This window comes from Hetaerina americana, unplaced genomic scaffold (genome assembly GCF_022747635.1).
Source record: "Hetaerina americana unplaced genomic scaffold, ioHetAmer1.1.p SCAF_2, whole genome shotgun sequence".
In the NCBI taxonomy this organism is placed as follows: Eukaryota; Metazoa; Arthropoda; class Insecta; order Odonata; family Calopterygidae; genus Hetaerina; species Hetaerina americana.
This window is the reverse complement of record NW_027286763.1, coordinates 27,949,894-28,094,072: the sequence shown is the minus strand read 5'-3', so window position 1 is coordinate 28,094,072 and position 144,179 is coordinate 27,949,894. Positions and strand designations below refer to the sequence as shown.

Here is a 144,179-nt window from a genome sequence, read left to right as displayed (position 1 = left end):
CCTGCTTCCCAAACTGCAAGATAAGCGAGTGCTCAATTCTTTGTGCTTAGCACCAAACTCCCACTGACCTTTTCGCGGCAATGCATCCACGGGAATCTACCCTAGGCTCTCATCAGTGTGACCCCATGATTCTCGGTATACTGCACGGCTGGTCACAACGATGCGAACACGGACGGTCGACGAATCGCGGCAGACCGAAAATCATGACCTCGTATTCACAAAACTAGGGATACCGTCACAGAAGTTAACGTTATTTTCCGCTCTTCCCGCTGAAATCAAATATTCATTCACGTAACCACCTCGGAAGTGACTTGGGCGAGTCTGGGAACAGAGGGGGAGTGGTCAGTGGGCGAAAGGAGGAAGAACCACGGGCCCAAAATTATTCCCTCAGTGCTCACTTGCGCCGTATTACCAACGGTTTTGCAGTCCAACCTCCTGCCTACATAAATACGCACGCTTAACCAAACAAACAGTACACTGACCTCACATCGCGGAGTGGGTTCGTTGATATTGAAGGCTTCGCGATCTTCTTATGTCGCCAACCTCATTACCCTTCGATACTCGGCCATTATACTGTAGGTTATTTATAAGTAGCAAGACCTCTTGAGTATCCCTAACCCTGCTTGTTTACAGTCTCTCCCGTGGTGATGATATTGGTTATTCCCCATCGTTGCTGTAGGTATATATGTCACGGTTTACTAAGATAGGAATCTAAAGTCACGACCATCAAATGGTCATAGTTCCGTGGACCTGATGAATAACATGCCTTCGTTTGTTCAATCCCCAGCTACTGCTCTCCCTCTCAAGACCAACGTGGAGGTTCCCGAGGACTGGGCTTGGGCCATTCTCACCTGCCACACCACCGACCATCGTCCGCTGCGATTCTGCCGCTTCCTCCGCCCTGACGGCACCCCTCTCATCTTGGACGAAGTCGGCCTGGGCCCGGGTCTCAACCTGGAGGCGGGCGTGGGCTACGGCCGCTTCCAGTACCACGGCAACGGGATGTCCACGGGTGACTGCGGGGTCACTCTCACCAACGTCCTGGACTCGGATGCCGGCGAGTGGCTGTGCGTAGTGGGCGTCTCGGGCGAGGCGGGGCAGCAGAGGGGCGAGCTGACGCTACGACCGCCCCCGCCCAACCTCCCAGGTGAGCAAGCGGCGGCGGTAATTTCTGGGGAAGACGCTGGCACATACTTTGCTTGACGAACTCGACGACAGATCCCGGTGTGGCGCATTTGATACGCCAGGCGCCTCGTAATGATTTGAAACGAATTGGAGTAGCAGACCCTAAAACCCCTGGTCACTTTCGACAACAATATCAAGGTCCCCGTTCCAGGAAGGCGTGCATGCTAAAATTTCTGATTTTTTTAGAGATCTGTGAGTTTCCCTTCGACTATATTTCATACACTTGGCCAACAAAAGGAAAAATCCCGATTCGTCAGCAACTATAGAATAGTGACCGGGATTTATAGTTTTATTAAGCAGTGCAGTTCCATTACGAGTAATTAGCTCGAAGTTTACTGCAGGCGTTAAAATAATGCTCCACAAGATTATAATTTATATCCAGGTTTGTGTACACGCTGACATAATGAATAAAACATCGTTTTAAAAGATTGCCATTTGATCGATATTTTTGATTCGCAGAAAATATAAACTGCGACGCCATAATTAACACTGCATGCTCAAATTAGTGTTTTCCTCATCATCCTGTAATTCGTACCGCATCTTGCTGGAAAGCAAAAGACCTGCAACGTTAAACTTCACTGAAGGCTCAAGGATTATATGGATGGTTTCGCACAAGATCTATTTACATTAATATATCGCATTTTTTGTCGAAAGCAACGAAAGGTAATAAACGTTTATTTTAATTATCTATTCCTATAATTTGACCAGAGTGAATAAATTAATATTTTCATTTAATTAAATCTTAAATTAAATTAAAAGTTTGATTTAATTACAAATTATTGTTACTTACATTTTAAAAAATAAGGCATAATTCCAATAGAAACACTATAACTGTGTATTTTGGGTTATGTTAGCATGTACAACGTTCCCAAGGACTACAAACTTGACGTGGTGGAAGGGCTCATGCGTTCTGATGACCCCTAGAGCTGTGCTGGTGGGAGTAATGATAATTGCTCCTGGTAGGGTCACCAATTCCAGATACGATGAAGGTTGGGAGCCAGACGAAAGGCAGTCCACGCGGCGACTGTTCCTCAGTGAGGCGGCTGCAAAGGCGTCTGACCCCAGTGGGGCGGCCAGTAAGTGATGGTGTCACGTTAAAAACACCATTAAGGAAGGCAACGGGAAACCACTTCAATTATCATTCCCAAGATAAATATGATAGTCACTAAAGAGATTTTGTGTCCTGGCAATTACGGGGCTCGGCCCAATCGGCCGTGTGTCGTGCCCGGCAGTAGGGGAGAGAAGGCTTCCGCGGTCGTCATCCCACGAAACCCTTGCAGGGGAAAACCGGCAACAGCAGGACAGAAGACGCAGGAGAACAAGGACAAATTAGTTAGAATGGGAACTTGGAATTTTAGGACAATGATGAGTACAGGGAAATTGGAGAATGTTAAGCGACAGATGGAAAGGGGAAATATAGGCATTTTAGGTACATGCGAGGTGAGATGGATAGCGGGGATTACTGGAGTGATAATTTTAGAATACTAAACAGCGGTGGGGACGAGAGCCAACGAGGGGTTGCCATAGTATTGAGTAAAGAGGTAGGAGGAAGCGCAGTCAACATATCACAAGCAACGGATAGAATATTACTAGTAGAGATAAAAGAAGAACCGACGAACTTGGTCATTGTTCAGGTATACATGCCACCGGGCAATCATAAGGAGAAAGAAGTGGATAGGGTATACGATCAGTTAGAGGACGTAATCGCGTGTGTTCCTGCAGGGGAACATATGATAGTGATGAGGATTGGAATGCGACGGTCGGTGAATTAAGAGATAATGATGAGGAGGGGGACTATGGTTTAGGTACGAGGAATGACCCCAAGGAGATGACAATTGAGTTCTAAAGGAGCCAGGGGTTAGTCTTCACCAAACTTGGTTTAGATACCTCAAAAGGTGTAAATGCGAAGGTATACATGGAAAATACCAGGTGACTCAGGAAGGCATCAGTTAAATTATAACATGGTTAGGCACAGATTTAGGGTCAGTGTGACCAATTCGCACAGCGTTCCGGGAGCGGATGCGACTCAGATCACAATTTAGTTGTCATGAAGCGTAGCGTCCATTTTAAACAGATAAGGCAGAGGCGGCAGGTTAGGAAATGGAATGTGGAAGCATTTAATGAATTGACAAGAAAGGAGTAGCAGCAGGCTATAGAGAAAATCATGGATGACAGTAAAGAGCTGAGTACTATCGAGGAAAAATGGTAATACACCAACAGCCGCTAAAGAAACTATAGGAATCGTTGGTGGGAAAAGGACAAGGAAACAATGGATCACAGATGAGATGATTAGAAAGATAGAGAAGGAAAAGGAAGAATGTAAACATAGAATCAGGCAGAAGGAAGTACAAAGAGTTAGAATCTGGCCGGGAGACTTTGTGAGATGAGTGTTTGTTCCTATACCGAAAAAGGTAAAGGCTACATCATTGGAGGACTACAGAACAATAAGTTTGATTACCCACGCAGATAAAATTGTTCTCAGGATCATCAACAAAAGGATAGAATGTAGAGCATATGATGACTTGAGGGATGATCAGTCGGCGTTTAGGAAGGGGAGAGGTACGCGTGATGCCATTGCAGTAATGAGATTATTAATCGAGAGGAATATGGAATACAACCAGGACGCATTAGCCAGTTTCGTAGATTTGGAAAAGGCGTTTGATAGAGTGGATTGGGAAAAACTCTCGACTATATTGCAGAAAATAGGAATAGATTGGAGGAACAGGAGGCTAATACGCAGCCTGCACATGTCTCAGACTGCTCAGGTACGTGTCAGGAACGGAGAGTCCGGGTGGGCAGTGTTTGGAAGAGGTGTAAGGCGGGGTTGTCTATTGTCACTGATGATGTTCAACGTATATGTAGAGGAAATGATTAAACAGGCATGGCAAGAACTGTAGGTAGGAATGAAAGTAGAAGGGGAATTCGTAAAATCAGTTAGGTTCGCTGATGAACCAGCTCTAGTTTGTCAGTCAGCCAAGGGGTTTACAAGCATTACTGAGTGAACTGGGCACTCATTGCGATAGATGTGGGATGAGAATCAAAATTGATAAAAAAGGTTATGCGATTTTCCGGAAATAAAAAGCCTAAGCTAAACATAAATAAAATAGGAGGGGAAAAACTAGAGCAGGTAGAACAGTTTACATATCTCGGAAGTGTTTTGGACCAACACGGTCAAAGTAGTAGGGACCTAAGGAGAAGAATTACGCTAAGTAATGCTTAATAATTGCTATTAAGGCAGAATGGATTGTGATGCAATAATTCATCCCCTGATTGGCGTCGATTACGACAAAACTTGTCCATTTGTCCGACAACTGTCATATTTGAAAGGTGAAACAGCGACCTAAACATTAAATCCAAGAACATGACCCCGGCGACGATGTTAAGAGAAGATAGGTTGCTGGTGATGTCACTGTTTCTGCCGTTCGATGAACAAATATTTAGGAATTCTAAAGAAAACATTAATTCGCCACATGTTTATCCAAATCATATTATTTACGCCTTACACGGTCAAATCTTGGTTCCATACCTTTGACCTCCAAATCGAAATTGATTTGTCGTCATCCTTTTCCATTAAAAATTCTTTGACATCCAGAAATCCTGCCCTTACAATCACAATATCTCTTAATAGATTTTAACAATTGAACTATATGACCCCTTTATTTTCCTTGCCATTTCAATGTAATTATAATGTGGTTATGCTTGACGGAGTACAGCCATTTATTTTTTCAATGAACGAGGAAGATCAAATAACTCCATTCAGATAGATTAAAAGTGAGTGATTGCGTGGGCTCATTAATCATAATGTTTTCATTACCTTTTTCAAAGATGAAAGTTGAATTGTTTCCAAAGCAACTGATGAATCCGTCCTTAATCGACGTGCTCTGCTTCCCTTCTGAAACATCGGAAGGCGGCCTGAGTCTCGGTGCCATGATGGGAATTGGATTGGTGTGTGCCTTCGTGCTGTTCGTTGTGGTGCACGAGGTCATCGAGAGGCGGGTCACCTGGCGGGAGAAGAGAACAGTTCGCAAGCGCAGCGAGAAGGCATTCAAAGGTACTTCACTATTGAATCTCTGGATCATGTGGGCATTATCTCATGGTCCAGAAAGGTACTCAATGCAATCACATCGGAAAGATTTTACACCGCACCATTCCCCCATGACTGATGAGTGACCTGAGCCAGTCCCTGCTAAATGTCATTCTCAACGCAACTCACCTTGAGTCCCCTAATGGACCGCCCGCGAGCAATCAGTTCCCCAACGTATACTTGGTACGTATTTTTCGCGGTGGCTACGTTAAGGACCCTTAAAATATGACCTGGAGTGGCATAGAGTTCGCCAAACAGAAGAGTCTGCCTTGAAGGGCGCGACTTGGTTGGGAGGCGTGGTTTCAGCTAACCGGCGATCGGTTTCAACGCTGGCTGTCGTCAGATATCAGAGCCAATCGTTACACCTGATGTTCCGGGGAATATATTAATATTGATTTAATTTTTAGTCTAAATCATCGGGAATGGAAGTAAACCTCTGTGAAGCAGTTGTCATTCGAATCCTACCAACGTATTTGAAAGTTTTTTAAAATATACTAACCGGAATATTAATTAAGAAAGGACAGAACTTTGACTGTCCAAGCCTTAAATTTGTGAAGTTCTATTTCAAGGCAAAAAGAAAATAAATCAATAGTAAATATCATAATTGAGGACGTTTTACTAAGGATTTTATTTTCCTTGGCATTAAGAAAGAACATCTTTGAAATTATGAGTAACGGAAAGAGCAACTACGTTATGTAGACAAAATTAAGGCTTCAGTCAGTGACAAAGCAAGCGACTTCATTCTTTATAACATTCTTTCATCTACTTAATGCATCTATTCATATGTATATTATATTTTCGTCTTCACTATTCACCCGTAGCCACATGATCTATCTGTCATACAGATTGAAGGAATTTGTATTCCATCAAGCCAATTCACAGTAAACTCCTAAAATATACATCCATGAAATAACATGGATCTAGGGTCATACAGTTTTATATCATGAAAGTTTCATTCCGTCTCATGACGATGTAATATTTCGCCGTGCTGATTCAATTTTCAGCAGTTTCAGCTACTAGTTTCAAGACTAAACATTGTGGTTTCAAGATTAAATGCCTGATAATTTCAACGTTCGCCGCAGACCCTGATCACTCGACAAAAGGGCGTGTTAATACAAAATCATCTAAAGACGGGCGCTTTGATGTTCAGCCTAAATTAATCTTGCCAGAACATTAACTTTAATTTGGCGATTGATTTTACATTTTCAGAACTATATTTATAGAATATCTACCTATCTTTGAGCATGAATTCTTAGAACATAAATAATTGACAAGTTGGATTTTCAAAACATTTCGCGACTAAGTATTGGTTGCACGTACATTCAGCTCATAGTTTTAGGAAATCACATACTTTTCCACTCGAAACTCCCACTAAATTTCATCGTGCCCGAGCTTGGAGCCATCGACCGGAATTATAAACGTTGGTGGATCCTCATCAATGGAGATTTTTATTCAGGCACAGTCTTCCTTCTTACTTAACTTTTATGTGATTTATAAGAATGCCTCATATGCGTACGTGTTGGTGCTTCTCTGATCGACCCCCGACAATCACAAACCGTTGTGAGAGTTCGGTTAATTTTTCTCGGTGACCGGCCATAAGACCCTAAACAACTTTCTCTCTATGTTGACACCTTCGCTGCCGTTACGACTTATTCATCGTGTGAAGTGCGATGCGGAATTTTCGATGAAAGAGGTGGACCTGCTAGTTCGTGGATCAATGAGTGGAATTATACGTGTAATTATTCCATTGGTTCAAAAGTTCGTCGGAACGGCCAGGCATATGAAGTTATTTAGGGAATTCTCTTATTCATTCTAGATCAGGTGTGCAACAAATTTGATCCTCTATTTATTTTTTTTCATTTCGTAACTGTGAAGCTGGAGTTCATTTTACTCCCTGAGATATTCCACTTACGTATCATAAATAATTAAACAAAGCCTTATTCTTATTCATTGATCCGTATCACATCTCAATCCAAAATGGAAGAAAAAAGTCGTAAAATGAATTATTTTAAATGATTTATATAAAAAATTAATTACATCAATTTCAAATTAGCCATCTTCTAAATCATTGAAATTTTAAGTAAGATAATCTTGAATATAATCGAAAATTTGAATTTTGAATATATCGAAAGTGGTTGAATTTTGAGAATTCAACCACTTTCATCTATGGGTGGTCGCTTCTATATCTAGATAAAATATTTCTCGGTTTCTCATGGCAATGATTTTCTAATATCCTGTCATGCATGTGGCCAAATACTCGGAGTGGATGTACAAACAACTCGAGGCGTCATAGAAACATTTTAGAGGAAAGGTTTTTTTCCGACGCTCGAGGCAAGCCCGAGGGCAACCGAAGCGTCCTGCCCTCACCGAGAGCAACCTACCACCAAAACCCTTCAATAGGAAATAAGGCCACGTGATCACGAGCAAGATTTTACATGCTTTTTTGTCTTTCTCAACAGATACATTGGGCTCTAATCAGAATCCCAGCATCGTTGGTAAGTTCTGAGAGCGACCAAGTGAAGGAGACGCCTCAGCGAACGACTTGAGGCGGTACTGTGGGACTGACAGACAGCACGACGGAGTCATCAAAGTGAAAAGAATGTGTGTACCCGTAGTGCTCGTCACCAAGAGGGACAAGTGTTCGCGCCTTTGCGCCTCAAAATGGGACCAACACCCGAGGCGATGAGGATGATGTGGGCTCTGCCCCCTTCTGGCGTCTCTCCACTCCAGGGGACCACGGAGGGGCGGCAAGGTCGGCCGGGGGTCAAAGGGGCTCCCCACTTATCCCCTCGCCGCGCGGGTGGAAGGCCAAGTGATTCATGCCTTGCTTCTCGCTTCTGGACGTCAAACGCAAAACAAGATTTGCGCTTGCACTCGGACGATTCCAAAGCCATTTCCAGGGCAAAGTGAACAACCGACTGGTAATGGTTTCGCATTGGAAGGGATTCATTTACCAATAGGATCGCTTCAGCTCTCGTTTACTCGAGATGGAACAAAACAATGTCCAATAACCTACCCGCCCAGCGGCAAAGACCGATTGTCGAGCTAAGCAATATGATTTACTGGGAGTTAAATGTTTTATTCGTTTCAATGCCTGTTGCGAAAGTGCTTTTAATCTTGTGAATCCCACCGTATCTGCAGCGTTAAAATTTATTATAACAAGCTGATGGAATGCGCTCTAAAAGCAATAGGTATGTATAAATACAAATTTCGGTATAATTTAAATACTCTTGAGAAAACGGTGGTATGTAATTTATTTTTTGCTTGACTGGAATAAACTGCCTCACGCAAAGTTCGGTTGATTTCTCACCTTTTCGTTTGAATTTGCGGCACAAGTGCAATTTCCAATCGAGCATTTTTATTCTATTTAATATTCCGTTCCGGAGGTGAGACCAGAGAGGATCCATGCTTGGGTGATTCCAATTCGGTTTCCCACAAATTAGGTAAAATATATGTTCTTGAAAGGCCGGGCAATTTTTTGTTAATTAGCAGATCTAATTTTTATATTTCATATCAAATTAATTGCGACCGTGTAAAGTAGTTTCCAAATAGGCCTTGGCCCAGTAGTGCGTTATATATGTTGGTAACTAAGCTTTTATTTCGATCTTAGCATCTTTGAATGGTTCAACGAAATATGCCCTTTCAAAAGAGGTTTATTAAACTTCGGAATGTGAAAAGTTTTCAAACCTCGATTCAAGAAAATTTGCCTTTCAATGGCAAAAAATGAAATATAAAAGATAGCTCGCGTCCATTGAAATGTATTAAATTTATTTAATTTTACATATTATGAAAACGAATTGTTTTTAGACCAACTTTTTAAAATAAACTTACCGTCGAATACTTACTAAACAAATTTTATACAGTGGATAAATTTTACAGACTAAATACCTCATTCCGCTGAGATTGTGAGAATCGCGTCTCGACTGTCTTATAAAAATATTCAGCTCTCATCCCTCAAGGAGTGACTGGTGAGGGACGATCTGTCAGCTGCAACTCAGCTGGTGGGCCCAGCAGTGTTCACCCCGGCTCCAGAAGAGTTAGTCCATCACGCCTCAGTCGGAACTTAACGGAAAATATTTCGTGCATCGGAGGGCGACTTCGGCGAACGGAAGGATTAACTGTCTTACATTTAGCTTAAGAATAACTAAATAATAAGTAGCCTTGATTCTTAAGTGCGGGCAAAATCATAGAACTTTTGCTAATTGATTACTGTTTTATTAAAGTTAAGCTATCCATCGATTTTTGGTATTATTTGCTTAATTTTGAAAATTTATTTCTCCAAATACTCACGGTGCTCTTCCTCGTTAAGGTCTATGAGCTGTGCAAAATAATGACGAAATATCACGTTTTTAGGGGGAACATGAAAAGCACCCTATCTCTACTCATGCCACCGGCCACTCGATTACGCACTAAATCGGCTGGAAATATAAGCCCAGGCACATTCTCTGTCAACCCAACAAGGATATTATAATCTGCGGCGACATTACTAGATAATAAATTTTGTATTCTCCAATTCAGCAGTCCATCCTCATGCAAGGTCTGTCCCTAAAGTAGTAGTACTGAGCCGCTTTAAAAAATAAATTTCCAGAATTGATACATTCACTCATAAGTCTTCGAAGTAGCACCCTTATAATAATCTTCTAACGAATAAACTATGGTCTACGACATTTCTCCAATGAGCACTCTTTCAAACATTTTTCTTGTCCTACTCGGTCTTGCACTGGTAGTTTGCACTGATATGCGCGAAAATAGTGATCATCGGTTATTTTTGCGGCAAAACATCGGGAACATTGGCTGCCACGTTTGTCACGCTTACCTCTGCATCCGCAGAATGTTACTCATTTATAAATTACAGCTTTTGATGCCTCCAAATCTCCCGGTAGCAACAGGAAGGCCTAACGCTGTGAATTCTACGGAGGAACCTTTCAATTAAGTTACATTCAAACATGCGAGAACAAAATCAACCCCTCTGCAACGAATATGTTTGCTGAACCCCTCGGCGCACTTGCTAAAGAACTGCCTTTCCTTCTAAGTACCTTTGCGACGCCTTAGCAAGATTGTGAGCGGTAAAATCGGAGGATATCGATAATTTTGTGTCACTGCAACGACTTTCCCATCTCAGCGTGCACTCAAAATCGATTGGATTGTGCTCACTCACTCGATTCGTGAATGGACCTTTATGACCAAGCGCCAGCCGTGCGTACAAGCTCTGTCCCAAAAGTAGTAGGACTGAGTCGATAAAAAATATGTATTGCCAGAATTGACACATTCACTCAAAAATCTTGGAAGTAGGACTTTTGTGCGTCCACGCACCGCTGCCAGCGGGTTTCCCACGCCTCGTACGCCTTCTGGAAGGCGACACTCGGAATGCTGCTAAGATCCCTCGTCACGGCCTGTTGTAACGCTTCTACCGCACCGTGATGACGTCCTTTTAGCACGAATTGGAGGCGAGGGAAGAGGAAGAAGCCTGGTGGGGCATTGTCTAAATAATTTGGATCCACACTTACATAGTCGAGAAGCTCTTGGCAGATTCGCGTGCGACTTTCCTTTTATTCGCCCGAGAGCATTCGCGGCACCAACTTCGCACACACCTTTCTCATGTCCATATTTTCGGTCACAAGTTGATGCATATCACCTTTAGGGATGTCAAGTTCATCAAAAACCATGCGAACACTTAATCTCGGTTCCTTGTCCAACAATTCCCACACTCTTGCCAGATTTTCGTCCCTTTATGAGGTGGAATGACGTCCCGAAGGGCGGGTTCATCTTCTCTATCCTCCCGAAAAAGCTTGTGTCACTCAAAAAAACCCGATCTACAAATGGTGTCAACACCATAAGCGACCTTGAGCATGTCATGAGTCACTTTCCAGGTTTTGCCCAGTTGCACGCAAAATTTGATGGCGTAGCGCTGTTCCAATAACCGGTTCATGAAGGAGCGTAACGAGGTCACGTTATAGAGATTTCGCAAACGAACGATTCGCACTCTGCAAATGCTGGGAGTCAACTGCCACCGCCCTACAGCCTTTCGTGAGACTCCCCTCCTTGGAACTCAGCCAGAGAAACCGCCGCCCGTCTATCCGGGAAAAATAAGTCATGCTACTTTTGGGACAGACCTTGTACTTCCACTAAACTCCACCAACTCCGGGGGATCCGAAAGTGGGACGGGATGATGAAACGGGACCCCGAATCAGGGGGAGGGGAATTATGCTGGCCTTTTTCGGTCGCCGAACTTCGATCTAGTAATGGGTGCCCAATGTGCCAATTTCGTGAGGATCCGGAGATGGATCTCCCGGCATTCCTCCCGGGATGTGTACCTCCTCCCTTTTTCGCAATATTTGACAGGTATTACGAAGCAATAGCTTAATATGAAGAAGAAAATGATGACTCTTTACCTTTAATCCATAAATGATGTCTCCGTTCAGTTGGAGATTCTAGTTGTTCACAGTAGCGATGAATGCTATCATTTTTTAATCATAGCGCCTTAGGTTTACCAGTAAATGGAAAGGTATAAATAAATGCAGAGGTCGTCCTAATTTAAACATATAGAAGATTATTAATTACTTCTTCATGATAACCAAAAAATATTTCATTCAATAAATTTATTAAATGGATTGACACGGAAGGAGTACCAATAGGCTGTAGAAAAAATCATGGAGGATGGCAAAGAGCTGAGTACTATCGAAGAAAAATGGGAATGTATCAAGAAAGGATATCGAAAGCCGCAACAGCTATAGGAACCGTTAACGGAAAAAGGACTAGGAAACCGTGGATCACGGATGAGATGATTGCAAAGATGGATGAGAGAAGAACATGGAAGGCTGTAAACACAGAGTTCGTCAAAATGAAGTTCAAAGAGCTAAATAATAAATTGAGACGGGTAACAAATAATGCAAAAGATGCATGGTGGAAAATGCAATGCGAGGATATGGAAAGTTTGCAGAGGAAAGGTGAAATTGCTGCGCTGTACGGCAAAGTTAAATCTTTATCGGGAAGTAAGAAGGGAAGATCTATGCTAAGAGTTAGAGATAAGGCGGGTAAGGTAATAGTTGACACATGAAAGATCCAAGAGAGATGGAAGAAAAAAAGAAGAACTGTTTCGTGAAGAACTAATACCAACAAGGTAAGACATAGAAAAGGAACATGACGTATGGGAAGATAGCTCCGGTCCAGGCATACTCGACGATGAGATAGAAAGGGCATTAAGGGAGATGAAGCTAAGCAAGGCCGTGGGGGTGGATAACATTCCTGCGGAACTAATGAAATGTGTAGGAAAATGTGGGAGGAAGAGGCTAAATGGGCTGATTCGTAGTATCTATGAGGAAGGAATCTGGCCGGAAGACTGTGAAATCAGTATTAGTTCCTATTCCGAAAAAGATAAAGGCTACATCATGTGAGGACTACAGAACAATAAGTATGATTTCCAACTAGTAGTAAATGATTACTTAGGGGATGATCAGTTTGGGTTAAGGAAGGGTAGAGGCACGCGTGATATCTTTGCAGTAATGATATCATTAATTGAGAGGAATATAAAATACATCCAGGAGGTATTTGCCTGTTTCGTAGATTTCGAAAATGCGTTTGATAGAGTGAATTGGGAAAATTTGATGAGTATATTGGCCAAAATAGGAATAGATTGGAGGAACAGGAGGCTAATCCGCAACTTGTACATGTCTCAGACTGCTCGGTGCGAGTGGGGAACGGGGAGTCCGGATGGGCAGTGTTAGGAAGAGGTGTAAGGCAGGGTTGCCCATTATCACCGTTGCTGTTCAACCTGTATGTGGAGGAAATGATTTAAGAGGCATGGGAAGAACTGGAGGTAGAAATTAAAGTCGGAGGGGAATTCGTAAAATCAGTTAGGTTTGCTGATGACCAAGTTTTATTTTGTCAGTTAGCCAAGGGGTTGCAAGCATTGCTGAGTAAATTGGAAATTCAGTGCGACAGATACGCGATGAGAATCAATATAAACAAAACAGAGTTTATGCGATTTTCCAGAAATGAAAAGCCTAAGCTAAACAAATAAAATAGGAGGGGAAAAACTAGAGCAGGTAGAACAGTTTACATATCTCGGAAGTGTTTTGGACCAACACGGTCAAAGTAGTAGGGACGTATGGAGAAGAATTGATCTAGGAAAAGTCTTTAACAACGAGGAGGGAGTTGATGACAGGGACGTTGAGTAAGGATGCTAAGGAAATACCCGTTAAAATATTGCAGCGTAGTTATGTACGACGCGAAAACGTGGCCACTGAAGCAGGATGCTAGAAATAGATTGGAGGCTTTTGAAATGTGGGTGTGGAGAAGAATGGACAAGGTGAAGTCGACCGAAAGGAAAACCATTGAGGAAGTATTAGGTATGGTGGGCAAGAGAAGGGGTTTGTTTGGGATAAATCCTAAGGAGGCAGGAAAAATGGATGAAGGGCGTATTGGTCGGCAGTGGGATGTTGAAGATTGTAATAGAGGGGAGAATGTTAGGCAGACGAGGAAAGCGCAGGAACAGGACAGGGAAGTTGGACGGGATGAAGGGAAGAGGGAAGTGCACATAGATGAAGAGGGGCTTGTCATAGAGTGTAATGTTGGGTAGTGTTTTGCTAGAAGTCACAAACTACTTATTTGGTAATTGTGTCCAAACCTTCCTTAACCCGTATATTATTTTTTTAAATTCATTTAAAAACTCAACAGTATTCAATCTCTAATAAACTGATATTTTAGAACATAGTAGTTTAGCAGTTAAAGCGCTGGGCTACTGACCGGAGGGCTATTGGTCAATTCATGGCGACGGCTTTGGGTACCCTCGGCTTCAACCAGACTGTGATTTTTCAGGAATTAGATCTTCTTGGGAATTCATAGGTGGTGCAGCGAAACAGGTCATGATCCCCTGATGTGTGACTTTCACACGCCGGTGGGCTTAGGATAGTCCATATTGAAAGACAAAAAGACATCAACTCTCTGCAAATGAATAAAAATCCCTTAAGTTTTGAATGGGCCTGCCCAGACGCCCTCGAAGGCCGAGCATTTCATTCGTTCGAGAGACAGAAGGTGAGAGGCATCGTTAGCAGGAGCGGGGTGGAATACTGGGTGCGAATGTTTCCCGCGCTTCAAACGGGAGAACCATGGTTTGCCTTTCTCCTCCGTGTAATTTCAATATTCACACAATGTCACACAAAACAATGTCATTCTGAACAGGAAGGGTTCCTCTAATGGATGATTAAAGGGGATTTCTTAATGCTAATTTCTATACTACTCTAAAAAGAAAAAAGTTATGTTTAAGTCTGAGCGTACTTCAAAATTAACGTCCTCTTGAAAGTAAATAATGAAAAATGTCAAAAATAAGAGGTACTTTGATGATTTTGTTTGAAATATTTAAAATTTCGAAAATTTAAAAGTAAAATGATCAGAGGAAATCAGTGTTTCAATAATCTCTCATCAATTCGAAAGTAAAAATTGGAAGAGCACAGATGAATGGATGTATTGTTTAACAACACATGAACAGACATTATATTAGTACCAACTCATTCGCTATTTTGAATTAAATTTCATAACATGAGTCGAATAAAACAATTAACATGTTGAAAAATTGGAGAAAAAGGCTACATTTTTAACGTTAATGTCAACAGTCCTAATAAAAATTAACCTTCTAGTTCATCATTGTCATATATTGTTAAATATATTGATATCCTTTACAAATTAGACGAATCTGGCAATTACGATACTGAAGGCCCATCATTACCCAGAATCTCTCGAAGCCGGTCAGAAGCCAAAAATAGGCAATTCCTCTGAATCGAGAGTACGTAGCACTGAGTGAGGATATGCATCTCAGAAAGAGAGATACAGCATTGCAAGCCAGGAGACCATATATGCCGAGAAGAAATCCGAGTATATCCTAGGGTGCCCTCGATGTTATCTGGCAGATTTCACCTCGACCCTGTCACCTTCCGTTGAGAGACTAGTCAGGGTTTAGTATCACGTTAATCCTTAAGTTTATTCCCCAGTAAGATGTTCCACCTCGTCTGAAATAACTAAATAACAGATAAAAGTACGATCCGCATCCATAAAAAAAACCATTACTTAGGACCGTAAAGCACATTTTAAAATGCTCTAACCGATTTAATCGGTCGTGGAAGCTAATGCCGAAGAAGAGGACCAGTCCCGTGTGAGGGAGATCCATGTAATCCAGATGGATACCATAAAGAATGCCCTCAAATTTTGGAAATTTCATTCACTCCGTCGGGACCATCCAGTGAGCTCATCTCAGTTGAAAGTACGAGTATCTCTGCCAACAGGCGAGTAGCCAATCGACATCAAATGGTGATATGGTTGTCCGGGTGCAGGACCACCTGAAACTCAAAGACACCGGGAGTTTAACGCATCCTATGTAAGTGGGGAGAAACATGATTTATATAAAAAGTATCGGAAAAATAGATTTATTTCAGATATTGCTACAATATCTCAAGATTCTTCAAAGTACATCCCGTGCGCGTCGACACACTTTTGACTGCGGCTATTCCACGGCTCCCTCGTAGGCGGATTCCGGAAGGTCCTTGAGGGTACGCGTGCAAGCTTATTTGACGGCATTAAGGGTCCCATGGCGGTGTTCTTTGAGGGAGAATTTCACTTTTGTGAATAGGAAATAGTCTGCTGGTGCCAAGTCGGGACTCTAAGGGGGTCGGGGTATTGGCGCAATGCCGTTTCTCGTCAGGTAATCGGCTATCTAGGAGCCTCAAGCGCTCAAGAACTTAGGGACGAGTTTAGCGAAGATCTTTCGCACCGCCAAATTTTCAGTGATTATGGTGTGCACTGTCATCTTATCAACGCCAAAACGATCTGCGATCATGCGCACACATAAACGACGATCTGCACTTCACGCACACGTCAGGAAAAACTTGTTACCGATACTTTTTACAGGTATACTGTATACAAACCTTGTTCATGGAAAATACAGTAAAAACCACATTTAAGGAGCAGAGGTGGTGCCCTATCGAGAAAAATCAGCCATTGCGGATCACAACCTCATCCAGGACCATCGGGTTCACTTTGACGGATCTTAACTACTCTTTGACGGATCTTAACTAATTGGCAGAGCAAACGGCTCCTGGGACCGTCTGACAAAGAAGACGATAGGAATCCATGTGGAAGGAGAAAACTTCAGAAGAAGTAGTAGTTTTTTTAGGGGAGGCGACCGAAAACTAAGGTCATTTGCGCCATAGGGGATGGACAGGAAAGGGTGAAGGGATGAGAGAAACCCGGCGTCGGCATTAGCCTACTCTTTTCGAAAGGCGCCAAGGGGTCCGCAGCTTAACGTCCCATCCGACGGACGGCGTACTCACTCAAAGTGCCCTCCACAAAGCAACTTCAGAAGAAATATGGGATACGGCATCAGCCAAGGGTGGGAGCCCGTGCTCCAGAATATAGAGACAGTAAGGAGAAGGAGAGAGGATATGAGCAACAACCAATCAGAAGTGACCTGAGAGCAAGCGGGGTAGATATAAGGATGACAAAAATGACAACCACGCGCGGCCTAAGTGAGGTTTTTCCGGGTTTCCTCACTCCCTCGGGTGAATGCCAGGCCACACGCCACCCCGGAGAAATATGATATAAGCCATTGTTATCCACCTGGCAATTTTTTTTCAAGTTCTTTCATGCAACCGCATCAATACCCGTAAACCTTCAGTCTTTTTCTCTTACCCGAAGAGGCTTCGGCCTATAACGGGTGTTTGTCAATCAAATATAATTGTATTGTATATATCCTGAAAAAATGTTTCTGGCAAATAAAAACCGTTAAAAACTGAAAAAATGACAACCACGAATCGACGTCCTGAGGATGATGGTGGAGTTAATTCGTCGAAACGTCGGCAGCCGACTCCCTTACTCGAAGGCAAACCCGCGAAGGTCTCGCCGCTATCATACGCCGGGAAAACACCAATTCTAGCATTACACACAACGCTACAAAAAAAGGTTCCGCTCTAGCCTCGATCCCTCTGACCACAACACGACGAAACGAAACAGTAAGGTGGAATGAGAAACTTAACAGGCTTAAGATATATTGTAGAAATATACGTAGAACTTACCAGAAAATTATTAGCCACGAAAAACGTACCATCAACAAAATAAGATACTTAGAAGCAAAGGAGAACTATAAAAACAAGTACAAAAAAGTAAGGAAAAAAGCTGGGAGAAATTCTCGAGGTCAAATATTGAGGAAAACCCCTGGGGGTTAATACATAAAATGGCCAGACAAAGATTTAAAATCCCACCAACATACTCTGCTAAGACCAACGCCAGAGGGGAGCTTCAATTCATGGACGAAACAATTTCCAACATCATCAACACACTAGTACCGGATGACACAGCATACAGGGTTCGTCCGGAAAATAAGTGTACTGAGCTCAGGAAAAAAAATTTATTACACTTTTACATATCTTAAGCTAATATTCCTCAAAATAGGACCCTTGTGAGTCGATACACTTGTTCCAGCGGCGTTCCCATTCCTGGAACGCTCCCGCGAAGGCATCATCGGGAACCTCTCGAAGACACGTCGTCACGGCCTCTTTGACGGCGTCCAAAGTCCCGTATCGCGTTCCTTTCAAACTCCTCTTTATCTTCGGGAACAGAAAGAAGTCCGGTGGTGCCAAGTCCGGGCTGTAGGGTGGGTGCGGCAGCGTTGACACGCCGTGCTTGGCCAAGAAGTCCGACACGACAAGCGCGGTGTGAGACGGCGCATTGTCGTGATGCAGCCGCCAGATGTTTTTGATCGCTCGCCAGATGTTTTTAATCTCGTGCACTATTGTTTTTGGCACATTACACTGCTCTGCTATCATCCGAACACTAAGACGACGATCAGAGTTCAGTACATCGCGAACTTTTCGCACATTTTCGTCGGTGAGTGTCGTTGATGGGCGACCAGGCCGTGGTTCGTCGTCGACCTCTTCTCTGCCCTCCACGAACATCTTGTGCCACCGAAAGATCATGTTTCACTGGACATGGCTGACTCCCCGTAAGCCTGGTTAATCATACCGACAGTTTCGGTAGACGATTTCCCAAGCTTTACCGCAAATTTGATGGAATAACGCTGCTCCAAAAACTTCGGCATCGCGTTCCGTGACGTGGGTCGAGCGTGGAGGTTCGCGTTAACAGAGCTCCTCACTACACCACAGCTCAGAGCCGACTGCCTTTTTCAGCGTCGCTTGCCAACATACCCCCCTCCAATCGCAGCCCGTCAGAGCGGTGCTGGGCGCGCCTGGAGCGGCGGGAAAAAATCAGTACACTTATTTTCCGGACGAACCCTGTAAAGTGACACTGAAGAACAGAAAGTAATTAGGAGTGAGGCTAACCTCCCTTGTCAGCGAAGTACGGAGATAAATATCACCGATGAGGAAGTTAGAACCGCGATCAAGGAGATGAAAATGAGAAAGGCCCCAGTTATTGATGGTATAAACGCTGGATTGATCAAAGCAGCCAAGCCGGTTATTCTCAACTTCTTAACTAGATTGCTACAGGATTGTTGCAAAAACAAATACTTTCCTGGAGCATGGAAAAAGGGTGTCCTATGCACCATCTTGAAATCTACAGAAAAAGACCTTAATGATCCTAAGGCATTCAGACCCATAACACTACTACCCGAAATGGGGAAAATGTTCCAAAGATTCATTAAAATGAAAATTGAAGAAGCAGTCGGTGAGAAGGATCTACTTCAGAAAAGCCAATCTGAATTCCGAAGAGGCGGCGGATCAACCGCAACCGCTGCAATGAAACTGCTGCTATAAATGAAAAATCCTAAATGTAGGTATAAGGTGGCATTATTCATAGACTACGAAGTAACATTCGATTCCTTATGGTGGCCCCATTGCATAAACCAACTCAAAAGTTATAAAATCCCGAGGCCAATAGTAGAACTTGTTAAAAATTATTTCTTGAAAGAGCAACCAATATACAACTAAATAACTTGGAAGCCGAAAAGAACATTACAAACTGGGACACCACAGGGATCCATACTTGGTCATTTTCTTTGGAACATCGCCAATAACGATCTGCTGAATCAACCCCTTCCTGAAAACTGCAGATGGACGGCCTAAGCTGATGACGTTATGATTACAATGCCTGCAAATCCCAGGAGAAATAGAAAACGTCGCAAAGGAATGTTGCCATAGAGTGAAGCCATGGAGTGCGAAAGTAAAATTAAAAATTTCAGTTCGAACTTTTAATTTTACTTTCGCACAACAAGACCAAATACGTGGTGTTCGGGAAAAATTGTTACGAAACACAACTATAAAAATCTATGGTCAAAACATCAAAAGAGCCACCACATTAAGATACCTGGGCATTGAATTCGATGACAGACTAACATTCCACGAACACGCAAATTACACAACAGGCAAGGTCAATAAAATATTTAACAACTTAAGAAGGCTATGCAGAAACAGATTTGGCATCACCACAAATAGCTAAAGAACTACATATATACAACGGAGTCAACATTCCAATATTGGTATACGGCTGTGAGGTGTGGGGGGAGAGGCTAAATTACAGCATAATCCGGAGGAAACTGGGCGAAGCCCAAATATCTTGCCTAATTGCAATATCCGGGAGCTACAATACGGTCTGTAATGAAGCTCTACAAATAATTACCGGGACAGAGCCGACAACATTCTCAATTGAAGAAAGAAGAATTAAGTCACGGATAAGGCAGACGGAAGAGGATACTCTAGGAGATGTAACTTGGGCTGAAACTGAGAAATGGAGCAGGGACAGGAAGGTTATAAGAACGCATTTCGTGTAGAAATGGGAACGGGACACATTAGAAAAGGGGAAAAAAACCAGACAATTCCTACCCGGCGTGAAGGAAAGAATGAAGATAAACTTCAAAACTTAGAAAGAAGTCACGAAAATTTTAACAGGACACGGGGAGTTCAGATCATACCTCAAGAAAATTGGCTAAAAAAAGGAGGGGACGTGTGAATGCATGGAGTCCTTTATTGCCCAATTTATGCCGAGGAAAGACGCGAACTGGAAGCTATCCTTGGATATTTGCATAACGTCCAACAATTTGGGAAATGTCTACACAAGGAACCGATTAGGAAAATATTGGATCGATTTATCAACAAGAGATAAAGTGGGAACTGGGAGAACGACGGAAAGGAAGGCTATGTAACTCATATTTTGTGAAATATTAACAATATTGTACTGGGAGTTTAAAAATAATGTACCCCAAAAAATTGAAACAAATTGCCCGATTCTCCTCGAACGGGCCAAATTATTATTATTTAATGCTACGATAACACATCTCCATTCCAGAGCATAGTCGAGCAGACTCATTACAGACTGTATGTATTTTACAGCGATTGATCTTCACACAGATTCCTTTCTAGTTAAACCACGTTGGACTTTATAATAAATGTGAAACTCCAATAGCCTTAAACTGTTTACGGCTATTGGAGTTTCACATTTATTATATATTACTAGCCGTAAGAGCTCATTTCTATCAATACACGTTGGACTTGATCAGGTACACAGTGGAACTGTACTCATTTGGGAAAGGGAACTTTATAGAACCCAAACACACTAGTTTCACCACCCCTCGGGTTCTTGATTGTTATCGTCCGCACGGGTCGACTTCGCTTGGCATGGAGGAGAGTAATGACAGGGACCAACCCTACCGGAAGGCACTCTTATTGTCCTAACAACTGGTGCATATAATTGGAGAGCGCAATTTAAAAGGTTTTGAGCATGGATAGGGGAAATGCTTAATAATAACACGAATTATCTCATTATCAGACATTGAGGTTCGGTGAGAAAGGCCACACCCACCAAGTAAATGCATCGACCCACGCTGTGTGTGATTACGCCATCCCGACGTAATTCTCAGCTGGTGTCTCCGATCCACGTTCCGAAATAAATTCAGAAGCGGATGTCAACAATCGTCAAAATTAGATGGGAGCGAATGCAAAGTCCTTCCCCATAATTCAACATAACCCTCCTTTATTTGAAGAGCTAATAATAATTTCTTTAATGGGAAAACACCGTTGGACTGAAAATACTGCTCCACCTCTCTGGGGAAACTGACAGGATCTTCACCGTCGCTCACCTAACGCACACGTCGCACCCCGATATACAGGCCTCTAGGCCCAATCATTGCTAACACGTGGATTAAGATTCCTATCGCCCGCGTAAGCGATACGTAATGTACATATACCAAGACAGCTAAGTCGCTTATTGGACCTATTCATAACTTCTCAAGAAGTAACCAACTTTACATTCAATCATGTAATCCATCTTGCACCGCCTTCAAGTCAGGTGCAATCTGCACTGCAGGTGCGTCTGAAATGCTGCATTAGTTTTTTCGTTGAGTTCGAGGTGCTTGGTAGAGTGAATTGGATAGAATTAGTGAACTTATTAGAGAAGATAGGAGTCTATTAGAGAGAAAATTTCCAAAAAGCGCAGCCCTAAAAGTCTGAATGCGCTGGTGTTAGTATAGCGCCGATCACAGTAGCATCAGCGTCATCACGTGCAACCTGGTCATTATTACTTGCTTCCAGGACTAAGATCAACCTATTCGCCAGTCGTGGACCACATGACTGCTCGAACCCTAATGCAGCTTACTTTTCAAAGGGCCCAAATCCAAAATGGCATCGATATAAGCAACAGTGAGACACGTTTAGATTAATACGAATTCCTTCCAGATTTGTTGAAGGGTAATAACTTTTTTCTTCAAGTCATTTTTCGGGAATCGGTGCGTAGAGTTAGTAAGAACTTCTGTTCGCCAACCTTATACCTAAGGAAGCGGTTACGAAAAGGCGGGATATGATCGCAGGCACCGTACGTTAAGATTTAAAGAAATGACTAGATAAGATAAAACTTAGATATGAAATTGCTTAACATGGCTCGTAAACTTGGTCGTTGAGGCGAGAGGTTAAACGTAGATTGGTGGCGAGAGTGCGATGTGGTGAAGAATGGGAAAAACAAAACGGACAGAGAAGAGAAGAAAGGAAGGCAGGGTAATTAAACGGAAGCAAGGAATACTAAGAAGAATTAGTTTACTGCATACAGGACAGGCGGAGATGCTGCTGAGAAAGTGAGTTAGAGGGAGGAGAGGAGAATAGACATTTTTGATGGAATTAGGAGAGGTAAAAAGTATACAGAGCTAAAGAATGAGTTTGTTTTATTATATTTTATGTCATTTAAGCAAGGACTTCGAAGGAGTGCATATTAGTGTGTCAGGGTCATCTAACCCGGTAGACTATTGCTAGCCACCCCATCATAACGAAAAATTGAGCTAATTATTTTTATTAGATTCACAATTATGATTATCATGACAAATCACAATGAAAATGATCTGACCGAGAACCAAATAGTCATAAGTCGCCAGTATTTTTTAAAAATATCTATATTCTTCCCTCGGCTCCAACCCGAGCGAGCGAGTCGCCGTGGTCGTGAGGCCCCGTGGCCGGCAATAAAATTGAACACTCAGCCGGACTAGGCGCCTTGACATTGATCACACAACTTGGGATGCAATTTAAGGCCATTAACTTGCCATTATTTTTTTTAGTACGAGGCGCAGTGGGGGAATCCTCTCGGCAATCGATTCTTCAAGGAAAACGTGTGTGTACTCCTTCCGCTCTTCCAATCAAATTCGCTCAAATCGTTTATGGAATATTCTCACAAATTGTATGATCTTCAAATTTGCGATGTCGTGCACTTCCCGCTGAAGGGCAATCGGTCAAAACGAGGAAGTTCGACTGCGAGTTTCGCCGACGGCCTTCTTCCTAAAGCCATCAGACCGCTGGGGCCTGCCATTTGTTTGCTCGAGGACCGATAATTAGTCGGTGGCTGCTGTCGGTCCATCAGTGCGAAAGCAGAAATTGTTTTCATATCAATTAACAGGGCCTGATGGAATGAGGCGACGTCGCCGGCTGTCACTGCTCGCGAGGTCGACGACTCACCTCGACGAAAGAAAATCATCCCTGCCGCGCTCTAAGTTGGCACCTAGCATCCTCCAGGTATTGCACGTCGGGAACACAGAAGGAATTGAATTTGAAAGATTTGTAGTGAAATGTGGCTTAACGCCCAGCTGCAGTCAAAACCGACAGCAATGTACTCACTGTAAACGTGTACCAAAGCAATTATACATACACACGCGCATTTATATATTCCTCCCCTCAATTAATGTCCGTCCTTGCCCCATCGCTTTTTCCATGCCAGTAGAGTGCGCACTCGCGCGCGTGTTCTACGCGGTTCCCCTTGTTGGGGGGGATCCGGCGAAGCAGTTCACCCCTACAGCCAGATATGTCTCTCAATTGATCAAATATACGTTCTGACGTGTCTACGAGCATTCGCTGCTCCACACTTAAATAATTCTTACCGTGTATGCGAATTCACCGACAAAACAAAAAAATAGATTCATTGCATCCAGAGGGATGAGTGGGTCTGCCAGTGCTTTCTAGCATACACGCAGAGGAACTATTCAAAGACGCTGAGGACGGGTTTCGTGAGGAGTATAAGAACAAGGCGAGCCTATTAGGCACGTCAGATATGTGGATGATAAAGCCAGGGACGACGGTAGCAGTGCTGTGCGACCTTATTTTTCAAAATAAATACGTACTGTTTTGAGGGAATGTGCGAGGCATTTCCGGACTAGGGAAACACAGGAGGGGGTGTCGCTTATTGATAACCTGGGGGAGGGGCACTCCACCCACGCCTTCTTCCCTACCTTGGACGGGGGTAGTCTCTCCCCAACGCAGCTGGTCTACATACCTAGTCATTTAATTAATGAATTCCGTCCTGTTTTCTCCACATATAGTCTGCATTACCACCAGGTCCCAATTGCAAGAACCCATGTTAAATTATAAGTGCTGCAACCTTTACTACTACATGGGAGGGGTGAGTTGCGATACATTAATCTCCCAAGAAAGGCTATGTGTACATTCAGTGTCAGGATAAGAGGGGGACAAATCATCAGTGGAACACCTGGTGTGCTTGGGGAGTATTTGGGATGAAGTACGGGCCTTTTGATCCTCTTCCTTAGTATCAAGAATCACTGGGCATTTTTGAGTGTTGAACAGGTCAATGTAATCCCCATGGCTCATTCAAATTGGCCACATGCCCACTTCAGATGCAAGAATCTCCTTAAAAACCGCCTCGCCTACATCAATTGCACACTTTCATGGAATCCTTGTAGTCACATACATAACACATTCTTTCACTGAGTAAATAAATGCTTCCGGATTCAACTTGACCAGTAAATCCAGAGTATTATTTTTCTAATGACCTAATCCCTACACACACATGGAGAGTTTGGGGTCCTCTGGGTCATGAGCAAGGGATATTTTTCACCATGGTTTGGACTGCCTAGTTCCGACTTGTTTTTGGGCCACAATCATCTTGGAATTATTGAACCATACCAAGATTTAAAAAAGGGTTTTACAGAAGGGGAAAGGCATAGATCACTTGAACAATCTGCAAATTTGATTGAATCCCTTTTTGAGCCACACTGGTGAATGATAGGCTACATGTCGACTTCTGCTTCGGGATAGAGATGAAATAAGTCAAGTGGTATAAATCTTGGATTTGAAAGCATCATTAGTAGTAAAGGGTAAGGAAAATCCAGTAACTTACAAAAATGTCGAAAAACCCCTGCACAGGTGTTCCATCTCAAATGACTGTAATTGCTACTCAAAAAATTTCCTTCAAATGAAGACACAAGATTCAATCAATATGATTGTGCATCATTTTAATGAAAACATTAGCTGTATTTTCCAACAAAATACCTCAAGTGGCTACATTCCACAGGTAAGAACCAGCATCAGGTAAAATACTTTGCCAGTAAAAAAATTCATTATTGGTTCAAATTCTAAAAAAATCAAAGAAGCACTATATTAGTGCATTTGCATTTGAATTTACAACTAAATTTCTCACTCATTTATTTGAAACATCACATCCACACACAATAATCGGCCTTGTGCACTCACAGGCAAAACATTTCACAAAGGGCCCTGCAGTGTTTTAGCTATGAAATTTAGTCTTCCTTTTTTTTGGGTATAAGTAGTAGCCTCGCCACTTCCCTCAGCATTTTGATCACTTTTATATAAGGCATAAAATATAAAAATATTAACACTATTGACATAAATTCTGAGTGCGGCATGTGCATTCACGCCCTGTACCTATTCGTTTTTAAAAAATTGAACTACTTTGTCAGCACTGCACTGGTGTACACAATTTTCAATGCAGTATTTAGTCACAGAGATAAAATTGATTGTCAGCAATGTAAGAGATTGCTCAACTACAGCAACTATTGATTCTTGATGCCTAAGAATTTTTATCAAATGAAGAAGCAATGGTTCCTTGCTGTATTTACAGTGTTATCCCATGCAGATACCACCGGATGCAAAGGAACCGACATTGTGATGAACCACCCTCGATATTACTGTTTGCATCCTAATGCAATCATATGGAAAACCATACTTGCACTCACGAAAATATTGTGCCCACTCTCACCTTGATGCTCAAATGCACCACATGTAGCAACAGTACATCCATAAGCACGGAGGCTACCATCAAAATATAATATGCACACACACACGCATTCAACACACTTTCTCCCACTCTCTCTCTTCTAAATCACAAGCAACGAGTGTTCAATGGTCATGGGTGAAATACTTCCGACCCCAGAAGTACTCTCCCCTGATCAATGAAGCACAGGTTGGTCACGCAAGGGAAGCACTTGCGCATAGGAGTTGCATGGTTGATGGCACTGAGAGCACTTACACACAGGTGGTCCTTGGCATGTCACCACGTTGGGGGATGGTGGCCACAAGACACATGCTCTTCCCCTTCTCCTCTGGTGAGGGTGTGCCATGGTAGGGGGAGGGGAGCTCTGGTGCACAAGAGTGCACGCCAAGGGCAGGCCCATGATACACTCACTCTCTCACACACACACACACACAAACATTACCCCTCCAAGTTCACACAATGCAGGCACTGCATCACTTCATCAGCTCTGCAGTTGATAATAAACCGATGCACAAATGTAACACAAATGCAACAATGAGATTTAGCAACTAAATTTCTGGCAGAAATTATAACACAAGACTATTGCTCCCCAGGAAAAAAATTGCAGAAAGAAGTTTGCTGCATGCAGCATATTTTAACAGAATACAAACAAAGGGAGAAAGCTTGTAGGGTACAAGTTCTGTTTTTGGAGTTTAGTTCCATATATGGCAAAATTGTTGGCACACATATTGTTGGCACTATTTGCATGGCACCTGTGGGGAGAAGGCAGTTTGCCAGTTGGAAATAGTGGCATTTAGATGGTTTTTTTCACACACCAGACGGTACAGATCTGCTTCCGACTAATGGCACCCAGGCATGGGCCCAGCCAAGCACGGAAACAAGCAGTGAACCATGGCGCAAGCTCAATCAATTAGAGACAAAATCAATGACCACTTTCCTAAGGGCACAGACCAGTGTCGTGAGTCCACCACAGCATGCAACGCTGGCACACAGCCAGCCACACTCTCATTTCTCCACCAAGCTCTTTTATCATTAAGGGCCACACATTAAAAAACCTTCCCTTTAATTTTTAAAGGCATCATTTAACTTTGATTTGACACTTGAAGATATTCAAAAGCTAGTTACAAAAGATACCTCCAATTAAATTTACACTTCATAGAGATTCAAACTTTCAACATTTTCTCAAACAGTTTTGACAAATGTTTGCATCAATATACACTTATGTACACTTTCTACACAACTTGAACAATTAACTCTTGTTATGTACACAAACATATCACTCAAGTTTAGCAGACCTCAAAATAACATAAAATTTTTAAGATAGACCATCTAATATTTGTAATGAAAGCACAAACTTTAGCGGTGGTCAGGAACACATATATGTGGCATTTCTAAGCACAGATGTGCACACGACATTTGGGAAAAATTAATGAAGTTTTATTTTATGAAGGCAACGCATAAAATGAATTAAAACTAAATGGAAAACTTAAAATGCCTGTGATGAGAAGTTTTTTACAGTAACAACTACTTCTAAAAATAAAGCAAGTAGCAAGCTCATTGTGATCAACACTCAGATGTATTTACTTAAGAATCTAGGGAAAGAATTCCTATCAGCATAAAAAAGTACATTTAAACAAGCACAAGTTTCAACCTTTCATTACCATGTTCTCGATTGTTTCAACTTTAATTTGATCCCTTGACGTATTTTCTTTACGTGAACACATAAAGAGCATCAATTCATGAACTCCATGATAGAATTAGTGGCAGGTGAAATATTTGAGCCTTCTTTAAAAGGAATCCCGCTCTCTTTTAAAACATTAACATTTTGGTGTGAAACAGTTCCTCCTCCCCCATACTTTCTAATAATTCGCCAGAAATAGGGAGGAGTGATATCCAGGTCCAAACATGCTATAGCAAATGTCAGTTCGGTATGCAAGGGTAGGGCTCACCCTCTTAACAAGTGGGAATCATGGTGCATACATGGTATTCTATTTGATGAAACAAACACCCTGACAGGATGCTTAATTGGGAACATGGGCTTGAGTTTAAGTCTTTCCACGAGGCCTTCAATTAAGGTCTGGCAGCTGACAGGGAATGGATTAAGCATGTGTCCTTGAGGCTACACCCAGGTTGGAACAAAGGATCCTCCAGTCAGCAGTCAAATGATCCGTGCTTACCCAGGAGTGTGTATTTTAATATTTTGGCTGAAAATCCAAGTAAATTTATAAAAATTTCAAAATAAATCATAGGACAAATAAAATTATTAAGTGAGCAATGCATCAAGTCTCGCTTTGAAAATCAATAACCAGCGTTAGTCACAGCAATGTTTTTTCCAAGCAATTCAAGCCTCCCTCGGAAAGAAATAAACACAACATCCAAGACAAGCTACAAGTGCACGATCAAGGCAAAGAAGGAAGCCAATTGACTTGTAGAATCCTATAATTGTGCAAAAAACTTGACCTGCAAACATTTAGGCACACCAATGAGAACAAGGATGCCATTTCAGCCAGTTTGAAGACCTTCCTAAGGACTTGGTTCAACACAACTCTTTGGTCATGGCAAGCATTGGATTGAGAGAAGAGCCATCCATCATCTGTCCCCTCTCCATGTGTAAGAGTTTGAAAACTGGAAATGTCTATGCATTCCACGTCCATAAGGACAACTGCACAGCATGCAAGCTGAGGTCAACTGAATTGACAGGTGAATGCACATGGTGTTTGTGGAAACACAAGTTGAACCAAAACCATTCTAATTTAACTGCAACTGTAATTACTACTCTTCAATGCCATTAAATTTAAGCAGCATGGGTTGACTTAGAGGTAGCAGAAGTGGAGGAACACCCAACACTAACTAAATGCATGAGTAGAGAGTAAATATCTGGTCAATGCATTACTAGAGTCACCACCAAGGCAAGATGGCACCATTGTGGTGATTTTGACAAATTACAGGAATATATAATGGTACTTTTAAAAAATTAGCACTTTTCCACAAAAAAGTGATCATATTCAAGTCACAGTAAATAATACTGATTACCAAGGCAATTCTAAGGCAGGCCCATTTGTACCTGGGAGCCCTTTGAAAATTGGTTATGTGAGATAATTAATTCGGAGCACACTAAAGTATCAAAGTGTACCATTATCCTGCCTGCCCGCACATTTTTTTGCAAAGAATATACTGTAAGTGAGGAGCAAAAAAATGGACTGGAGTATGAGGGGTACACACTTAATCATTAATGGAAGGTTACAACTCAAATAACTTCACAGAAGAAAAAACTAAAGAAAAGAAATATACTTTACACTTTCAGGCTTCACTTTGTGGAATTGTTTGAGGTCCATATTAAAAGAGCTTTTAATTTTCCACAGGTAAAGCCTGTAGGAAATATAAGGTATGGTTTCATCCCCAGCATAAAATTATTGTTAACGGAAGAGAGATAACAAAATGGGGCAAAAAAATTCATAAAAACGAAATTTATTTGGTTTCAAAGTATAACAGGAAAGTTAAGATGAGTATTGTAAGGGGCCAAACATCACAAACTGAAAGACATGGAATATCAGGCATTAAGGGTATAGTAATACTTTCAGGAGAGAAACAGGAGGGTGATCGATTAAAAAAAAAAAAAAGAAAATGAAAGCAACACTTCAAAATACAACTCACTACTGTGAAAATATGTGGCAATCCATTGCAATTCATTGATTGATGGAAAAATTGTAAAAACCTATGTTATAAAGTTGCACGACTAGAATTTCAATGACTAGCAACCACAATTGGCATTGTGCTAAAGAATAACTAGAAATTATAAAAATAATTGATTACCCTGAAGTGACCATTGTCAATAAATACTTGTATCTAACCTTTAAGCAAAAACCACATATCAGTGTCAGTTATCTCTCCTTATTTCCCTCCCCTTCCTGTTGAGCATAAAAGAGTCACTGTTTCTTTTGACTCACCATATGATACTGATACTAATCTTTTAAAACCTGTGCTGTGTGACCTTTTATAACTGTAGTTTTGCAAAATTTTCCCAACCATCAATAAATTGTATCATTTTTGTCAAACTAACAACTAACACAAACATTTGAAATATAATGGATGAAGGTGATGATAATAGCCGCGAGGAAGTTAAATATATAAATAATTTTATCATATTCTTCCCTCTTTCGGCAGAAATGCTAATGTTTTGAAGAACAAACATTCATGGATTTATATTTCGAACAAAGCAAGTGTGAAAATTCACGTAACCCACAACTCAGAAAAAATCATGAAATAGTGATCTCACAGAGGGGCAAGGCTATCCTGCAGAAAGTCCAAGGCCCCCCCACAAAGCAGAGCACACTAACAGGCATGCCATCCCTCCAGATTTTATATAGCAAGGAATTGTAGTCACTTGGCATAATTCCAAATTCAACAGAGGCTTTTTCAACGACGTTAAACAACAACAATTTTAACCCAAAATGGAATGTTTATGCAAAACAGATAGAAAAAGATGCATAAAAAGGGAATTGTGGAGAAATTACATAGGAAGTCTAGAAAAGACTTTGTCTTGAAACAGCATCTCTGTCTCAATAGTCAGAACCAATGGTGGAGCCAGTAAGAAATCCATGGGCCCTTACAACTGAGTTACAAGAAAGCATGCACATTATACAGTGGAATAGACAACTCAATTTACTCCCTTCTCAACAATGCTCCCTCTCTCACCAGATGGAAACGTTGAGACATAAAAATTCTAACTGCACCAGCTGGATCCATTGGACTTTGGTTGTCAGTGCATATCGAAAATATTTTTTATAGTGTGAAGAGTACTTCCACGTAAAACAAGGCTAAAAAACAAAAGTGAATGCTAAAGGCAAATCTGTTTGAAGAATGATGGTAAAACCAATAGCTGGCAGGGAGAACAAAAGCATAGAATAAGTCAAATCACAGCTGGAAAGCGAGGATGGGCTCCAAGCAATCGGAAATCAAACCCTCAGTTATTAAGACGCTGCACGCACCACCTCTAGTCTCACTGTACATGGAATTTGGACAACCATAACACTACTTGTGCGAATCAAATGAAATACAGTCATTTTAAGGGGGAAAAAGTTCCTTCTAATTACATGCTGATAAATCTGACTGCATGTTTTACTCAACCACAAAAACAGAACCATAGCAAATGTTCCTTAAGTTGAGCTGATAAGTTAGTGCAGAGCTCACCAAATAATTAGCCCAATAGTTTGTGAAATGAAATGAGTAACACAGAAGTTCAGTTTCCTTTCCCTGGGCCGCCTAGGATTCCCAGAAAGATATGGTACCTGAAAAATCACAAATCTTGGGTGAAACTAAGAATGTCCAGAGGCATTCCTGGGAATTGAACCCAGGCCCTCAAGTCAGTAGCCCAGTGCCCTACCCAATGGAGTACCATGCTTTTTAAATATCAAATCGCTTATTGTAATGCATTAAAATCAACGATCATGATTATGTAGTCAAGAAGGCCATGACTGATGCATCCCTGTCCATATTTTTCTCTAAAAAGATGAAACAATATCGGAGAAACATGTTTGCAACTATACTGCCACCATTTAAAAATATCTTCACCTTTTGAACCAGAGCAATTTCAATGGGCTCATTACATGTTGATTATTGCTAAAATATGCAGCTATTTTTCTTTCTTGAATGTACTTAGACATTAGTTGACTATATAAAAAAAATGATAGGTCAAAACTTCCTCAATGCCCATAGCATTTGGCCTTGATTCTATTATCTGTCAAAGGTTAATTTTTCAATTACTTACAAGTATTTTAAGAATATTGCACATTATTGTAATTCTAAAAATAGTTGTGGTTGTTCCACTGTCGTTAGTATTACTATCAGATTTGATTAGGCATTAAAATACACAGTGCCTCCCTCCCTTAGGTTGGGCATCTCAAACACATTCCACTCCTGAAACATCTCATGCAGTTGCAGAGCTGTGCACTTGGCAGCATAAGAGAAACAAACCCTCGTTCCACAAGCACCCCATGCTGCCCCGGGCACAACCAAGACAGTAAGTGAACCAATGAAAAACAGATAGCAGGTGGGAAAACAACGATGAAAAACATACTATCCATACATTAATTATACCTTGCAAAACCAAATTTCTAATTCGTTAAATACTTCAGTCTTCTCACAGAATGTCTTGCATTCCTATTAACAAAGAACTTTCAACATACTCTTGCTCGGTCAGTACCAGCCTTTGAGTATTGGCCACAATTTCCCACCACAATGGGCATACCATATTAAGGTATTGCTCACCTAGTGTAACGTGGTCTCCCCCTCGCTGCTTCAGATAGGCCACTCTCATCCCCCCACAAAGACAATGCTAATTGGCCATTCCCTTCCTCCTAAGCCCACACACATGCCCCTTCCAACCCATATGAGGCCGAAAACACTGGCAATGCTCCCATCAAGATGCTTACCCTCACTACATTCACCCTCCAGGCAAGTTGACATGAATTGTGAGTGGCAGGGCAAGCATACTTAGGAAGCGAGGATAATGGGCAATCCGTGAACAGAAACCAAGTTGTCAAATGATTTCAAGGAGATCTGGAGATGGTGGTTCACCCACTCCATTTGGAAATACTCCAAAAATGTGCGTGGCTATGTTGGATCTCTGAGTGCCATGGATCCTACAATCCTGATTACAATCAGGGGGGCACACCAGTGGAGGACACAATGGTCTAGCTCAACACCTCTTTAGAATTATTATCCTCTGCCTTCAACGTCCACACCATCACAAAAACTCAATAACTGGCAAGAAAAACCCCAACTTACAGCCGATTGGCACTTATAATTCTGGGTAAAGGCTATTATAATCCCACTGGACACTGCTGATCACTCACCTCACAGAGCCCTATTCCCAACTTTTCCTTAGTTTCCCAACAAACACACCACCTACTTCCACGTTTTCTTCCAAAGTTTTGAAATCTGAAAGTACTTATACTAAATCATCCCTTATTGCTTTGCATATCACCGGCATCACAAAAGTTGGGCCTCCTACAGTTTTGGCTTTTGCCCAAGTCCGTATGCACAAAGGTCTAAGGTACCAAGCACAAATTGGCATCTCAACGATGGGATATCCTGTCCTCCTCAACTCCCAATAGCATAGCACACTCCCAGCTGTTTAAAAAAATCTGGTTCTTTTCCCAAGTTCTTCACGAAATGTTCAAATGAAATGAGTAATTCCAGAACACCCTATTTGGGGCATTGAAATTAAAGGGGTTAGCCTTGTTTGAGGAGGCCTCCTATCAAGGGAGAAGCCCCTTGAGGCCACATGTGAAGCAAAAAAGAGGAAAAAGTCCATCCCGAGCACAGAAAAGGGGACTTGAAGGATATATTGGAGGAGAGGGAGGTGACCCTGGGTGACATTCAGTGGGATTCTCAAGTGACAAGCCAAACAGGATTGGCCAGGATGCATGGTTGGGGTGCTCTTAGCTTCAGATAACATGATATTTAAAATTAAGTTGCATCAAAATAACAAGGTTTTACAATAGTTGGTTATGTATAGACTTGACACACTTATTAATCATGACATGAATCTGTCATTCTTTCCTCCACCCATCAAAACCTATCAAAATAAGTGGAAAGCATCAGTTGCAAACGTATGTTGTATGATAAAAAAGAGCAGGCAACAATTGGTTTTCCAAAATACATGGGCCCTTTCCAACCATGTCATTCAGCGTGCATCCTGCTATCCCTTGACCCACAAGAAACAGAAATATATATGTCTACCATTACTTAAACTGAAGAAAAAATGGTCAAAAGCCTTGAATCATTTCAAAGCTCCTTATAATGACCCTGGGTGACATTCAGTGGGTGACATTCAGTGGGTGACATTCATTCATCCAATGTTCATTCCCATGCCCTTACTAGAAATTTTACTACTATTCTCCCTGGACTAGAGATTCTACTACTAAAGAATTATGCACATGTATATTGCAACCTACATAGATACAACTGTTTAAGAGCAATTGAGATTATGTTTCCTCTTTAGCAACCAAAATTGATGGGATGCATTTACCCTTCATTTCATGGAAGTGTCTTAAATTCTCAATAATGGCTTACATCACATTTCGGCATATTGCAAATAATGTGCCAAAGTATTTTAAATTTAAAAGGATAATGTGAATGAACCTCCCTTAATTTTGAATGCCACTATTTTGCACCTTATCCATTACTAAAGAAAAAAAGGCAGTTTAACTCACTAAATATGCAAAATACTGAGCACATTGCATGCAGCATACATCCACATGAACTGCCCTTTTGTCTAGTTGTCAATGACAATACCTAGCACAGAGCCTAAGCACTCACAGAGGATGCTTCATGAATGCTGATGGATAAATTTAAGAGGTTCATACATCAAGATATTTTCCTTGCAAAGGCAATTGACTATGTGAGGTAACTAAACTAGATGAAGATTATCAAAAGAATATTACATCTGAGACTAATAAATGTCAAGCATGTAAGGAAGTGCTTCATGCATAATTATTTAACTTTGTTTCTCTAGAATAGTTTAATTGAAATAGATTGTACATAATATGGGTGGAGGCAGCAAGATGGCGTGATGGCTGTTTACTGGCTTCCTACCACAAGGGCCCAGGTTTGAATTCCATATGGGTACCCCTCCCTTCCTATTTCGAGTGCTTTGTGGAGAGCACTGCAAGTGCAGTATGCCATCCATTGGGTCGGGATGTTAAACTGTGAATGATTTGGAGCCTTTCCTTCAGAGTAGGCTAATGCTGATGCTGGGTTTCTCACCTCCCTTCCTCCATTCCCTCAATATCCTACCCCTTCTAAATTACCCACATCAATCCCTGAAGGTGGAAATGACCTCAGCTGTCGGTTGACCCTATAGATAAGAGTATAGACCGTATAATAGCTACTACTACTTTACATGGTACGTAATGCCAAAAATGTGAGTTTTACCTGGAATATTAAGAGTTTGAATAGGAAAATAAACAAAAATAATATAACTGAGAACAAAGATTTGAGACCATAGGAATGACATTTAAATGTTACACCACTAGCACATCATTACTTGAAATTACTTCAATTTAATGAAATTAGTTAAATTAGTTGAAATTTTGGGGTAAGTGTAGTTTGTGGTTGGCTAATTGCAGGCCTGATGTCAACTTTTCAACTTCTTATGGCCAACTCCAATCAGAGCAACCACTACAATCTATGAAGGTCAGCAAAAGTACTCACAGTAATTACTGTACTGTAATTACGTTATCAACACAGAAGATAAAATGCATACGCATACTGGCAATAAAAAAGTATGGAATCAACTCAATGACTCCACGGTTATTGCTCTTGTAGTGAAGCGGCCAAGGTAATAATGGACACGCTTACAACGCATGGCCTAAATCTAGTTCCTTTGAACAAGAGATGGCCCTGCTTCAAACCATTTCCATAGGAACATATTACACTCACTTCTGATTAATGAACAAAACCAACTCCATCCAATCACCATCAATGACTGTGTTTGAGATGCCCACCTCTCACAAGAGACCACACACACTGAAATTCAGACACCCCCAACTAAGGCAACAAGACGTCCTTGAAACTCATTTGAGCATAAGTTCTGCATATCAGGTACAGAATCCCTGCATTAATTTTATGCATAGAAGGTGATTCCCCTATCTGATCACCTGTGAACCCTGCTTGCATATATAGAGTGCCACTGTATACACAACTAATATTGAAAAATAGAGACTATGAATAATAATCTTGGTTTGAGGTACTGGGGTAAAGGTCAACCATTACAACAGCCATTTTGTGGCCAAAAGTGGCGAGAGCACTGCTTGTCAACCACACCTCTTGCCATTTTGCCACCCAAAGGAATCACGGCTTACCTCGACTCACTCCGTGGCCTTAGAAGTAAAACCAAGGTAGCTATCTATTAGTATGTACAGATGACTCCAGCTGCAGATGATACTGGTCATGCCAAGGGACATGGATTGTTAAATGACTGGAGACCTTGGCAGTGCCACCATTCACGCTTGCCAAGCAACCCCTCCCCTCTGTTGAGTATTCAACCAGTCCATACCAAATGGGCAAAGCAAATTAGAAGTTCTGCTGTCGCTTCCTCTTCTGGTCCATGGCGTCCAATATGGGCTGCCTCTTGGTCTGATAGCGTCGACGCAACTCATCTATTTCCCTCTCCATCTCAGAGTCCAAGTTTGCCATTCGTTGTTGAAGGTCCTCATAGCTTAAGAACTTTAGCTACAAACATAGAAATGGGAGGGAAGGATAAATGCTTTAAATAGAAATCAGAAGCACCCCATTCTCTCCAGCAGCAGTCAACCAACAGCCAACACAACACATTTCAACTGAATGGGTGAGTTAACTTAGCTCTTCCTACAGAGCCACCATAGCACATGTGCATTAGTACATACTACCCTAAGGCAATATTATGATAACTTGCATTTAAAGCACTAGCAGAACAAATTAACATTTTTTTAAAGATTAAAATTGATCATCATATGAATGCGTAATCTCTTCATCCAGGAAATAATTAAGAGATGACGGTAACAATTCAAAAATATGCACGTGCTTTATCATTAAACTAAACTTCAGAACCCTAATGCAAGGAATAAATGAATACCTATACAGAAACTGTTGCACTGAAAAATCGGTACTGAAAATAAATGAGCAACTAACAGCATACATATTACTCATAATTTATCAGGAAAATTCATTCATATGAATTCCTTTATTGGTGTCAATGAGATTCATGTTACTGAGAATTTAATGGCGAGTGACTCGAGAACATACAGTATAATGGGAACACTCAAAAAAGATCAACCAAAGGACCCCTAAGTTTCCAATTTCTGACCTGTTTCATCAAATACATACATGAGTATGTTAGACATATCTTGGATGACACAACTTAAAGCGGGAAAATTTACACAAAACTGTACTTTCAAGAACATTTAAATTTTAAAGCAGTCTCTCAGGAAGCAGAAAATGAAAACATTATTTGGTTTGCAGAGGAAAGCTCAGTGGAAGCAACGACTGCTGCATGGGATTTATTTGCTCATGGAGCTGAGCGGGGGGAGAGCTTCTGAGTGGTCATTCATAACACCATGCAGCTGACAGGAAGTACGATGTTATAATTAAGAAGAGTGCTCACAAACTCAAAGTCCCCATCGGCAAATGCCCTCTGGAACTTGGCCTGGTTGTCGTGCCGTGGTGGTGCCTGGATGGCTGCTGCCAAGGGGTGCATGGCCTGAGGCGGCTGCTGTGCCCCCCCGGGGGCCACAGCCATGGCCAGCATGGCAGCCCCCACCCCCAGCCCCATACCAGGTGGTGCCCCTGAGATTTGGTGCAGCTGGCGCTGGAGGTGACTCTGGAAACGCTTGCGCTCCTCGGGCGTCAGCGGAGGAGGAGCCGGGTGTTGAGGTGGTGCCGGGGGCCGCGGCGTGCCGTGGTGCGGTGATGGGGGGAGGGGCGGGGAGGGCGGTGGGGATGACGATGACCTCTGCTGGGCACGCCTCTCCGCCTTATGCCCATTACCGCCTCGTACCACCTGCGGCTGATCAATGATGCACCCAAAAATTAACCTAACATACCCAACATTCTTAAGTGACTCAACTCATCCTCCAAGTGAAAATTCTGGTTTCATAGCAACTTGCCCGAGGGCCCATTTGGCACATGCCAGTGTTCTTTATCATTAGCGAACAAATATATACATATATATATATATATATATATATATATATATATATATATATATATATATATATTAGATAATACTACTCATTCAGCACCTTTGAGAACGAAAACAGTAACATAGGGTGGAAATAGCCTCTACAATGGTCAATCCTGGATATTGCTTTCTCCCATCATTCCATCTGACATGCATATCCTATTCCTGCACATTCCTCACTAACATTCTCCGCTCTATCACAGTCACATCTAATTGCCAATTAAAATGCTCTGAACCCACCTTTCCTGCTTTCTCTTGATTTTTCCCAACTATTGCTCTGCTCCTCCACCATGCCTAGCACTTCCTTGGTTGTTTTCCATTTTGTATATTTCATCTTTTCCATGCTCTTACATATCCACATTCATAGAGACTACAATCAATTCCACACTGTAGAACACCAAACTCCAGATCAAAGTTTTGACAAGCCGTTTTTTGACATCCTTACTCAACGTCCCTGCCATCAATATCCTCCTTCTTGTAAAAAATTCTTTGCCTACCTAATGCAATGCATATGCCTCTACTACTTTGACCACTTTCAATCAAAACACGAGTTAGGTAAACTGTTTCACCAGGTCAAGTTTAAGAGCTCCAATTTTAATTCTTATCATAGCTTTTCTCTTTCTTGAAAAACTAATAACCATTGTTCTGTTTACTTTTATTCTTATCCCATGTACCTATTCCACTGACTTTCCAATAAACTCAACAATGCTTGTCAGCCCCTTGGCTGACTGACAAACTAGAGCTTGATCATTTGCAAAGCTAACTGAAAAACTAATAACCATTGTTCTGTTTACTTTTATTCTTATCCCATGTACCTATTCCACTGACTTTCCAATAAACTCAACAATGCTTGTCAGCCCCTTGGCTGACTGACAAACAAGAGCTTGATCATTTGCAAAGCTAACTGATTTAATGAAATTGAAACCGATTTTCATTCCTATCTCTAGACTTTCCCATGCCTCTTTTACCATTTCCTCCAATTTTATGCTGAAAAGCCCAGGTGATAATAGACAACCCTATGTTACTTGGCATTCTTAAACTTCCCATCAGGACTCTCCACCTGCCACTCACACCTGAGCAGTCCGAGACATAAACAGGTGGTGGATTAGCCTCATATCCCTCCAAGCTACTCCTATAGTTTGCAAAACATTCATTAGTTTTTCTCAATTCACACTATCTAGTGCCTGGTTGAAATCTATGCAACAGATAAATATATCCAGATTGAATTCTATGTTCCTCTCTATTTGTGACCTCATTACTGCAATGACATCCCACATGTTTCTCTCCTTCCTGAACACAAATTAATTATCTCCTGAGTAATATTTTGCCCTGATCTTCATCCTCTTGTTGTTGATCCTGGAAATGACTTCTGATACACGCAAAATCAGATTTAGCATTCTGTAGTTCTCACATATAGCTGCATTTCACTTTTTTTTTAATAGGAGCTAACACTGATCTGACAAAATCTTCCTGGCAAATTCCACCCTCGTGCTACCAATTAAACCATGAAAACTCTTCCTCCTATGTTTTCCTAAATGTTTAAGTAGTTCCATGGGTTATGTTGTCCCCTCCCACAACCTTCTTTGATTTCGATTTTCTTGGTGCCCCACCTCTCTTGCCATCAAGTATGCTTGATCCTAAGCTATCCTAATCTCCATCATATTCTCTTTTTATGTCTCGGCTAGCGGGGCTTATGTCTTTACCACATAATTTTTCCATATATTCCTTACATCTCTCTTGGATCTAGAATGCCAATTGGGCAGAGCCCCTTAGAGGCCAGGACTCATTTTTACTCTACTGCCCATCATAAAAATCATGGGATGAATAATTTAGGGTTTCCCGTTGCCTTCCTCAATAGTTTTTTAATGTGACGCCATCACTCAATGAATGCCACTGGGGTCTTTGCAGCCACCTCACTGGGGAGGAGATGCTGCATGTCTGGTTGTCAAGGAGCAATTATCATCACTCCCACCAGCATAGCTCTAGGGGTCATTGGTAAGCACAAGCCCTTACATCACGTCAAGGGATTCATATTTATAGTAAATATCAGCAACAGCACGCAACAGATATGTTGAACAACCAAGCTAGAAGACTCACACTTATCCTGAAATTATGACTAACCTTGAGGTTTTCTGCCTCCTTCTTGTCAAAATGATCGAGGAACAGTGGTCGGTACTTCTTCCCCGATTCACCAGGTCCTGTGTCATGCCCTGTGGACAAAGAATGAAAATGAGAAAATCTGACAGTTTAAAATTGTATTACCTTAAATTAAGCCCGTTGGGGGCAGAGGGGCAACAAACAGACTCCTCAAATACACAGTGCATGGGTAAGTAACTAGGGGGAGGTGAAACGCTTGGAGGGGAGGGGAAAGGTAGAGAGAAACTAATCATTTGCTATAGCCAACTCTTAACATAAGACAGGAAGGAGTTTAACATCCCATATAACAAACAGCATACTCCACCTGCTATCTTCATATGTCAGCCAACTAAGGGTTGCGATACCAATGAAAAATTTCACCATTGCCAGGATTTAAACCCAGGTCCTTGGGGTTGGAAGCCAGTGCATTAGCCACTGCATCCATTTGATTCCCAAAATTTAAACTGCAAGATGTCAAAATTCTTGAAAGCCAGTTAAGTAATGGCAGCCTATCCATTAACACTAACCAAACTGATTACAACACCCTGATTTCTGCAAGGTGGCCATGCAGCAAACATGGAAATGAAAAATACCAAAAATAAAGGACCTTGGATAATTACTTATCAATGACAATCACTGAATTGTGTTTTAATTTTCTTATTATGGCCAATATAAATATGAATTGTAACCACAGCATGTATTTCTTGCACGGGATTGTAAGTTTTAATCTGAGAGGTAATAAATATCTCCTCAGTGGAAAGGTAAAGAGGTCATGTGCACACCATGGAAGAGGGAGTAGGGGAGGTCCAGTCACAATTATTGATGCAAGCACTTAAACTCTTTATTCATTTTATTGTAATTTACATTTCCCTGCTATTTACAAAATATTTTCCCTGATTCTATTAACTTTTCCATTGCCCCAATGCAGTTAAAAACTTGGATGCACATTATTTCATCATCAATGACCCCACTAATTATGCCTTTCCCTGATGGATTTTTCAAATATTTTCACAATTTTAAATATCATATGTACTTCCAGGGACTAGGAAAATTTTGCAAATTTCTGGAGTTATAAATTTGGAACAATTTCAAAAATATACCTTCAATGTCAAGGATAAATGATACGAGGGTGGTTCAATAAGCACCCGTGTTTGACAACTAAGGGCATTCCTGAGGGAAGTTTATGTTATCATCGTGTGCTGCCATTTATCAAACGAAGGTGAAACAAATTTCAGACTGATTTAAGGTTAGTTTGGATTTGGCAGCCATTCGAGTAGGACGTGTTTTGTGATTTTTGCTATGATGGAAAAAGAGCAGTATCGTCCGGTAATTTGCTTTTTGTTTTTGGATGGGAAGAAATGTGAGGAGACAAAAGCAAAGTTGGATGCTATGTATGGGGACACTTCGCCATCTATGACCACAGTTAGATATTGGTTCAACAAATTTAAACTTGGGCGAACATCTGTTTTTGATGAGGAGCAACCAGGATGCCCGGCAGACATGGTTACCGAGGAAATCATTCAAAAAGTCTACGCCATGATTTTCGCTGATTGACGAACAAAAGTGCGCGATGTAGCAGAGGCCGTGGGTTTGTCGACCAGAATGGCAATTAATATTTTACATGAGAAGTTGGAGATGAAAAAATTGTCGGCCCGATGGGTGCTGCGATTGCTCATGGCAGACAACAAGCTGATCCGGCTGTCATCCAGAGTTGTCGCCGCCAAGGTGCATGAACTACGTTATGAATTGCTGCCACACCCCCTGTATTCACCAGATCTGGCTCCCTGCAACCTTTCCTTATTCCCTAACATGAAGAAATGTTTCATGGGAAAAAAATTTAACTCAAACGAGGAAATTATCGCCGAGACGTTCGGAGAAGAGTATCTTACTAAAAGGGGACGATGTTGAAAAATAAAAAAAATGTTTTTGAAAAAATGGTTTCTTCATTTCTAACACGGGTACTTATTGAACCGCCCTCGTACACCAAGTAAATTAATGTGAACAGCTTGGCTTCAGAATTGCAAACAAGCAGCATAGTTCAGACAGCATCATTAGTGGTAAAATTGTGAATACCATTAATACAAAATTTCTGTATGCTTCAAAACTGCAAAGGAAGAAAGGTAAATACTAAAAGATATTTTATGCAATACAATGAAGTATAAAGGAAGAATCAATAAGACTTTGCATTTCCATGGGAAATAATTTATCACGGTCAACTGGTTCCACTACAGAATGTCCAGATGATGCTACAGCTTAGCAAAACAATTTGACAGTAATAAATTCTTTCCTGTGGAAACCCAAAATCTTATTGATTCTTCCTTCATGCTTTAAAAATGGATTTCCACAAAGTATCAGCTTCAACTATCTCTCAAAACAATACAATGACTTTGGAAGAGAGTTTAATATGAAAATCACAAGCAAATTTTGGCACAATCAATTATACATGCCCAAATTGAAGAACTAATGACCATAACGAAAAAATAAACCTGTGGTGTTGACTGAATGCAGGGATAGGGGAATAATTGACTGGGAGAAGTGTGTTTGGGCTTGAAACCTGAAAGATGTTAACGTAATAATAGTACAGCCCCACTAGGTTTATCAAAATGTGCCAGTTAAATTTCAGATTTTTCTCAAATTTTTCTAAAGATTTCCTAGACTGTAACAAACGGCTCACCCATCAGATTCAGGAGTTTCTCTTTTCCCCTTCCCCTCTCCCTCCCTCCTACTTGAGGGAGGCTCTCTGGGAAATTTAAATCCATCTATGACCACATGGAACTAGCCTAAAGGCATTATTGAATGACAATTCACAAGTACACAAAATATTAAATAGGGAAGCACTACTAGTTGAGATGCATTTTATTCTATCGTGTATTACTTAGTTGATCAAGATTTGAAAACTAATCCAAGTTTAGCAATAATATTATCATAAAATCCCTAATTTTGATTTGCATTTAATATCATTCTACAAGGTTCATGTTCTGAATTGCTCCACCAATTGAAGACTCTCTCATTAGATTAATTGATTCTAAAAACCTGGTTTCCAGATATTCTAAGAGAAGGGCAAAACTGTCATTGTTATCTATCTAATTATTTAAACAGAGTCCAGTCAGCAGGGGAAATTATTTAATCATTTAAATGTTAAATTAAATATAAAATGAGAAAAAATGATCCCAAGGGGTATACATTAAAGGGCACACCATGCCAATTGGCCCATCAAGCGACCACAAAGTGGTTGTCGTGTCAGCTCTAATTCAACATGGTACATTTTCGAATGGCACTGCTAGGCAGCAATAACTACAAAAATGTTTGCTTTACCTTTACTCAAATGATACTTTGCACATGTGATTTTAATGTGTGGATGATGACCTCTCATTCTGGTGAGATAAAACTTCCCATATTAGAGACAGATTACCAGATTTTTTTCCCTGAAGAAATAAAGATTCCCACAAAACGCCCTGAGACATTAGATACCTTGAATTCACTGTCAAGTCAAAATCTGGAAGCAGACTACACATTGACATCGTTCTAGTGTATAGCTCAAACATTCTCATCCCAGCTCCCTCTATCACTACCAAAATATTTAACTTTTATTTTTCCATTCCTCATTATTATTAATGGTGTTGCTATTAGATTATTCCCTGCTATTACAATTGCTGTACTTCATAGCTGTCACTTCATGCTTCCCATCAAACAAGCTCTTGTTTTCATGGAACATCATTCCCTTTGTCACTCACGTTTCATCGTTGACTCCTCGTCCATCTCGCCATCCGTGGGCATGGCCAGCTCCCCATCTCCACTTCCCTGGCCACCCCCCTCCGTACCGTCATCACTGTTGATCACCATTGTGTCCAGTGCCATGGCAACCAGGGTGCCTGTGTCGTGTGCTATCATTGTGCCACCATCCACCAAATCACTAGTACCAGTCATGCCATCGGCACCATCACCCTCCCCCCCTTGGCTGTTGGTGCCTGAAGGAACCAAGGTCCCTGGGTATTGCACCATCGTCTTGCTCCCGATGTCCTCCTCATCCTGAATGGAGAGAGCAAAGTTATGTTAAGGGCTGGAGTCGCCACAATTAGAGAGAGTCTTGCATGTACAATGAATTGTGGAATAACAGGCCGAAAGTGTCATGTATGCTTATGGTCAAGAATTAGGAATCAACTTTCGAAAATGTTCTACGTACCGAAGTACAGGTAACATTGAAAATGGGGATCACTGAATTTTTTTTAAATGCCAATATTTTCTGTAAACTGATCATTAACGCTAATTTATATTGAGATACATAATTCCATGGAAAGCTATGTGACTAATGGCTGACATTCAGCAATGAACCATTCAGGATATAGATCGAATAAAAACAACGGAAATTTATTTGGTTGCATTTGAGTATTATTGCCTTTGTGGAAAAGGAAATTTGCTAAGCTGGAGAGATCAATTGCTCTGTGTTCACTATTTACAGCCATCAGAGAGATAACGGTCATATGCCGAAGAGCAATTATTACCACTGCCTTCTGGCAGGGTTTCTCCATTGACATTACTCTAAGACCTCACCACCTAGGATTATCACCTTTGCAGTACCCCTACACAACAGGTTATCAGAGTAAGAACATCAAGGTTATCAGAGAAAGAACATCGAGTACATAGTTCGGTAGAAAACACCGTAAACCAAGTCTCTCCAAATAGAGTAAACCTTGTGATTGATTAGGAAATCTTACAAAGGGATTATATTTGAAACCATGGAAGTCCGGCACAAGGAACAGAAAATTTTTTCATGATAAAAATGAGAACAGTTGCCAGGATACATCAATGATTTTATCAATCAATATTACTAACTAATTAAGATTTCAACTGAAAGAAAAAGCATGAAATTAGTTCTGAATGAAAGAAAAAGAAAAGATTTGAAATAGGCATAAAAAAACCTAACCTGCTATTTAAGGATACGGCCGATAGTATTTTGAAAAGTGAATGAGCAAGGAAAAAATAATTAATATTATTCATAATGAGCAACACTTTGTTTAAAACAAAGATGAAAGTAGAAGTGATGTGCATTGAAAGCCAAACTATGTCAGCACCTTTTATTTCTTATACCTCTATGTACTCATGTATATTGGGAAATTTATGCTAACTCTACAGCTATGAAACTTGTCTCCATCTGTTTCCTTATAAAATCCATCCAATTAACCGTGATTTGTTTGTGAATCACTTCTTCTGTCATCTGAATGCTTTCAACACAAACTTGACCTTCTTTGTTGCTTATGAAATTAAAATACACGCCCAGTTATTCACAATTGGTGTATTTCTATTTCTTTTCTAAAGACTAAAGTCCCTCCTCTTTACGCATAATAGCTTCAGTTTTTGTCGCATTCTTTTGAATGTTATATTTTGGATGAATTCCTCACTTTGGGTCTATTTCTGTATTCTTTTAATTCATAGAACAAAATCAATATATCATCACACCAGAGCCTCTGAATATTATAAGTAACAAATTCTGTATTTCCCCACAAAAATATATTAATTCATGTAATATTAATTGCTAAGGTCAGTAGCCTTACCCTGTGGCCACCGTGGACTAGCATGCAACAACTGAACACAACAGAAGCATCACATGGCATTGACAAATTTTTCGGCAGACACCAGTATCTGCCAGAGCAGGGAGCCATTATGCCAATGGGCATCAGTGTTCAATTACAAATGTTATAAAATTTGCATTTAAATTGAGAAAATAGGAAAAATACTAAATATGTTGCGTGAATTATATTGAGGAAATGGCACGCATGGTAGGGAGACAACAATGCAACAGCAGTCTCTTAGTGTATTAGGAGAAGGAATTTTTAGCAGAATACCAAGGTAGGTTGTAAACTGCAAAATTTTGTGTCCACCTCAAGGGTGACACTAATAATGAAAGAAAACCCTCCGCTGGCTCAAGAGGGACAATCTGATGCCATTTCAATAGAAAAATGATAAGAATTAGGGGATGAAAAAGACAGTGGCTCAAGACTTATATGGCATAAAAGAACCGTCAGAAAAAGATGCATTGATGTCTTTTACAAAAACAATAGTTGTCCTGATTAAGTGGGTTCACTTCAATCATTTATACATTTTTTGGGCTGTGGTAAATTTTCTATGGCACCAATATTGTACAATAAAAGCCTGTAGCTCCGCGGCACAGCAAAAAAAAGAAACCAGGATGAAGAAGTGAAATGTTGGCAGATTACATCAGTATTTTCAAAAGTCACATCTCTTCATTTACACTTGAGTTTTTAAAAATAAAACTGCCTAATGTAACAAATAAGCAACCGGACATGACACCAGTTTTTTGTGCACTTTTACGTTGTAATCATGAAAATAGGATTTTAGCACAAGAAACTTGGGAGCCAAACTTCCAAATAAACTTTGGATGAATCTGGTTTTTTCCTATACAGTTATCTTTTTACTGTGAAAAATAGTTAGTGATTTTAGTCAGTCAAGTATTTTATTCCAGAAGAATTAAGTAACTACTAGAAAATTAAGTAACAAGCTAATGACATAAAATTAAGTTTGAGAAGCACTGATCTGGAGATCCTAGAAAATTCTATAATACCAAATGGTCAAACCACAGAGATCCCCATTACCCATAAACCTAACCAAGCATAATTGTGCAGAATGGGAAGGGGTGTGGTGCACGTTTTTGTGACAACCCACCGAGTCATCTGCTGTGGGGCGTGGGCCTCCGGCTGCATGGGCCGCGGCATGGGCTGCTGCCTGCGCTGCTGCCTGTGCCGCCTGACTCTCCCGTATCTCCCGTGCCTCAGCAATCATCCTCGTGAGCACTGCCGGAGGACGAGCATCGCGCACAAACTCGTGTCTCAACAACTCAGAAGCTGGTGCCCTCTCCTCAGGGTTCTTGACGAGGCATCGAGAGACAAAGTCGATGAGCTCTGGAGACCACCGGTCAGGCTCCCGAAAGGACGGAGGTGGCTTGGTTGGGATCATGAAGATGGCACGCATGGGGTGGATGTCTCCATAGGGAGGCTTCCCCTCGGCCATCTCAAGGGCTGTGATACCTGCAACAGCAATGCCAACAACAAGGGATGGTGTTGAGTACCACTGACTATTATACAGTGCCCAACTCACTCAGCCGTAAACGATCAAGTTTTTGGGGCATCCAAAAACTTGGCACTGGAGAAATGCCTTTTCAACCTAATCTTTGGCTGCATATTATGGCATTTTTTTTTAATGAAAGCACAGGAAAGACATTAGAGCAAACATAAAAGTACAGTTTAATGAAGTGGAACATTTTTACCATAGTTTGAATTGAACAACATAACATTACAAAAACACTGCCACCTTGCAGTTGAAGAGCTAACCTGATTTACTTGCACATAGATAGAGAATTTCATTTCAACTCTCTTCCATGCCTTTTTTTGACCTCCACCCTCATAGTATTGGTTTCCCAAATCTTCAATCGACTAACATTTATGATATTTTAATTTAAAGTACCTTTGAAATAAAGAGCATAGCAACATCATTTGCTTCGAGCGGTAGCATGCAAGTTCAAATCGTATTTCATTTGTCCTGGCTAACTCAGCTGGCTCCTCCCACACGCAAAAGGAAAAAAGAAGCAGCAACAAAGACACTTCCCCACAATGAGGAGACCAGTGGGTGAGTCTCTGAATACAAATTTGTGGCATAAAAAGAAATCGTGTAGGGCCACTGCGCCCTATTTGATGTAGTTCTGTCTCTGAATATGGGACCAAAGTCAGGTCCAATGAATGAACTAGCAAACTATGCAATGCATAACACAGAAATACAAACCTAAGCTCCAGATGTCTGCAACACAGTCATAGCCAATCTCCTGTATAACTTCAGGAGCCATCCAAAAGGGGGTTCCAATCACAGTGTTCCTCTTGGCCATTGTGTCCTGAGGAAGAAAGGCCAGCAATCAACTCTCCTGAACAAACTAAATGTGGTCAGTCATTCATAAGCAAAAGGAAAAATGCTCAGAGCCAATTTCCTGCTTCATGGTAGATCATAGGTGTGGGGTAGTCCAGAGGGAGGTGCACGAGGTTACTGACCAGAGGTTTCAGGTGATTCATCTGAGCACCTTCAGCTTCAATTAAGCTGAGTGATTTTTGGGGAGCCTGATTTTCCCAGGAAACCAGAGGCAGCACACAGAGTAAGGAACTTGCTCTCCTTATTACCCTCACCTGCTAAATTCACACACTGTACGAAGTAGAATCTTACTCAACAAGCACCTTTCATAATGAGTAATTTGCATAGTGAGCAAAAAATTACTCTCTAAACAAGTGAAGTGAAGTTTCATATAACGAGTGAGAAGGAGAAGGTAAGTCCCAGATTGTGCACCTCGTACTTCAGTTTGTGCTTAGCACTACTTCTGCTAGCATTTTAGTATCGCTTGTGTTCACACATTTTTCCAAAATTGTGTTCAGACATGTTATTTGTGATTTTTGGTGCAAAGAGTAATAAGCCTCGTTAAAATTTTGCTAAAGAAAGTGCCCGAAAAAGACATGAAAATTAAATTACAGCGAAATTATATGAAAATAAAAATAACAGTAGAAATGAAAAGTAAAATCATTGAAAAGCAAGAATGAGGTCTAAGAGTGGCAGATCTTGCGAGTACATAAAATCAGTTGACATGCATTATTTGCACTATCCTCGAGTACAAGGACAACATTTTGGAGAAACAAATTTCAAGGGGGATGAAATGAATATCAATTCAATGGTTACAAGGTCTCAACAATGTTAAAATGGTTGCTTTTCACAAGAATAAACAAAAAGCAATTGCAATGCAACACTAAAAACAAGAAAATCATCTGTGATAAGATCAAATATATTTTTGCCTTTCTTGTTAAGAAGATGCCATGATAACCAGGTAAGAGGTATTAGAGGGAAGTCAAGTACAATAATAAAAATTTGAGCATGATAAAAACAAAAAGTAAGTAGTTTGTCTCTGAGCTCCCATGGTCTCCATCCATGCTGGTTATCTTTGGGTGATGACAGTTTCCCTGCCTGCATTTTCAACCTGAAGACACAGGCAGGATGGCCAGTGAAACTGTCATCACCCGAAGACAACTAACGCGGATAGAAAACCTTGAAGTGCAGAGACAAGCAGTTCAATGCTGTGGAAACCTTTGTGCGAAAAAATAAGTAGTTTTAATAAATAACACCAATAAATAATTGAGTAAGTAATTCTTGCAATTATACCAGGACATTGAACCTAAGGATTTTAATGAAAAGGGGGGACTACAGTTTTCCAGAGCGAGACAGTAACTTTGCCATACTTCAACTTTCAGAAAGCACATTAAAGGAAATTAATAAATCACTGAGAAAATTTTTACTATTTTGTTATGTAAGTTAGATAAACAGAAGAATTACAATGTGGTAACACACAACACAACTGAGCTGATAAGCATTGCAAAATAAATAATCATACTGATTTTGTTCAAGCTTTGTGGTTCCTAAAGCCTTTGACAGTTAACATATTAAAATCGAAGAATTAAAATTTGTTTTGAAAGTTCTTAATGTGATATAGCCAAATAAAACTGATAATTCATCTATGTTTTGATAATTCTCTATTTTTTCCAATTCATCTTACATCATTAACTATAAGATTTTGAATCTTTAGTATACCCTGGAAATAACAAACTGGATATAGTCAACGTTATCAGGCAAAATATGATGGAACTCAGGCCTGATGATGATACCTTGTATCGACACTGGTCAAGGAAAATAAAATATCTGTGGAACTTTGCCATTACATTTCCCTTTTGAAGAAACAATTGATAGAATTTTACTATGGCCAGTAAATTTAAGGTTGTCTTTGAACAAAATCCTCAGTTAAGTTGTTGATTGGTTGGTACAAAGTGCATTAAAGGAGAAAGAAATTAAAATATCACATTATGAAGTTGGCATTATTCAGAAAATAATAAGATTTTAGACTCACAGGTACAATAATTTATAAGAAATCATGAATTACAGAATCTTCAAATGAGTCTGATGATGCAAAGATATCAGTAAAAATATTTTCTCAAAGGCAATAAAAAAGATAAGAAGTCATACTGTTAATTGCCCAGCCACACCAAAGTCAGCCAGTTTGGCGTGGCCCTCGGTGTTCAGGAGAATGTTCCCTGCTTTGATGTCTCGGTGGATCTTCCGTCGAAGGTGAAGATATTCCAGGCCTTTCAGGGTGTCTGACAGGATGGCAGCAATCTCATCCTCAGTGAGTGTCTTCTTCCTGAGCCGCATTATGTCTGACACAGAACCTGCACCACAATATTCCATGACAATCTGCCAGGGAGAGGAGAAGAGAGAGGAGTGAGAGGAGCCCAGCAACCCCCTCCAACCACCCCTGCAATCCCACACCTTGCCCACTCACATGCTTACTCCTGCAATTTCACATCCACTCAATTAATAGCAACCCTGAAGATTGAACAACAGGCACACATGAGAATGCTCTAGTTACCCCTGGGCTGATTTCCCAAATGTCAAGGATGTGGGCATGATTGTGAAGAATGGTCTTTCATCAGCCAAAAAAATAAAGAAATATTTATTCCTTGCAAAACTGCAATAACCTTGGCTTCCTTTTAATTTCAAATTTGGTGGGTGCAAAACAAAGGCGGCAGTGGAAACATTTCATATGCTCAAAAAACATTCATATTCACTCAGTTAAAAAAAGCAGGCATGTATATACACTGAAACCAGGTCATGAATTAACTTCTTTCAATTGAACAGACAGAACAAGTACACCACTCCCTGTTTATGCTGAGGGTTCTCAGGGTGTGTGGTGAGCCACACTGTATGACTGTCACACCATTTTTCTGTAAGCCATTGACTCTCTATAAATCAGGGAATTCTTTTAATGAGCCACTATGGAGCACATGAATCTTAAGACAGCTCAGTAAACAAAACCATATTACTGAGAAAACTACATCACAGGAATGTCTTAAAATCACTTAACCTCACTCACATGCTACACATAGATAAATGTGCATACAAACATATTCAAAAATGCAGGTAACATTTTCCCTTCTAGTAGAACTTGAACAGATATGAGAGCCTATTGAGATGATGCTAAATTCTGTGATTTAGCACATTATCCCCCAGAAATAGCACTTGCAGAATGCAAATATTCCCTACAGAAGAATTAATACTACAAAAAGAGTAGGAAAAATATTCAAAAAGGCTTTATTTCGACAAATAGTTGTGTGGTTGTTTATTATTGAAGACTTCCCATTTAACTTTTCAGTGACTAAGAATCTATTTGGCACTTTCATTAATTGATTATTTTACTGGACTGCTCATTGCTATTTCCCCAATACTATGAAATTTCTGACAACACCATTGTCATTTATTAGTGGCAGAGAACCTGTCACATTATCCATTACCCCATACTCACGGTATTGATTTTTTCCAAGCCACAAATTGTTGCATTCTGTTCCATTAGAAGGTTATAATAGAAGGTTACAATAGAACACCCCAGGTATTGTTTTACAATTTTCACAGTAGTCAATCGATGGAATTCCTCACGAATCCCGAAAAAACAACGTCATGACCTATCCCACCAATGCCTCATTTGGAGAGGAAGAACCGACCTCTATCCACTGTATGGATTGTTGTTTCGAGTCTGGTGCATAATGACAAATCCATTGTCACCTATTATCACAAAAAATCACTCCTGTATTTCATTTAGTGTACCAACCATTGTTCAGAAAGCGTCATCCGATTGAGTATATCATCCGCAGTGAGCACCCATCTTTTGCAAAGCTTGGTCACGGGGAATTCCTCATGCAAAATCCAACCATCACACTCTTTTGATATCCCTACAGTAACAATTTCATGCACTTTCATAAGCCGACCTTCCAAAATATATTGTGCATTTTTTCGATGATTTCCTCTGCGATTGCACTTTTTGGAAGTCCTTCACTTGGAGGCTTTTACAGCAATGTTTAAACTCTGTTGCCCATTTCTTCACAGTGTGAATCGAAGGAGAAGAGTTCACAAACACATCCACAATCCTTGAGTGAATTTCAGTCGGCATTAAACCTTCTTTTACAAGGTGTCCCAAAAGGAGTAGAACTGAGTCAATTAAAAAACATTTACTGCCAGAATTGATACATTCCTTTAAAGTCTTTGAGTAGCACCCTTGTACCTCCACACTGCTGCCAGCAAGTTTCACATGCCTTGTACGCCTTCTGGAAGGCAGCACCTGGAATGCTGCTTAGCTCCCTCATCACAGCCTGTTAAAACGCTTCCACTGAGCCATGGTGATGTCCTTACAGCACAGATTTGAGGCTGGGATAAAGGAAAAAGTTGAAAAGCTCTTGGCAGATCTGCGTTCGAGTTTCCTTTAGTTCCTCTGAGGTCATTTGCAGCACCAACTTCGCACACACCTTTCTCATGTCCATATTTTCAGTCACAAGTTGATGCACATCACCTTTAGGGATGCTAAGTTCATCAAAAACCATGCCAACACTTATGCCAGATTTTTGTCACTTTTTGAGGTCGACGTGTCCTGAACGTTCGGCGTCTTTATCTTCTCTACCTTCCCAAAATAATTTTGCCACTGAAAAACACCCGATCTACCCATGGTGTTATCATCATAAGCTGCCTTTCCTGCCATGTCATGAGTCTCTTTCCCTGTTTTACCCAGTCTCACGCAAAATTTGATGGCCTAGCAGTTATACAATTTCCTAGCACTGATACAATTACTGGTTCATGATGGAGGGTAATGAGGTGACAATCCTCTTTGCAAATAGAGATATAAATATCAAAGTTTCAGCAAAACCAAGGTAAAGTTTTTCACCAAATACAATTTTCACTACATGTGTTTTATTATGCATTTGTAGATTTCATTATTTTTAATTTGTTCAACAGAACTAATACATTTTTGTTGCCTCTCCTTCAACAATTCTTAGATAAACATCTGCCTATGACAAGGGTGTTTTTCCAGTGAAATTTCTGCAATATAGTTAGTACCTCTGAATTATTTATAAAGAATCATACTAGACTCTTTAATCTATGCATTTTGTCCTTTCTATTGCAACTTTTTTTCACTTCTCTTACTTACTTTTTACGTTATCTTTGTAAAGTAAAAAATCCATATCCATTTTGGAATGCAATTCAATTTCTGTAACTTAAAATAATTTTTTTTATATTCATTAAATTCCCATAGTCAATTGTAACTAATTATGTGACCCTTGTGGGAGACAGATTGAGCCATTATTGATGACTGGATGTCAATTAGATGTGGGGTAAGAAGTGATAGAATAATTTTCAGCAACAGCAGATGGGACCTTAACCTCTGGCCTGAACTGAAACTGACCAAATTTGCACTCTCCTTCCTCTAGGAAGGAAAAAGTCACTCACCCAAAGGTCAGTGTTCTTGAAGTAGGAGCCATAATACTTGACCACATATGTGGAGTCACACTGTTGCATGATGGAGATCTCCTTGATTATCTCTTGGAGGTCTGTGTCCACGGGAACCTGCTTGATGGCAAGCACCTGGCCAGACTCCTTGTGCAGCGCTTTGTACACACTCCCATAGGAACTGCACAAGGGTAATGAGAAAGAGAGCAGTTAAAATATATGAGACATGCTGTTTGGCTGCTGCCAATCCCTTTGCCGCTAAATTTAAATTTTTCATACCACCAAGTATTTTTAACAAATAATAGTTTCAATGTGAAAAGAAATGAAAATAGTGATTTTTTTCCATTTCCCCATTGCTGTTGGCACATGTATTACTTGAGGAACAAACAAGCATTGGAACTTTTTTGCATTTGATTCAGGTGATGATTTGCTACGTAAGTTTCTCACATATAATATACGATAAAGCAGTACCTTGCATCTACTTTACCAACAGAAAAAGATGAACCAAAATTTCACTAATGCCACTTTTCAATGGATTTCAAGCATCATATCCATCATAACAATAGGTGGGTGGGAATTAATTCATTTTAGCAATTGCAGCTGTTCTTTTTTTGGTCTGTCCAATACCTGGATCGCAATTATGTGTAACTGATATTATTTGTCACATTTCTCTGCAAGGGGATAGTTGGAGGTGTGCCCAGTGAATTTCTTTCTCCCTATGATTTTAATTTGCATGGTCAATGATTAGGACAACATTTAACCTTTTGCACTCGGATGTCGAGTGTGACTCGACACGGTTAGCAACTGCAGCAGCTCGTATGTCGAGCCACACTCGACACGGAGTTTCACCACGAGGGGAATTGGGATTTTTTTCTATTTTTCCAATAACTTTTCTTGTAATCATCTGCATGAAAGGAAAAGGAAAGTTAAAGCTTAATTAATAGCATGGCTGGTTTTATAAATGAATAGTATTGACCCATGATGTCGTCATCGACATAAATGCCGTCTCCCAAAGGATGCCACCACCTACGCAGATGTTTTTTGTCATCTATTTACTGTGTTGTAAGTTCTTTTTCATTATAATTGTTTGCTTTTCATTACTTGGAAGTCAGCTAAATGTAAAGCAATGTCTTTTAGAGATTATCGGCGCCTGAAAAAAGATCGCCAGAATGTAAAGGTACCTCAGTCAGCTGATCCTTCATTCGTAGTTCATTGCTTTCTAGTTTTGACTCTTTCATTTCCTTTTCTTCCTAGTGTCCGCTCTCTCATCAAACATTCTGCCTGCTCTTTTCCTATCCATTGCATAGTCAGGAATCTTGAGTAGGAGGGTACAAGATATGATCTATTATATTCATAGTAAAACACGAACCTTAGGCATTTTCCTGGAGCCGTGCTTTTTTGAGGTGTCATCATCCTCCTGTGGTAAAAAACCTTCCTTATCTTAGTCTCTGAGGTTTACTTATGTTTCTAGAAGCATAACGCAGGTGTTTTCCCTAATGACAGAGGGTTCTCTTACAACAGATGCTTTCCCTTTGGACGAATGCTTTACCAGCTAGTAGTTGCTCATTCTGAACGATTTTCCCCTCCTCACGATGGATAAGTATTCCAAAGAATTAGAAAGCAGCTGTTTCATGAGGAAAACTCTAAAATGGTGGCATAAATTGTTTTACTGGGGGCTTCAGGTCAGTGTTGTAAATTCATTTATATTGCATAAAGAATGCCAGCAAAGAAAAAATGAAAAACCGATCTCATATGTGAAATTTGTTAGGAAACTAGTACACAATCTCTTTGGAGAATTCCGAGATGGTACACTAACGACCAGGGTTAGATTACCATCCACAAACATAGAGCAATATTTAGATGGAAAACTCCATATAATCACACCTCACCCTAACAAAAAACATAAAGATTGTGCGGTTTGCTCTGACCGAAAAATCAAAGGTGGAAGATGAGAGACGATATATATCTGTGAGACGTGTGAATGTAAACCAGGTCTTCATGTTGGTGAATGCTTCCAAAAATATCATACCATGAAAAATTATAGAGTTTAAATTATGGTTTATCAATAAAGTTATCAATAATTATGTCAAAAAATCCAAATAAATAAGTTTGTATGAAAAGAAACTCCAGTTTTTCATTCTAGTGCCACGCTTAGCTAATTTGGGGTATTTAAAAAATTGAATCCCAAGTAGACTAAGGAAATCGAGAAAAAAGCACCCGAGTGCAAAGGGTTAATAACAAACAGTAATTTTTACGTATCTCTGTACGTTTTTCTATTAACCTCTACAAGGTAAATCGAGCAATAGCCTCAAGAATATCTCCTCAGCTCAGTTCAATCTTAGCATCATAATTCTTAATAAAATCTCTTTTCTTCTATGCTATAATGAATTCAGCATTCACCCCATTGAGGAGAATGAGTCAGTGGCAAAAATAGGGTTTCCTACAGTGACTACATGCAAAAAGGCAGAATAAAAATGAAAAATATGTTAAAATACAACACTGTTTAATATAGTTTTCTCGTAAGAAAGATAAATGGAAAAAACAAGAAAATTCAAGTCTTCCTCTAATAAGTAGTGAAATATTCATGCTAATCACTATTCCTTTGCAATTCAATGAGTTAAATAAAATACCCAAGCCTTTGAGGAAATTCATATCAGTTTTAACTAAGGCAACTATATTTCCTGCTTTATTAACTGTTTTTTTCAGATGATACCATTTCTGGATGTTGAAAGATGCTCAGGCAATAGTTTTTGAGTCACCAAACACACAGAAATCCATCCCACACACACAAACAGTTTGAAAATGATTAAAATATGCTGCTAAGGAGTTTATCAGGAAAAGGCAAACACTTTATGTAGACAAATAAAAATTCAAAATATATGATAAAAAAATTAAGAGAGCCAACTGCCCTCCTCACAGAAGACTAGTTTGCAAACAAGGAAGCATTGCACGAAAGAACTCCTTTGAAGCAGGTATGTAACTCTCCACATGTATAATGTCCACAAAGGACAAGAGGAAGGTAAGAAAATATGGTTTACTAACTCCAATTTGATCTTTCATATATTATTATGGGTTTTGTTTCCTCTCTACTTTTAGAAATAAAAGAAAGACTGAGCAATTTTCTTGTTGTCCGGGTGTACTTTCCAACAATTAGTCATTGCAAGGAAGAAACATACAGTATGATCAATTATTTAAAAAATATATGGAATGTATAAAGAAGGAAAATCCAAAGTTATAGGGGTTTGGGTCACAGTGTTAGGAAAATGGGAGATTGGGAAATAGGTAGGGTATAAGATAAGTTTATGAAAAACTGCTGAGAGAAAGCAAGCAAGGTCTGCAAGAAAAATTGTTCAATAATAACTTAATGCCTGGTGCAAACACCACATTCAAACATGAAAAATGCTAGGAGAAAGAGGTATGACTCAGTTAGGTTATATGTATTTTAATACTCATGCTATATTTTAAAGTTTATTTCAAATTTCTGATTTCCTTCTCCAAAGTCATATGTGTGGGGCTGATTATGCAAATAATAGAAAACTATGAAAAAATAAGAATGTGGCACGAATTTAACATCCAAAATTATTATTCCATCTTACAGCTCTACATTTTTCAGACTAGCCTAGGTACAGGCAAACCTTCATTAGAATCACCAAGCGCAGTGGATTAGGTAAAATGATTACAGTACACTCAGGGCACACCTTCAACAGGAAGATATTGATCTGGTTCGCCTGATCTGTTGGGCATTTATACATCTATACTGGGCATTTATATTTACTATGGTTACTTATAACATGTGGAACCATACTGCAACCAACAAATGGTGGCTTATCACATCAAAAGAGCTGACACTTTTTTCGCAAATCTTGGAAGTTAAAACCTTTATCATTCCAAAATCACCAGGAAATACATCGATCTTTATCACAGATCATTAGCCCCTCCCAAAAACACAGTTATGCCTTGTTATTCACATGAGCTTCATTTTTCCGCCAGAAGCCCTGGAAAGTAAAAGATATAAACCAAGGAGCAAATCCTTGCCATACACTCACCCCTCTCCTAACTTGCATATGATATCAAACACTTCCTCTGGCTGGCGGGTCAAGCTTTCTTCGGACAGCTTCTTCAACTCACTGTGAATAAAAATAAAACAAAATAGTCTCTCCAACATCCTCAAAGACAACTCAACGATATCTTAAAACCCACTGGTAGTGAAGTGGGGGAGGGATAAATAGAAGTTCACTACAGCCTCATCACTGCCTTTTGCCCTCAGCGAGTGATGGCTGCTGCAACTTCTTTCAATCACTCACTCACGCGCATATGCAAGCAGCGGTAACCCTGCTGGCTCATTATCAATAGCGTATCGGCCTATTAACTCTAATCCCGGTCATCTAACCCTAGCCTGTCATGTAAACTAATTCCATCGTTAGCATGGGTGCTGGCGTAGCATAATGTTTTCTTGTGGCTAAGCTTAGTACAAGAAGTGACCACAACTTGGGCGAAAAATACTGCAGTAAACTCGATGGTTGGTTTAATGAGAGGGGGCTGAGCTCGCCCAATACTACGTCAACATCGCGTGCAACTCACACGTCCGGTTGGGGGGGGGGGAGTTCTTTTCCCTTCGCCGTATACGGTTTCCCAGGAAAATTTGGCACATGAAGAATTACACAGCTAGATTGAACCTGAGGGTGCCCGGCAGTGTCACCCAGAATTGAAATCTAGTCAGTAATCTCGTCCTCTATCCACTAGACCACCAGGGGTCCACATCTGCGAGTACTACAGTAATCAACCCAAAGGTTGGTCTGACTGGTGAGTGTACGACTCACCAAATACTACGCCCAACGGCGAGTGAAATTCATACATCAGGGTAGGGAGGGCTGTTTCTGTGAGAGGAATTTGAAAATCATTTATCTCCTAACTACAAATAGTGTACCCAGCATTATGCATAATGATTAGCGCTTTATCATTTAATATATCCCACTTTTGCATTACCTGAATAAAGGAAAATATGGCTCAACCTTACATCAAAATAAATCACGAGCCTGGTGTAATTCATAATTCTAGCCAACAATGCGGGGGGCCGGGGACCCACCTACACAATGCTCTCAGGACGTCTGGTGATGAAACAACACATAAGATTCATATTATTATATTTTCAATACCTGCATAAGCTCTCAGGGATCAGATACATACAAATTTTGTGATTTCACAAAAAATATATTTTTTAGAAATAACTCCTTACAAAAGTAAATTTTTATAATACGAGGGAGTGGACAAAATTCACGAAACACTGCCCCCGTTTACAATTAAACAATGTCACTAAAAACTAAACAGAAAAATTTAATTGTAGGTCTGTAACTCTAAATGCGAATCTCCTAAAAATACTTTAAGTCGAGAGTAATTTGAAAATAGCCAGTGCCATTCTCCATAAACTACATTAGTAGAGCCAAATCGCAGAATAAGCGTGGGCTGTCAACGTAAAAAATAAGAATTGGCCAAACTCCTCATCGCTATACCACAGAATTAGTGTCTCAAAATGCCACATTACATACTTCCATTTTCAAAAATACTCCAGTGATCCTATTCAAGTAATTCAAGTGCTCGGTTTCCTAATGGAACTTCGAAGACCAAAAAGCTGAAGAGAGAGTTGATGTCACGATATAATACGCCTAAACCCACCTTTTGGACGACATCCTGAGCGTCAATATAACTTTCGGAATATTGAGTTCCTTTTAAATAAGAAGTATCATCATGATTTAACTGGTTTCCACCTCAAAATTACATTCACTGAACATCACTTCGCCTTCACTACCAGGTCCGCACAGAAGCCCCATCTACGGTTAGGCCCAGTCCATTTAGGTTTTGATGAAACAAAAGAAAAGCAACACTTGACACAGTATGGCGCGAAGTATGAAGGAGCTGATTCGACCGTTTACATTGCTAAATAATTCTTCCACAGTTATATTCTTAATTTCACGCATAATAATATATAATTTCACGTGTACTAAAAGTAATGATCGAATCACTACAATTTTACGAAAGATTTCAACCATGCAATACAGAAATTTAACTCCCCAACAATATCAATGTAAGACCATGAGTGAAGTAAAATTATTATTACATCAAGTCGCTAAAATGTATTGAATATCGCTATAAAGGAATAAATAATACGGTACTAAGAAACGTAGAATATACAGTATTTTGATTTTAACACTTGATGCGGTGGATTTAATAATATTTGAAAGATTTACTGTAGTTTTAAATTTTAAAAATAAACCCAAAAAACTAGTTTTAAACTAAAATTTTAGTTTAAAAATAAACCCAACAAACCCCCCACCCGACTGTGAACCCACCAATCACCTTCCCTGACGCTTAACACCCCTCTCCCCATCAACGCCAATCGCAACCCCACTTTTCCTTTCCTTCTCCCCCCTCTCTCCCTACCCTGCTCTCCATTATGAGCGGTTTATAAATGGACTGCGACTTGATTAATTTGTACCTGATGATGACGCTTAAGCATTGAAACTAGTTGTACGTAAATAAAGAACAGTGGAAATATACATTGTGTTCTTCATTTAATGAACATGAACTTCCACAAAGTTGAGCCGGGAACAATTGAATAGTTAAGTTAAATGTTATAATAAGAGGTAAAAACTAGAGCATGTTGAACAGCTCATGTATCTTGGAAGTATTTAGAACCAAAATGTTCAAAGTAGTAGGGACATAAAGAGAAGAATTGCATTAGGCAAAGAATCTTTCACAAGGATGAGGGAATTGACAACAGGGACATTGAGTTAGGATTTTAAGAAAAAGCTGGTTAAAACTTTGATATGGAGCATAGTTTTGTACTGCCGTGAAACACTGTCATTGAAGCAGGATGATAGACATAGATTAGACGCTTTCTAAAGGTGGTTGTGGAGAAGGATAGAGAAGGTTAAGTGGACAGAATGGAAAATAAATAAGGAGGTGCTAGATATGGTGGAGAAAGAGAGGGGATTGCTGGGAGAAATCATAAGGAGAAAGAAAAAAAGGAAAGCATATTGATTGGCATGTTGAAGACTGTGATAGAGCGGGGAACATTGGGCAAAAGAGGAAGGGGCAGAAATAGGATAGGGATTTTGGATGGAATTTGGGGAGGAAGTATACAGAGATAAAGATGGGCTAATTATAGAGAATGATTTTGGGTTGCGTTTCGTATGGAGAGATAAAATATTTATTTGGTAGTTGTGTCCACCCATAAACTACCTTAACTAGATTAGCTATAATATGGTATATGCTTTATGATTTTTTGTGCAGAAGGTAGTGCGAATAGCCTTGTTGGATAAGAGAGACATGAAGTCTTGACAGGAATTTATTCAGAGTATCATGGTTTTAGCAGGTGTAGTGACCCAAAAGAGAAAAGAGTAGGGATTTACTGATTAGTGTAGAGAGGATAACAGCTATTGAAATGAAGATGTGGTTTGTTTGTGGGTTTGATATGGACTAAGATATGGAAATTATTATTGAGGAGGGAGATTTGGATGTCTACCAAAGTTCATGGAGCTGCAGTGACAGTAACTCTTAATGGATTCATCCACTAATATCATTAAAATGCAAAATTTTCAAAGTGTAAAAATCATTCACCTTGACTGGGATTCAAAACCAGATTGATTTGGCCAGTTAAGTAAGAGGACGCCTTGGTAGCTTAACTGGCTAAAGCACTCAGCTGGACACCAATGAATCCTGGTTCGAATCCCAGTCAAGGCAAATGACTTTTACACTTTGAAAATTTTGCATGTTATCTACTAAAGTGTATTGAGTGGAGAAAATGGTGGAAGTGAAGGGGACAGGATGTAGCAAGGAGGACTTAAAACGGAGTCATCTGCTAAGTGTGCATTCCAATGCAACAATTTCAGAGCGTTAAAATCATTTGCCTGATCACCTGAAATTGTTGCAATGTAGTGGCTATTGTTGAAAGTAAAAGGGTTACACATAAGAATGAAGTTAAGCAAGATGTAAAAGGAAATCTGTGCTACAGACTAGTGGAGTAGGGCATTTGGAAAGGAAATTCTGGAGGAGAGACCTTCTTTATGGGGGATAAATGTACATAGGAAGGTTATAATTATGTATGTACTCTGGGCAAAAGAGATAGAATGAAGGTTTTCTACAAAATTGTGTCTTTTATGTATAATGGTAGGGATTGGACAAGGGGCTGGAGATGGTAGTCAACAAATACAGATAAATGTTCATTGGATAATTATGAGAAGAAACAATGGTCGGCCAGGAATGTTAGGCTTATAAATTTTTGAGAGAATGTAGAACTGAGAGGTACTGGGATCATGTGGTGAAAGAGCTGAGATTCATCCGTCAGATAGGCCATCATGGGGACATCTTTCTTTGAAAAAGGTTATGATATCTTTTTGAAAGACAGGGTTTGGGTGAGCCAGAGGTGACTGTGTATGAGGTGGTGTCATTACACTTGTCTCTTATCCTCTTTGATTTATTCTGTGGTGTTAAGTACTATAACCATGGAGCCTCTAACTGCTTAAGCGATGACAATGTTGGAATTTTTTATGAATTTTTTTAAAAGAAAATTATTCAGATGTGGAAAGATTGTTCTTGAGTTTTAACAAATTGAGGAAGAAATGAGTAGATATTTTGAATAGGAAGTTGATTGAAATCTTTACTGGATGATTTGGGGGAAAAGGTTTAGGCTCCTGGGAGGATTGGCCATTAAATGGCAATAAGATGGTGTGGATATCCCTAGTCTCTTGTTGGCATATAAGTTGAATAATCCAAAAGGCCATCCATCTTAGGTTATAGAAAAAATTGAGGGCATTAGTAAGAATGGTGACGTGGTTGATTTTTGGGGTTGGTGATAAGAGATAACCTTTACTTAGAAGTGATTTTTCATTTGAGGTTAAGAGAGTCACAGAAAGTTTTAAGACTTCTCCTTTATCAGAAGCACATCATGTATATTCCAAGAGACTGATTGTTTCATTAATAGGGGGAACATGATCTTTTGGCTGAGGAGTGTATTTTGGAGAAAAATCAGGCAGTGGACATGGTAAGCAGCAAAGGGCTGCAAGGTCAGGTTTGGATAGGTGTAGGGGTGGAGGAGGGTTACGGGTCGAGTCACACAGTACATATGAATGTATTTACCACAGTTGTCAACACAAAGGTTGGTTTATTAAGTGAGGGTCGGGCTCAGCTAGTACCAAAGGCTAAGGGTGTGTGAAATTCACACATCAGGGTAGGGGGGTCAGTTCCTTTCCCTGTACCACCTATGGTTTCCCAGGAAGATGTGGTACCTGAAAAATCACGCATCTTGGGTGAAGCCGAGTGTACCCAGAGAGGAACTGAACCTGGGTCCTCCGATCAGTAGTCCAACACTCTGCCCACTGGATCACCACACCCTTCATATATTATTATAGATATTATTGGTATTATACCGGTTAAGGCAGGTTTCAGATGGACACCAGCTATAAAGTGATACCACAATGTAATTAGTTGCCTATTCAAACAAATAATGAGAAACCTGACATCCAACACTACAAGGAAAAATTCTTTTACTCTACAAACCCACTTCCTTCCTTCATACCATTAAAATACTCATTCTATTCCTGCCCCTTTCTCTTCACAATCCATACATTCTCAAAATATTGTAGCATAGATCTCTTGATGAATATTATTACATTTTGAAGTGTGGTCACTCGTAAGTTTGTGAGTAAGGAGTGATCATTTCCACAAAGCTATGCGATGACTTTGAAATGTTCATGCCATTGTGTTAAAACCTAGAGATTTGCTTGTAACTCATTTGAAATTAAATAGACATTACTGTTTGTTTACAAATTGTCTTGTTTCACTCTTCATCTTCAGTACTTACCCCATTTTGCACAAGAATTCAGTTCAGCTCAGAGATGATATTTTCAGAGTTTAGATACAGCATTCTGGACAGTTTCACCATTTGTACTGTTTTAGATTTAAGCAACTGACATCCTCTTATTATTTAGCATTTCAATTATAGTGAAAAGTTGCCATTCAAAGTTATTCAGGCTCCTCAATTATTCAAAACCAAAGAATGCAATATGGTACTTATTTATGTAAAACTTTCACCCAGCCTTAACTTTGAAGGAAGCCTCGACTGTGGTTTGAATCACCAGAAAAGTGACCTTTTTGTGGAAGATGGGAATTCATCCGTAATTTCCCAGAAAAATTCTCACTTATATTATTGTGGCCATTGCAGAGGGTCAAACTCAAATTCCCACCAGAGAGAGAGAGAGAGCTCCTTTCATAGCATATTTCTGGATCATCCCTCCTCCCTGCCTGCCACACACACTATTTCCCTCCCACCCCTGTTCCCTCCCTCCCTTGCTCTGGACGGAAAGAGTGGTGTAACAATCATTAGAAGCGTCACTAATGGATAAGCAGGTGTAAGCAAACCAAATGTAACCTCTTCCAATTAAAAGCATGATTTCAATTTCCTAGGAAATGCAGCTATTCAGCTTTTGTTCAAAAGTCATTTACCAATGAAATGTCATTCTGCTTCCTCACAGGTGAATGGTGATCATGGCAGGGAAAATAAAATATATGCAAAGGATTTTCCCACAAAAGGCATTTATTGTTATTGCTAATTATCAGGGAAAGGGGAATAAACTTATGGTTTCAAGTACCTGACTACACTGTTTTTCGTACAAAACTGTACAAAACATAAAATTTCTTTTAAATTTCTTTCACTCATTCAACTGCAGGGAGAAATAGTATTAGATTACATTCCCCTGATAACTGGTGCATGAACACTAGGTATGCATGCATATATCTTCTAGCTGTCACCACCTTGTATTACCATGGTGTAAAATTCTCGGACACCAGTGGGACAGAGGACATTGAGAGGCAGAACACTCCCTTCTCCACCGTGACACACACACACACTCACACACACAGAGACAGAGAGAGGGAGTGTGCCTGCATTTCACATCAGCAACATTAACATCACTGGATTTCAGTCAACTACAATTCTTTTAGCATATTCCTTCTTATATATGTATTTACAATATAAACTACACTTTTTTCATCATGAAAAACAGCTGAATTTACTATTACATAGTATTCTTTCACTCTGATAAAAAAAACAGCCATTTCACTCTTTAAGAATTCATCAGTATGAGGGCAACTAACGAATACCATTCACACAAATATTTTCGAAGTTTCAGCAAAAGACAATGTTAAACAATATTTTAACAAAGTGCATCGAAGAGGTGTGATTTCACATGGGTGAGTCTGGCTGCTCAAATAGAAGAAAACTTTTAGGGTAAATTGCTGAAATGTTAGGCTAAGGATTATCAGTGAGAGGATAATTTAAAACATAAGCAACATGTTTCAACATAAGTTCCCTGATCTCCAATTTCAGTGATCAAATATAGTTGGCCTTTCTACCAGACACACTTACAACTCTCCACGTCCTCCTTCAAGGTTTAATCTTAAGTATATGTCAAGGAGAAATTGAAAAATCATTGCCATCATACTTCATGGATGCATGAAATATGGAGAACTTCTTATTCAGTGAAGTGAAATTACTCCATTGAAACACTTAGGGAGATTGAGATAAACTACTAGGTCTATTGAGCAAAAAGGTTAAGATCACTTGAAAAGAACTGAGTACAAACGGTTTGGCAGGCCCACTGGAACTGTTTGGGTTTTACAGAATTCAGTCACAACTGACATTTAGATGTGTACAGAAGACCAGCAGCAGTACACCCCATAAATAGAATCATCTATTAGAATTCTCAAAATACATGGGCCTCAAGAGGTGGCTGCAGGTAGAGATACGTTTAACACATACAGCCTTTAAATGAATAAAAATTAGACATGAAAGACCTGTGGAGTCACTGTTCATAAGTGTAAACCAAGGAGCAGCTAGACCCACCAATCAGTAAACTAAGCACACCTCCATAGGCAACCCACCCAGAATATCTAGGTGATAGAAACAGCAACATCAACATAAACATAGGCATCTCTAGCAAATTGATTACACTGACCAATTAATTGGGAAATTAAAAACAAGAACCCAGTGACATGCCATAGTTTTTATCACTCATTAAAATAAATATAGCTCATTTAAACAGGAAAATGCACAACAAACTACACCCAAGCATTTAAGTACAGGTATCCCAAACATACACATCGGCTCACTTGACCACACCTAACAAAGTTGACTAAACCAGCTGCCACCCAGAGTGAACCAGCTGGACAAAGTAATGCATATTTTCTCCCATGGCACACTGTGATTCTCCGACCAGGTTTGTAATGATTAACACTAAATGAAAAAATAAGCAAATCATACATACAAAAACATATATCCAATTGACTGATCATGAGGGATTCTGGGGAAATTCGTCCAACCACTACATTTTATTTTCTATGAGGCTGTGGAATGTTTACACTGGCACAATTCCAACTTTGATTAGAAATGCATTTTGAGCTGGATGCCTGGAATAGTTTCTGGGACATGCACATGCTTTCTTTTCTCCAAATTAAACTGATATTTCCTTGTCCCAGTAGGCTCTCCCTTCCACTGACACCAATTTCCTTCCATAATTTCCCCAACTACAGATCCCCATCCTCAGCTTAAGATAGCAAATCCCTAATTAGTGAATAATAACAGGCATTTTGGATTAATGGCTCATCCATGGCAGAATTAAAAAGGAAATAATTATGAAATTACTATAGAAAACCAAATTATCTATAAAGAGCTACAAACATAATATTGAGACATTTCACAGCACGCAATGGCTCCAATCACCAGCTATGTAGACAATCACATAATGCATCATTGTACACTATCTTTCTTTCTCCTTTTACTTCCAATTTCAAATCCAATAAAATTAGATGCATGTTTCAATTGTTTCCCATCAAGTTTTACTCTTCTTGAATAACTCTCAATCTGGTCAAAAAATAGGAACACAAGAAATAGGGCAATGGAATGGTGATTACAGTTCAAAATTATAAATTCACAACAAAAAAGATTTGACACTCTATCATGTTGAATTCAAATGCTTTCATTTGTGGATGACCAAGTTACGGATCCATTCATCACGATTAGAATTTTTTTAAAAGACAATGATTGTCTTTTAAATGACTTTTTCAACCACAAGTGCTAATAATCTATAACGTATTGGTTTTTATGACAGCATGCACACAAAATTTATAATGCACATTAGCAACAGGGGGAAGTGATTTGCAAGGCCCCATGGAATTGGCATACCCAGGACAATTGACTCCTTGACTAGTGGTACCAACTCCATGGCAACAAAGGCAGTTGCCTCAGTGGCTATCTGAGGCAAGACAAACAGTTGCATGCATGAAGACATCTGCTCACTGCACTTCTTCCCTCTTGGTGGACATCTATCTCCTTGGCCAGAGGGCACTTTGAAATTCCACCAGAGGGTGATATTTGAGAGCCAGAGGAAACTCATCCTCTTCTTGAAAAGTTTCCAAGTCAATTTGATTTCACAAAGTCCAGCAGATGTACACACACACCAAACTGCACAAGCTATGAGTCGGTCCAATTCTTATGCAAGATGTGAAAGTGCATTTTATATATTTGAGGTACTTCACAAAAATAAATATTGCTTCAATCTTAAAACCTTCCTTTTTGCTTTTCATGGATTTCTATGAGAGGAAAGCCTGAAAGTGCAAATGGCGAAGAACACCACATGGGAAGCAATTAGAATTTAAAGCCTATTCATTAGCTTGTAGCGGACTCATCCAAAATTCCACTACTGAAATGACAAAAGAAGTTGACAAAGAAGTTTCCAGGAAACAACCTCAGAGGGCACACATTTCATTTCATATCAATAAATCAACTGGGAAATTCGGGAAATCTTGCTGCTGCCAATTTTGATAGAGGCTAAATGTCAGTACGTTTGTTAAAATATTCTGCTGAAGTCAGGCAAAAGACAATGATGGCTGGCTACATGAACATAAAAAAGGACTAATGAAATGGTGTCATTAGCCATTAACAATAATTCCATATGGAAACAACTTAATTGGCAACATTCATGCACTTTGCGATTGGCATTCCATATCCCTCCAAGGAGGACTCGACACATTTATACTCACTCTGTGAATCATTATTAGCAAAACAAGGAAGCAGACATTTATGGATTACTAGTCTAATTATGGTATATGATTTCTGCAATGGTTGGTGTAAATTTGTCATATGAAATAGTTCGCATGAAATAAGGACAATTTGCACTTTTCCACAGTTTATTTAACGTTAAATAAACTGTGGAAAAGTGCAAATTGTCCTTATTTCATTATGATGAACTTCCACGACCTCAAGCCTGAATCTGTTGAAATAGTTAGCACTTCATTAGTGAGGAGAAAATGAATAACCCAGAAGTATCTACCCACTGAAAATGTAGAAAATATTTCTGTAAGATTAATTTTTGATAAATCGATTGTTGATAACAAGTCATTAAATGAATAATGACTTCGGTCCATAATTTGACTAAAATCAATGACCAATCTAACTCTCTTCATTCAGGCCATTTACTCCATGTATACACAACAGAACTCACTAACAGTAATAGTGCTTTTGTTTGAATAGCAATCAAATCCATACAGAAAGGTTTAGTGAAAGACAAATGAGTTAGAGAGAACCTAAGATTTAAAGGGATAAAATGAGATTATCCATACTTACATATCTGATAATGAAACATGAAAACTATAGAAATAATAAGTAAAAATAACTAAAGGATAGCTCTCATCAAAGCCTAAAATCACAATTGAAGCAAGAACTATTTATGTATAAAAACGAGGGGTACAATCATGCCAGGGACACACAGGGACCTTGCCCCCTGGAGGACATTGAATGCGTGCACATGTTTTCTTTCTCTGAGCTTGCATGCACACTTGTAGAATATCAACATCTATGCACTGCTGTGGGATGTAGTTACAAAAAACATCCTGAAAACATGTTATGCAGTCGATAGTATTAAAAAATGTTTTTTGAGATATGATCCATCTACCTTAATTGATGCTAGAAAGTGAATATGTAAATTTGTAACAAAAGCACAGTTGAACTCCAATCACAGAATCCTCATCTCCCATTTTTCCTCTCAGCTTGATTGCCTCTTGCATGCTCACAATAAGGCAATTTACTTCTACTTTTAGTCAATACCATGCCAAGATGGGAAACTTCAGTAACTGGATCAATCGCAGAGAGTTACTAGAACTTTGATGAAGATAAGTACAAGGAGATTAACAGTATTGTTTCCGAAATGTTCTGCCAAGAGTTTAAATGCCAAGGAGAATCAGCATTATCTCTTACTGATAGCCAAGTACTTATCTCCACAAAGTTTCTTTCTTTAATGTTCTGTTTCTAATAATGTTCTGAGCCCACACATCATTTGAAATTAAAGATTACTTTTCAATTATGCATAGTGTTGGAGAACCTACTTCAAGCATATACTCTCTATTCTCAATTAACAGTAATTTCACTTTATTATAATTTTCATGAAACTACATGAAATCATTCATTAAATACCCAATGTAGTGCCATATCACATACAGAGCCATGAAGTACTGAACAATAATACAAATAGATATTTTAAAGTGAAGCAAAGCCATAAGATGTATCTTATTTAACTAGTAAATTCTTCCTTGCATATGGTCTTTCCTCTAAGTGCTCAAGAAAAAAAAACCGATGAGGGTATTTTGGAGTACATGGTTTTCTCCTAATTAAGCCATCGTGATCGTTGTAATGTGCTACAGAAGTTTGAATGGCAGCTCTCGTAAAGTGATTGATGGGACAACACTAGAAAAAATTTTGATACGTTTATGATCTAAATTTGCTCTAATTGCAATACACCTAAGAGTAGAAGTTTGATGCTTTCATGCATCTGTACAACTTTCAACATGCCACTTATGATTGACATTAGGATTGACAATTAATGAAATATATGGAAAAGTCTTCCTGGCTGAATTCATACAGGCACGCAAATGGCCTCTAGTGAACATGAGTAACATTCAGAATTTATATCCCTGATAATTCCCTGAATTCAGTTGGAATGCCCCAACCTTTCTTTCATGAGAAGATCACCATTTTACTTTGTGATCATTAAGCACTACCCCATTTTCAACTGGGGTAGTGCTTAATAATGAATTGTCGACTGCACCTCAGATAAAGTCTTAATTTTGAGCAGCCCTCCTCCCTGCAAACCCATCCCCTATCAGCCTCCAGCATACATTGTGAGAGGGACCCAATCTGCTTGATCATTAATGGATGGGATGCCTTGACACTTGGTAGAATATCCAGGTCAAAACAGTATTCCACAATACACACTCAAGGTGAAGGTCAAGCCTGCCAGAAGGGCACACTTTCAAAGTGGAACCAATAATGGGATGAGCAACATTAGTACACCCTACCAAGCCATAGGGTGATACTGTGGTTCACAGACCAGTTTTCATAATGACCTGATTCATACTGCATCTGATTTCAGAGAAACAAACCAGGGCGGGTTGAGGTAGAAAGATCCATACTTCCCATCAACTTGACACCCACTTTCACTCAGTGGGTAAAACCAATTGCTTCCCTAATTTTGCATGCCACAAAGGCATGAGAAAAGGCAAGGCATTGCTATATCGACCTCGTCAATAATTATATGTCTTGTTATTTGAAGTTTTTTTTGAAGAATATTACTGCCTGGGTGATGAGTACAAAACAAAAATATATATCGGAAATAGGTACAAAACCATTTGAGTCAATATAAAAAATGCCAAATGAGGCTCTTTCCGCTATTATGCCAGAATTTGTGGAATAAATCCAAGACTTCCACTACCCATTAATTATGCCTGAGATACTGGATTTACTGAATATACTGGATGTGTGGCAAGATGCAGAAGACTCACTATTCTCCACGTGCTGTGAATTGAACAAATTCTTCATAGTAATGGAAAAAATTTACCCCATTGGAATTTATGGATAATGTCAATACAAATCATTCACAGAAAATGTTGTCACTTCTATTCCCATCCTCAAATTATCCTCAATTATTTCCAGTTTTCATGGTTTATGGCATCTTGGCATGGCACGGCTTGAAGGGATAATTGGAGTTCTACTGTGCACAGGGATTAAGAAGTGAAAGGGGGGAGGGTGAGATTCAAATCATCACTCTCAGTCCACCTGCAAGTCAACTACTACCACATCCTTCCTGAGGTCTTCTGTATCATCCCTTCAACATTTCCTATCGCTAGTAATATAAAGAATAAATGCATTCTTATTCATCAAGTTGCCTTGTTGAGTTTTTTCTATCCCAATAAAATACTTTTACTAACAATAGTTAATCAGAGATTCAACATATCTTTTGCCTGGGTAAACAGTTTTTCACTGGGGCATTCCACGACATGCCTAGAGCATTAAGGGGACATGATATGAATACAGCAACCTCAATGAAAAGGCAGCCACCAACCAGCCATTTCTCATTAAGGATAACACAGTTGGAAGGATTTTGAGTGGAATTTCTCTATGAAACCTATAGCAATGATATGGTTGTATTGTAATACACCCCTCTTCTCACCCAATCAGCTTCCAAATACTTGCAAGTACCATGATACATTTCTTATACAATAATTAAAAAAAATATTGGTCTTACTGACAATGTTATTCACTCTGGTTACGATGTGCAAAGTATCCCATTTATTAAATCTGATATAAATGACTTTTCTGCCAAAGTTTCGACATGAATGAACTCTGTAGCCATTTCCAATGGAAGCATTAATCTCTGTACACACACCTTCCTTCATAAAAATATAAAAAAAACTATGCACAAGAATTTTAATTTACAATTATGATAATAAGAAATTTTGACTACCTCAAGCACTGATTTTGACTTCAATAAAGTAAGCTGAAAAGAGTTTTGTAGAAATCTCCCACAAGCATCGTCAACATACATAAATACAAACAAGATCTCAGTCACTAGCATTAGCATCACAAATCAATGACATGACTTTTGGTCATCACCTGGAATTTTCAAAATGCTTCTCAGTAAAGCATTCTGCAGGGCCTCAACATGCACCTGCCTACCTTGAGGTGCTCCTCCCTGGTGACTGGTGGAAGGCGCACCTCCCTTGCACTCCTCTGCATGAACAGGGACAATAAATAGTTTCAAAAAATCACAAACTTTAAGTTGGTATTAAAAAGGGCACCTGACTGAGATTGAAGGAATGACAAGTTAGAATTGAGCACAATATCCATTTTCACTTATCAAACATGTTATTACTAAATGCTTTTTAAAACCCCATCATATTAATTCCGCTCACTAGTGGCACAAGAGTAGAAAAGGGAGCCAAGGTTTGAAAATGGTATAGGGGGCATACATTTCCAATGAGGGGCGTGGGGGGGGGGGACAAAGGGTCAGAGCAGGTGGATGGCATCACTCCCTCTGCTGCACACGCCCCCCTCACTCATGACTCAACCTTCGGATTCAGTGCAACCTTCAGCACCACCACCAGATGGCTCCACATGGGCACACTGCCCAACTGACTTCTTCTCTGCCACTACTAGCTGCCAACCAGTTCAATCTGGCGATACTTCTTCCTTAGGTTGGAGACGGGGTCTTTGAATAGGACTGGGTCAAGGCGCATTGAGGAACGCAAGAGGGGCATGTACCCAAACACAGCCGCAAATGTGTTGAGGCAAGTCTGTCGCTGCACAAAATGGTCTGGGTCATTCCACGGCGACCTGAGTGAAGAAGTAAACAATTCTCACTTTGTGGGTGAACATGCAACAGTTTGCAGAATTAAAAGAATGAAAGCCAGTGATATTGTGAAAATCTGAAAGACCTTTGCACTGCATATCTAGCATGCTTCTTTCACTGATTGTTTCCCTCCTCAGTTAATTCTATAACTATATATACTTCCTTCAAACTAACTCTTGCTATTACATTCTTCCACTTCCTTCTTTCGTGTATCTTTCTTATTATATCATCCATAATCCATGGATCTTTTCTTGTTCTGTTCCCATTTATTGTTTCTATACTTTCATTTGCAGCTTTTGAAATCACTTTTTGATGTTTCTATTTCACCTCGATAGTACCCAGCTCCCTGTCCTCACTCTCAAATTGCTCTAAGTCTGCTGACACATTTCTTTTTTTTCCTGTTACTGTTTCCATGTTCCATATTTTTAACATCATCTCTGTAATGTTTCTTTGAATCAGATGCTACATTGAATTACTACTAAATTATAACCTGAGTCTGCATTTGCTCCCTGGAAACTGCACAAATTAATCATGCTGTTCCTAAATCTGAGCCTAACAAAATAATAATAATAATATTTATTGGTCCAAGGACTTTACAAAGTAAAATATAGGACAAGTCAGAGCACAAACAATCAGCTGTTTCATGGTTCAGAAGACTCCAGAATGTAGCCCTACTAATATTTATTTATTTGTTACAATGCAATTTGGCAATTCACCAGGTGAAAAGGTACAGTCAAACCAATCAATAATTGAAAATTACAGTTAAAACAAAAAACAAAAATTTCCAGTTACAAAAAAATACAGTAAAACCGATGAATAACTTGAAGCAAACAGGATCAAAACAGGAAGAAAAAGTAATTCAGTCTAGGTTTTTGACTATCCTCTTCTTGAATCTCCAGATATTTACAGGAAAAGGTTTCAAAACATCTCTACGTAATCTGTTCCAATCACTTATGCCCTTACTTAGGAAGGGGTGCTCTCTATGTCTATCTTTTGAGTAAGCCATTTTAGTTGATATGTATGATCCTTTGATATGTATGTTCCTTTGTAACAACCAGATATGTTCCCGAATCTTCGGGCATTTTCCATGTATACCTATGCTTTTTGTAGTCTCAAGGCCAAATAATAATTTTGATTAATCACTGTCTCCTGCAAACCTCTAACGCTTTCTCCCGATGGTCATTTCTTATTACCTAACCATAGTCCTCTACTAGACTTACATCTCTTCCTTCATCTATCTTAACATTTCAATCACCCATTACTATCATATGTTTCCCTACAGGAACATCCACAATTAAGCCATTTAAATGATTGTATAACCTATCACTTCTTCCTCCCAACTATTGCTTGCTGGCATGTACACCTGAACAAGTTTATCGGTTATCCTTTCGCTTTGACTACTGATATTCTATCAGTCTCTTGCTCTTATGTTTCCTTCGTTCCTTCCTCCCTTTTATTTCAATATTACTGCTACCCCTCGCTGGCTCTCTTCTCGTCTATTGTATATTAATCTATCACCATCACTCCAGTAAACTCCGCTATCCTTCCATCTCACCTTGCACAGGCCTGTAACATCAATATTTCCTCTCCCCAAATCTTACTTAATACATTCTAATTTTCCTGCCCTCAACATCGGCCGAACATTCCAAGACTCTATTCTAACTTAAATATTTATCTGTATTTTCCCTGAAGGTAAAGGTAGCTAATACATATTTAATACCATTTTGACCTCCTATAAGCATTACTACACTGCTGCAGCAGCGGGATGAGGGCCACTCACCTAGCACCCCCTGGGGGCTGCTCCTTGTACTGCTTTCTCTGCGTGACCTTGATGGGTGGGCGTCGCGTGACATGTGCCACTAGGAAGTTCATCAAGATGTCCTCGCAATTGTGTGACTGCTCCACTGTCTTAAGGAGCAGGGGGGAGAGCCATCGTGTGTACAGGAAGTTGTAGTATCGATGGTAGAAAGCAGCACCGGTCAGGACGATAGAATACTCATTGGTCCACTTGGAAGTGTAGCCCCAAGAACCCTGCAGAGGTCAAACACAGTTGAAGCTGCTACCCTAGTGCCACACATTGCCACAATATTTGATTTGGCTGCATATGTCATATGTATTCACTTCCAAATACCTTTATTCACCCAATTTACAAAGAGAAACTGTAAGATTTGTAGGCAATTTAAAGGTGAATTAACAGCAGAGGGCACACATGGGTTGAGAGACATTTATGAATGCAATGAATTTTAAATGAAGATGGGAAGGATGAATGAATAGCAAAACATATCACCATTTCAAAACATCGAACCCACAATAGTGAATCATTGCAACTTGATTTCTGCTGCTGGGACATTCAAAGTGAAAGTATTCATCCAAGAGCCCCAACCCTTCTTTGACAGACAGATAAAGTATTTCGGCAAAATTCTTCCAGCCAGAGCAGTTGCATCACTTGGCATCCTGACTCATCAGGAGAGCACTTGGGTTTATGTGCGCCACAATGTAGAGTGGTAGCAGGAACACTTTACCACAATTGATCCATAAGGCTGTACTCCATGAACATATCCACTTGAAGAATTGGGGGTGTCAAATGAAATGCTATGAATAAAGTATGAAGTTTTCAATGTGTCATTAATCACCAAGTTCAAAGGTACTAAGCCAATATGCTATGGTACACCAATGTAATGTGTGCCATGAACATGGCCACAAATTTAATATCCACGGGAAGGTTTGAGACAGCAATTTACCTCAAGGTTGCAGAATGCATGGAAGGGTAAAGAGCTAGGCTTCCAGAGTGCTCACACAAAGGGTATGATTCCAGAGGGGGGCTCTTTACTCACGGCTCACAATTCCAAGGAACGAACCTCACCTTGGCATCATCCCAGAAGTGTGACCTGGCTGGGTAGCCAACAATGCGCTCAGGGAATGCTCGCCATACAGAAAAGGCAAAGTCCACCTCGTCCGTGGTGAGCAGGCAGTCTTCGTCAAGCGAGAGAATGGCAGACGTCTGGATGAGGGCATGGGGGCGAAAGCGTCGGGATATGCCGCCCCCTGCTCCTACAACGCCCCCTGCCAAGGCCCCCCCACCACCACCTCCCCCCTCTGCCTGCAGCACGTTGATGGGGACGCTGGAAGGCAGCTGAGGCCATCGCACCGGAAAGCGGCCACCGCACTTCTCGCCAGAGCAGATGACCACAATCTGCCAATTGACAAGAGAGCATGCTGTGAGAACGAGAGGGAGAGCTCTATACATGCAAAAGGGCACCTTGAGGGCCCCCTCCTGCTCCTGAAGAGACAGAATTCAACAAGTTCACAGCGACTTGACCAGGGACTGATGCTGATATGATTTCTCTCCTACTTCGTACATTATAACAAAAAATTCATGTACCAAAATGCATTAGGCACAATAAAATTTACAATACCAATGATAAGTTCATCCTTATTAGTAATATTAAGCCACTTCCATGAGTGTGATTTTGTTAAGTCTATAGTCTCCCTTTTGATGATTTTTAACAACCCATTTTTCCATTTTAATTAAACTCTGCAAGTGTCGGCCTCTGCAGTTATTTTATCCACCATTGATCATTTATTGAATTATCAATTATTATATTAGCCATCCATTAATTTTCTTACAGCTGAGATAGCAACACTGCACAAGTTTATTCCCAAAAAAATGTATAAAAAGCTTGCAAAGAGAAGTTTAAGCACCAAGAAAATTTTTACAAATATCAGGCAGAAATAGGAGTCTTTGTACACCCAACAATTGAAATTTTCGTGAATAAAATAGCATCTATAGATATAAGGCAACTCTTACAGGCATTTTACAAACAAAACATATGGAATCAAGTGGGTACATATTTTTGTTAAAAATTTCTCCTCAAACAAATGCCAGGGTAGGCAATCGACAAGAGAGCAGATGTACATGAGGCAGAAGCACTATCATAAATAATATCTTTTATGCAAGTGAACAGACTGACAATTTCCAAAGTAAATCTATAATTAGGCATTTCTACAATTGATGAAAGAGGGGTGTGACCAAAAAAAAAACTGAAAATGTATTCATGCTTGCTGGTGAAGAAATATTTCATTACAAAAGAAATGTTAGATTAAATTGATTGAATTCTACTTTGTTTGATGTCTCTTGAATAACTATCCAAACCTTGGGAATTACATGCTTAGTACAAATACCACTTTATGGAGAAACACGCCAACAAAAGAAAATTTGCCAAAGCCCTTCCATCCCTCTCATAATGCACATACATTTGGCTAACAGTGTGTTTAGCCCTAGGGAGTAATCCAGTAAATCCTGAAAAAATTGAAGTGCTTCATGCTTAGTATTGACTATCAGAATCTTCTTCCAATGATCACTGAAGGAAAATAAACAATGAAGCAAACAAACCCTGGCAACAAAATTGCTGCGTGCCACATTCCGCAGCAGTCTATGAAGAGGCTGAGCAGTCGGGGATGAAGGGGGTGCCAGCAAGGCCGCCTGCTGTGTGTACACCACTGCTGTGAAACGCTCCCCCTGCTGGCCATCCTCAGAAACAGTGGCTTCCATGCCCGGGAACCCTGTGGGGTATCCGACACCCAGAGAGAAGGGGTAGTGACGCCAAGTGTCCGAAAACTGGGGCAGGGCCAGCAATGCCCCTGGTGATGAGTTCCACACCAGGCCATCTCTGGAAGGTTGTGATGGGATCCTCTCCCGTATGATCTGTGGATGCAACACATGGTGAATAGGAGTGCAACCTGGTCTTTGGCTTTAAACTGATTGTTACTGCAGAAGTGCCCCATATCACAAAGCATAATATCCATCAGCAGCATATTGCTGAGGTCAATCACCAATGACCTCGTTGAGCCATCCATTTAGGGTAGTCATTCAAGATTCAACTTCTTAGAAGTGGCTAAGCAATATTTTTGACTATTATTGCAACCAAATTTAGAAAATGACTTCTTAAATCGAAAATTTCCATTGCACAGCATTTAAAAATTTAAATGTGTGTTGGAAACTCTCTACTTGTAGAAATCTCAGTGGGCCAAAATAATTTCAGAATTCCATTAGCATGTACAGAAACGGAGTAAGCATCCATGTTTATCCATTATCATTCATGACATGGAAAAAAATCAGTATTTTGAAAAGGCCAAAAGTGGTTGACTCAAATGAATATAATGAATGAGAGTTTGAGTTAGTGCAGCATCTGCCATATTATCCAGATTTTACCATCAGTGACTTTTTTTATTTCCAAACTTGAAAAAATGGCTTGGTGGAAAATGATTCACATTGAACAAATAGGTCATCACTAACACAGATGCCCATTTTGAGGACCTTCCAAAATACTAATTTTTGGATGGCTTAAAAAAAGTTGGAGAAATGCTGGGAGAATTTTATCAAGCTAAAAGGATATTATGTTATAAAATAAAATAAATCTACTCAAAATAATTTGTTTTTCTATTTTTGCTAAGGACTTGCTCAACAAACCAAGCACACAATTAAACTTAAAATGAGTAGTTCAGTGACTTTCCAGGTATATTGTTGAGTATTTTAATGGAGAAATAAAATGGCAACATGGTTTTACTATGCCAGTAGTAAATCATAAAGATATTTTGGTAACATTTGTTTTTTTCAACCTGGATATTTCAAAGCTCAGTTTCAAAATAGGTTTTATTTTTTACCACAAGACATGAAACTGACACATCGATAAATATAAATTATAGCATTTTTTTGTGCTGGTGTAACTAATTACATCTATACCAAACGTGAAAAGGCTGGTTTAAACTAGATTTTCAGATGAATAAATTTTAATGAATATAAAATTTGCACTTGTTAAGAAATTATTCCAGATATGAGCTAAGTGGCCACTTTGACTCCTTTCAGAGTCTCACCACATTCATTGGAAGCCAGGGTGCCTCAACACAAACCTTGTCCTCCTTGCAAAGTGAATATTTGAATCAGGGGAGAAATGGATAAGAAGGGAGGGAGAGTTTTAAATGGCACTACTCGCCGGTGCAGGACTGCTCACCTCAAGTGTGGTGAAGACTATCTTCTCAACCGAAGAGAAGTACCTGTCCCAAAGCAGCTGCGTCTGCTGGCGCATGGCAAACACCTTGGATGGTGGGATGGAGCGAACCATTTCAGGGACCTGTAGGCACAAACAGGAGAAAGGAGGAGTTAGTGGAGTGACCACAGTGAGAATGGAAGATTAATGTCCTCTTGCCTTTAAATTAACAATTCCATTGTGCTTCTGCAAGTTTGCATGACAACCGCAGATTAAGAATTAATTTAAGTGTAATTATTCACAATATGACTCTCAGTTTAAAATGGTGCGGCAGCTATTCCAAATATAAATAATATTCCAAAGCATTAAGACAAATTATTTCATTTTAATACTACTAGAAACATTTTGCTCGGTAAGTTTCCCATTTAGAGTATATTTTGAATGGATACAAACTGAAGACCTCTACATTTCTAAGCCTCTTCTAACAAAAGACAACCTGACATGTGACACAACAATAAACTCTTCTTCCAATTTGCATATTGTCTACCCCCATTCATTCTGTCCTACATGCTATCCTACTCCTGCCCCTTCCTCAGTTGCATAATGTTTTCCCCTCTATCACACTATCCAACATCCAATTGCCAATCAACACTCCATTACCCAATGCTCTGCATCCACTTTTTCTGCCTCCATCCAATTTCTTCCAGCAACCTTTTCTCCTCCATTATCCTCCACCTCTTCATTTGTTTTCCTTTCCATTAATTTTACCTTTTGCATTCTCCTCCATACCCACATCTCAAAAGCCTCTAATCTATATTTATTATCTTGCTTTGACAACTGTGTTTCCATGCTGTACAAAAGCATGTTGCATAAATATCACCCTAATATTTCCTTAATGCCATTTCTCAACATCCATTTCATGAATTCCTTCTGATGAAATCTTATTTTCCTGACACTATTCTTTTTCTTATGTCTTTACTACACCTGACTATCTGGTTAAAAAAAACTTCCAAGGTACGTAAACAATTCCATCAGCTCTAGTTATTCCAGGCTTATTTCAATGTTTCACTTGGCTGCCTGCTTTCTTGAAAACCTCTGCAAATTTGTTTTGTTTACATTTTTCTCACCCTATACCTATTACAGTGACTTTCCAATGCACTCAGTTATGCTTGCAATCCCTTGGCAGACAGACAAACTAAAGTTTCATCATTTATAAAGCTAACTGATTTTATGAATTCTTGCAGTGGAAAAGGCTACTTGGGTCTTCCACTGGGTAAGTTCCTTCATCGATTACACCTGATGGAGGAACTGACCCGGTGGAAGACCCAAGTAGCCTTTTCCACAATTCCGCTATGACTTTTATTCATTTCTCCAGTTCTTCCCTTGCCCCTTTTATAATTTACTCCACATATTTGCTGAGAAGCATGGGTTATAATGGCCAATCCTGTCTTACTTTTCTTCATAACACCGCCAATCCAGACTCAATCTGCTAGTTGCACCTGAGCAATCCGAGACTAGTACAGGTTATGGATAAGTAACCTATCCCTCCAATCCACTTCTATTTCTGTGATGCATTCATTAATTCTATCCAAATGGTTCTATCAAAGGCCTTCTTGAAATCTCTGAAACAAATGAAATACATCCTCATTATACCATAGATTCCTTTCCTTCTCTAATATATCTTGACTATCATCTGAACTGTAATCCATAGTTTCCTGGCCCTTTTCCTATTCATTCATTCATCAGTATTTCAATCCTAAGATTTTACTGCAATCCTCCACTCTTTTCTATTCAGTGTTATTTTCCTCACTCCCTGATAGCTTTTCTTAATTGTGCCCTTCTTAATTTATCCTATGCACTTGTCCCTTGGTTTTCATCTGGGAAAATTCCCTTCCATTTCTCCCTCTATCATGTATCTAACTAATCCCTTGTGCTTGAAGCTGTGTCCAATCCATACAGTTCTTCTTTGAAGTAAGGTTCTCCATATGGTTCTCGTCTGGTCTTCTAAATACTTCCTCATTCCTCATTTTTTCATTGGTCCATTTAATCTTCAGCATTCTCTTCCAACACCATGTTTCAAAGTCTTCCATTCATTCTTTGCCAGTCCACTTTTACAATGTTCAATGTCTCTGATCTATAGAGTGTCATGCTCCATAAATATGCTTCCTTGGTAGCAACCTCAGGTTCTTTGAACATGGTAGTAGCCTATTCTTGATATATTCCTATTAACTGTTCCTATAGTTTCATTTGTAGCTATTGAAATCCCATTTTTAACATATTCCTAACTTTCTTCTGATATAATTATCTTCCTATCTTCACACATTAATGTTTCCACTGTCTCCTAGTACGTAATCCTCCCGATAAATGCTTCTACATCGAATTACCAGCCTTCCATGTTTTATCTTTTTGAAATGACACTACCCTTCATTATTACTAATTTATGATCTGAATCTGCATCCAATCCCGGAAAAAATTGAGAATTAAATATACTGTTTCTAAATTTGTCTAACCTTAATAGTCTAAATTGATATCTCTCTTAATCCCCAGGTATTTTTCATACATAATTACATCTATTTTGACGTTTAAACCAAATGGAAATTATGATTAAACCATTTCTCGAGTAGAAATCCATTGGTTTCTTTCCAAGGTCATTCCTTTTTTCCTAAATATTAATCCTCTGCCTTGCTATCATCTCTCCCAATACCTACCATTAAGTTCCAATCTCCCATCAATATCAAATGTTTACTTTCAGGAACTCCCACAGTTAATTCCTCTAATTGATTGTGCACCCTATATTTCCCTCCCTATGACTACATGCCAGGGCATTAATATGAATAATGACCACATGGATTGATTCACCTTTAACCTCTAATATTGACATTCTACCACTTCTGTACTCCTATGCTTAACATGCTTCTCCCCACCTTTTTGTTCTATACCACAGCCATTCCTCACTAACTCGCTTCCCCTATGCTAGACATTACTTTTTAATTCACACTGCAGTAATCCTTGCCAACCTTTTACCTCATCTCACAAAGTCCTAACATATCTACTTTGAGCAACACATTGCTAATTTTCCTGGCCTGACCTGTGATCCCAGCGAAGGGTATGGACAAAGTTCTATCGGTATTTCAGCCAGGTCAAGTAATCAGCGGCCAGCGTTTTGACGGCTAACTCTGCCATTGTCCTCAAGACTTCAAGTAAGTAAGTTCACTCAAAGCCCTGAGGATGATGGAAGATTTATTCAAGAGAACTTTTAAAGATGGGAAAGCCATCTCATCATCAGTTGCAGCCAGCCTACAGCAGTGTGACTTGAGGCAGGGAGAGGGAGGGATAGCCCTATGGCCTTGGGCCCTCACCTGCAGCAGGAGGCGCTCATCAGCCCAAACAGCAGCTGAGCGCCACTCGATGACCGAGGCAAAGGGCAGCGCCCACGCATTGGCCAGCAGCACGGGGATACAGCCAGCACGGAGGGACTCGAGGAAGCGGAACGAGCCCAGCCGCCGGCCCCTCGGCACCAGACAGAATGTTGAGTTCTGCAGCAGGGCCTCGTAGTCCCACCTGGAAGGAAGGGAGACAGTCAAGAGGAGGAAGGCCTCCCAATAGCATGGCTCCCTCTTGATCGAAGGTGCTGGACTCCTGGACAGGTGTGTTCTCACACACTATCACTTTGTGAACATTGGTAATATTTCTGTCAAAAATAAAAAATTCTCTTATTGTGAATCTTCACTCTTGGTTTACCACTCCAATGATCATGGTTTGGACTCTTTGAGCTATTATCATGGTGGTATACATACATCTATCGATATAAAGCTGTCTCTGAAAATAAGTGAGGATGGCAATGATTAGTAGTAATAATAATATATTTTTTTAAGGTAATCTACCGGTTAAGGTAGGTTTTTGGAGGGACACAACTACCAGACAAACATTTTATTACTCCTAACAAAACACAAAATCCATCATCCTACTCTATATCAGGTCCCTCTTCATCTCTGAGTCCTTTCTTCCTCCCTTCATCCCATCTAACATCCCTATCCTGTTTCTTCCTTTCCTCTTTTGCCCAACATTATCCCCTCTATCAAAGTCTTCAACATCCCACTGCCGGTCAATACCCCATTCATCCACTTTTCCTGCCTCCATAGGATTTCTCCCAACAAACCCCTCTCTTCGCCTACCAATAATACCAAGTACTTCCTCGTTTGTTTTCTTCTCTGTCCATTTCACCTTCTCCATTCTTCTCCACACCCACATTTTGAAAGCCTCCAATCTACGTCTATCCTCCTGCTTCAATGACCACGTTTCCGCACCGTACATAGCTACGCTCCATATCAAAGTTTTTACGAGTCTTTTCTTAATATCCTTACTCAACATCCCTGTCATCAACTCCCTCCTCCTTGTGAAAGCCTCTTTGCCTAGCGCAATTCTTCTCCTTACGTCCCTACTACTTTGACCGTGTTGGTCCAAAACACTACCGAGATACGTAAACTGTTCTACCTGCTCTAGTTTTTGCCCTCCTATTTTAATGTTAAGCTTAGCCTTTTTCTTTCTAGAAAATCGCATAACCTTTGTTTTATTAATATTGATTCTCATCCCATACCTGTCGCACTGAATTTCCAATTCACTAAGCAATGCTTGCAGCCCCTTGGCTGAATGACAAACTAAAGCTTGGTCATCAGCAAACCTAACTGATTTTACGAATTCCCCACCCACTTTCATTCCTACCTCCAGTTCTTCCCATGCCTCTTTGATCATTTCTTCTGCATACAGGTTGAACAGCAACGGTGATAATGGGCAACCCTGCCTTACACCTCTTCCTAACACTGCCCATCCGGACTCCCCGTTTCCCACCCCTACCTGAGCAGTCTGAGACATGTTTAGGTTGTGGATTAGCCTCCTTTCCCTCCAATCTATTCCTATTTTCTGCAATATACTCATTAGTTTTTCCCAGTTCACTCTATCAAAAGCTTTTTCGAAATCTATGAAACAGGCAAATACCTCCTGGTTGTGTTCTATATATTCCTCTCGATTAATAATCTCATTACTGCGATGGCATCACGTGTACCTCTCCCCTTCCTAAACCCAAACTGATCATCCCCTGATTAATCATTTGCCCTACTCTCTATTCTAATACAGGATTCAAATTCTCAGCCAAAAATGCAAGGGTGATGGGCTGGCTAACATTTTTAGGATCTGTAGAACCTGTGAGAAACCCCCCAAAAATCTAATATTTGTCACAAAAGGCATTTTCACAAAATACTAGAAAACAAATATAACATGATGATACTTTTAGAATTTGTGCATGCTTACATCTACTGCTTAATGCTTTTTAGACATCCATGCAGCAGTCCTGGGTTTGACGAAACCATTTCCAAAAAACTGGCAATTTGATAAATATGTAAAATGGTTTCCATTCAGTTCAGAACACTTTTCTTTCATCAGATTATGAAAGAATATTCTTAGAGATCATAAACTTGGAATTTTAAGCAGCTAAAAAGTTGAACATTCCTATTTTGCCACAATCCTCACATATCCTTCAAAGCAAACTGATCATTCCAATACAATTTTGAATGATTTCTCTTACTTCCCAACCATGAGTCACCTTGGGGACCCATGCATTTCCGGTGAATTCGACCATATTACATTGGGTACTGTGACATACCTGAACAGAAATTTGCTTGGCATAAGTGTAACAAAAATATAACAAATTATACATGAACAAGAAAGTGACAAGAGAATTGGAAAGGTTTTGACAATAAGATTTAGACACTGCGGACACAGTTCCCACAGTAAAATTCTCAAGTGAATTAGGGAAAAGGCAAATGAATGAAGACTACTTTTATGGATTACGTGTACAAAAAACTGAACACCATCAGGGGCTGTTTGAATAAAAAATATAAAAATCTAAAATTTATAGCATTGTTCATGAGCCCAAAATGGAAAAAAGCAGGAAGAGAATTTTGAGCTAACGACGTTCCACAGGAAATATTTCTTCTATAACCAAAATATGCTTGGAATGGATTAAAATATGCACAAGTAATTTTCCCAACCTTGCTATTTCATTAGTTTCAGATAATTTGACTCTGAGTCAGTTAATTTCATTTTATTTGCCAGTGCAAACAATGGAAAAAAACAAAAAATATCAGTCCGACAATCAAAAGCACTAGCGTGTGCCAGGATGGGCCTACAGATATGTGGCCACGAGTGACACTTGGTATGAAACGAACACAATGAAAGAATGATTTGATTCCACTCAGCGTGAGAGAGTGGTAATTATACGTAAATTGAAAGGGTATCCATTTAAAATACAAAAGTGTTTTCTACTTTACGCGACAAATATGATTGTATAATCCTATGGATTCACATAGGTATTTTTTCAGGGAAATTGTATTGACAAGTATACAAGATTAAGAATTCGAATATAGGAATCATTTACCACCTTTAAGACAAGACACTATACATTCAGTGCCAAAAGACTCTGTAAAAAACTTACAAAATACATTCTTCTCAGTATGCCAGTCAGCAACCAACAACTGGTCAGACACACTTCCCAATTTTCAAGTGACTTCAGACATTTCTGGATAAAAATGACTGCAACTACTGCCCTGAGGTTTGCCAGCCACATTGAATCAAATGGCCTCAACATCATTCAGCTCTAACATAAACAGTGGCACATAGGGCAATGGCATCACATTTTAATACAACATAAAAATTACCCCAAGTCTTAATGAAAAGGAGATGTCACCAGTAGTCATAAGGAAAAAGCTGGAGTGCAAGAAATAATCAGAACATACAAAATAGGGAAAATAATGTTTGTTTATTGGGAGTCCATTGAAAAAGTGGAGCGAACTGCATCTGCCTATGAAGATCAAAATGCATAAAAGCAGTTACAAGTGAAACAATAAGTTATCGCAAAGAAGTTTTGGCATGTGCCTAATCAAACACTTTGCGCTGACTATATAACGGCATAGAATTACCTAGCTATACCATCGTTTAAAATAGATTCCAACAATCACATTTTCTGAAATGCAAAGAAGCATATCACGCCATCTCAAAGAATGTGTTTTACAGCAATAAGCATCACCATGTAAATAACAAAACGTGCTTGGTGAAATGTTTGCATTGCCATAGCTCCATAAGAAGTAGAGAGCACCATGCTCCTGAAACATCCCCCCCCCACACTCATATGTGTGCGGGAATGGACAGGAGGAGAGGGCCACACCACCCCCGTCGTTCCCTCGGCCTGTGGAGGCGGAGCATTTATATTCACGAGAAACGCAGCGCCCTCGGGGGGGGGGGGGGTTGGACCGCTCTCCGAAGGACAGACGGAAGGACACCCAAGGGCCGGCCGTGGGTGGAAGAGGAGTGGAGGTATCGAGGGCGAAGAAACGACATCTAACCCCGTGAGAGTTGCACGGAAGGGGGAAAGCGGCTGAGGGAGAATTGGAGGTCACGACGGCCGATTCGACCGAGGGGAAGGAGCAGGTGCGGACCTGAATGACGGGGTCACTCACCATCGGCCCCTGGTGCGGGAGAATGTAATCGTTAAAAGACGAGATACAATTACGATTTCCCATCATGGCTATAACTGAAATGAATCGCCAGTTAGGGAAATACCGTACTGGTATAATGGCGATTGCGAATGGAGGAGAAGGACCCGAGTACTCTACATTACTGGTGCTTGGGCTATTTCATTCCGTCGCTCGAATATGCACAAATGCCGAGCATTTGGCCTCTGAGTCACGCTAATAAGAATGGGATATTCGCGGGAACGTTTTTGTTTAAAAAAAGCTGCACTTATTTTAAGTTGTAGTCTAACAATATAGACCATCGGAGGTTTACGCGCAAGTCTTCCGTATCTTTCCAAGATCCGAATTAATATACAGAATACATTTAAGATTTACTTTAGTTAATAAAATCATATCCCTGGTTTTATTTCTCAGTTTTTCATTCTTATTTGTATCAAATTTACCGATTATTATTGTAAATTACCACACTCTTCCATAATCACATTCACTGCATTCATACTTTATTTTGAATATTCGAATAATGAAAGAGGATCAAACCCATTCTCCCTGTCCTCGACATTCTGATTTCCTTCAGCCTTGCGGGTTATTTTATCAACTTCAAATCTCTTGTTTATATAACAGTGCGACCTCCGAGCAAGTGGAGAAAACAGCAGTCGAAGATGCACGTATTCAAGGAACCCAAGTTGATTTTTGATATGGTTGAATGACAACACGTTACGACCAGATCGTATACAATTATTTGCATTCAAAGATATTTTTATGGAAGCAGGATTTGACAAAACTACAGGTTCTTGAAGGATGAGAACTGTGTACGGATAAAGAAACAGCATCACCAAAAAGGCGGTCAACATTTTTTTATAGCGACGAAAATAAAGGATGTCCATTGCGAATCTTTGAAAAATTGAGAGCAAACGCAATTCAATGAATTCGATATTTGGGAAATTTATTTTCAAAATGATGACTATTATATACTTTCTAAGGTGGCACACACTTTAATTTTTCGTTTGACATTATGATTAGTTATTAATGAAGTCTTCCATTTGACGATTATTGCGAAGAAATATTGCATAAAATACTCTGCACTTAATTAGTCAAAAATTATTACCTCGTACACCATTTATTATTCCGAACGCTTGGCCGGAATTTTGAAGTATTACGTTTCATTTTGCAATGCGTATTTGCATTGATTTACCAAGATAAAATATCCATTACGTCCGCTTTCAGAGTCATCGCCATGTTGTGAAATATATGAAACTCTCCTATAGGGAGCCCGAGGGTGACGCCCAGAATAATGGTTCTAAATCGCCTCCTTCCTTCTTCTTGTTCTTCGGGAGGACCATCATCCTAGTTTCTCCTGAAACAATTACTTTCATCTCTGACCAATTTTTGATGAGCCATCGACGATTTTCTCTTGACATCATAATAATACCTTAATTGGCACTTTCTCTGATTGATCCTGAATACTTTTAGGGCTTTCCGAAAGTAGCCAATGCAAAATATGAGGGCTGTCCTGAAAATAACCTCCATTATGCTGTAAAAAATACACTGCAATGAATACAGGAAATTTATCATTTTAATCTCAAAACTACATATCTCTACTATATTTATACATATTCGCCAAACAGATATAAAGATTCGCCATTTCTCTGAACTAGTTTCCAAATTCCTTCACCATTAACTTCTGCCGTCTGAGATCGCAGCCAACCGATGACGGCATCTTGAAGCTCTACGTCGAGACGAGCACAAAACATGTGGTATTCTACTTTTCAGTCGTGTTTTCATGCAATAGAGTCGTAGAAATCAATGGAAAACATTATAAAGATTTCAGATTTCGTAAAATGCCGATTTTCACCTACTTTGTCATCAATTTCAGGTGCAGTTCATTGTTCACCACAGAATTCACAGGTCAATTCTGTCGTCACTATGGAGATTTTTGTTCACTCTTGAACGAAGGACAATAATGACGCATAACTGTTGTCACTCATCACATTTGGTCCGAACATAGAACATATTTCCCGATGAATGCCAGCATCTTTGAAGTTTTATTTATTAGTAAAATCCTTATCACTGAACGGACTTCACATTTGACGGGAATTCAATTGCATTGTTCATGCTCGTTATTGCAAACAAATGACAAGCGGCACAAACTTCCAAACACCGCAGTTCGAGGTGTACTGACCTACTGCGTGCGTCAATACAGCGACCATTCGGCTCCTTTCACTACTTCTCACGCAACACGAAAACGAAGGTTACCTTTCTGGACTGCAATCGTAATGCATGCACTTCACTCTTTCGTTACAATTTCGTCATACCCTTCTAATAGATTTGACCAGGCTTCGTCAAGGGGGACTCGCACATTCGTCTTATGTGTGCGCGCCCCTTGATGGACCGGAGGAAATGGTGACGGAGGAGTGCTTTTGCCAGTTTCAGTGTGGTGGTGCCCATCTGTCTTTTTTATCATCCCGGTGGTCCGATCTGTCAACGCTATGAGGGGACAAAGTAATTCCCTCTACGGCGTCACAAGCAAATTCGAGTGTTGTGCAAGCCTTTAATTCTTGTCTGCTCTCTTGGAGAATCGATGGGCTCCCATTCTGATTCCTCCGTCATATTCGCCCGACATGCTAACTCCTTCCTCGCAACAATTATTTATAAATCTTGAGAATTTTCAATGAACTTTTTACAATACTTTAATTATCATTTTATCCCATACGTCCCAAACATTAGCCGCGTTTCCAAACGTGGCTAAACTATCGGGATGTAACACTTCTGTAATGTTCTTTAATTGCATTTTCCTGTGAACTGTCCACTGAAACCTAATTTCTTCGAAGCTGCCCCATTCTAGGTTTGACATGAGGGTAACATCCGAGTATTTCACCAGTTCTGAGTTCCTTAATTCGAAACGTTTGCTTTCTGCTCTACTAGATATCACCCCGACCCCTCCGTCGGACAAAAAAGATCGGAGTTGACCGGGAAGAAATGGAATACAGCTAGGAGAACATGGAAAAGTCAAGGATTGTAAAAATGTAAATCCAGATGAGACCACGGAAATCAAGTGCGAGCTGCCAATTTTGATGCTTCTTTATTCGGGAGTCTGACGGAGGGGGGTGGTGGGCGGCATTGTTGAAGACATCCATAGACGACTCGCGTCCGTTCTCTACTGGGAGGGAGTGTGCGGCTCCAAGAGTGTGGCCCGACTTGGGGGGGGGGGAGATTGGAATGCTCCCCCAATCAGCGACGACCAATTCAAAAGCCACACATTTGAACGGGCAGTGGTCATCGGATGGGGTTAGTTATTGAGCTCTTGGAATGCCATATGTTCTAGGGTCCGTGGACTAATTCTCTTTCAATGGATGGAGCGAAGGAAAAGGACAGTGATAGGTCATATTAGTTTTAGATATGTAAATCAGATTTGTGATACCAACATTAGTGACTCCAACGTCCACCGTGATGCACGAAGTGATATTTTTCTCTTCGCAGTCATTTGAAAAATGTGATTTAACTGGTGACAGTAGATCTAATTCGGTGAACTGCCGCAAGTATTCGTCATGAAAAGGGGCGAGGGGTGTTCAGAGGGAGAAACGCGGTACCGCTTCTATCGCCGTCCTCGGTGGCTCCGCCAAGGATGATCGGCAACATTCTACAACTAGCAATGTGACCCAAGAGTGATAACAAACACTACAAATGTGGTGTAGCTTTACTCTTGGTGTAATACACGCCGAGCACGTGAGGTTAGATACGGGGCCTCCTCCGCCGACGGGCGCTTGCTTGCATCTTCAATCGTTTTTCTAGTCGCTTTTCGTCAAGTAGAAGGAAGTATGACGAGTTAAATAAAGAAACTGAGGCCGGTAACACACAGATCAAAAGAGGCGTGGTGAAATTTGCAGTACTAGGATTAGGAAATTTAAAAGAGGAAGGGTGATTTGGTACGCTAAAAATGGAAGTAAAAAGGATAAATCTGTGATAACAATGACAGATAAGTCAGGAAAAATATTAGTTGAGCCAAAGAAGATTCAAGAGAGATGAAATGAATGTTTAGTAACTTCATATGTGAAAAAGACATTAGACCAAAAAGCTCAGTCGCAGCTAGAGAATATGACTTAGATGAGGATGGCTTAGGTCCAAACATACTTGATGGTGAGGTATATACATCTACTTAATACCCGGCAAGCCGCTCCAAGGGCGTGTGGCGGAGGGTGTTAGGGAACCACCCGTAATTAAGAAAAAAAACCGCATACAAAAGCCACAAATTTATACAATCCACACACAAAACATTCCTGATATTTCAGGGAAAGAATGAGTATTTTTCTCTATCTGTACTGGTCCTATCTCCCTCATTTTAACTTTGTGGTCTACCTAAGTAATGTGGGGCCATTATAATTCCTTTAGTGTCATCGTTAAACCCGTTTGTTCTGAACCTTTCTAAAAGTCGAAGCCTCGCTTGTTCTCTACGCACAAGTGGCTTCCAGCCTAAATCCCCTAAGAGACCTGTCACACTTGTGTTCCTATTAAAACAATTTTCAACGGATCTGGCGGATTTTCTCTGGACTTTATCTAATTCTTTTTGCCAAATTTTCTCCCAAGGATCCAAAATACTTGCGGCATATTTCAAATGAGGTCTAACTGGAGCAAAATAATACATCTCTGAATTTTCTCATTACATTTACCAACCACCCGTTTAATGAATCCGAGTTTCTTTAAAGTGGATCCGCATATTGTCTAGATATATGCTCCCCATGAAAGGCGTGGTGTATGAAATATTCCCAAATATTTAACTTGATTGTCCGTAGTTAGCACTGAACCCTCTATTTCATAGTTTACTACCTTGATCAAAAAGTTCCCGGAATAACCACCGTGTGGCGCTCCCATCGTTCCGATTTGAGTTCTGTTTTTTTTGTTAAATTGGTACATCTGTTGTTGATATTCCCTTTAAATCTTAGTGTCATAACTTGACATTTGCAAAAGTTACGGTCGGTTTTCGGTATGTCCATCAGTGCTTCCTGCGATTTTTCCATTACTTCCTCTCGGCTGCTAAAACGCGTTCCCCGTAATGGTTTTTTAACTCGATTGAACAGAAAGAAGTCACAGGGAGCCAAATCAGGTGAATTCGGTGGCTGTTGGATGGTATTTGTTGCATTTTTCGTCAAAAAATTACGAATAATGATAGCACTGTGCGACGGTGCGTTATCATGGTGCAAAATCCACGAGTTTTCTGCCCACATTTCTGGTCTCTTTCGGCGAATTGCTTCACGCAAACGTCTCATAACGCCCAAATAATACTCTTTGTTTACTGTCTGGCCTTCTGGCAAAAATTCATGATGCACTACACCGTTGTAATCCATGAAAACCGTCAGCATTGCCTTCTTTTTTGACTGAAAACGACGTGGTTTTTTTGGTCTCGGCTCATTTGGTGAACGCCATTCACTTGCCTGATGTCTGGATTGCGTGTCGTACTCATAAACCCACGTCTCGTCTCCAGTAATGATCCTTTTGATGAATGTGGGATCGGATTCAGCCTCGCAAATCATGTCTTTTGCGAGGTCAACACGGTCTCTTTTTTGCATGAAATTGAGGTCTTTTGGAACCAACTTTGCTGCTACACGACGGAAACCCAAATCATTAACCACAATGTCTTGGGCGGATCCATAGGCAATGTTCAAGTCCTCCGCTATTTCTCTGATGGTTAATTTGCGGTTATTGACCAACATTTCTTTTACTTTATCAATTTTTTCACCGACTTTCGATGTCGATGGTCTGCCACTGCGTTCATCATCTTCGATTGACTCACGACCACTTCTGAACCGCTCGTGCCACTGGTATGTCCTGTTCGTCACTTCCTTTCTTCCAAAATTTTAAAACTGCGCTTTTGTCTATATTAAGCATTAATCCCCATTCCTTGCACCAATCCGAGATTGTGTCCAAGTCTCTAGAGAGTAGCTCGCGATCTAGTTGGCTCCTTATTTCCCTGTATACCACCGTGTCAGCAAATAATCTGAGATAGCTACTAACGAGGGCGCTTAAGTCATTAATGTATATTAAGAATAGAAGCGGCCCTATCACACTTCCCTGGGGGATATAAGGTATTAAGGGAATTGAAATCAAATAAGTGGGTACGCTACATTCACGCGGAACTACTAAAAGGTTGGGGAGAGAATATGGGAGGAAGAGATTTTATGGACTAATTTGTAGCTTTTCAGGGAGAGGAATTTGGCCGGAAGACCGCCAGATCAGAGTTAGTTCTTACTCCTAAAAGAGAAGTGCAGCCATTTGCGAGGACTAAAGAACTATACTTGTAAGCTTGAATTGGCGTGCGGCTAAAGTGGTTTTCAGAATCGTCATTAAAAGGATGGAGAGCAGAGTAAATGATTACTTAGGGGATTATCAGTTTAGATTCAGGAAGGGGAGAGGCACGCATGATACCATAGCAGTAATGAGGTCACTAATGGAGAGGAACATAAAATACAATCAGGATGTATTTGTCTGTTTCACAGATTTTAAAGAGGTATTTCACAGAGTGAATTGAGAATTAACGAATATATTGCATAAAATACGAGTATATTGAAGGGCAAGGAGACTTATCCGCAACCTTAACATGTCTCGTATATAAGCAGTGAATGGAGAGTCGGAATGGGCAGTTTTATAGAGCGGTAAAACAGGTGTGTCCAATATCACCTGTGTTTTTCAACTTATGTGTGGAGGAAACGATTAAATAAGCATGGGAAGAAGTGGAGATAGGAATGACAGTCGGCGGGAAATTCATAAAATCAGTTAGGTTTGATGATTACCACGCGTTAGTTTGTCAGTCAGCCGAGGGGTTGTAATTATCGCCGAGTTCATTTGAAGGCCATTGCGATAGGTGTGCGACGAGAATAAATGTAAACAAAACAAAGGTTATGCGATTATCAAGAAGGAGAAAGGCTAAGTTTAAACACTTAAATAGGAGTTCATAAACAAGCAGAAGTTTACATATCTCGGAGGGGATCTGGACCGGATTGTTCAAAGTAGTAGGGACATAAGACGAATAACTGCGTTGCACAAAGGTTTCATAAGGTGGACGCACTAGATGACAGGGACATTGAGTAATGATGTTAAGGAAAGATTGGTAAAACTCTGAATTAAATCATCGTTTTATACAGGGTGGAAACATGGTTATTGAAGCAAGAAGGTAGGTTTAAATTGGAGACTTTTGAAATGTGGGCGTGGAGAAGGATGGACAAATTGAAGTGGACTGAAACAAAAACAAACGAGGAAGAGCTAGTAAAGGGGAGGAGGAGAGGGATGCTGGGAGAAATCAAAAGGAGGCACGAAATATGGATGTAGAGCTTTTTTGATTGGCAATGGGATACTGAAGAAGAGTTAAGAACGTTAAGCAAGCGAGGAAGGGGCAGGAATAGGATAGACATGTTGGACAGAATAAAGGGAGGAAAGAAGTACACGGAATTTAAAAGGGCATCATTGTAGTAATGGATTTCAAATTGAATTTTGTTATGAAAGGAAAGTGTCGTTGTTCCGTTTGGTAGCCTGTGCCCATCCAAACTTATCCTCGCCTGCAGATTACCAATAAGATTAATAGTATTGATTGGAGAGCTACCACTAACTATTCTTCGCATTGGTAACCCGTGATGATGATGAGCGGATACATCAAGGATGGTAACAGTCGTTTAATGACCGAATTCAAACGCATTTGAAAGTGCATTGCAATAATACTATCGGACATGGTTTTAAGATATAAGGTCGGACGCTCCGGAAGCGAAAGTGCGTCCTTTCTGCAAATTCGCGAACGTGATGTAACATAGAGGGCAACCCGCAGCCACACGCAATGGATCACTTTGATAAGCCCCATATATATTTTTTTTAAGTAGTCCTATTTTGCTGCCCTTCAAATTTCATCAGAGTAACATTATAAAATACCAAAACGCAAGGAACATTTTCTGGAAATTCAATTAAAATCCTCTGGACAATTATATGTTTTTTTTGAAGATACAACGCAAAAAAATACCTTTCCCACAAACAGCTCAAAATTTAACAAAAATAATTACTTTCAACGAGTCATCGAGGATTTTAATTTTTTTCACGCATGCCGAAAGATCTATGAGAGAGAGAGAAAATAAGAATATTTCAAAACTCGAATGACAATGTTTTCTCGGAATTATGTTTTTTTTATAGATACGATGACACTACTAAGAATATCCCATGTTTACAGGAGCGACGTAAAGTAGAACTTGACTGGGTTGCTATACATTGTGTTCGAACGAAACATCGTGGGGGTAATAACTCGAAGAAATCAAGCTTTGTAAGGTAAAACGAAAAATTGACGAATTAATTGGCATAATTGTCTGAATTATGACACGAGCCGTTCGTCTTCCTACAAATTTAATTTCCCAATGAAAAGAAATAATGCAAATATTCCATAGGATGTATACGCTGTGTAAATACTATTCAATCACTCAGTCAGGTTCCTTCTACATATATTACATGCATTACACCTAATGGTGGCGTCCCCTTCGTCCACAAGAGGAGAATTACACAAACACGTGATACATTATGGTACGCCTTCAGGACCCGAAACAATTGTGAGCTTCAGGTTTGCCTTTCTTCTTCACTTTCATAAATAATAATTTCAAAACTGAAATTGCATCTGCATATAATGACATGCATTTCAAGTTTAATTCTGACTCTTTCACATCCTTACCGCCCATACATTGACCCGAGTCAACCCTGGCAAACGGTTCATAAAATTGCTTCACACTTGTGGAAATGTCCGAATGAAAACAACCGCATCTCTCTGTCCGGCATCTGTGAGGGGGACCATCGCCGCGAGCATCCGTCATCCACGCCCACAGTGTGATTGAGTTTAATAGATTCGTGGCGTCACTCCTCGGGAGTGTATATTTTTTGTCCACACACGTCATCCCAACGAGAGCAAGCGTGGGGTTGAGCCTCTTTCCCAAAGACCGCGACTCTGGCGGTGGTGGTCATTTCTGAAGAGCGGGCACGGCCGCCTCCTCCCCTTTCCGTTACAGGAGCCACCTCCCGTCGCAACGGCCTTCGCTTCGCGCCTCGTCCTCCACCCTGGTAACTAACTGGGGAAAGCACATACGGGAAATATGCGGTCGTGCTAATAAAAAATTGGGATTTGTAAAAAGAGTGCTGGGTAAATGTGACGAAAAAGTGAAGGAACGATGTTTTCTTGCCCTAGTCAGGCCCCACCTAGAGTATGCTGCCAGTATATGGGATCCTCAAGAGATAAATTTAATTTCGGAATTGGATCGAGTTCAGCGGAGGGGGGCTAGATTTGTCAAAAATTGATATGACCAACGCAGTAGCGTAACTACTTTGCTAGAAAATTTAGGCTGGGATTCCCTTACACAGAGGCGTTTACAATATAGATTAAACTTATTAAAAACATTTAAAGATGGGTCCTTTTCCGATGACATCAAGAACATAATACGAACCCCAACGTATTACGGGCGGAGGGATCACGAATGTAAGATTAGAGAGATTGACTGCAGGACAGACAGATTTAAATGGTCATTTTTTCCGAGAACAATAAGAGACCAGAATTCTTGTAATCGAAATCCCCCAGGAGCCGGCTCGACATAATAAGTATTAACATACAAGGTAGCGACTGCGCAGGGTTATACGATATTTATATATTTTTTTTGCAGGTTCCCCTTACCTTTCCCCATCCATTTGAAAAACCCTAACCCCCTCATCCCTTACCCTTTCCTCCTGGTGCTGCACCCCCTTCCACACACCTTTTTGGTGGCTTGCAGGGTATTGATGTAGATGTAGATGAACTATGGGCGCAGAACCACCCTGGCTCCATTGTGTGGGCCCTTCCTATCTAACACTTTCACGACCGACGTCTCAAGAGATTTCGGATGGAAGATGGCGGTGTGCACGAATGCTGACGACTCGGTCGAGCTGACCAACTCCTTCCCGCCAAAGCAGGCCGCCACTCGGAACGGTCTGATGCGCCGAGGATGGAAACGGAATTGGGCGAAAACCCAATCCGTCCATCTCTCGTTGGAGGCGAAGAAAATATGCAGATCACACCGCTCCACCGACTTCTCTCGGCGACCACCGACTGGCGGTGGTCAAACTGTGGGTCCTCCGGGACGAGTGGCCGAGGTTCAGGGGTCGCGTCATTAATGGCGGGCAGACTCAATTCAATCCCATCCCCCGTTTCTTAAAATTCACGGGCGTGTGTGTCATGAGCCGCGGCAGACTCCTGAATGGTATGTTATCACGCCAAAGGGGGGCGCCGGCTCTCTCCTTCCTTGCCATTTGGAAAGAAATATAATCTGCACAACGCCGATATCAGAAAATGTTTTACTTAAAGGGCCTCCGTGAAACCTAAATCAAGTGTACAACAATTTGGGCATTCAAATAATGGCGGGAGATGCCGCAGCAGTTACTCTAACGTAGTCACCCGCTTATGGGAATTCTCGAAAGCGGAGTTTTGACGTGTGTTCCTGCGCCCCCTTTGAACCAGGGGGTCCTCCCTCGGGAAGGGTTCAGTCAACAGCGGGAGGTCGACTGCGAGGCCCTCCTACTCAGGGGCCGTCGAGGTGTCGCCAAACGGGAGTCCTAGTCGTCCAGCGGAGGGTGGGGAGCTCTCCCCCGCCGCACCCCCCATTCCCAAACCCAGGGTGCTCCCCGTGCGTGAAATCGCCTTGGGGCTACTACAGCGCCACGGCGGCGAGGGGAGAGATTTCGGCACCCCCTAAGGTGGCGGCGCCGCCTGTCGCTCCCCCTCCTATCGATTTTTTTAATGCGCCGAAAGAAAAGAGCGCCCGAGAAGCAAGCCCCTCGCAAGGACGCTCGCCTTTTGAGGACGGGTTGTTGCAGTGGCTAGCGCACTGGCTACCCACCCCGAGGGCCCAGATTCGAATCCCGGAGATTTACTTGCCAATGTATCTCCACCTCTACTCAGGGTGCTTGTGTGGCGCGAACTTCAGGTGGAGTACGCCGTCTGTCGGATTGGACGTTAAACTGTAGACCACTTTCCTTCAGGGAGAAGGCTAATGTCGATGCCAGGTTGCTCTCCACCCTCCGCCCATTCCCTGAGCACCCTAATCCTTCCGAATTATCCAATCATCCCTCTAATGGCTTCGATGGGGTCTTCAGCTGCCGGTCGCCTCCCATCCATCTTCTCCATTCGGACTTCCAGCAGTATACCCTCGACGGGTACGTATCTGCACCCGGGGTCGCGCCCTTCCGCCGCGCCCCCAAGGTGTCTCACCGTGCGGCGACACGGTGCGACACCTGGGAAACAAATGACATTTCCACCCTTCCCTTTCAAGGCGAGGGTGTGCGCGAGAATGGGGACTTAGACCGGGGGGATGTCGTGGTGGAGGCGAGGCGCGAGTGACTTCGAGTGGCGGCCGCGACGCTCGCCGCTGTTCCTCCCTCCGGCCCCTTTCGCCTTCCATCGGGGGCGTTCGTGCCCCACCCAGTCGGCGAGCGCAGGGTCCGACCGGTAGGGGTTCGCGGTGATCATTGCACTCTTTGGCTGACCTTGTGGGACTCTAGATCGGCTGAACGCAAGCGATTCGGTCGACGAGCGAGGCCTCCCTTTTGAATCCAAGATGCTCTCATGCATACATTGAAAATTAATCCCCAGCCTCCGACGGCTTGGCCTTTTGTCTTGTAGATTCGTCATCTCCGTTTCTCAAATTAATGGATTATAGTTTTAGCCGCGCGGAAGACAAATAACAAGCATCCTCGGTCGCGCTGGCTCCGGCGCGAAGGCCATCGACCACAGCAGAGTAATGATGACCATAACAGTCTCGCTATAGACTCCAGCAGACATCACGCCGGCAAGTGGTACTCACTATCGGCGCCGGTCTCACGTGCGCTCCTATTTTCGATTGGTGCACGTCGACGCACGTCACAGCTGCTTCGACGCGGCTCTCCTGCAAGCATACACCGCACGAAGACCCTAGAGACGGATCGTTTGATGCCAGCACCCAATACTGAGAGAGGAAAGAGAGTATCCAGAAATGGAACGGCATTCATGGCGCTGTCGCTTTAAAGCCATCAAGCCCCGATTTGGACGAATCCCAGTTAGTACGCTCCTTTGGGGAAACTTACTCCCTTTCATTGACTTCATCCGCATTTCCCTGCTCTTGAATGCTTATTTCGCCTCGGTCACACATTTCTTACATTCCTCCGTACACGCTCGTATAAAAACCATAAACACAGTAATCAACCCGAAGGTCGGTTTGTCAGGTGATGGTGGAGTTCACCCAGTACTAAGGCCGACGGCGTGTGAAATTCACACATCAGGGTATGGGGGCCAGTTTCTTTCCCTGTCCCATCCGACACTTCCATCGATGCTCGTGTCTTGGCAGTCTTATGTGAGTGTGCTACCAAATTCGCCTCTTTCTTATTCTCCACTGTGCAAACCATCCGTTCTCCTTATCTCTCATAGCTCTCGTTTGCTCATTCGATCATTCCCACCCCTGGCATTCTCCGTAAACATGACCAAACGGGCATGACACACCTCTTCCGTACTTATCTATCACCGCAGCATATCCAATCAACAATCTTCATAGATCCACTCCACCATCACCCCCTTACTACTACCACAAAACTCTTTTGAACAAGACTCTATATCCAGTGCATTTATCAAGCACCCGTGCTTACTACCTTAATATAATAACCACGTTTCGCTTCAGTAGACTTGCGGGAAGGTATAGATTTTCATGGAATGGCATTTTTATTTATCCTGATGGGCATTCATCGTTAGACTTACCAACAACAGTACCACTACTCTGCCGGGAAAAATAGAAAAAAGACGGGAAATACTCAATTTCTCGAACATTTCGGGAAACATCTGGAATGAGGGGTCAAGGATTTGAGAAGTCGGAAATATAGTATATCATCCCAAGCAGGATTTTACACCGCGATGGAATGTTCTTTTCATTTTTTAGACCATTTGGGAAACTGGTGTGTTCAACCACTCGCTGGGCACAACCAAAACAATGCAATGGGATCGAATGCGGCGGGGCGAGTACGCCCCCTCCCCTTCTCGGTTCTCCACTGATCCACCGCTCCGACGGGACCCAACTCGGATGGGACGCCCAAAGACAATTCCATCCCCACGGCGCCCCCGAGTGATTGAAAGGATTTGTAGGGAGTACCCAGAATGGTTGAAAGAACTTGTAGAGGGCCCCGGGAACTACCGGTCGTAAACTTCTCGGGAGGGTCTTCTCCATAAGCCATGGTTCAGCTATATACGTTCGCCGGTAAGAGTGACCCAAGTGTTTGGCCGCCGATATGCTTGATTGACGTATCATTCATTCTAGGAACGTGAGACGCTCAATGACTACTTAAAAAAATCCAAGAAAAGGCGAACAAACTTTTGTTTAATATAGAAAAATGAAAAAAAAACAAGTCCCGTGCGGTGATTAAATACTTCCATGCAAAAGGCTGAAAACAGAAAGAAATCAAAGCCCATTTGGATGAAGATCATGGCACATCTGCCCCTATGTTTGCGACTTTTTACAATCGGGGTAATGAGTTTGAACGTGGCCGTAAATTCACAAATGATAAACATAGCTCACGATGTCCATTGGAAGTGGATTCCTCCGAAACGATTGACAAAATCCATGATTTGGATTTGAAAGATCGACGAATGAAAATTTTACGAAATAGTTAAGGTCACGGTGCAGTGTTTTCAATTTTGCAAGAAAAATTGGGTGTGAAAAAAATCTCGGCAAGATGAGTGCCATGTTTTACTCTCAGCGGAGAATTTAAGCAATCGTGTGGTCGATTCGGAGGCTGGTTTGGCACTTTTCTGTCGCAATCCTGCTGAGTTACCGCGACGATTCATAGCTGTGGAAGAAACATGGATACACTACGTACTACAATCCAGAGATAGGACTAGTCAAAAGAGTGAGTTTCTAAAAGCGATCCGGCTCAGGAGAAGGCGAAGACGGTGAAATCGCCCAACAAGGTGATGGCCACGGTATTTTGGGATGCATGCGGAATCATCTACATCTATTACTTTCTAAAAGGACAAACAATAAATTGAGAGTACTATGCGTCGCCGTTGCATTGGCTGAGCGAAGAAATGAAGGAAAAACTCCCTCATTAGGCAAAGAAAAAAATTTACTCCCATCAAGACCTGCGCAGTTTCGATGGAAAACATTTTAAATTGAAAGTTCGAGTTAGTACCACATCCGCCGTATTCGCCAGATTTGGCCCTCAGTGACTTCCGAAATCCTACTTGTCAGACGGTTTAAAAAAGTTGAGAAATGCTGGGATAAGTGTATGGAACTAAAATGAGACTATGCTGAAAATAAAACCATCTACTCAAAATAAATTGTTTTTCTATTTTTTCTAAGGACTTAATGAACGACCCAAGTATGAACGTTCTAGGGTACGACTTGGGCGTAATATACTTGATTTTACTTTATACATACGGGAGAGTATTTTTTTCATAAAAAGTTCGATTTTGGGATCGGAAATATATGTTCTGCAGTTCCGCGAACACGTTTTGAACATCTTCCGAATTATATCTGCCCGTGCGTACGTGATATGGTTTTCGCGTGATATGGCACGATGAAAGTATGCTGAACAGCAAGACATTTTTCATTCCAAATTTTAATTAAGAGTGGGTGAACGGATTTGGTGTCAGTCAAAATCCCCCGAATAGCTTGGATGAAGGGAGATAGGGACGTTAAAGGGCTGTGAACCCGTAACTCTGTGGCTCAGAGGCGAACACACTCCGCCCACGAGATTAACAGGCCCGGGACCTCCAAGCCGAGGGACCGCTAAAGCTTCATGCATCGAGGTAAAAGCCGATGAAACGGAGCACCGATATACTCCGTTCTCATCCGGCGTGGAGATGCACGCAGCCGTTCCGTAGAGACGATCGACTCTCCCCGTGGGGGTGGCCAAGGGGTAGTGTACCCTGGGAGGAGGGAGGGGGGGGGAGCACTCGCCTGTCGTACTCGGCGTTGTCCTCGTCGCAGCGCTCGTCCTTCATCTCCCGCCAGCTCTTGCCGTGGCGGCACGTGGTCACCAGCACCACGTCGCGGCCGTTGTGCAGGTGGTGCAGGGCATTTCGGGCGTCCGAACCGATGCCGTGCACGTACCGCTTGCCCTTGAACGCCAGCAGGAACTTCTTGGAGACGGGGAACAGCCTGTAGCGACAAGGGGAGAGAGAGAGAGAGGTCAGCATTGTAACACGCCTACCGCTGATGACGCGGCCCTTAAACCGTGGTGCGGGCGGTGGGCCACGCGCAACGGAGGCACAAATTTACTCGACTCGAGCCGTAAAGGCTAAGCGGTCTGTTGTAAACTAAAATAGACCGATTATCCAACCTCAATAAAGCAATGGAATCCTCCCGCCCGCTAGCTTGGAAAGGCGAGGGCGCACTTCTGCCTTGATTGGTTCGGTTCAAAGGAGGCTTTCGTTACGTCGACGGCGCGCTCCCTACACCGAAATACGTATCGTTGTATACAGTGGTGAAAAAATATCGCAAATTGATGCGTGGAGTTTAAATATTAGAGGCTATCAATGGATCATAAAGTGTTTGCTATCTACTTAATCGCAGGACGTGCTGTTCCGATCGGTCACGAGATGGCCGACGCATTCGGAGGCTGAGCATTTTTATATAAATTTTCAGGAGGTATATTTTACCCATCTCGTGTAATCTTTGAAATATCTAAAAATTTATGGATTCCGCATCGCATTCATAGCGTTATTTAAGTACGTTGTAACGCCAATTTTTAATAAATTCGTAGATAGGCCAAAAAATATTGTCATCCAAGGGCAATATAACAAATCGGATTAGAAATGTATCAGATTCAATCACTTTTAATTTATTCTTTTCAGTCTGATTTCGAAACTGGCACACAGGGTGATATAGAAAGTAAAGGTTCCTCGAGGGTGCCCACTCATCGGGGTTCCCATTACCGACAAGTTCATCAAGACAGGGCATCGATTGGCAGCAACGCCACTGCTCATCGATTTATGTACAGCCTCATTAAGATTAGAACCGTCACATGAAAACGCGCCCAATTTAGTCACAGACAAGTTGGCATTTGTCAAAGCGAGCACGAGATGGGTTATCAGCATCCCACCTGTTGCACCACCGACGAAAAATGATGACATGGTCACGCCTTTTAGTATTTTATTGTATGCGCGATGCTTGCCCGATAAATGCCCGCATCTCCAAGAGTTCGCCTGGTAAAGGTTTAGAAGCAAAGTGACACCTGCACCGTGTGAGCGGATAGTGCTTCGTCTTGTATTGTAACGACAGGATTACATTAAAAAATCAGCTGAGGAATGATCGCCATATTGCGATAAAAACCTTCTAATACATTTCGTCTGAAAGTTCGGATGATACAATGTTAACGCGAATATCTTCGGCAGGGTGGTAATTACATGCTCTAGGCGTTAAGTGTTAGGAGGCCTATTAAAGGACTTATCACAACTCGAACAATCATGTCGTAAGTTTTGTAAACTACCAGGGGCATGTAACTTTCATTTTCCACGCTGGTATAAGAAAGTAAAGCACCAAAATATGACGATTAGTCAGCATCACACAAATCAAACAAAATCTTAACTTTGTATCTCTTTAGTTAACGGCCACTACATTTAGTTTAGTTTTAAAATTAGCATTGTCGTGTCGGGTAAGGGAAGGTCAACATATAGTTCTTAAAAGATTTATTATAAATAGAGATACACTATTTCAGAGAATATGCAACCAAAACACGACAGGATGCGATTTTCAAATCCGAACTCTCTATATATTTTTTTCAGAATGACCCATACCTATCTCTCTCAAGTACTTTTTTATTATTAAGAAAAATTACGTTTCAATAAGGGGTCGTTTCAATGCAAAATTTCAGAGTTTAATAGGACGCCTCGGTAGCTTAAGTGGCTAAAGCACTCGACCGGATATTGAGGGATCTGGGTTCGAATCCCAGTAAAGGCGAATGATTTTTACACTCTGAAATTGTTGCATTGAAATGCACATTAGCGGATGACTCCGTTAAAAGTTACTGTTGCGGCATCTCCCGCAGTTTCTTTGGAAGGGGTCGTTTAATTAAAATGCTTTATAGTATTGATCACTTTATGATCACCTTCCATAATTCAAAATAATGTAACATTTCCGCAATCCCCACACACTCATTCAATTTAATGTCAACTGTTTAGAAAAATTATTATTATAGTATTTCAAACAGTTATTATCGTGAAATCCAATTTGAATTTAAAAAGTTGGGATAGTTTTTCATTAGAATAATCTGAGAAAACAAAAAGTGAGAACGTTGGCTGGTGGATGGGTGTGTTATGGGTTCTAAGACGCGCGTCCTATATGTATACCAAATCGATGAAGTGCTTCTCCGCAGTGAAACGAGGTCAAACGGATGGAATGTGATTAAATTGTAATAAATACTTTACAAATGTAATATTTATTTCCTTAATAACTTCTTCCGAAGCCTTTTTTCGGAATAGCGGAGGATAAGGCGAATCTCTCTCATTCTCCACCTCCTCCCCCACTACATTTCCCCCAGCTCTGAATCCGAACGTAGTGTTACCCGGCAAGCATTGATAGCGTATCCATCGTACCTAGGTGGAATCGACCCATGTTGGATTAAAATATTGACTCTACATTTCCTATCTTCCATCAAGAAATGACCTCCTCACCCCTCCAAATGTCCGTCTTTTCTTTCAGGGATATATGCACATTTATCGTGCGATCGTAACTGTCGTGCGAATTATACATACATATATGTGTGTGTGTGAGTGGACAGTGAGTATATAGACAGTATCCGAGATGACGGAGAGTGAGGAAATGGAAGGGAAGAAAGTAGAGGAGAGAATATGAACTAGCACAAGGACAGAAGGTAAAACTAAGTAAATTTGACTCACAAATCCGATGGCATGACTTTTCCGTGTCATGGTAAATCATTTATCCCAATAATATCTTAACTTTTGTAGGAATATTTAGGTTTAAGACATTGGCGAAAATATTCCAATTTCTTGGATTTTTCTCGTAAAACGCCTTTAACTGAGCCAACATTGGCTAACTAGTAGTGGCTAATCACTAATGGCTAGCATTTAGAGTCAAAAGTATTACGGTGTGTAATCACCCCCCTTCCGCAAACCGGTTGTTTTCAGGGTACTATGTTAACAAAAAATAAAAAAACAAGTGTACATAACATTAACAAAATTAAGCAAGCAGTATCTTACATAAGGGAAAAAGAATCATTCTGAGGGTACATTAAGTGATAAATTACATCAATGATTCAGTGGTGCACATCACAGAGTAGAGAAAAGGCAAAATGCACCTTACGTCGATGGATTAATCTTTTAAATGATTAATGTCGACTTAAATGGTAATTGAGAGTGGGTGATGAGGCTAGGAACATGCAGTCTTCGGTGAAGCATTAAAGAAACAGATTCATGCATAATATGAATAATCTGGGAAAAAGTTCAAGCAGAGTATGAATAGAAACTACCGAGGAAAAAATAGTACTGGGAAATCAATAAAAAGCATCGTATATGTATGTGCAAGGAAGATTATCAAGACCAAATATGCTGTGCGTTGTCAAGAGAGTGCTTCCGCATAAATTGAATATTTGAAGCTACAAACCCAGGCATTAAGAAATGCCAAGATGTTCTCAGAACATTTTCGAAGGCACGTGCGGAGTACTACTGCGATGCATTAATGACATGTACATGAAAAAACGCGAGTTTTTCAAGAATAAACAAAAGATATTTTTTCCACTTCTTGACGATGACGAGGTAATATCCTACCAGAAAATGTTAATCCATTCACAGAGGAGACATCACCATTTGAAAATGGGCATAGAATTTTAATTTACCATTAAAAAGGATATTGCGTGGTACTGTTGCTGAGCATAAACGTATTTTCGCGTGTGACATTTTTGAATTTGGTGAATTTCGGAAAGCGTTAGGCTAGATGCATATGGCATAGATAAAAATATCCGGGGTTGGATTAAAGACTTTTTGAATGGTCGGGTTCAAAGAGTAGTGATAGATGGAGTTAGCTCAAATGCAATATAAGTTACTCCAGGTGTTCCCCAGGGAAGTGTCATCAGAACTTTTTTATTCCTACTTTACGCTATCGACATTGACTCCGTAGTCAATAGTAAGATACGTTTATTTGCCGATGTTGCAGCGGTTTACCGTGAGATCCGTGATCCTGAGGACACAGCTGCTTTATCAGATGACCTTAATACTATATAACGGTGGTGCGACCCCTGGCAATTAGAATTAAACTGAAAAAAGTGGGTAGTGAAAAACTTTTGGAAAAAGAGCAATTTCCTCCCGAACGCCAACCGCATTGGGAACACCGAAATGGAATGTGTAGACTCGATTAAATACTTCGACGTTACCCACACTCACGATCTCTGCTGGGGGAAACACACACGGGGAATACGTGGACAAGCTAACAAAAAATTAGGATTTATTAGAAGAGTACTGGATAAATGTGATGAAAAGGTCAAAGAGAAATGTTATCCTTCGCTGGTTAGGCCTCATTCAGAATATGCTGCTAGTATATGGGAACCTCACGAAGTGGGATTAATTGCCGAATTGGAGCGCGTGCAGCGTAGAGGAGCTAGATTTGTAAAATATTGTTGCGATAAACTTATTAGCGTATCCAAAACATTAGAGCAGCTAGGCTGGAAATCACTCACGGAGCGAAGGTTAAATAACAGATTAAATCTCTTGCATAAATTGGAAGGGCGTCACTTTTGCAGTGATGTTGAAAACGTATTATTACCTCCATCGTACTATGGTAAGAGAGATCATGTTAATAAATTTAGAGACATTAAGTATAGGACAGATAGATTTAAGATGTCATTTTTTCCACGAACGATAAGGTATTATGATAACATTGCCCGACCGCGCTAGGGTCATGTTCGGGTAAAATTATCCTGGTGTGTATTCACCCCCTGCCACACACCCTAGCGGTGGCTAGCAAGGTACATAAATAATAATAACTAAAAAAACAGAATATCTCGTGCTTATCAATTGTAATTTGATCGTGTGGTCTCGACTTAAGTTGTCGTTGTTTACATGTATAGATAACTCTATACCACGAGACTCGGTTTGGAGAATGACAAATTGACGAGCTTGAGGACAATCTTCTCGAACATGAAGAACATCCTATTTCTAGCATTGAACTAAGTTTTGCTTAGTTGGTAAAACGACGGACACAGTGACTTAATATTCGCTGTATCTCATAAGTATCGTATAATCCCATAGATATATGAAACGTGTCAAAATTTCCAGCGGTTGTCAAAACAAAATGTCAACAGTAATTATACGTTCCGATTTGGCATCTCTATATTGTATAGTTAGTAGTTGTATGTTACCATCTGCTTGGGCTTACGTGTAAAATGTTCTTCTTGGTTACTGTGTCTTTCTTTAATCGGCAACTCTAAACTGATCAATTTGGCAACATAAATGTCTCGTCTCATTTAATTTCCTTTATTACAAAATGACACACTCGATGCATGGAAAATGTTTCCATTGAGCGATTGTTTGGCTGCATTTAATTATTTGAACTTGCCAGTTACCATGATGGCACTTATTGCTATACGTATTTACGTGGTGTGAGTGCAAACAAATGTACCAATTTTAACCACTCTTTCTAAATTCTGACCACTCGAGCAACAAAACGCGCAGGGAATCGTGTCGGGAATGAATCAATCTTCACTACCTGCGTGAATGTAATGGTGGTCGTTGTAAAGAAAAAAGTTGTGAACTTTTTATTTTGGTTTATTTGGAAGGCCATTGATTTTGAATTGAATCACGTGCTCGTGAAATTAGCCCAGGGTATCAGATTTTTCAATTGGCTTCCATCTCTGTCTTTTTCTCTCTATTTTTGTAAACATGCCGTAAAAAATTTAGTATTTTGTATTTTTCGTGAGGGGGTGGATTCCGACCGTGATTTGTGTTGACTTGCATCAGTTGCAATAGAGTTTTACAATTTGGTGCGAGCGGTGGTGCTTACTTCAAGGGAATGAAATCGAGAAGACTCTGGGGAGAGCCAAGATCTCTGAAGATAACTACTCGGAAGTTTTACAAAGAAGTGGGAGGAAGAGTTTTTATGTTCACATTGGATGCATTGATGAGGGAGAATTTGGCCGGAAGACTTCGTCCGATCAATTTCAAGTCCAGGGCTGGAGGGCGAGTCGCCTCTTTTTAGTCTCCTCATTTCAAGTTAGTCCCTAAAAGTCTCTTTTAGGGACTAACTATAGCCTAGTCAAAACCAAGCCGCAATGACCTTGGCTTTCTTTTTGCCTATGCATGCTGGGTTCGTGATTTTTGCCGAACGAAATCTTCGCAGAAGTGGGTATCTCACTTTCATAATCCTCCACTATTTATCAATGATTTATTTCACAGAAGAGGAAAAAGCAACGAACGTGGAATTGTGCGCGGGTGCATTATCGTCTAAATACGAAGATTCTTGCCAATTTTTTTTGCTTGTCAGGTTTTTGTCATTGTTTGTTTGTCACAATTGTCTAACAAGTTCGACAATTTTTATCGTCAGGGTGCCTTGTGACCGGAAGGAATTACTAGTATTATTCATCTGCTTAGCATTGCATTATCCTCCGATAAACCAATTTCCCGAGGCATCTGCTACAATTATCCGATGCAAAAGGGTCGTGTAATAATTGCAGAACGAAAATAAGTGCAGTGAATTACTTTTTGTCCCCGCGATGATTAGGATTTAAAGGTACGCATTCCATTTCGGTGTTCCCAATGCGGTTGGCGTTCGGGAGGGGATTGCTCTTTTTCCAAATATTTTTCACTACGCACTTTTTTAAGTTTAATTCTAATTGTCAGGGGTCGCACCAGCGTTATATAGTATTAAGGTCATCTGATAAAGCCGCTGTGTCCTCAGGACCACGGATCTCACGTTAAACCACTGCAACATCGGCAAATAAACGTATCTCAATAGTGACTACGGAGTCACGTTAATGTAAAGTAGGAATAAAAGAGGCCCGATACCGCTGCCCATGGGAACACCTGAACCCCGGATATTTTTATCATTACCATATGCTTCTAGATTTGCGAGTAGTTTACTCTGAGGTACTTTCTCGACGGCGTTCTTAAAATCTTGAAAAATAGGAACGTCCACAGAAACATTGCTCTCTCCTGAAGTAAGAATATCATGAACAAAAAGCGCAAGTTGTGTCTCGATGGATTAACCTTTTCGGAATCCGTGCTGATTTTTCATTTATAATTCCTTATTATCGAGATGTCTCACGATCGAACTAGCAACTATATGCTCCATAACCTTGCACGAAATTGATGTGAGGGGAATAGGTTTGCAATTGATCGTTGCCTCCTTGTCTTCGTTTTTAAATATTAATGTTATAAACACACAATAACATAGTCACAACTAGATAGAATATCGGCCAGATTACGAAGAACAGTGGAAAATCAACGAATGGAATACTGGAAAAAATTATCCCGTCGGGAATTGATCAAACGGCTGTAAAAGATGGTGATACAATCTCCACGGTACAAGTAAAAGTAACGTAGGTAATCGTGTAAGTAATCTTCAAGCGTAATAACTTTGTTATTTGAGTAAGGACTACTGATATCGAAAGAAATACTGAGCTGATCAAATAATTAGATTCCGAAGTGCAATACTTCTTAGAAATCCAGTCAATCAAGGCAATAAGTACACAACCAACTATTACTAAATATAGATTTCTACACGGTCCCTAACGACTGCAATCGACTACGAATCGCGATACGTTTCTCTTGTGTGCTCTACTGTATGTACATCCTTAGCTCTTCGCACCTTTCACCTGCACTGATGCTCTACACAAGCCTACTCTCTTCCTGCTTACTCATCCTTCTCCCTCATATCACGGCCTTAAAACATCCCGCTACTTTCCAATACGTATTTCCTCCATCCATTTCTTCGAATCTGCCCAAACAACATCCTCTCTTCGCCCACCACAATTTAAAGCTCCATCGTAACTCTTTCTCTCTGCCCAACTGTCTTCTTCCTTCTGCATGCCCACATCTCACACGCCTCCAACATATTACTCATACTCCTTCCCCAAGCAACAAGTTCCTGACTCATAAAAGCTCGACGCTTCATACTTAAAGTATTTACTAATCTTTCCTTGGCATCTTTACTTGAGAGCAGCTGCTGTCATCAGCTCTTTTCTTGTAGATGTCTTTCTCGTGATATAGTCGTATATCCCAATATTACGCTAATTTCCCCTAAAATACTGGGCCTATCGCGTGAACTACTCCACCTGCTTTACTTTGTAATCCTATTTTAATTCTTAACTTTCCTAATTTCGGAAAATCTCACTAATTTCGTTCGGTTAAGTTAATCTTCAGTTCCAACGCTTCTTAAGAGCACTCACCAATAAATTGGTTTTCAAACTACGGCGTGATGATCTGAAAACCTGACTTTCTGATGATTACACAATAGTTAGAACTGCCGAGGGATTGCAGTTAAGTCAACTGTTAGGGGATATTCTCTTAAACCACCTGAATTATTCTTCTCATTATAGCATGGACGGGAAAAATGAGAGTTATTTGTCCACGTATTATATAAGAAATCGCAACTGTCTGCAAGAGGTCAATAATATTAACCAAGAGTCCTATTATCTGTCATTTTCTTCGTAACCAGAGAGAGATATTGCCCTTTTCGATATATGCACAGTAAAATTAATAATGCTTCGGAATTTTTTCAATATATTATTTGGGTCATTAGTCTTACTGATTAGTCTTAGTGATTAGACTTTGGGACAGGATATTATTTCCCAGAATAAAAAAAAGTGGTCGATGACTTTTCAAGGGCAGGGATTGACGCATTGAAATCATTAGTTTATTGGCTGAAAGAGACAAAAGCATACCGTTTCGTAAATGTCAACGCCGATACGAAACCACAACTTGAACATTGGCAGATTGGGGTTCGATATTGTGGAATATTTCAAATGCATTTTTAAGAGCAGAAATCATCGAATGCTTTCATTTTATCACCCTTTCGGTCGAAGTAAATTATAGAAGCATGGTAAATTATAAAGGTAACATCAGACATTGGAATTCTTACGAGCGACATTTGTTTCCATTCTTCGAACTTGTTCCAATGTACAATTTCGAGGTTCTTCGCACGGTAAATGTGGTAAGACGAATGCTAAAAGAAAGATTTAAATAATTATAAATTATGACATTGAAATTAAATTTAAAATACTTCGCCTTTCCACATAAACCACTTTTATTACTACCTAGGTTTCGTTATGGTATAACATCATCAGGTCGAATTTTAATATGATTAATTTAGGTTTAATTTCAATACGAAGAATTTCCACCAAGTGACGCCAGAAACTGTTTCATTTATAAATTATGACGTTTCGCATATATTGTCCAATGTTCCAACCGAACGGAAATTTCCTATTTCGATAGTTTGGTAGCAATACATTTTAGAAAATACAAGACCATTACTATTTATTCTCACAAAAGAGACACACTCGTTCCTGGTCCAACGTCCATTTATGAATAACTGGATCTGCTGGCGCGTGGATGTGGGGAAGGGGCGGATGGAACTACCACCCGGGGCTAGGAATTGAATTGCAGTCGGCGAAGTGCGAAAAGCCGTGGTGGGCAATGTCCGCAGGGCCCGCGATGCGTGGGACTCGCGCGCGAGCGTTTTTATTCCGAGCTGACCGGCCGTGCACGCTTGCTCGCCCTTGAGGGAAGTGCCATGCAGCACAATCGGGTGAGTGAAACCGCACCGGAGTCGGCGGTGAATTGGGTCGACGTCGTGTTGTTCCGAGGCGCCTTACCACTCGCAAGCCAACTCCCCCCGGCACACGAGAAGCGAAATTGAATATGAGGAAGTGAGTCTGTTGCTGTCATTCATTTGTACGAGAGACTGCTGATTGTTCCCGTACCCCATGCCGGATAAAGCCATTGAAAGTGTATGCGTTAGGAATAAGTTAAAATGTAAAAAACCCCTTTCGCGCATCAGAATATCGCATCATATATGGTCAAGATATACACTTCAGTTTGTCAATATCGTCGTTAACGTCCTATCGCAAAATCGTTCGGGTTACCTGATGGACTTCATCGTGTATATATCGTTGAATAGACAAAGCTTCCCTTATGTCAGATCGACTAAATATTTCTTACAGAAAACTTATCGATTATTTTATTCTTATCGTGGATATCTCAAAATCGTCATACGGACTACATATATTGCCAATGTCGCCATATTGATACATATGAACACTGGATATAGAGTCCTAAAAATATTCCATATCGTCTAGGTAGACATGTAAAAATATCGGCACGCTTTCGATGTACACCGTGGGGAACGGGGGATAGTTAGTGGTCCGCTAGTCCCGGCGATAGACATCGATCTCGGCAACACAAGCACAGCAAAGTAATTTCCAACAATCAAACAAATATTGCCACAAAGAAATCTTTAATTTTATTTCTATCATAGAGATTCTTTATTGATTCCATATTATATATCTTAGAATAAAAATGAAATTATTTGAACGTTTAGGAGGCCATAATCCCTGTAATAAAACAAAATAATTCAGATTGAGGCTCCATTTGAATATTTCACTCTAACTGAACTTTACCGCTCATGCAAAATTAAAATATTTTAAATATCCTACTGTTCCCACGGGTGCGTGGAACAGCTTCCAGGGCCCGAAGGGATACCCTCGTCATGCAATACGAATTCCATCGATCACACGTACTTAAAGACTCATTTTCCTGAAACATACCCTGCTGGGCATCACTCCGTGGAACCATTTCATTATTGACGAAAAGTACGCAGGGAATTTTGTTGATTTCTACGGCATTGTGTTTTATGGAACCCAACAAAATCTCCTGCGTATTTCACTCCAATTATGACGGTTTCCTTCATTTAAGATTTAAAAAATAAAACGTGCTAATATTTCTCTGGGGATATATTCGATCCGTTCAATGTGCATCCGACGTCTTTATAACCGGCGTGCGTTTTCCGACAACATTTCTCTACGAGTGAATGCTTCCCCTTCACATGTCGCCGGCGGGATCTTTTGGCGGCCGCGACATCTTCTTGCCGGAGTCCGCGTTTCATTCATTCATTTGGTGGCTCGCATCAGAAGCGTGTGAACGGTGAACTGCGCGAGCGTTTGCACCATTTGGGAAATGATGGGCAACTTAGGAGAGGTATGATTTTCAGGAAATGGGGGAAGGCCGGATGGAACCCCGTCGTTGGTGTTTGTCAACTCGCCAAACGAAAGGCACCATAGGGTGTGCACAACTTAACGCCCCACCCGAAGGAAGGCGTGCTCCCCTTCGAAAGGCTCTCGCCACGTGGCATCCAGATGGGGATCGATTGACCCCGGGAGGTCCGCCTTCGCACCCACCCCGAGGGGCGGATTTGGTGCGGCCCGCTGTCGGCGGCTGAGGCACCTATAAGTGTGAGAGCGGGACTGATCGCGACTTACATGACCTGTATGAGTTACCTTGGCCCGGAAAACATGTAATTCCAGTGAAATCACTAAATGTAAAAATCTTCCTCGCGTTGAATGTCACGCGTGCTTATGGCTCTAACTAATCCCACTAGAAGATCCAGACAGCCAGTCGTAGTTTGAGGGACCTCGAGGCTCGGCACCGCCCCATGGGGACCGAAGGGAGCGCCGCGACGGCAGAACTTCCCCTGCTATCTATCTATTTATTTATTTTAACTTATTAATATATATACCCTGTAAGCCACCCTTAGGGTGTGCGGCAGGGGGTTAATATACACCCGAACATGACCCTAACGCGGTCGTACAATGCAATTATGATCCCCTATCGTTCGTGTAAAAAATCACATCATAAATCTATCTGCTCCAGAGAAGCCCATTCTAGAGAAGTCCATCCCTGTCCCCCTCGATCCACCTCGGCGCCCCTTCCGAGGGCAAGACTGGGGATGCTGACTTAAAATGTTGACTCCACCAAGTTAAATTACAGGCAATATATTTATATAAGTGAATTGAATTAAAAGTCGATTCCCGATATAACTAAAATATGTTAAATCAGTATTAACATTTAAGTTAATCCTCAAGTTAACAAATATATTTTTACAACAGTGATATTTCCTATAAAATACTTGTCCATTTGTCAAAGGAAAAATAACTCATTCCGTAGAACCTGCTGTACAGCAACAAACAATGACTATTCCCGGAATAAGGAAGGTGAACCTCATCGGCGTCATCTGCTTCTCTCTCTTTTCGACTCGCATTGGTACCAACTCTCAAATTATTCGTTTTAGGATCCCCTATCATTTGACTAATAAAACTTTAAATGTCAAATATTACCTACCATAAGCTGGTCCTCATAAAATAAACGGGTTTCGTTATGAATATAACTTGAAAAAAAACTTTATTACATCACGCATTAACGCACCTCAACAAGTCCACTCCCCGTGCACCCCCCGCACTCCGAATGGAAGCGTGAACAGCGGTGAAGCGGGCCCAGATCCCCGGACCACGCCGGCGGCGACCAAACCGCAGCGGCTCCGATTTCTGGGACGATAAGGAGCACTGATCCCCCACTCGCGTGTCCCCCCCCCCTCCCCCCAGGGCTCCGTGATGTGGGTACCGTCGAACTCCCCGAACCGGTTGACGGCGATGGCGCCACCTCCCCGGGAGACGACCGTCGAGGTTCCTTACGCCCGCGAACCCCCTCAGGACTGCACTACCGAACTCGGCGAGTGCAGGAAGAAAAGTGAGAAGGAAGGAGGGGAGAAGTGCAGTGCTGCACTGCACACAGCATTGAGGTCTCTGCCATGTTGTGCCTATGTGTTGCGATCTACTGAGTGGCTGAATGGCAAAAATGGCACTTAACTGCTCGTTTTCCCGGCGTACGTTAATAAGAGCGAACGCCCAATTTCTATATTTCAACTCTCGACCTTTCCCTGCCTACCGCCCTCGATAATCCTCCTCAACGGAATGACAAATGCCGGAATCGATAGGAGTCGTCGATCATCGTGCCTTTCTGAGCTGAGGAGCTGCCGTGTTCATAAATACATATATTTCCTCCAGAGGTGCAATACTAAAAAAGCTGCCGAAGCCTCCATTTTAGGAATATTAGAGTTTAACCTCCCTCTCTTAGTATGTTAAACCATTTGAAAAAAATACTAATAGGTCGAAGCGCTCACCCTACGAAGAGCATCTCTCTCATTACCACCCAAATGCGATGTTCTTGAAGCCGGTTTTGCGCATTAAGATTTAAAACCTATGCATTTACTGAAGAGCATTAAGCGTACGGTGCTTTAAAAGCAATGTTAAAATCTGGGTTGTCGTTAGGTTATGATGAATGATACGAATCACAAAATGAGACCTCTTTGTCATCCATTAGATTATGTAGGAGGTGAGAAAGGTAGAGAACAGTGCAAGGAGGTCAAATTTGAGAAATGCCACGGTCCTGCAAACATTTTCTCCGCGCCGGCTATTAACGCGATGAGTAGATCGTGGATGAACCATTCACGCCAACAATGGGTCGAGACCCGGTCGACTCGAGACGCGGCCGCGGTCAGTTGCAACTCCTGTCAAGAGTGAGTCACCACAACGCATCCTCGCATCGGCATTACCATTTGGTCACGAGGCGGCTAAGAGGGGGTCGCTCGCCCGCGCGGGGGGGCGGCAATCGAAGACCAGATCACCAGAAAAGGAGAAGCGGCAAGCGAGCGGACAGATCCCGCCCGAGAGGTCAGCAGCATTATGGGTTGATGGCGCGTGCCATATACCAGCGACGCGCGTGCTGTGAGACGAGTTCAACAAGCTCGAATAACATGTGACATGGGGCAAATAGTGACGGCGTTTGAAGATCGTGAATCGCCGGGATCAATAAAATATCTTCATGTGGACGGATACATAATGAGGATCATATACAAAACATTATTTATACGATTACTCGTATATACGTAAGAATTTAACATCGGCGATGTCAATAATCTTACTGAACCTGATAAAACTCCATATAATCATTTTGTTAGCACCATAGGTAGAAGTAAGGAATTTTGATTTATCAACAACTTAATTAACATGTCTATAAGAAAAATACATTATATATTTTCTTCAGACAACTTTAAGGAAAGACATGAATGAAGAAAGAGCAAAACAACTAATTATTAATAGGTGGAGACGGGAGCTTAACAATGGGCGAATTGCGACTAATGGGGGTGAGACCTCAAAAGAGCATATGAGACTGTATATAGAGGTGTTTTAGCACAAAAATGAACTGTCGTGGATTAGGGAGGCATTGCTAACGTATGTTATTGAGTTTATATAATACAGAGTAAATCACAAAACTAAAGAAACAAGTGTTGATATCACCCTAGGAAGTGGGTTGGCGGGACTTAAATTTATATCACACACGGAGATGATTGAAAAGTTTTATTTTTGGCTCATTTAAAATTAAAAGTATGCTTAGATCAATATGCTGGCAGATAATGAAGTGGCATGTGAATGGCCTATAAGAGAGTATTACGTATAGTCGTGGATAGGAAGTTACAGAATTTGATCTCATTTTCATTTGGCAGTTTATCAATTTCAAATTCAAAATTATTATCCATCGTGATTACATAACGCGCCCTCGTTAATTTCTTCCGAAGGAGACGGTGGTGCGCGCCCCCGGTCCCGCAGAGCAGCGCGTCCGACCTCGGCGTGAAGGCTCGCAAACACGGCCACTTATCAATCAGCAGCCACAGACAACGCAAGGGCGACGAAAGCAGCGCCTGCCCGAACCGAACCCCCCCTCCCTTACAACGCCTGCCTCGTACAGATAAGATAAGAGAGGGAGTCTCAAACAGCGGCTCCATGAATTGCAAGCAGCGTACCTTTAGTCAGGAAATTCCGGTTGACCCTTGACCCGAATGATGCGCTTGCGCCAAAAGCACCCGCTGCGTTTTTTTTCTTCGCCCACTTTCGGCTCCTTTCGCGAGAGCCGTGGCGCTCCGACGACGCCTCCAAGTGAGCACCACCCCATCTCACGCAGTATAAGCCTCAAGTTATTAAAGGTCACGACAATATATGAATTACGTTAACGTCTTATCAAAATATATGCATTTTTTAAATTTTCATTTCTCAAAAAATCGATCATTTACTAAAATAGGCTACCTGCAGAACCATTCGAGCCCTTCCCAAGGAATGTAAATATATTTTTATAAAGATGTAAAAAGTTTATATGACAATTGCATATTTGTGAACTTTTATGCACGGATGTAATGCATGCAAAATGTAAATTTAACGTGAAATGCTATGCATAAATCTAAACTTTAATGTACTCGTATGTTACAACCTGGCATATTGCCAACTAGTAACTCTTTCCTAGATTAATGAAAAAATCTGTACGTCTTTGTCGAGCGGCACTGGACCGATGACCACTATGACAGCGGGCTGCAATTATGTGCGCGCGGCTATTCACTGTGGGCCGCCGTATTAGATTACATCTAACCAAACAACAGTCCCATAGTGGGAAATATCGCCAAAATACAAAAATAGAAAAACACCAGAAGCAATCATTACGGCCTCGGAATGGAACAGAAGAGAGTAGAGGAGGAATTAAGCGGAAGAATGTGGAGGTTGGCGCCAATCGAAAGAGTAATTCACGAAGAGTGATTTTTTCTCAAGTGGAAATTTATGATACTTATCCTTCCTAAGGTTTAGTCCCTTGTCCCCTAGGCGATTATTTTTTAGATTTTACAGAACATCGATTTCGTCTCTATTGACGACGAAAACAAAATTAAGTACATCAAACCTTAAAACAAAAAGAGGCCAGTGAACCCAGTTTGGTCGCCACAAAAATACATATTGTACACCCAAAGTCGGCAGTTGCGTTGAACTCGACGAAACCTAACAAACTTCAGGCCTTGTATTTATGCTGCTGCGGAGGCGATCAAGTGAGGTATAAATAACTACAGCATTATCTCTTCTGTACACAGATGCACACCTATCGCGTTTCCGCCTGCCAAATATCACTCGTCGGTTTTCTTGGAAGAGAACCATCTCCTGTAGTGGTCCATTGGGCCGCGGATGACGCGATTCCTCTCGATTGGTCGGTCACTCGGCCTCGTCGCCGCTGTAAGGGCCGCACGATCGTCGATCGAGGAAGCCCTCCCTCCTCGCGAGCGCGTACAAGTCAGTCACGGGCGGGGGGGTGGCTCGCAGGAGGCAGGATGACCCCCTATGTCACCCACCCGCGACACTGAACGTCGGCGCCAAGACTGAAACTTATTTCCCCTGTTTGAAAGGCGAAATATTCAAAATCCCGCCTGTCCCCAGCGTATCGTCAATTCTGCGGATTAATATGTATAATGCAGCACATAAGCGCAACAGGTGGAATGGTATGAAGAGTGAAAATCCGAACAATGCCGGAATAATTTAATATTTTTTACCAAGCATAATAACTTTGACACTTTTGCGGTGCGTGTCTCAGTATTCTAATTGGTTTAAATGTTTGATAAAATTGGACGACATAATAAGAGGCAGAGTTAAAGATCAGCCACAAAAGATTGTTTTAATCTTTTGTATGAAAGTAGTAGAAGAAGTGATCACGTCACATTTGCGGGATGATCAAACTTTAGTCAGCCAGCCAGTGAAAAGATTGCAACAATAGCTGAAGGCGCAGAATCCGCGTAATAGGTATGGCAAGAGAATAAATCGCAAGAAAATGAAGGCAATGAAGATATCAAGAGATGGGAAGGCTAAAATTCTTGGAGACTACACACTAGAGCAGATAGAACGTTCGCCTACCGAGGAAGTGTTATAGAAGAAGATTGGAAAAATAGTTACGACTCGGAAACTTGGTCGTCGCGGCCGTAGGAAAAGCGTCGAACGAAGACTTTTGAAATCTGGGTGGGGAGGAGAACGGAAGAAGTGAAATGGATGGAGAGAAAAAAAAACAAGATTTTCTCGGCATTTTACGGGAGAAGATAGGGTTATCGGAACATATCCAAAGACAGCAGGACTAGCGGATGAGGCATACATAAAATGCCAACAGGATGCTGAATGAAGTGTGAGATAGAGCGAAAACATCGTGGTTAGGTGATGCAGAGACCTGGGAAATGGGTGGGCATGGTCAGCGGAATGAGGAGGGCGTACGTGGCATTGAAGAGTAGTTTGTCGTAGTGGAGGGGGCAAGGAGTATTTACATAAGTAAACGGGTGGATGAGGCGGGGATGGGCAGTGCGTAGTCCCTGGATCCATTAATAACCCACAATGACGGCAGACTGTTATTATTTCGTATAATTGATTTGAACCACTTTAATGGCAGTGGCAAGCATCCAGTCTCAAATGTCCTTCGACAATCGACGGCCGGCGCCCGCCAATGACCCTGTACTCGCCGGGATCCGCACCTCCACCACCCTGGCTAAAACTACGATTTGAGCGTATCACGTATACAATTGGAGTTTATTTTTCTATAAGCCGTCCATAGTACTTTAAGACTTCCGGTCTGATCATACCTGTATATTTATTTCTATTTTTCCTATTCACCCATTCCTTTCTCTAGGCCGGGGGAAGCGAACCTATGGCACGCATGCCCAAAGTGGCACGCAGAACAATTATTTTTGGCACGCAGAGCTGGGAGAGTGCTACGGGCAATTTCACAGTGATCACCCGATGGGTTGGCACGCTCTTATTACGAACATAAAAGTTGTCACTCAATCGCCAAAAGGCTCAACATCCCTGCTGTAGGCAATTATGTATACAATCATTCATTCTCTTCATTATAGCATTTCATTCTCTTTTTGCTCAGGTTGATCGATATTGTAACAAATCTTTAATGTTGGCCAACCATGGTTTACTTAAAATGCTGCACTTCTGATATATTATTTTTCCGATTGTCTAGGTATGCACAAACATATTAATAAAATATTTATCCTGCATTAGTACGTATCGTATGTATTGATCATTAATTCTCTCATCCCTGAAATTTCCCTTAGTTCATTCATTCATTTTACTTCATTTCCTGCGTGATCATGAGAGCAGACGACAGCCTTAAGGAGGGCAAAGTTACAATTAAAAATCTATCTATTACGCGAAAATGAAACATCTATCAAATAAATATGCCGTAAGACACCAGAGTCGCGCCCGATTTCCGTGGGAATAGGCAATGCTACTTTCAATCGCCAAATTGGGTAAGGTGAGAGGGAATCGTGGTTTAGGTTTGTCGTGAGCGACACGCGGTGATCGGGCTTTGCTTTGCACAGCCCTTTGGTCGCCTCGTGGCCGCCGCGAGGGACGATGGGACGGGTGGACGCCGACGGAGGGGCGGGAGGGAGGGAGGGAGGACACTCGAGCGACCTCGCGCGGAGCTCACCGCAGGCGAGTGTGGGGGCGTTGGCGGCCCGAGAGACGGCACGCTGCACGAGCGCCCCACGGAAGGCGGGGGCGGCGCGTCGAGATCCCTCGGTCACCGCTTTCGTACTCGCGCTGAGAGGGAGGGAGGGACCGGATCAGTTCTTTTCATTACCCACTCCCTCTCGGGCGGTGGGAGCTGTTGCTCGCCCGCCAAGGCCTGCAAATCGCCTAGCACCACCGTCGGCCGCGGAGAGGACTGACTCGCTGAAGATCTCTCGTTGTGCTCGCCTCCATTATACATGGTATATATTAGGCATGTAAGTCTCCCTCCCGAGTCGACCTCGGGGGAGAGAAAAACGTGCGAATGCGAAGCCGAAAGTGCGTCAATGAATGCGTGATTCCGAACCGAAATGCGAACGTGCCACGGTTGGGATAAAATAGGTGATGACCACGATGATGCTTATTCAGACGAAATCCATTACGTACATTTTTCATCACTGCAGGTGTTCACTTTCCCACGGTTATTGCTTAGCTAAAATGGTATGCACACGTGGTAAAGTAGCTGTTAAGATAATCTCAAACAAGAATTTGTGAAGTATATTATTATTAGGTAATCTACCGGATTAGGTAGGCTTTCGATGGACACAACCACCAAACAAATATCTTGCCTCTCCTAACAAAACACAACCCAACATCCTACTCTACAACCAATCCCTCTTCCACTCCGCATACTTCCTTCATTCCATCCAACATCCCTATCCTATTCCTGCCCCTTTCTCGCTTTCCTAACATTCTCCCCTCTATCACGGTCTTCAACATCCCACTAGCAATCAATTTGCTTTTCATCCATTTTCCTGCCTCCTCCTGATTTCTCCCAACAATTTCCTCTCCTAGCCCACCATACCCAGCACTTCTTCATTTGTTTTCCTTTCTACTCACTTCACCTTCTTCAAACCCACATTTCAAAAGCCTCCAAATTCCGCCTATCATCCTGCTTCAATGGCCATGTTTCCGTGTCGTGCATAACCACGTTCCATATCAAAGATTTAATAGGTCTTTTCTTAACATCGTTACTCAATGTCCATGTCATCAATGCCCTCTTCCTTGTTACAAAAAGTTTTTTCTCTAGATAATTAAAAACAGACGACAAAAGTCAAAGAATGCAAGATCAACATTTGTTGCCGCATCGTACACGACCGCGAATCGCTGCCTGGCATCATTTTACCAGCTATATATTGCACAGAACGTTTTCTCCTCTCATTCCTGATACGACAGTCATGGGGTAACCAGCGCTCCTGTCTTCCCCGTACTCTCACCCAGCCATGATGCTAACCCCTGGGGATGGCAGGCGTATAAAAGTGTACCGGTAATCGAAAACCAATACACTTCCACTATGTAAACCAGTACATCGGATTAATGTATATTTAAAATATTCCAAGGTACTGGCATATCGCCACACATATTAACTTATATCGAATTGTTCTGAAGGTTTTGAAAGAATTTCCCAAATATACCTATAGCCAAAATATACCCATACTAATATAGTGTAATACAGGTATTTTTGTTGATAACGGAATCTGTTGTAAACTGCATTTACTAATTTTTAATAATACATTTTACGTAAATAACATTTTTACCACCGTGACACAACAAACCTAACAGGAAATTTTGAAATATTTCCGTAAAATTTCACTCATACATGTCACAGTCAACCTCCATCCAGGGGCCACCATAAATTTGCTTAAAATAACGATCCCCAGAGCTACAGAGAAAAGAATTTCTGCGCCTAGCAGACATTCTGCGACTGTGATACACGTAACTGTAAAATTCAAATTCAAGGGCACTGTCCATCTTATTTCACCGGGCTTCCCTCCACCGGGCGTAGGTGTTATAAATTTTTTAAATTAATACTTTCCATTTGATTGCTCGCCTGTTTTAGTTTCGCTGCTAACCGATGAGTCGTGCTACGGATATTTCATGTTTCCCTCTGGGACGGCCATTATCACTCACAGGTTGACTTTCTAATCTCTCGAGCGGGAGGATTTGGAAACACATTGAGGGATTGAAGGCAGGTAGAAAATTCTACCTTAAATAATAAGGCAAATGTCATTGATTGTCCACTTGCAAAACAAGCATAGCCCACGACTGGGGCAAATTTGTATTCATAGGTTAAGATATATATGTATGTATATATATATGTATATATATATGTATGTATGTATATATATATATATATATATATATATATATATATATATATATATATATATATATATATATATATATATGTATGTATATATATATACACACACACATTCACCTTGAAAATATATCATCATAAATGCCTGTAACTGTGAGCTCATTCTAAATTCACTCGAAATGACTACGGAGCTAATTTCTCACTTCGGAGAATGAAGCAATTAAGCATCAAACTTTTACTTCGAGCCATGTTTAATTTATAAAGAGTGATACGAGTTTTGCTCGGTTAATAAATAACTGCTTTGTCTTTCCAGAATGTCTTCCCGAGAAACCTTTATTATGAATATTCACCAACAGTCGGAACGTCACTGCTGCTTACAAAGTTTTAACGCCACAATCATAGAAAGAGGCAACTGGGAACTTCAGTGAAGAGCGGCATGATTCCAGATCAATATTTTAATAAGCTTAACGAATGAACCAAAGCGTACAAGCAGATATATAGCAGAGTTAAAATTAGGTCTGACTTACGCAAAAGCCGTATTTTGATTTTTTCCCGGACAAATAAAATTATTCTAGATTACAACGGTTTAATTAAAAATATTGTCGCAGCCAAAGTTTCGTCTTTCGTGAAGTCGGTTGCTATCCTCTAACCCTATAATTTTATTCTCTCTTTTTATTACGGTTGAACGCATCAATTTGCTTATTCACAAATATCTTGATTTTATATTGGACTAATTGCAGTTTCCAAATTTTTCAAATTATAACGTATGAGAAAGTCTCGATCCAAAGGTGATAACGTCATTTACATAACTTTCACAGGAGACGGGGCTGTACACAGAAGGGCACACGGTGCGGGCTATGCCATAAAAAATTACCCCACCGTTGCAGTGAAGTTATTAAATGCTAATATTTATCACGTTTGAAATTATTACAGCACTGTAACGACCTCTATTGATTTTATAGCTTCTTATGTGATAGCAATGCAGGCGCAATGCCTTTACATAATATTTTACTTCCTTGTAACATAAGAGTTCATAATGCATTAAAAATATAACAAAAAATGTCACAAAGATTATACTTGCAAAAAAAGTGGGTCCTGATTTTCAAGGGGGTTGTTTTGGTTTGATTGAGAAAGGGGTAATGTGAGTCATAAAACTGGCGGGGCGTGTCGCTCCAATTGAAGATGGCAATAATAACCCATGGATCTGGATAAAATCTCGTTTCGTTTATCACTTCACGGTAGTGCTAAAACATTAACAAGGCATATCTAATGGCATGTGCATCTAAAGCATCTTATTTAACATCTATTCGGAAGACCATCGGTGCAATACACAGAATGTAAAATTTTACAGATAACTTTTGATCACAACATTCTCATGAGAGTGACAATATTTGATTTATTATTTATGAGTATAATTTACAAAAATATTATTGTCAATCACTCTTACAACCAACATCTCTCGATAATCTAGTCAATATAACCAATTTTTTCATTAAAAAATCCACTGATATATTGGTAATTAATCGCTATATGCTTACAGGACAGATCTGCAATTTATAATTACACCTACATTCGATATATAGATTTTTTTCTTGTCAGCTATGGCCAGTAGTTGCTAACTTTTGCAATGATACCGGTATGTATCTCAATTACTACTAAATTTTTCACTCATCTATCGCCGCTTGTACCTATTTACTCTTAATTGTGATTAATTACTTATACTTGCATACATGTCTGTAAGTAGTCATCCCATAACCTTGTCACTTAAAGCATAAATATACCCACATGTGAGGGAATGCAGAACTAGTTCGTAAGTAAGTAATTTTAATATGATGTTAGCAGAAACACGGCGTTTAGATAAATAAGTATGATATGGAAACCTGGGATTATTGCCCAAGGTAGAAGCGCCGAGAAACGGGTACCGAGAAATGCCTAAGATTTTCTACTCTAGGTATCATGAGCGTAAGTGTGGAGTACTCTAAGCTGAGCTGCAGATCACATATTAATTTTAACAGCAGGACATAATCTAAGGCGCTATATCTACTAAGAAAACTTAGGATGTTAATCCCTGCAGAATACCTAAGGTCCATTTACTTTGATTTATTTAACAGTTATCTTAATTATGGCCTGGAAATCTGGAGTAATGCTCCAGATGAAACACCTATCTTTATTCTAAAAAAAATCCATTAGGATAATTACTCAATAATCTGTACCATAACATTAGCAGACCATTATTTATAAGTATGAATATTCTTACTGTGTACATCATTTATATCTATAAAATAATAATTCATGGATAAGATATTTTACATTTGTTTCCCACAAGACGTGAGTACACGATTGTACAAGTCAAGTACAAGAGTACATGATTATAAAACCAGAATGAAAAATCACCTTTCCTCGGGTAACTGCAGATTAACCAAATCACAGCAATACTTGAATAACTTTGGTTTAAAATTATTTTGTCAACCGCCGTAGACTGCTAGAAAAACTACATCTGCCAAATTCCAAAGAAACTGCGGGAGATACCGCAACAGTAACTTTTAACGGAGTCATCCGCTAATATGCATTTCAATGCAACAATTTCAGAGTGCAAAAATCATTCGCCTTGACCACACTCTGAAATTGTGGCATAGATCTGCCAAATTTAAAGAAAACTCTACTCATGGCTATTCACTAAAGCTCTGTACTTAGTGAATACATGTTTCATTCATAGAAAAACTGATATGATTTTCTGATGTGCATATTATGTATCTGATGCGATAATATGTCATATGTCCGATGAGTTGTTAGACGGGGTCTATTGTATGCCTACTTTGTGACCAATGGAATTATTATTACTATGCGATCGTTATTTTCTGTATTCAATACTGTCGTCAGCTGTCAAATAAGCTTTCACATGCCAGATTAGCTTGTATGCATAGATTCTTTGCTGTAGCCTCTAAATTATTGTTATACCATTATTAATCCCGTAAAACTAGCACCGGTTATATCGACAGATGGACGGTGTGGCCGGTTACGGCACCCTCCCGTGAGGAGGCCCCACTACGGAGTCACACGCGCGCGAGCATTGGACACCTTTTGGAGGAAACAAATGACACCTATCCCCTAGTCGAGGAAAGGCAGATGAAGGGGGGAAGAGGGGGGGGGGGTTAGCCTCCCATCGCTTGGAATTCATTTCGTGGGTATTTCCGCGATTTCCCTCGTCGGACGCACCAACTCGAATGAGTGTTCCATCCGCAGACATTCCGACCCCAAATACCCGTTAGGAAGGAATCGCCAGGGGATGGAGGGAGAACAAGGTGGGTTTCTCGGGAGGGCGGAGGAGGGTGGGATGGGAAGGAGTGGTTAATGGTGGTGGAGGCGGGAGTTGCTGTTCGCGGGCTGGGGGCGAGCTGGAGACGAAGCACCAGTCAATGTACCACCTCCACTTCGGACCGCGTAAAATGTTTCAATCGACCGAGGAGAAAACGCTACACACAAACTAAACGGAAGGGAGCAAGGACACTTTCCGACTGTCTCAGAGGAAAGTCATTCCAGTTCAACCATATTATTAAATGCTGAGGAGATAAAATGGAGGAACTTTTTAACACACCAAGAAGAATACGCCGGGTTTCAATTTAAGCAGCAACCACTCTTCTGCTTCGCCCAATTTCTCCTCATGAGGGGGCTGCATACACACAAGAACTTGATGCATTTGACCAAACGAACTGTTTTGGGTATAGAGCCATTTGATCATTTGACATTATACTTGTCATTTTTAAATGGCTGTTTTTCATTGCCAATAAAAACGATAAACTCACGAATCCCTCCGTACCTTCCAAAACATTTCAATACCAATGAAACTTACACAAGCTACGATTTCTGCAGGCGGATTACCCCGAGAACAAAGAAGACCGGGAATACACACTTCCTGCACCACATTGTCCTTTGTTGGGCAAAATCCACAACATTTTCATATCAAAAATTGAAATCATGTTTATATTCACAAAATATGCACTCAGGACATTGAAAATGGCATAGGATCATTTGTTTTGAAAAATAACTTGGGATCATCGAATATTGCCTAGACTGTAGGCAACAGAATGTCCATTTAATTCTGGTCTTATATTTGTGATCTTTTACTTCATGATTTAAAGCTTTCTTTAAAAATAAAGGTAGGGCCAAAGCGCCGAAGTCCAGCTCGCGCTCACGGAGGGCCGAGGGATACATCAATCAGCTTCGATTTCACAGCTGAGGCGAGGGTGGGCTGAAGGGTGGCTCCAAGACGTCCCGGAAAGAGAAATCACCGGCCAACGTAAGCTTCCTATTGGATGACATTCCTATTCGGCCCAATGCGCAGATTCTAAGGCAACGATTTATCAATATCCACATCCGACATTTCATATTTTAATTTATCATGTCTTGTCCGAAGCCTAACAACACGACAGAAAAGTCTACAGTACAGACATTATTGCGTTTGTAGGTATTCCAAAATTAAACCTAACGCATTAAGGCGTGACTCCGTGACCTCAATTATGAAGATGAACGAGGTAATTTCCCACAAATGCCTTAGCTGGCGGCACGACGTGTGCGGCTTCGTTGTGGTGTACTCCCAATTGACGGGGACAACGCTTGCCCCTTGGTGGGGGCTGAGGTGTCTTCCCATCAGACGACCAATGGTCGCTTGGGAGGCTAATGATGGAGGGGTACAGTGGTGGGCCACACAACACCAGGAAAGGATTTGAGGTTCAATGGATCATATATCACATCTACAATACATGGATTAGAGGGGAAGAGGGTAAAGGTTTCTCTAATTGATGAGAACGAGGGAGGAGGTGGAAGGATTCTGCTCCCTTGACGTTTTCAGAGGGATCGCAGGACCAGAGCTCAGCAAGGTAATGCTTTCCATTGGCCAGTTAACTATCTCCAAAATTTTCAATTACTTTTCAGGGAATGCGAGGCTGACTTCTCTCTGCTTCCAAGAGATTTCCGTCTCGTAGACTGCTCGGGATAAAAGTGTCCCTGGGGCATCTGCGGGCAGGCCAACATTCTAAAGACGCCTCCGGCGGCGTCTTCGTTGTCACCAAAGCAGTCTACGGAAGGATATCTCCCGGAAGCAGAGGAAAACTTTTACCGAATAGACATCGCGGAGGCCTTCCGAATATGCACAAGGTTTAGCGAAGGGATGGTGGGAATTAAGGGAAGCGGTTGCGAATTTCGGTCTTAAGAACCCGACTGGCAGTCAGGATATTCTCCTGAGAGAGAGAGTAGGGGAGTTCGGGGGAACGCGGACAAGTGAGGGAGAGGAGGGAGAGCGGGTGGATGTTCCAGGTGTGTTTTAAAAGGGGTGCAATAGAGGAGCGGGTGGGGGACCACTTTACGTTGCTGGTGGTGGAGAGCAGGAAGGAAGGAGTGAGGAAGGTTTCCGGACGTATTCTCATTACAAAGGTTGGCTCTCCTTTCACCTCTGCTCGGACGCCAATTTTAATTATCCCAGTGCATCCATCTGCCAACCATAGGGTAGCATTGAGCAACGTATGGTTCCGAATCGAAGGGCAGGAAACACTTCTTGTGATGACTACTTCTTAAGGTAAAGACTCTTGCCTACTTGTCCTACATGCATTTTTGTCATATCCTGCAAGCCGCCACGAAAGTGTGCCATCTTCCCTTAATTTCTCATTCTGTGGTCTCGCCTCCCAATATAATCTGGCGGCGGCATTATTTCTCTCGCTATTAAAGTTAAACTTGACAAATCTATACTTTCCTGGTGCTTATTCGTACATGTGATACTCGTGGTTCCATGGTCTCTCAATTTAAGCTATCCAATAGTAATTGGGATACTCCCTCTAATTTTTCATGGTGGTACGGTGGCTAACGTACTGGCTTCCCACCATGAAGGCCCAAGTTCGAATCCCGGCGGTGGCAGATATTTTTCAATGGTATCCCGATTTGAGGTTGACTTTGAGTGAGTACGCCGTCCATCGGATGGGACGTTAAGCAGCGGACCCCTTGGTGCCTTTCGTTAAGCCGACGCCGGGTTTCTCCTCATCCCTTCCTGTACATCCCTAATGGCGCAAATTACCTCAGCTGTCAGTCGCCTCCCCTAAAACTACTACTAAGAGTGCATCTATTCTAAACTTTTCCTGTCTAATCCCATAATTAATTTCTACTGCGTAGGGCCCTGAACACTAGGCTAAAGCTGACGATGAGTTGCACCAGCACAAAATGGCACCTCTTCCCTTCACTCTTTCCTACGAATATCCCCCTCCCCGACTCTCTTTTTTTATGAACCCTAATATCCTTAATGTAGCTGTCCCAAACGCCCTTTCCCCACGTTAGGTGACCCTACCTATGCGTTTTACTTAGTGCGCCAATATAAATCTGATTATTCCATTTCTACGCTGCGCCAAAGTTTTGCAAAACACATAGTACCGCCGCCAAATTAAACTGAAAAACAAACAAGTTTCCTTTCTATAACATTTAAAAAATAGGAATTAAACACAAAATTTGGCAAGAATGAACCTCTGTCTTATTATACATTTGGTGATTTCCAACGGCCAATTACAACTTCATAGTATGGCTGCATAGCCACTGATGCATATAATATTTGGACCACACGGGTGACCTGAGATTTGGAAACTTGTGCATCGGTGTATGCAGCGAGCAATAAACTGCCACGACAGAAACGGAAAACTCGGGGGGAGGGAATGGGCCGAATCTAAACCCTAAAAAGAATCTCTTCCCCTCAGAAGAGACTACGAGGTTTTGAACCATTTGGAGCCAAATAAGAGATGAGAAGGACATAAATTATGCAATAGAGGAATCACTGCTAACCACGGCAGGTCAACTTAAATATTTGGGGTCATTCCTAACACGGAACCTTTCTTTTGGTGCACACATAAGGAGAATATGCGTTTCTGCCTTAAAGAAACTCGACTTCATAAAAGATGTGGCGGAGAAATGTAATGAGGAAGTTGGAGAGAGGTTTTATTTCGCTTCATTTAGGCTCCATTTGGAATACGATGCAAGTATTTGGGATCCTGTAGACAAATCGTTTATAGAAGTATTAAATTTCAGAGAAAATCCGCTAGATTCGTAAAACATTGTTACGATAAGAGGACTAGTGTAACAGGCCTTTTAGAGGAATTAGGCTGGGAGACGCTTGAGATACGAAAAGAAAAAGTGAGACAGACTTTTAGCAAGGAGCAGAAGACATGAGTTTAACAATGATACAAAAGGAATTATTATGGCCCCACACTACTTGGGTAGATTAAACCACAGATAAGACAGGGGAGATAAGACTGCAGATATAGATAGATTTGCATTAAATATTCGTTCTTTCCTTCAGGGACGATCAGGAATCACAGTAGTAAAAAAATCAGAGTCGTGGTAAAAATTCTAAAAAAATCGAATTGCATGCGAGAAAAAGATGAAACACTGTGTAAACATCTAGTGAGAGTGTAGTTGAATGTGCTTGTGTATATTAGTTGCCTGTATTATGTATTTGCATGTGGTTAAGTTAAAAAAAGTTTTGTATGAATATATACGTCTGTGTGGGTATGCATTAGTATGTTTTTATTTTTGAACGTAGTTGCATTCTATATTACGGGTGGGGTCGTAGTATCCCCAGCCATACGCCCTTGCTGCGGTTTGCGGGGTGCATTGTGCAGATGTAGAGGAGAGAATGCGCGGAAGCCACGGTGGGCACGATGGGACGCTGAATTGCGTGCTCCTCGGTGCCTTTCCTTAACAAGATAGGGTAATGCCGACGCCGATTTTCTCTCAACTCCTCTCCTCCCATTGCCTGATCATTTTACCTATACCAAACTACCCACCTTCCCCTAAGGGCGCAAATGACGGTCCTTATCTGTCGGGGGTCATCCTCCACCCTGATGATTACTACTCGAACTTAGCTCGTGAGGCTAATTGTGCGATGCAACCACAGAGAATAAACTTACGTATTCTCACATCGCTGTTGGTCGATGAAATGTGGTCAAGCCCAGTGAGATTTAAATTGACCTTTATTGAGAAAGGTTTTCAGTCTATACCAATTCGAGTCCCTCAAATATCGCAACCAGCTTCATCACAGGAATAATGATCACAAATTCAGGCTCCATATAGCTTCCTAAAAACACCAACCGTAAATGGAGTATAAGGCAACGTTCTCCCACTCCTGGAATGCGGGTGACCCTCACCTGTCGTTGACGGGGGAGTCGCCGCCCCTCCAGGGGTGGCTACGGTGAAAGAGCGGCAAGGAGACGTCAAAGCCTGGTCGGAGGCTGCCCATGGAGGCGCTGGCCCTCGCCAGGATGGCCTCCCCGGGGTCGAAGCCGAGCCCTCCGCCCCCTGGCCCCTCCGAGGGTTCCGCGTAGTGGGGCCACGTGCCCGAGTAGAGGTTGAACACGAGGTGGTTACGGCCGTTGTTCCAGAGAGGGAGGCGCGCGAGGCGGCCGGGAACGTCCCGGGCGAAGTCGGGTGAGAGGGCGTCCCGGTCGAGCGTATCGAGGGCGAGCACGAAGAGGCACGCCTTGGACGGGTCTGCCGTGAAGTAGCGCGACTCCACGATCGAGTCGAGGATCTTGCGGTAGGTGGCGCTGGGCGGTGGGTACGACGACGTGAACTGGGGTGCGCCGCCGCGACCCCTGCGGGCTCTCCGGCGCCTCCGCTGGCGGCCCATGGAGCCCATCGAGCGGCCCGCCGGCGCCTCCCCGCCGGCGCCGTTGGGGCCCCCGCCCCGGGGTCCCTCCTCCTCGCGGGGGCCCTCCTCCTCATGCGGGGCCTCGTCCTCGCCCTCCTCCGCGCCTTCCACCAAGGCGTTCATCGGGTGGTCGTTCACGGGGGCTTCCTCCTCCTCCTCCCCGCCTCCGCCGTAGGGCCCCTCGTCGCCCGCACCCTCGTCCGGGGGGTACACGTACACCTTGAAGTCCTCGCCGCTGCAACGCGAGAAGTCGAAGCAGGTCTCCATGCGACAGGCGCGGGCCCTCCTGCCGCCGCTGGGAGCCTGCTGCCGCCGCGGGTTGGGGCCGCCGGCGTCCGACCTGCGCAGGTGCGGTGAAAAGGCCATGTCCCTCTCGAGCAGGAGATCGTCGAGGTAAGAGGGCAGCAGGTCGTCGGGGGCGCTGCGCAGGCCCCAGGACCACCAGGGGGAGGTGGGAAGGCCCAGAGGCCACCAGGAGGCCGTCGCGGGCAGCAGGGGTGGCGGCGGGCGGCTTGCTCCGCTTTTCAGTCGGTATCCACCGAAGTAACAGTATGCGAGGAAGGCGCACGAGAGGAGCACGAGCAGGTACCGCTTCTTGGCCTGCATCTCTCTTTCTCTCTATATCTCTATCTCTTAATGCCGCCGCGGGGGCGTCGCCGCTGTGTTTCGGAGGGGTCGAGGAGGCGGCTCCTCTCCCGCTGCCGTGGCGAAGAATCGGACATCACGCGGTCACTAAGAACATCTCCGCCCCGGAAGGAGGCGACGACCCGTCATCGCATCGCTATGCAAACAAACGCGCACACCGCTTCGAAGAGAGCCAATTGACACACTCACTCCGCCAGACAAGCACACAAAAAAAGATATGAAAAAACCCTCGGAGCGATGGACCTCTTTCACCCCTTAGAAATCACCACCCCTCTCCGCTGCTCCCTGCATCGGGAAGACGAGATGCAGCGCAGGCACACGACGTCGTGTAAATAACAAAACACGGGCACAAAAATTTCTTTAACATGCGATCATTATTTCACTAGACGTGTAACGAAACAGCCGCCACTTGTACTTCTCATTAATTTCCCCCAGTCACTATTGGAATTACAATTGAGCGAGATAACGACGTGATATGGCACGATGAGATTTTATATTTAGGAGAATCACCCCACCTTTAACACATACACAAAATCACTTTTATGAGATTATCAAAATAATAAGTAAACAAGTCGAAGTACACTTAACCACAAAAACGACGGAATGAAATCACTGAGTAAAAAATATTCACATCACACCACCCCTATAAAACACGATATGAAGGCCATTGGATATTTTCCTGCAGTGTACCCAAGTCTGATGGTCCAGCTATCAAAAGGAAATTGCACGGGACTCGTCGCGGACGTCATTCACTGCTATTATTGCAAAATTAAACGACTTCAAACCAAGGCGAGAGGGACAATGACATTACAATTGCAAAGGAATCACACGAACGAATAATAATGAACCTTTCCTTGGCAATCGGAAGGGTTCCACAAAAGACAATTTATACGACGACACCTTAAGTTTCAAGCAGTCAAATAATTTCCCATACCAATCTTCGAACCCCAAACCACGTTTCCCAACACTCTTCCATCGATGTACAGCCGCCCCTGCATTATAATTCTCACTCACTTACCCAGCTGCACCGATAATTCTGACTACTGTAAGCAAAACCCCTTCATGACTGCGACATAGGCGCTGCGTGTCGGCAGTGAAAGGAAGCTTGTTACTAACAGCTGAATTCCGATTCGCGTCGAGCCCCTCCCCCTCGCCCCTCCGGCACATTTTTAGCAGTTCTCTCTCGCACCCTCCCCTTTCTGCCCGATCACGCATGCGCATAACGCCGCATATTTCATTGAATACAATTGAATACGCAAGGTGGACTGGAATTCTTAAAAGCCTGCGAGGGTAACTCCTCCCAGGCAATCATCCAGTCTCGTTCGCTAGCGATTATATACTTATTCTATTTATTCAAGGAGAGTGTGTGCTCATAATATGTGATAATAATAGAAACAAAAGCAATTTTAAAAGAGATAAACTGAATGTATGTGTCTAATCGTTATTGCTGTGTACGTGTTGTATGGGTGGCCACAGATTTGTAATGCTCTCTTTGAAGTAGAGTTGAAATATAGGTAGTCATAAAGCAGGATTAAATATCTCAAAAGAATATTTAATTATTATCCAGTATTAGCGTAGAAAAATACCGGAATTTGGTTAAATACACTTATGTTTAATACGTTTGTCTTAAATACAACACCAAAAGGGTTTGAAATTCAGGAAAATATTAAACTGATTGTACTGATACTCAGTACTTTCCAAAAGCGTTTGTCTGAAAAAAATTTAAATATATATATATATATATATATATATATATATATATATATATATATATATATATATCCCTCCCCGGACTACAACCTTGACGTGGTGGAAGGGCTTGTGCGTTCCGATGACCCCTAGAGCTGTGCTGGCGGGAGTAATAATTATTGCTCCTGGTAGGGTCACCCATGCCAGATAGGTCGAAGGTTAGGAGCCAGACGAAAGGTAGTCCACGCAGCGTCTGTTCCTCAGTGAGGCGGCTGCAATGGCGTCTGACCCCAGTGGGGCAGCCAGTAAGTGATGGTGTCACGTTAAAAACACTATTGAGGAAGGCAACGGGAAACCACCTCAATTATCATTCCCTAGAAAAATATGATGGACAATAGAGATATTTTGAGTCCTGGCAACCACGGGGCTCGGCCCAATCGGCCGTGTGTCGTGCCCGGCAGCGGGGGAGGCAAGGCTTCCGCGGTCGTCATCCCACGAAACCCTTGCAAGGGAAAACCAGCAGCAGCAGGACAGAAGACGCAGGAGAAGAAGGCGAAATTAGTTAGAATAGGAACGTGGAATGTTAGGACAATGATGAGGACAGGGAAATTGGAGAATGTTAAGCGAGAGATGGAAAGGGGAAATATAGATATTTTAGGTCTATGCGAGGTGAGATGGAAAGATAGCGGGGATTACTGGAGTGATAAGTATAGAATAATATACAGCGGCGGGGACGAGAGCCAACGAGGGGTTGCCATTGTATTAAATGAAGAGGTAGGGAGAAGCGTAGTCAACATAGAGCAGGTAACGGATAGAATACTACTAGTGGAGATAAAAGCAGAACCGACGAACTTAGTTATTATTCAGGTATACATGCCACCGAGCAACCATAAGGAAGAAGAGGTCGATAGGATATACGATCAGTTAGAGGACATGATCGCGTGTGTTCCTGCAGGGAAACATTTGATAGTGATGGGGGATTGGAATGCGACGGTAGGCGAAGGAAGAGATGGTGATGAGGTGGGGGACTACGGTTTAGGCACGAGGAATGACCGCGGGGAGAAAGCAGTTGAGTTCTGCAGAAGACAGGGGTTAGTCATCACCAACACTTGGTTTAGACACCACAAAAGACGCAGGTATACATGGAAAATGCCAGGTGACTCAGGAAGATATCAGCTAGATTATATCCTGGTTAGACACAGGTTTAGGAATAGTGTGATAAATTCCCACAGCTTCCCGGGAGCGGATGCGGACTCAGACCACAATTTAGTTGTTATGAAATGTAGCGTACGTTTCAAAAAGATAAGGCAGGGGCGGCGAGTTAGAAAATGGAATGTAGAAGCGTTAAATGGGTTGAAAAGGAAGGAATACAAACAGGCGGTAGAGAAAATCATGGAGGATGGTAAAGGGCTTAGTACTATCGAAGAAAAATGGGAAATGATCAAGAAGGGGGTGTCTACAGCCGCAAAAGACATTATTGGAACCGTTAACGCTAAAAGGACTAGGAAACCATGGATCACGGATGAGATGATTACAAAGATGGATGAGCGGAGAAAATGGAAGAATATAAATACAGAATTAGGCAAAATGAAGTACAAAGAATTGAACAATAAATTGAGGCGGGCAACAAATAAAGCAAAAGAAGCATGGTGGAAGACGCAGTGCGAGGATATGGAAAGTCTGCAGAGGAAGGGTGAAATCGGTGCGCTGTACAGCAAAGTTAAATCGTTATCGGGAAGTAAGAAAGGAAGAGCTATGCTAACAGTTAGAGATAAGGCGGGTAAGGTAATAGTTGACGCAGGAAAGATCCAAGAGAGATGGAAGGAGTATATAGAAGAACTGTATGGTAAAGAACTCAGACCAACAAAGTTAGACATTGAAAAAGAAAATGACGTAGAGGAGGACAGCTTAGGTCCAGGCATACTAGACCATGAGATAGAAAGGGCACTAAGGGAGATGAAACTAAATAAGGCCGTGGGGGTAGATAACATTCCCGTGGAACTTTTAAAATGCTTAGGAAAATGTGGGAGGAACAGGCTATATGGGCTGATCCGTAGTATTTATGAGGAGGGAATCTGGCCGGAAGACTTTGTGAGATCAGTTTTAGTTCCTATTCCGAAAAAGGTAAAGGCCACGTCATGTGAGGACTATAGGACAATTAGTTTGATATCCCACGCAGCTAAGGTTGTTCTCAGGATCATAAACAAAAGGATAGAGAGTAGGGCAAATGATTACTTAGGGGATGATCAGTTTGGGTTTAGGAAGGGGAGAGGTACGCGTGATGCCATTGCAGTAATGAGATTATTAATCGAGAGGAATATAGAACACAACCAGGAGGTATTTGCCTGTTTCGTAGATTTCGAAAAAGCGTTTGATAGGGTGAATTGGGAAAAACTGATGAGTATATTGCAGAAAATAGGAATAGATTGGAGGGAAAGGAGGCTAATCCGCAACCTGTACATGTCTCAGACTGCTCAGGTGCGGGTGAGAAACGGGGAGTCAGGATGGGCAGTGTTAGGAAGGGGTGTGAGGCAGGGTTGCCCATTATCACCGTTGCTGTTCAACCTGTATGCAGAGGATATGATTAAAGAGGCATGGGAAGAACTCGAGGTAGGAATGAAAGTGGGCGGGGAATTCGTAAAATCAGTTAGGTTTGCTGATGACCAAGCTTTAGTATGTCAGTCAGCCAAGGGGCTGCAAGCATTGCTGAGTGAATTGGAAATTCAGTGCGACAGGTATGGGATGAGAATCAATATTAATAAAACAAAGGTTATGCGATTTTCTAGAAAGAAAAAGGCCAAGCTTAACATTAAAATAGGAGGGCAAAAACTAGAGCAGGTAGAGCAGTTTACATATCTCGGTAGTGTTTTGGACCAACACGGTCAAAGTAGTAGGGACGTAAGGAGAAGAATTGCGCTAGGCAAAGAGGCTTTCACAAGGAGGAGGGAGTTGATGACGGGGACTTTGAGTAAGGATGTTAAGAAAAGACTCGTAAAAACTTTGATATGGAGCGTAGCTATGTACGGTGCGGAAACGTGGTCATTGAAGCAGGAGGATAGACGTAGACTGGAGGCTTTTGAAATGTGGGTGTGGAGAAGAATGGAGAAGGTGAAATGGACAGAGAAGAAAACAAATGAGGAAGTACTTGGTATGGTGGGAGAAGAGAGGGGTTTGTTGGGAGAAATCCTGTGGAGGCAGGAAAAGTGGATGAAGGGGGTATTGACCGGCAGTGGGATGTTGAAGACTGTGATAGAGGGTAGAATGTTGGGCAAAAGAGGAAAGGGAAGGAACAGGATAGGGATGTTGGACGGGATGAAGGGAGGAAGAAAGTACTCAGAGATGAAGAGGGACCTGATATAGAGTAGGATGATGGATTTTGTGTTTTGTTAGGAGTAATAAAATATTTGTTTGGTAGTTGTGTCCATCCAAAAACCTACCTTAACCGGTAGATTACCTTAAAAAAAAAAAAAAATATATATATATATATATATATATATATATATATATATATATATATATATATATATACATATATATATATATTTATTTATTTTTTTTTTTTGAACAACGCGAGGAGGAAATTAAGTAAAACAGGTGAGGTAGTTTACATACAAAAAAACCCGCAATAGTTGACGCGGAGGTTGGTTTGACAGGTGAGGATATAGGTCACCTACACTAAGCCCAACGGGAGGTGAAATTCACCCCTCAAGGTAGTGATGGGGGGCACTATGCCCAAGGGTTCCTCATTCCCTTTGCCACCTGTGTTTCCTCAGGAAGATCTGGTTAATGGAAAATTACACAGATTGGGGAAGTCGAGGGTACCTAGAGGCGTAACACGAAATGGAGCCTTGTGTCCTGGTAGTTGCGGAGGGTTCTACTCAGTTGAATACCTCGCCCCTGGTTTGCATACATATACGCGCTATATTTTGAGGAAATGAGGCAAAAATTGGAGAAATGCAATAGCCAAAGAAGCGTTATCAAGAAGGGAGTTGATACCCAGTAGATTAAAAGAAAATATTGCATAATTAATACCTTCATATGGAGCGCAGGGCTCTAAAACTCAATACCTGGTCTTTGAGGGATGAGTGTCGATTAGAGGCTTTGAGATGGGCGTATGGAGCATGGAGAACAATTAAGATATTAATTAGTTACATGGAGAGTATGACTGAGGGTGAATTTATAAATACGGCGGGAGAAGAGAGGAAGTTGTTCGAGGAAAAATTGGGACGGGGAAATGTTGAGAGTTAGCAGAACGGTAAAGATCGCGATGTAAGGGAGGATGTTAATTAAGCGGGAGTGAGGAAGGGAGAACAGTTTTTAGACAGACCGATGACAGTACATACACACTGATGAAGGAAGTGATGTCGAGAGAACAAGAGGAAGTAGACGCGGAAAGTGAGGCCTAAAAGTTCATAGGGGCTTCAAAGAACCTTTTTAGAATTGTTAAATAATTATTATCGATGATAACTTAATTCATGATTGCCTGAAAATGTAGCTGTAACTGGCGACTTAACTTAGATACTAGATCCGAGAGGTCTTCTTCTTCTTCTCAGCCAAACAATTCACACATAAGATTCAAAGGAAGATGTATTGTTCACCTGACTTACTCCAGGACTCTTGGAGGAGGTAAGTTATGTATAAGTTTGTTCATCACATAGCTGGTTTCTACTAGATCCCGCAACCAGAGGGGAGAAGGAGATCTACCCGACTCGTGTCGAGTTCCCATGGTGGCGTGGGGGTGGAAGTAGAAAACTAATTACCACATCAATAGCCCTGCCATAAAGATACCGCTAGCCTTAATGCCTCGACAATAGGTGGGAGTACATAGCTACGCTGATGGTAGTAGTAGTACACGTATATGAAAGGAAGGAAGAGGAAATAGATTATTTTTTAACAGTAGAATTTTCGTTCAGTACTGAGTATTGCACCATCTCTTCGTCCCACCTGACATGACACTCAATAAATCTTCCAAAACCCTGCATTACAATAAACCATCTTCAACCCTGCATACTTCTTGCCTCCCTTCATTCCGTCCTATTATTTAACTATTCCTAGATCATTTGCCCGATATTTTTCTCTACCGCAATCTTCAGCCTCCGATTGCCGTTCATCATCCTCTCCATCAATTTTTTCTATCTTCTTCGAATATCTACCAACAGCAGTATCCCTTTCCCAAGCAAGCCTAAAATCTCTCTGTTCATTTTTCTTTCTTTCTCCGTGTCACTTTTTACATTCTCCTCCACACCCACAAATCAAAAGTCTCCAATCTACGCCTATCCTGTTGGATCAACGGCCAAGTTTCCGAGCCGTATAATGCTAAAGTCAATATGGAAGCTATTCTTCTTTTAATGTCCTTAGTATTTTGCCCATCTACCTCCAAAACATTTCATAACTGGATAACCTGTTCTCCCGGAACTAGTTTACGGCCCCCAAGTATGATGCTTATCTTAGACTTCCGTCTTGAGAAACATTAATTTCGATTTCTTATGATTGATTCCCATCTAATAACTAACCCACTGATTTGTAATGCGCTCAGCAATAATTTTAAATAGAACTATTATTGATTGATACCAGCTGCCTGGAGGTTTGTTTGAGCCCTGTCCATCCAATTTTAGAAGTTTTAAGTATAAATGTAAAGCAGCCACTGGGTAATTAACTTCATTGTAGTTATTGCAATATTGTTTGTATGTGATTTGGAAGTTTGTTTGTATGTGATGTGGAAGTGTCATTGTACGTAAGAATATTTTGTCTCTAATCTGTTTTTATAGTGCGTGCATGTATGTAATTTTCGTTGTAAGAGTTATCTTTGACCAAACTTGACCGTTGCCACCAGGAAAATCGCCTAATTGCAACGAAAAAAAGAAAATAAAATAAAAATAAAATAAAACTATAACCCTTGGCTATCTGACTGACTAAAGCTAGATCAACTGCAAATCTGATTCATAGATTCCTCACCAACTCTCATTCCTTGCTCCAGTCATTACGATGACTCTCTTGCCATTTACTCCACGGATACGTAAAACCTGACACATTGAAAAGCATGGGTGATAATGGACGGATTCAAGACGGGAACAAGCGGGTAAATACGAGAGTGGAGAGATACCTGGCATGTTCAAATAATTCCAGAACTTTTTGAATGGGGCGTCTCAAGTTGGTCATTTTCTAATCCGCTTACGGGCGTTGTGTCCGCGGAAACTTCTCAAATAACCGCCTTCGACCACTTAGTCGATATCTTGTTATGTTGATAAGTTAAGATCCGTTTATGTGCAGGGGTGTTCGTGGAGTGGGGCGGTAAATCAGATCCACGGAAATGAGCTCTTAAAAGGAGCAGCTTTTTCTGTGAACTTCTGCATTGAACTCCGTCAAGTCTTTACAGAAACTTTTGAGTTGATTACCAAGGTGTATGGTGAGGGTGCTATGAAACATACCGCGTGCTATGAGTGGCTTGCCCGGATCAAAAAGGGGATGAAATCAGTAAAAGACGACGAGCGTTCCGGAAGACCATCAACGTCGACTGACAACCCATGCATCGAGGAAATGAACGATCTCGGTCGTGCAAATCAACTCTTGACTGTCGGAGAACTTGTAGAAGAGTGTGGCATCTCGATTGGTTCGTGCTATGAAATCCTGACCAAAAAATTGAGGATGCATCGAGTAGCCACCAAATTCGTGCCTTGCCTGATAACATCAGACCAGAAACAACATCGAGTTAAAGTCTGTCAGGAACTGTTTCATCGAGCTGAACAGGATGAAACGTTCTTATCCAAGGTCATAGCAGCTGATGATGAGTCATGGGTTTATGGATATGACATAAAAACTATTATGCACTCTTCACAATGGATTGGTGAAACATCCCCCACCCCCTCAAAAAAGTTCGGCAAGTTCGCTCAAATGTCAAAGTGATGTTGAATGTTTTTTTCGACGAAAAGGGGGTTGCGTATCACGAATGCCTACCGAAAGACCAGACAAACAACACAGAATACTACCTGGGAGTTATAAAACGTATAAGAGAGAAAATCAGGCAAAAACAGCCCAAACTTAGGAGGATGGGCGAGTGGTTTTTTAACCACGACAACGTGCAGACTCATTCGTTTCTCAGAACTCATGAGTTTTTTTAACCAAATACAAGACTCATATGCTTCCCCACCCAACCTACTCACAAGACCTGGCCGCATGTGACTTTTTCCTGTTCCCCAAACTAATATCCCCGCTCAATGGAAAAAGATTTGTCACCATTTCAGAGATAAAGAACATTTCGACGGAGGAGCTTATGAGCATTCCGGAAGAAGCCTTCCGAGACCACATTATTTCAGGAAGTGGAAATACGGTTGGGATGGGTGTATGCGTTTGGGAGGAGACTACTTTGAAGGGGACCCTGACCAATAATTTATTTGTAAAGTATTTTTTTGTAATAAGTAAAGTTCGGGTTTTTGAACAGACCTCGTAATCGACTTATCCGCAATTTTTGTATGCTTCCCAATCAGTTGAGGATAGCGAACGACGAGTCAGGATGGGCAGTCTTAGGAATGAGGGTGAAGGAGGTATAAAGATGAGGTTGATAACATTATGTTGACATAAACTCGGAGGAAATAGTGAAAGAGGCGCGCGGGATTGGTTGGAGGAAGGAGTGAAATCATATAAGAGCCTCATCAAATCTGTCAGATTTGTGGATGAGCAAGCTTTAGTTAGCTAATCAGCCAAGATATTACGAGCAATTACGTAGCATGTAGCGGAATCGGCGTGGTAGGAACGGGACGAGAATAATCACAAGAAAACGAAGATAATGAGATTCTCAAGAAATAGGAAGATTAAAATAAACATTGCCTCAATTCTCTGGCCTCTTTACCGTATATTCGTTCATTTTTTCAATATGCCCGAGTTTTTCTGCTTTGATTAATACCTTCCTGGTCGCATCTCATGCATTGTGAACTGAATTCTTTTTCTTCTTTCCTGACACAACTACACTTTCCTTTACAGGGCATCCATTTCAGCTTGCCTCCGTAAAGTCTCCATATCTTGCAGTGCTCTTACCACCACGTTACTTTCGTCCTTAATGTCTCGCCTTATTTTTTCAATACATTTATTTATTAATAAGTTTAAATATGAGAAATTTAAAGGAAATCGGGCGCAGGGGAGAGCAGAATTACTTAGGGAGGGAAAAACACATTAAAAGTTTACTTCTCTACCGGATCAAAAGAAAAAGAGCCTCAGGCTACCTCGTAACAAGAAAATTGAAATCTAGATGTCATAGATTTCCAAAATGTGAAGCCAAGGACAGCTTCATTCATCTATAAATCATTTGAGGCAAAGAGCACATATAGTAGCATGTTAATTGCAATATAGAAATTTCAGTTTTATCTTGATTAATGGACTAATTTACAAATTGCGTCATGGTAAACTAGCGCACAACAGGTGAGTGAATCACTACTAAAAATCCCACCTAATTCAATTGAGGCCGCTTTAAGTACGGACAATTTCAGCGATTACTCAAATATCAACCTCCTGATTAACATTCGTTTGTCACTCCTAGATGTCACACCGTCTTCCATCATCTTAGGACCTTTTATCTGCCTGCTTCAACGGGTTTTACAGGTATTAGCCATTTTGGACTTTTTTTAGAATGCAACCTTGCAGAATCTGACAGCTTTCATTTAACATCTATTAATTTTATCGGAGTGTTCTTCTAAGTTTAGAATCATGAATTTAACTGAATTCATTGTCCCCTGAGCCAAGTTTAAGGCTCAAAATATGGGAGATCACCTAATCAATGAATTTGAGAGATGGCTAGCACGCCGTGGCCGGCCGGCTAATGAGATGAATAAATAATGGGCAAATATGGAGTTTCAGCACTATAAGCTGCGCAAATATGATGTATTTTTTTATTATGAATACAAATGCTAAATTGACGATCATAATTTATGTTTATACCAATTGAGTATTTGTTTATTTAATAAATTCGGGCATGATATTACCGTTAAAAAGGTAGATACTCTTTATAGAAAGATACCGAATAATTAATTGAAGATATCGAAATCACCAAGTACTCTATGCTTTACCGGTGCATTAGAAACGGAAAAAATTCGGTTCCTAAACCTTGCTTTTAGTATTTTATACAAAATTTAACCTGAGTCAAAAATGAATCGTAAGTAAAATGAATTTACTGTCTGTTAACACATATTTATGGACAATGCATCCAAAGTAATTCAATACGTAGGTACCTATGTTGTAGCACTTACGTTCTATTAATTCTGATTTAATAAATACAGTAAACGTAATCATTCTAATTAAATGGTGGTTTGAGGCATGACTTTATGAAATCGATCAATTAATAATGAAAAACTCTAACTTTGTAATTCCACAGTATTTCATTTATACTTCACATTGGTTTCCAGTATCTGATAATGATGAGGAATCACATCTCCAGGTACTGAATTTTATATACACCCAGCTCCATAGTAATTGTTTCACTCAGGTAGAGGGGAGGGGTGGTTTGATGGCAGGGGATGGGAGGGTGGAGGTGTTGCTTGGATGTGGGTCAGTGAGGGATTGTGGAGTGGGGGAAAGGGTAGAAAGCCAGAGGAGCACCCTCATTCTATCTGGAGCAATCTGGTAAAATGGTGAAAGAACATAGGTCGGGGGTGGGTGGGTTAGTTGTCCATTGACAATAATAAGACCCTTAACATTCTTTGGAGATCAAAGGGAGATGGTGGGGGAAGAGGTGGTGCTTGTCTCACCAAGAGTGCAGGCATTGGGGAGAGGGAGAGTTAACAAATATTTGCAATATTCTTCTTGGAGTGTACACTTTTTAAAATATTCAATTGCTCTAAAGTGCCCGATTTCTGTGCCTTTTTTTCCGCACGTAAAATTTCAAATGTAAAGTCACTCTTTTAATCATTTTCCAATAAATGCTTAGCAAAATGTGACTTGAATTTTCATTTCTCACAAAGGCTTGGTGCTCCTTCACTCAAAATTGAAAGTTTTGACCTGTTTAGCCCACATACGCTGCACACTCACGTCGTAACTTATAAACTCCCCTTTTTTCCCTCTTTAGTGAATGATCTTTTGTGTGAGACCATAGATACCAGAGGCATAATTTGTTAGAGTGAGCTATTTCAATCTAATCTTTTGGTAGTTTCTTGGAAATTGCTCACTCTACGTCATCCAGATGTAGGAATCTCTGCCATTTGGTATAAAGAGTATTGTTGTGGTTGGGGTTTATGAATTTCATTTACGACTAGTTTATTTTTTTAGGCACAATTTGCTGATGAGCTGCTCATTGATTTGATTGTTTTTGGATATAAGTTTTTTTTAAATTATAGTTTTTTGAAAGTTGTGTCTGAATAAAAATGCTGTGAAATTAAAAGTTATAGTTTTTACTTGTAATATTGAATTAAGTTAAAATGAATATAATATTATTTTTTTTTAATTTTTCAGTTTACCATTTAGCAAGTTTTGTATTGACACGAACTTCACACACCTGTATATCTTAGCTTCACCCAAGAAAAAACCTGACATTCCGCTGTACTTAAAATAGTTCTTCAATTTCAAATACCTCTAATAAAATTGTTCATACCAATGACAAAGATATATTGAAGATTGGGGTAGATAGGAGAATGTCAGGCAAACAAGGTGAGGGTAGGGATCGAATTGACTTGATGGACGGAATGTAAGAAGGGAGAAAGTATTCAGAATTGAAAAAGGGGTTTACTGTAGTGCCAGATGCCAGGTTGCATTTTTTTAGGAAAACATAATAAATGTATTTTGCACCAATGTATGTCCAACCAAGACCTGCCGTTACCAATAGAATATCAGTGGAAATATCCCTCCTGATGGACTAAAACCTTAACATAGTGGAACAGCAGGTGAATTCTGATGACCCCTGGAACTGTGTGGATGGAAGAAATGACAATTGCTTCTTTGGCCTTATTAGGGTCACCCATGCAGATAGGTTGAAGGGTAGGAGCCAGATGAAAGGTAGTCCACACAGTACCAGTTTCTAACTGAGGTTACTGAAAATTCATATGACCCCTGCAGGCAGCCTTTGAGTGATGATGTCATTAAAAATGCTATTGAAGAAGGCAAGGGGAAACCATCTCAATCATTTACCTCAAGTAATTATGGGACTTGGTCAACTGGGTCTTGTGTCACACCTGGCAGTGGAAGAGACAAGGCATCAGTGGTTGCCATCTCATAAAATCCTTGCAAAAAGGAAGCGACAGCAGCAGCACAGAACATTCAGAGGAGCAAAAGTTAGACTAGGACCTTCAAATGTTAACACGACATTGAAGACATAGAAATTAGAAAATATAAAGCAAGCGATGGTGAGAAAAAACATAGATCTATTAGGACTGTTCAAGGTGAAATGGAGGGATAACGTGATTTCTGGAGTGATAATTATAGTGTAGAGTAATATACATTTAGAGGAGAAGAGAGCAAGTGAGGGGTTCCAATAATTTTAAATAAAAAGGTAGGAAGAAGCATGGTGGACATAGAGCAAGCAACTGATAAAATATTACTTGAACAGGTAAAAGTGGAACCAATGAACATGGTAATTATTCAGGTATACATGCCACCAAGCAATCATAGGGAGGTAGAAATCGATTGGGTATACAATCAGTTAGAGGACATTATTGCTGGTGTTCCTCGAGGGGAACATCTAATAATGATGAGGGACTGAAAGACAATGTTAGGTAGAGGGAGATGTGGTAGTGAGGTGGGATACTACATTTTATGGACAAGAAATGCTGGGGAGAAAGCAATAGAGTTCTTTAGTAGACAGGGGTCAATAATAATGAGCACGCTGTTTAAACCCCTCAATAATTATAGTTAGACATTGAAAATTCCAGGAGATTCAGGAAGATATCAGTTAGACTGTATTACAAATGAAGGGTGAAATTGGTGTGATATACAGTAAGGTTAAAACACTAACAGGAAGTAAGAAGAGAAAATGTAAGATCAGAGATAAGTCAGGAAAAATATTAGGTGAACCAGAAAAGACTCAAGAGAGATGGAAGGAATATATAGAGAAAATGTATCGTATGGTAAAGACAATCAGCCAGTAAAATTAGACATAGAAATGGAATATGTCATAGATGAGAATAGCTTAGGTCCAGCCTTACTCGATGGCAAAATAAACATGTAATTAAAGGAATTGAAATAAAAAACATATTGGGGAAGGCAACATTCCTGCAGAGTTGTTTGATGATTTAGTAAAACATGGAAGGAAGAGTAGCCTCTTAAGAAACTTTTTGAATATACAAGATTGTTTTAAAAAAATTGGTTAGAATATTACAGAACTTTCTAGGTATTTCCAAAACTCTCTAGAACATTCCAGGATTTCAAAGGACATTCTGAAACCATCTAGAATATTCATGAACTTTCTTTAACCTTTGAGGCTTTTGAACAATGTTTT

The 144,179-nt window shown here is 41.1% G+C and overlaps 3 protein-coding genes across 3 annotated transcripts in view; 1 reads left to right on the top strand and 2 right to left on the bottom strand.

The window, feature by feature from the left end:
• The window catches only part of LOC139687648 (uncharacterized), a 14,335-nt gene extending 5,774 nt beyond the window's left edge, over positions 1–8,561 (top strand). Inside the window, exons 5-7 of the mRNA XM_071584888.1 lie at positions 741–1,147; positions 5,093–5,236; positions 7,729–8,561. Coding sequence (XP_071440989.1) covers positions 741–1,147; positions 5,093–5,236; positions 7,729–7,775 — 598 coding nt within the window. The 3' untranslated portion in view covers positions 7,776–8,561. The remainder of the gene's footprint in view (positions 1–740; positions 1,148–5,092; positions 5,237–7,728) is intronic.
• A 20,879-nt stretch (positions 8,562–29,440) lies between these two features.
• Positions 29,441–58,789, bottom strand: hpo (serine/threonine-protein kinase hippo). Its single transcript, XM_071585992.1, has 11 exons — positions 58,662–58,789; positions 57,035–57,115; positions 52,989–53,169; positions 49,683–49,910; positions 47,418–47,523; positions 46,305–46,666; positions 43,358–43,652; positions 39,609–39,697; positions 37,082–37,313; positions 36,912–36,985; positions 29,441–36,001 (listed from the first exon to the last, which is right to left on the bottom strand). The coding sequence occupies exons 1-11, from the start codon at positions 58,673–58,675 to the stop codon at positions 35,843–35,845; spliced, it is 1,821 nt and encodes a 606-aa protein (XP_071442093.1). The 5' UTR covers positions 58,676–58,789; the 3' UTR covers positions 29,441–35,842.
• An 8,533-nt stretch (positions 58,790–67,322) lies between these two features.
• On the bottom strand, positions 67,323–131,136 carry ttv (exostosin glycosyltransferase 1 ttv). The gene is made up of 12 exons (XM_071584621.1): positions 129,876–131,136; positions 129,628–129,728; positions 128,942–129,336; positions 125,357–125,373; positions 100,190–100,390; positions 81,069–81,270; positions 77,734–77,853; positions 76,116–76,427; positions 74,810–74,915; positions 74,586–74,773; positions 73,503–73,753; positions 67,323–71,706 (listed from the first exon to the last, which is right to left on the bottom strand). Exons 1-12 carry the CDS (start codon positions 130,037–130,039, stop codon positions 71,526–71,528), a joined length of 2,238 nt encoding a protein of 745 aa, XP_071440722.1. The 5' UTR covers positions 130,040–131,136; the 3' UTR covers positions 67,323–71,525.
• Positions 131,137–144,179: the final 13,043 nt, after the last annotated feature.

Bases quoted from the DNA above. Each gene is read 5' to 3' on its own strand.
- hpo (XM_071585992.1), bottom strand. The intron at 47,524-49,682 runs GTATGACTTCTT...TTTCTTCCTCAG, and splicing joins GTGTGGCTGGGCAATTAACA to GACACAATGGCCAAGAGGAA. The intron at 46,667-47,417 runs GTTTGTATTTCT...TTGCTGTTGCAG, and splicing joins TGCAGACATCTGGAGCTTAG to GTATCACAGCCCTTGAGATG.
- ttv (XM_071584621.1), bottom strand. From the start codon at position 130,039: ATGCAGGCCAAGAAGCGGTACCTGCTCGTGCTCCTCTCGTGCGCCTTC. The intron at 74,916-76,115 runs GTTTGTTTGCTT...GTCAATTGGCAG, and splicing joins GCAGCAATTTTGTTGCCAGG to ATTGTGGTCATCTGCTCTGG. The intron at 71,707-73,502 runs GTGAGTGGCCCT...TTCTTCACTCAG, and splicing joins CAGCCCCCAGGGGGTGCTAG to GTCGCCGTGGAATGACCCAG.